Source organism: Passer domesticus, chromosome 16 (assembly GCF_036417665.1).
Source record: "Passer domesticus isolate bPasDom1 chromosome 16, bPasDom1.hap1, whole genome shotgun sequence".
Taxonomy (NCBI): domain Eukaryota; kingdom Metazoa; phylum Chordata; class Aves; order Passeriformes; family Passeridae; genus Passer; species Passer domesticus.
Window position 1 is genome coordinate 7,560,993 of NC_087489.1, and position 121,421 is coordinate 7,682,413.

The 121,421-nt window shown below is 49.6% G+C and overlaps 4 protein-coding genes and 1 long non-coding RNA gene across 8 annotated transcripts; 3 read left to right on the forward strand and 2 right to left on the reverse strand.

The window, feature by feature from the left end:
• The first annotated feature begins 8,449 nt into the window (after positions 1-8,449).
• On the forward strand, positions 8,450-55,690 carry CTNNBL1 (catenin beta like 1). The gene is made up of 16 exons (XM_064391418.1): positions 8,450-8,609; positions 15,918-16,106; positions 18,286-18,392; positions 19,252-19,391; positions 23,011-23,108; positions 25,309-25,402; positions 26,133-26,224; positions 28,814-28,886; positions 29,159-29,217; positions 29,904-30,052; positions 34,597-34,778; positions 42,882-42,979; positions 44,025-44,105; positions 49,598-49,735; positions 50,331-50,403; positions 55,439-55,690. The coding sequence occupies exons 1-16, from the start codon at positions 8,580-8,582 to the stop codon at positions 55,525-55,527; spliced, it is 1,692 nt and encodes a 563-aa protein (XP_064247488.1). The 5' UTR covers positions 8,450-8,579; the 3' UTR covers positions 55,528-55,690.
• On the reverse strand, positions 46,613-49,663 carry LOC135282000 (uncharacterized). 2 transcript variants are annotated; one of them, XR_010348376.1, is made up of 3 exons: positions 49,057-49,600; positions 48,474-48,967; positions 46,613-47,562 (listed from the first exon to the last, which is right to left on the reverse strand). It is a non-coding gene; the product is annotated as an uncharacterized LOC135282000 (long non-coding RNA). The 2 variants fall into 2 exon arrangements; XR_010348375.1 differs by lacking the exon at positions 48,474-48,967 and having other exon boundaries at positions 49,530-49,663.
• An 8,147-nt stretch (positions 55,691-63,837) lies between the features above and the next one.
• VSTM2L (V-set and transmembrane domain containing 2 like) lies at positions 63,838-76,733 on the forward strand. 2 transcript variants are annotated; one of them, XM_064391765.1, is made up of 4 exons: positions 63,838-64,091; positions 71,254-71,426; positions 73,038-73,088; positions 75,508-76,733. In XM_064391765.1, the coding sequence occupies exons 1-4, from the start codon at positions 63,983-63,985 to the stop codon at positions 75,817-75,819; spliced, it is 645 nt and encodes a 214-aa protein (XP_064247835.1). In that variant the 5' UTR covers positions 63,838-63,982; the 3' UTR covers positions 75,820-76,733. The 2 variants fall into 2 exon arrangements, with proteins under 2 accessions (XP_064247835.1, XP_064247836.1); XM_064391766.1 differs by having other exon boundaries at positions 63,840-64,091; positions 71,257-71,426.
• Positions 76,734-78,938: 2,205 nt separating this feature from the next.
• On the reverse strand, positions 78,939-93,631 carry TTI1 (TELO2 interacting protein 1). Its single transcript, XM_064391761.1, has 7 exons — positions 91,148-93,631; positions 90,489-90,686; positions 89,564-89,706; positions 88,617-88,757; positions 87,003-87,207; positions 86,248-86,335; positions 78,939-80,344 (listed from the first exon to the last, which is right to left on the reverse strand). Exons 1-7 carry the CDS (start codon positions 93,594-93,596, stop codon positions 80,110-80,112), a joined length of 3,459 nt encoding a protein of 1,152 aa, XP_064247831.1. The 5' UTR covers positions 93,597-93,631; the 3' UTR covers positions 78,939-80,109.
• A 105-nt stretch (positions 93,632-93,736) lies between these two features.
• Positions 93,737-118,707, forward strand: RPRD1B (regulation of nuclear pre-mRNA domain containing 1B). Of its 2 annotated transcripts, XM_064391764.1 has the most exons (8): positions 93,737-94,047; positions 95,479-95,608; positions 96,655-96,788; positions 102,716-102,828; positions 104,632-104,758; positions 105,825-106,000; positions 114,870-114,925; positions 116,238-118,707. In XM_064391764.1, exons 1-7 carry the CDS (start codon positions 93,897-93,899, stop codon positions 114,900-114,902), a joined length of 864 nt encoding a protein of 287 aa, XP_064247834.1. In that variant the 5' UTR covers positions 93,737-93,896; the 3' UTR covers positions 114,903-114,925; positions 116,238-118,707. The 2 variants fall into 2 exon arrangements, with proteins under 2 accessions (XP_064247834.1, XP_064247833.1); XM_064391763.1 differs by lacking the exon at positions 114,870-114,925 and having other exon boundaries at positions 93,741-94,047.
• Positions 118,708-121,421: the final 2,714 nt, after the last annotated feature.

Genomic DNA, 121,421 nt, shown 5'->3' on the forward strand with positions numbered 1-121,421 from the left:
TCATCCCTGGAAGTGTTCAAGGCCAAGCTGGATATGGGTTGGAGCAGCACGGTCCAGTGGAGTGTCCCTGCCCCGTGCTCTAGGACTGCTTGGCCCCGAGCTGGCACCGTGGCTGCTCTGGGTGCTGGCATGAAAGTTCCTGTATGTGGGAGCCAGGGGGCTGGCACCTCATCCCCAGCACACTGTTCCTAGAGTCTGGAGCAGTGTGTTCCTGGAGCTGGGGGAGCTCAGGGACATCAGGCAGGCCCACAGGTGTCCCCCAGCTCAGGGTGAGGAGGGTGCCCAGCACAGGCAGGGTACTGCCCGCTGCAGCCCCGCTCAGCCCTGCCTTGAGCTGTCCCTCAGTCTGGGGGTTCAACAGCCCTGGCTGCCGGAACACTCGCAGCGACTGCGCTCAATAGCAGCTCTAATAGCCCCTATCCATAATGCAGGGAAGCCCAGACAAGCTGCAAGGGTCTAGGCTGGGCTGGTGCTGGCTGCTCACGGCTCTGTGCCACGCGTGGCACCCGGCTGGTGGCACGGGCACGCGCGGTGCCCGGCTGGCGGGCGGGAAGGCGGCCTCCCAAAATGGGGATTTTATTACAGCCATACATCACGGCGGCGGCCTGATGCGGGCGGACGGCGGTGATTTTTCTTCATGGTTTACAGACAAATGAGGGGAAGGAAAATTGATGTGAACTTTGCTATAGCGAGAGGTCGGGCCCGGGCAGGGAGCTGGTTATGGATGAGGCAGGGACTGCTGGGGCTGCCTGTCCCTGGGGCCCCTGCTCCAGGCTGGATGGATGGGAGCACTGGCAGCAACAGCACTGGGAGCTTTGTGTCCAGCATGGAGACCGTGCTGCTGCTCCGGGGGGTTGGAAGAACAGGGATTCCCATCCCTGTGGAGGGATGCCTGGAGGGATGCTCTGCTGCTCAGGGGAAGCATGTGAGCAGAGTTATTAATTCCAGCATAGTTTGGCCATGCAGTGACAGGTGGGCTGCTGTCACTGGCTGCTGGTAAGACCTTGGCTGCTCTTACCACAATTAAAGTTGCCTCCAAATATCACAGTCCTGCCCAGTGTAAGATAACAGCTAATACCCTCCAACAGAAGTTATCAGCTTCTCCATATGGTCCATAAATATTAATACAATTCTAATTAGTTCCTTTAAATACATTGCCTAAATAAAATGGTTCCAGGACAATAAATCAGGAGCAGGTTGTCCACTCACCCTGCTCATGCCCATTGCACAGGGACTGATAAACCCCATGGTTTATCATTAACCCCTCCCCTTAGATCCTGGGAGAAGAGGGGCCCAGGTGCAGTGTCTGAGCAGGGAACACCCTGTAACCCTCTTCAGCAGTAATTCCTTGATGTATTTCTCCAGGTGCACCTGGTTTGCATTCCCAGTGATTTGCTCAATACCAGGACTGCCTGTGTCTCATCCTGGCAGACAGTGGCTCTGGACTGATGGCTGTATGTTGGTGTGCTCCTCTGGAAGGTCCGTTCCAGCTGCAGCAGTGCCACATGTCCCCTGGCACAAGGCAGTCCCTGACCCGTGATGCAGGAGGGTGCCTGGGGGGCTGCTGCTCTGTGCAGACCCTTGCCTTCACCCCCACATCTGATTATTTCCTCTCCTGGGAGGTGACAGAGGTGACCATCCTGCCCAGAGCTCTCCTGTGAGCTGGAGGAGATGGGATCCCCTCAGAGGTGCTGTGTGTGAGTGTGCACACAGGGTGACATTGCTCACAGGGGTGCAAGGGGCACAGAGTGCTGGCTGGGGCACAGGCATTAGGTCTGAGGGGAGCATGGCATCCGTCCTTCCAGCACTCTGGCTTTGGCAGTAGCGGAAAAGAACAAATACCAAACTCATTTGCTTGAGGAGGAATTAATACGGTGTGAAGCCTGTAGTGGATGATTTAGGAAGTGAATTTAAAATCTCAACACAAATAGATTTTTTTATAAGGTCAGAGGAAAGATTAAATGCTACAGACAAGCACAGCACTTGCCATTTCCAGCATCACTTTCACCATAAATATTTTGGGCTGGCGCTGTCCCTGCGCTGTCCACGTGGGTCTGAGGCTGCTCACCATGGCAGTGCTGGGTGAGCAGGGATGTCCCCAGGGAGGCCAGGATGCCTCACCATCCCCTTCCTTACCAGGTTGCTGCCAGCACATGGAAGCAGCCAGTGATGTTCCATGGTAAGAAGGAGAGGTGGTGTGTGGTGCTGGAGAAACCAGCTGTAACTGCCCCAGCTTGGGCAGGATCTGTTCCCAGACCCCTCCAGTATTCCTGCCAGTGGTGTAGGGGGAAGCCAAACTGTGGTGCTCACCCAGCATGGTGTGTGCCCATTGCCAGTTCCTGGCAACTCTTCCTGGTGCCTGGCAGCAACCAGGATTGATGGCAAGAGATTTGAAAGGCTCCAAATGTGGAGGTTATAGCACTGAGCCACCCCCATCCATCACTGGCCATTCATTACCAAGTAACACCCTGCACGCTGGGCTGATTTCACACCTTATCTGAACCCAGCAGCTGTGCCCTAAATCCTGAGTGCCGAGACTGTCTGGAGGAATTCGGCTGCCTGTGCTTAAAATTAGTGTTAGCATCTATCATTTCCCTACACCAAATGGCTTTTGTGTCGGCACTTGGCAGCGCTCATCTGTCACCAGGGCTCCAGGCTGCCCAGCACCATGCCCTCTCTGTCACTGTCACAGCACCCCTTGTTGGCAAAATGTCACCCAAAGAACAAGTGCAGCAGCTTGGCCTCTCCTGTCAGCTGGCCTGGTTGGCACTGCCAGCAGTGAGGGTGTCCTTTGTCCCCTTGGCATGGCAGGCACCAGCTCTGCTCTCCCTGTCCCTCCAGCCCTGCCACAGCCAGGCATCTGGCATGGGCACAGCCTGACACGTGTCCTCTGGCACTGTGGCTTGCTGCCTCAGATGCCAGCAGAGCCATGTGGCCGGGTGCCTGTGGCTGCAGTGCCCACAGCCATTCCTGGTGAGGTGAGTCGCTCCTGCCAGGCTGGTGCTGCCGGAGCTGTCGGCGTGATGAAAAGCCTCCCGCAGCAATGCAGATAACATACAAGCACAGGTCAGGCGAGGCCCCTGTAGCCCATCCATCAGGCGCAGCAGCTACAGGCGCTCCTGGTGCCACCATCTGATGCACGTTATCCGGCACAAATGTGTTTCTTCCCCCAAGGTTAAACGGATGAGTGAGGTTCAGGCGCTGACAGCTCCGCCTGCCCCGTGCCAGCGATAAACGAGCTGCAAGAACCAGAGGGAAAAAAAAAAGGTTTGTTTTCTGTCAAATGCTCCTTTTGATGGTGCTGGCACAATGATGGTGGCAGTGCTGAGACGAGTGTGAGGATGGGACCTGCTTGTGGTGTGGCTGCAGGGCAGCCAGCAATGGCACCGTCACAGCTGTGTTGGGTGATGGGCAAGAGCAAGGGCTTGGTGAGCTGCTGGAGTACTGAGTGTTGCTGGCAGCAGGAACTCAGTGTGCCCCCAGCGTCCTGTCAGGCCATGCTGGGACTGGCAGGGATTGGATGGGATGGTGGCGAGCCTGATCCTTCCCAGGGTGCCTGCCTGCCCTGGGTGCTGCCCCAGATAGAGTGCCAGGGGGGGATCCCCCACCCTTTGCAGCGTCCCTGCTAGGCTGCTGCTGCCCTGCTCAATGTCACACTCAGAGCCTGTCAACGTGAAAAAAGGTTTGCAGGCGATAAGCGATGGGGCTGCGGCCGCGCCGCGCCGCCCGCGCGTGATTTACTGCGGCGTCGCTAACGGAGCGCAGATTTTTCTTAATCTAAATTGAAAACTACTCAAGTAGAAAAATAATTTCATTGCTTCATCCTGAAGGGGCGGGGGAGAGGGAGGGGAAGAGCTGTGCCAGGGCAGGCAGGGCCACAGCTGCCTGCACCCCCTGCGCCACCATTCCCCACGGCCTTGGGCAGCTCCTGCACTGGGGACATGTGGCAGCTGCTCCAGCTCGGGCAGAAAAACTTGGTTGTGTGGGGAGGGGGCAGCTGCCAGGACTTAACTCTGGGGTGTCAGGGCACACCCAGTCCCCGCTGGGATGCAGCCCCCCAGTGCAGGTTGATGCTGGCACAGGTGGGGATGTGCAGCCTCACAGATAGATTGGTAATTTGGAGCACGAGTGAATTCTGGGAGCATTTGCTGAGCTGGATAATAACGTGCCCAGTGAGCTGCATCCCATGCATGCTGCCAAATTAAAGAAATTTTTTTCTCCTTTAATTTAAAAGTCACCGTTGGGAAATCTCCACTGGCCGCAGCAGTGATTTCCCCTAGGCTGCCTTTCTGGAGAAATCTTTAATTTTGATTGTCACACTTTGTGGAGTTTATCTCAGAAAAGTAGAGCCATAAATAAGGTGCTGCTTCAGCACCCAGGCTCAAACGGTACCAGGACAGTGAGTGGCATTGCCACAGGAGGGGAGCAGGGACTGCCTGACCACAAGCACCCTCTTCCCCTGCACCTTCCTCTTCCCTCCCCCTCCAGCCCCATCTACCCTCAGCGCAGTGCCTGGCTTCTCACAGCCTGATTTCACAGGTCAGCAACCTTTAATTACCCGGGCCTGTCCCCACCCCTCCCACCAAATGAATCGCAGGTTCATGAAAATCTCATTAACCACAATACCACAGCTGGGTTCCCGTGCTGGCACTGGAGCCCTCCGGCTCCTGCCGTGCTGTGGGCTCAGCCCGTGCCGTGCCCTGGCATCCAGCACACCACGGGACCCCAGCACCGAGCACGCAGGGGTCCTGGCCAGGAGCTGTGCCAGGCTCTCAGGGTGGGAAGGTGGCACTGCAGAGGAAGGGCACAGGCTGTGTTTTGCTCTGTGCTTACACCTTCACAGCCCCAGCTCAGCTGGTCACGGTGCTGTGGGGCTGGAATGGGTGTCATGGTCAGACTGGGGAGGTGGAAGCTCCCAGGGCTTCCCCAGCACCTCCAGGGAACAACAGACAGCCGTGATAAGGAGCCTGTCCTCTCCCTCCTGGGGCCTGGGGAGGACATTTCCCAGCAGCTTTTGAGCAATTAAGTAGTGGGAAGGGATTCAGGCAGCTCCCTTCAGCACGGAGCTGGCACAGCAGCGCCGGGTGAGCTCAGGAAAGGTTACACCATTTGCATTTTACCCTTCAGTAATTCCAACACTTACGGGTGCAATTAAGCAGCAGCCTGGTGTTATGAAGCTATCAGGGCGGAGAGACCTGAATCCCAAGGAACTCCGTGTGCGTGCCTGTCCCAGGCTGTCCCATCTGTCTGCGGTGACACTGCCACGGTGCCAGCGGGTCGCAGGGATGGGCTGTGATTCCAGCTGATGCCCATTGTTCCCTTCCCAGCACTCAGGTTCGACACTCTGGGAGGGTGAGCACAGGGAGGGGAGTGAGTGTTGGGATGGTGGAGCAGGTCCAGGCTTGTGCCATACTTGTCATTACAGCAAAGCACCTGATCTGCTGGTGCCCTCCAAAGAACAGCCCCTGGCCTGCTTTGTTTTGTGTGTGACCCCCTGATGGGGCAGGGCTGGATGGACCACGATGTCTGTCCCAGTGCCAGTGGCACATCTCACACATGGAATAGGGTCTCCTCAGTGTTTGGTGGCCCCTACCCCCTGTGGGAGGACAGGGGCTCTGTGGCCATTCTCCTTCCCTGCTTCCGTGGGACAGCAGGCTGGGAGAACTGCTGCCTTTCCCTTTAAGCATCATCCGAGCTTAATTCGATGGTTTTGAGTCCCGGCTCATGATTTCTGCAGCAATTTGGGCTGAGATTTCTCTCTTTCCCTCCATTATCCACTCTGATTAACTCAGCTGGCCCTGTCAGCTCCCATTCCGGCGCGGGAGCCCTGTGAGAGCCTGTTAAAATGCATGAGCCTGTGGCAGCCGCTCCGCTGCCCAGCCAGGCTGAACCGAGGCAGGGGGCTGCAGGCAGCAGGGCCGTGGGGAGCTGGGGGCTGTGGGGGTCCAGGGATGGGGTGCAGGTGCTGTGGGGGTCCCCCTCTGTCAGCATGGGGGTGTCCTGGCCAGAGCTGAGCTGGGGGGACCCTGTGGGGTGCAGGACGCAGTCACCCCCACATGCCAGGCTGAATCTTCCCCTATGCAAAGGCTCGTTTCCCATTCCAGCTCTGACTTGTTCCCTTTTTCTCATTTTAATAAAGACGAAAGCATCCGGAAACGTGGCTGCACCCGCCAAAGAGCGAGATCTGACATAATTAAAAAGTGGCTTCAATCAGGCTGTTTTCCTAATGGTTTGTCATATCAGCCCGCACGGCCCTGCACCCCCTGTGCTCCCAACCCCCTGAGGCATCATTTACATTTCTTAATAACCCCTCATTAATATTCATGACGTGGGGAGGGTAATAACGGCTGAGTGCACACCACTAATTCAATTTCAGCGAGCCTCAGTGTGTTTAGTTAATCACTGGGGGACCTGGGTTACTCAGTACAATTATTTATTCGGAATTAGATCTTGAGGCATCTGGGTTGAAACCTGAACTCGGAATAAAATTAAACCAGGATTCTCCTCCTCTCCTCCTCCTCCCATCCATGGTTCTGAGCATCCCCTGCAGCCCTGCTTTGCTGGGATGAGGATTAGTGTTTCCATGCTGAGACCATTGCAGAGGTTGGGGCTTCTCCTCATCTGCAGCTGCTGCTGGGTCCTGGCTCCTCTGTGCCCATGCAGGGAAAAGTGTCAGGAGAGACCTGGGGACATGGCCAGCCCCGAGGGTGGCACCCCATCCCCTGTGGCAGGTGGGTGCCTGGGAAGAGGAAGCCAGGAGTCCTTGTCCTCCTGACCAAGCCAAGTCCCAGGGTTTGCTCCAGCCTATCCAGAGCCTTCAGCCCCTCACCCAGCTTTGCTGCACATTCCACCCGGGAGAGGCTGCTGCCAGCCCCATGCAGCACCAGGGCAGCTGCTGTCTCCATCCTTCTTTGATTTCCTTGAGAGCTTTTTTAATACTTTGCCTTTGCTCCTGGTTTCGCTTTTTAATTCAGTGTTTTGTCCCTGTGCTCCAACTCACCTTATTGGATAAAAATTCTGTTATTGCATCCTGCCCCGTAGGACTGGATGAGAGTTGGGCTTCCCAGGCAGCAGTGCAGTGCCTCGGTTCCTCACATTCCTGCTTTTGTTTTTTGAGTGTTCCCCCTGGCCTTTCAGTCCTGTCAGGGAGGTGAGTTGAACATTTTCTATCCCTTTCTTTAACAAGAAGCTCGAGGCAAAGGTGCTGGCCTCGCTGTGCTCAGGTTGGGGCTCTTCTTGTCCCTGGTGGTTTTTGCCTTCCCCAGCTCCTCCCGAGCTGTTCACTCAGCGGAATGAGGTGGAGGGGAAGCCTCGGGGCAGGAGCAGCTCAGCATACTCCGTGTGTCTGTGGGTGCTCCGTGTGTCTGTTCTGTGTCTGTGCTACACCTGCCTGTTGTGCTTGTCCCTGCGTGGGGGTCGAGCTTCCCAGGAGCTGAATCCTGCTCCCAGTCTGTGCCAGTGCCCCTCCAGTGCCTGCAAATGTGGAGGTTTCACAGCTGGGGAATTATCTGAACACTCAATACCCCAAAGCCAGACGAGCTAATAATTATCTTCTATTTATCTCATCTTTAACATGCAGATTTGTTGAGTTAATTTTGCCATGACCAATCTCCTATATTTTCTTGAAACAATGGGGGATGTGAGGGACTCCTTCAAAAACATTATATATTTTTTTAATTTTCTGTGATTTCTCAAACCAGCCTCCTGCTGAGATAACTGCGCAATAGCTGTGATCATTATGAAAAATTATTTTAGCTCAAAACTCTTTTTTTTAAAGCATAGTCGAAATAAATTCAGTACGATTTCGGCCGAGTTGACTCTCTCCTAATTATTCTTATTTGTTAAATTGAGAAATGCCTCGGTCTGCCTGGGGTTCTGCATCTTGTGGAATTACAGAGCCGTTTGTCAGCACTCAGCAAGCAGCGGGGCCGTCACGGCGCTGCTGCCGCGCTCGGTGCCCGGTTACTGGCGCGTGTTCAAGGTGACAGCGCTTAATGACGCCGGGAATAAACAGAAATGTGTTGTCAATATCGCTGCCGGCAGCCGCCCGCGTTCCGAGCAGGCAGCGCCCTGGGGAGGTTGTGGACAGAGCGTGTCACGGGAAATGGCCGATGCCCGCCGAGGGGCACCGGCTGAGGGGGCTCTGCCGGGTGCCGCTCCCCCGGGCACAGCGGGGCCGGCACCGCCCGCGGCACCGCTGCGAGGGGCACGGCGGGCTCTCCCGTCTGCGGGCGTGCCTCAGGTCTCGTCCCCTCCCTGCCCTGCACGTATGGCACCGGGGACAGGCGGGATGTCCCCGAGCCGTGAGGGCCGGGGGTGGCCCCGCTCCCGTTCGCGACAGCCCCGCGCAGCTTTGCGGCAGTGTGGCGCCTCGCCTCTCCCTTTCTTGCAGGGCTCCCCTTGCCTCGCTTTACGGCAGCGTGGCCCCTCGCCTCTCCCTTTCCGGCCCGGCCCCCCCGCCTCGCTTTCCGGCAGTGTGGCGCCCCGCCGCCCTGGCCTGCGCTGCCTGCCTTACGGCAGGTGTCGCGCGGCCCCGGTGGTTTGCGACAGGTTCCCGGTGGCGGGGCCCGGTGGGCGCGATGGACGTGGGGGAGCTGCTCAGCTACCAGGTGAGCTCGGGAGCCTGGGCCGTGCTGGCCGTGTCGCGGCCCCCGCGCTCCGGCCCCAGCGCGGAGGTGACCTCGGCCGTGGCAGCGATGCTGCTGCGGCCCCGGTGCGGCCGCGGGCCTGGGGCGGCCGCCGTGCGGGGCCCACCGCCGCGCTCGGTGCGCTCGCTCGGGGTCTGGTTAAAGTGCCGCTGAGTTCTGGGGTCTCTCCCGTTTGTCGGCGCGGCGGTGCCCGGTGGGACCCGGTTACCGGGGCTCCGCGGCTTGGCCGGTGTCGCTCGGGCGGCGGAGGGGCAGAGTGCAGCCCTGCGCTGCGGCGGGGCCTGGGCTCGCTCCGGGGCCGTTCCGGCGTGTGCTTTTCTCCCTGCCTTATGGCAAAACCCATTTAATTTAATTTTTATCAAAATATGTTTTTAGAAGTTTCCTTTATAAAAGTTTTCCTTTGCTCGGAGCGTTCTCTTGCCTTGCCCTGCGGTCGCTGTGTGCAGGTGTCGAGCGTTGATTTATTGTCCCAGGAGCAGAGTTCAGGCGTTCCCCGTGAAACCGGGAATGAGGGCATAAACTGCAGGAACACTTGGAAACCTCGGCTGGGATAATGCCGAGCTTTGCTCCGCTCCTCAGCCCGGCTGCAGCCGTGGCCTTTCCTGGGTGGGGAGAACACCCCGAGGCGTTTTCAGCCTGTCAGTGTGGCCAGCTCTGCTCCGAGCTGCGAGCACAGAGTTCCTGCTGTGCCTCATTCCGTGGGCACACAGGTCAGGGGGGTGTCTTGCTGTTCACTCCATCTTTGTGCCTTGGGAATGTGGTGTTTGGAGATGCTCGGGTAAAAATGGGAAGTTGCTGTTGGGTTTGAAAAGTTTCTCAGCAGTTTTCCCAATGGTATTGAAGTTTCTGGGGCAGTTTGAGAGCTCCACTGGATTATTCCTTGATAATTTCCAGAATGTTTCCCTCTGTGAATTGCTCTGTCTCAAACATCCTTCCACATCCTGCTGCATCCAACAGCACAGCCCTGCTGGTCTCAGATCTATTCCACTTCTGTATTTCTCTGTCTTTTTCAAATGTGATTTCTCAACATCAAATTAGAATTCTCCTTTCTTACATTCCTATGATTCTTTGGCCTTCTCCTCCCCACCTGGGGGTCAGCAATGTCATCCCTTACATGCCTGGGATGCAGGTGAAGGCACAGAGAGGTAAACCTGAATGAACTTTGTCATTTTTTAACCAAGTTCCAGTTTGGGGTTTTGTTGGTTGGTTTTTCTCTTGCCCTCAGAATGTGAACTCCCCAGGATTCCCTCCACTGTGGAGGGAAGTGTCCATGCTCTTTGCTTGGCTCACTTGGATTTTGTGCAGCTTTCCCTTGGATGAGCTCTCAGCACAGTGAGGGGGTGATTGCTTGTGGCAGTGGGGGCTCTGTTCTGTCGAGGTAAAGAAGTGCTGCTTAGCTGCAGGGTATCTACATTTTAATTCCATTTCTTGCTGCTAAAATTGTTCTTAGCTGTGGGGAAAAGCATTTGCCAGCTTTCAACCAACTGCTGAAATAATTCCTGAAGGATTTGTCCTGGCTCTGTGCTCTCCTGGGCTCTCAGCTGCATGCAGGTGGTTCTTGTGGCACTTGCTGAGGTGATGCTTTGGTGAGCATGGGAAGTCAGTGGTGCTGAGTTCAGCCCTCCAGGACTGGGAACAATGTGAGTACAGCTGAAAGAAGTGCAGGAGCAGAAGGCAGGCAAATAGCTCTGGTTCTGAGAAAGAGATTCCCTTCTGTGAGGGCATTTCCTGCTGAGAGGGGGGGAAAAATAGTTGGAAACAGCAGATTTCACTGCCTCCCATCCTGGGGGTCAGGCTCTGCCTGCAGGGAGGGTGGCTTGAAGAAGGTGGCCAGGAGAGGGTGGCTTGGCAGCTCCCCCAGCAGCTCCTGGCCTGCTCCAGCCCTGGCTTTGGGAGCTTCCCTGCTCTGGGCTGGGCTGTGGGCTGGCTCAAGGTCTCCTTGCTTGTCCTCGTTGCAGGGATGGTACCGGCTGTCGGGGAGGTGGTGTGATGCCTCAGCTCTCTGATTTTAATCTCTTGCTGCAAATGAGTTGGTCTTCTCAACCTCCCTCAGCACAACCCAAAATAATTGCTTTCCTCTTCCACTGTTTTGAATTTTCTCCTCTAAATGTGTAATCTGTGCCCTTGCTTCGGCAAGAAGATGTTCTCCCTCAGAGCCAAACTTGGCGTGGAACACTGCAGGCATCGTGCCACCAATTCAGCACCAAGTGTCTGCCAGAACGGGAAAAGAAACCTCTTGCAACAAAAAATACAATTAAACAGCACCTGGCCGTTTATACAAAGCTCAGGAATCCATAAACTTTACGTGTTGCTGCAAAACAGTTGCAGATGGTCTAAAGTGATGATTAAATATTGCTGCTGTTTGCCCAGATCCTCCGTGTTTGGTCTCTGATTACAGAGGGTAATTAAGAGGACAAAGCCAACTCCGGGGCTATTCAGAGTCTTCTTTCAGTTGTCTTGGGAAGGAATAAGGGAGATTATTTGAATTCTCATTAAGGGCAGATTTCATCACTGTGAGTGATCATTGCAGAGCACTGACTGTCAGTAAAATCAAGCAGCAGAAGCAGCAGTAGCTGATGGGGTGAGATCTCCCCGTGGTCTGTCGGGGTTCAGTGCAGCGTGTGCAGGGATGGATTTCTGTGGATCCACGGGGCACATCATCATTTCTGCTGCTGGTACAGATAATTTGCTGTCAATTTGCAATGTAGTGGATGCATCTGATGGTAGGGGCAGCTCAGCTGAGCTGGCTGTTGCCTACTTACAGCATTATTGCCCCAGTAGCTCCTGCTCATCAGTTAAAACAAGGAGCCGACATTGGCTCAGCTGTCTGCCTCATCCCTTGGCTCTGCTCTTGGGAGTGCAGCCCCATGCTGCTAGAACTGGCTTGGTGCTCTCACAGGGTGGCAGATGAATCTCTAGTTTACTTCCCAATGTGTTGTCTTTGACCACCAAACCAGGGGGTGTCAAGAAAGATCCCTGTCCTGTGCCTTCCTGATGTGTTCCTTGGGTGGCTCAGAGCCTCACTGGAGGGCACAGGATTCATTCCCTCTGAAATTAATCATCTGTATCCGTGTGGGTACAGTGTGCACCTGTCATTGCATTTGCCTCAGATTGTGTGATTTTGGAACTCTTGGGTCTCTTGAGATTTCTGATTTTCCTGGGGTACCATTCTTCCAGTTTTTAGCACTCAGATCCTGCACCATTTAGAAGTGCTGTGTGTCATGCCTCAGGAAGAAAAAGCATGGGAAAGTGAGATTGATAGTAGCCTGGTTTATCACAAATGTTGGAAACAAAATTAGGAAGTCATTGAAGATTCCTCTGGAGATCAGGATCCCAAACTGACAGCTGCTGTGCTGCTTTCTGAGTGGCTCTTTGGAGCAGGCTGGGATGTGGGCACAGAAGCTGCATCATTTATGAAGATTTATTTCAGATTTCATTAACAAAAAATTCCTGAGCTTCACAGTAATGAGGTTACTTACAAAACAGATACCTTAGTAATATGAAACTCATGAGTATTTCCTGAGTAATATGAAACTACTGAGACCTCTCTAAACCTTCCTTATGTTTGGCAAAGGCTGAAGCAATCAGGATTCTGAGAAATGTGTGTTCTGATTCTGTGGTGTACTTAACCTTGATATTAATGTGCAATCACTGCTTGGAGGGAGCCCAGGGGCGCTGGCAGATTATTGTGCTTTGATTTAGGACGTTGTTTCCCTGTTCCTCGTGGCACACGTGGCTGATGCTGCTCCTGCTGCCCACACTGAGGTCATGCTTGGCCTTCCCTGGCTGTGCACAGACCAGGATCTGTGTCAGGTGTGTCTGGGGAAAGTCTGTACCCAAAGGCTGGGCCCCAGGGAGTGTCTGCCAGCTAACAGACACAACCAGTACAGGAGGATTACAAGAGAAAGGGAAAGATAATTCTCCCGTTCCCAATTACCAGCTTCTATTTACTTTATCATATTTTATAAACAGTAGCTTTTTTTAAACCCTTTTGTATTCATTGGTTTTTGTGTGGTGCTATCAGTGTTAGATTTAAATGAAAATGCCTGCTGAATAAATTACTGTGAATGCCCTGCATTCATCAGGAACAGAATTAAGCTTAGCTAACATAACAATTGAAAAATGCTTTTCTTGTGCATTTTCTAATGAATTCTAACTTCTTGCCAGATTCACCTTAGCACAACTAAGTAAAAAACCCACATTTTGTTTATCAAATAAATGATTAACTTTCTCTTTTCTACCAGAAAGGCAGAACTTGTGCAGATGTCTGTGAAGCCGTGGGATTGGTTAAATAAATGTGTTTGATCACAATCTGTGTGTTTGCTGAGCGAAATGCACCAGGCTCCGTGCAGCAACCTAGGAGCTTAATTCTTGCTAGTTGGTAAGAGTCCTTTGCAAAACACAAATGCAAACCCAAGATGAAAATCAATGAACAGAAAGTAATGCCTGCCTTAAATCAGTTGTTCATGACTGTGCATCTCTTGTGGAATGAGCAGGACCCAGGTGTTCCACTCAGGCCTTGGTTTCGTGGCTTTAATAAGTGCTGGTTGGGAACAGCAATGTTCTTAGTGAGGTTTTGCATAACATCAATAAGGAGAGGCAAAGCCTTAATGCCTGCTTAATAGCGTTTGCCCAGAATTCAATTACTGCCTATTGCCAGGCTGCTGGCAGCGTTAATGATCGCACGCGGGGCACTTCCATGATTTATCATAATGATTCTGCTCTGCGTTAGAGATGCCTCCCCCAGCAATGCATAAATACAAAAAAGGGTGAAATAATTGAGATGGAAGCAAGGGTGTAAATTCTGATCTTGAGGATTGTGTGCTCAGAGGAAATGGGGATGGTTTCTTGATGGAGTTTTAATTTAGGTGTTGTTCTGGGGTGCAGTCCCTTCCTATGGCACATTATTGGGCATCTGACAGACCCCCAGCTCCCTCAGCCTCTCATTGCACCTCAGGCTTGCCAGAGGCTTTGGTCCTTTTTAATGTTTAGAAATAAGAGTGAGGATTGAGATTCCAATTCCAAATTAGGAACATCCATGGCAAATCCTGTTGAGATTTAGGTGTAAATTTCAGGATTTATGTCACTAATTGCTGTATTTGTGACATTAATCTGTCAAAGATGGTTTGGGATGAGTAGGGTATTACCAAGGAGTGAATGGAAGGACATAGGAAGGGCAGAGCCCCTTGTGACATCAAGGACATTGAGTAAGGAGTATGGATTTACTGAAGTTTTTTTTTGGATGATGTAATTTAGAAGAGCATCTTTTCCTTATGCTTTTTATGGGGTTGCTGGTTGCTCAGGGAGTGTTTGAATTATTAGTTGTTGTCAATGACACATTTGTTTCCAAATGGATCTATGTGAAATTATATTTTAATGTACCTAGAAGATAAGTAATAGGAATCTGCTTAAAAAAAAACAACCCCAATCCACAAAACCCTCCAAGCAAATAAATTTTTCATTTCACAGAATCTCTGGGTATGCTTCCACGTCATGGCTATTGAATTATGAGCTGAGTAACTGCTTTAAAAGTGCATGGAGGCACTTTAGAAGGGTTTTAAGTCAGGAATGTACCATCTGTAATGGAAATGGCAGAGAAGATATAGGGAGAAAGGAGACAGATAACAGAGCTTGAACAGGTTTGCCTGGGAGCGAGCAGATACAGCTCTGATTTGTGCTAATGTGTTGTCTGGGAAACTTGATTCTGCATCTTCCCTAAAGTGGTGACAAGCTGGTAACCCTGAGAACAAGGTGATCCCAGCCAGGCTGCTCTCTGGCCTGCTTCTTAACTATCATTAACTCCTCATGTGCTTTTTGGGGCTGCAGTGGGGGGGCTTTATTTTTTACATCTGAAAGCGGCATTTTCTCCGGAGCAGATGATTTACCAGCTTGCTGTTGGTACTGGGCTGTGCCACTGGTGCAGCACGTGGCAGAGCTGGAACCACAGCTGCATTCCCTTAGGAGCCTGGAAGGTTTATTACCCTCTGCAGCCCAAAAATTCCTAACCTGCCAGGGAGCTGGAAGTTCCCATCTTGATGCTCACACAAGTGCCAGACCTGGCGGGAGAATGACACTGTCACTTATTTCTTCTTCACTTTTCTTTGGATCAAACATGGGAAGGATCTCAGTCTTGCATAAAAGCAGGGCCTGTGTTCATGGAAGCCTGGTGTGACTTTTGCCATTTTAGACAAAGGGTCCCACAGAGCAGAGTAGGGGCTGCCTGCCAGGTGGTGTTTTATAAATTAAGATGAACATGTGTTAGACCTAATGAAGTTAAAAATCACCTACCAGGTGATTTGAGCAGTGATGTAAAGTAAAAGTATTTTTGTTATTATTTTGTTATTCTTGATACATACACTTCTTTTAAATAGTAGATAATTATGGTTTGTTTTGCTGTACTTATAGAGCATAGAGTACTCCTGTTCCAACTTGGTTGTCCTTCAAAAATATGAGAGACCAAATTTAATGTCCTTGTAGCTTTTATGGGGAAAGTTTTTTCTTCTGTTGCAAATGCTTTTATCCCTTTCTGCCTGAATGAAAACATGGGATTAGGATTAATGGACTTCTTGTCCTTGGCAAATTTTATTTTGACAATCAACTAGAAATAGTGGAATAAAATAATAGGTTGTTCCAAGCAAACCATGATGGTTTGGGCACTGTTTAATCCAGTGCCAAGCCCCTGCAGAGCTGCAGCAAGCAGCAGTCCTCCTTGTCTTGCCTACACTGGGTTGGGCTGATTCTGCTTTTGCTTGTCAGCAAACTTCAGACAGAAGGATGAGGGTGAAATGGGAGGCACACAGGAATTCAATGTAATCTTGTATACGTTGTGGGTAAAAAATTATCTTTCCCTGCTGTCTGCTGAGCATATCAGTCTGCTGGCTGTGAAATGTGGGGTTGTCTGAGCTGAGTCAGCAGACTGGGGTTCCTTGATGGGCAGCTGTGCCCCACTGAGCAGGGCTGTTGGGCCACTCCTTGTCTGTGCACTCCTTGTCCTTGCTGTCTATGAAGATATTTTCCCGTGAATTGTGTTCATAGATCAAAGAAGGTAGGATGTTGACACAGCTCTTGGCAGAGGCATTCATCTACTCATGTGATGTTCCACTTCACTAAATTAATTTCCTTTCCAGTTTTCAGAGTTGTTAAGTGTCGTGTAAGCAAATCTTTTAAACTTGTAAGAATTTCCTCAATATGGCTTGTAATATTGGTATTCTGGTTTGCAAGGGTCACTAAGCACTTGTATTCATTCACCTTTTACTTCTCTGACTTCAGCCTAACAGAGGGACAAAAAGACCCCGTGATGAAGAGGAAGAGGAAATCAAAGCACGTCGGAAACAAGCCAGTGCCCGAGAGCATGGTCGTCATAGGGAAGAGGAGTCTGCTGCCCTGGAAGAAACTGATGATGAGAAGAAGAAACTCCTTCAGATAATTGAGAGGGATGGAGAAGAGGAAGATGAGGAAGTAAGTCCTCTGGGAAAGGAGAGGCAGTGGAAATAACCAAACACCAAACCCCTTCTCTGTGATTTCCATTTCTTGCCATGTAGGTGGTGAGGCTTAACGTGATTTTTCTGTGCTCATACAGCTTCAGTTTGTGGGTTTGCTTTCCTGCCCTGTGGGGTGTTCATTCATTCCAAATTCTCAAATATATCAGCTGAAGATACAAAGTGGGGGCAAAAAGGAGAGGGTTTTCAAGTCTAATCTCTGTTTGGTTTGAGAATATCTATATCATCTTCTAAAGTATATTTTTAGGAAACAGTTTCTGTGTTCTAACCAATTTCCTGACTATTGTTCTCATCAGTACCCCCAACTATGCAGCTTCTCCCCCTCTTTGTAGCTGTGCGGCAGCAGCAGCAAATAAACAAACATTCTTCTGTACAAGAAAGGTCTTGGGTCAGAGGAGGGGGGTGGCAGCTGTCAAGGGTAAATGATTTCAAGCCTTGGAGACAGAAATCCAATGCTGCATTGGCCTTTCTGCCAAGGGCCAGGGAAAAGATCACTTTATAAATGTGACACGTGGATTGGTATAAATCTAGAAGATATTTGCTTCCTGCTGCCTGTGTCCTGTTTGATAAAAAAACAAGTGATATTCACCACTGCAGAATCATGTAGCTTTGTAAAATATCATTGTCCTTTGTATACAGCATTGCCAGCATCCGTCTTTAAGAATCTCCCTCTTTTTTTGATGTTGAGCAATTGCCATGACAGTTGTTGCTGATAGCAGAGAAAGATAATGCAGGATTTCTGTAGCATTTCAGCTCCAGGGAGGATGGATCGAGAGAAGAGTCCTCCTGACTGGCTGGAGCCTTGTGGATTCCTGCAGTGTGCCAGTCCCTCATCTTTGTCAAGTGGAATCCTCCCAGCCAGACATTTTAAAGGCTGAAAGTCCAGGCTTTCTTTAGAACTCAAATCTCTTGTTTATTACTTTGGACTGCAGTTAATACAAGTGCCATTAAAATGTGCTTTGTCCCAGTAAATTTGCTGTGAAGAAGCTAATCTGTAGGACACTGCAATACTGAATGCAAATTCAATACAAGATATAAAGCAGATCCTGATGGAGATATCGTAGTGATATGTGTTAGAGGAAGCAAAGAATCAAAGGGAGCAGAAGGAAGCAGTGTCAGCATGTGTGGGTTGAAATCCCACTGCAAGAAGAATGTGCTTTGGGCACTGTGGTATTGATTGGCTGAATGGGGTGGTGACATGAGTGGGATGGCAATGAGACAGGTTGGGCAAAGGAACGGAGGAAATCCAATCGTAACTGAAGGCTGGGGCTGGTGTTGTTATTGTAATGGAGTTTCATGAAGAAGTGGAGGTTTTCTGTCTCATACCATATTGCTGCTGCTTAGAGTCACTGACCAAAGAATGTGCAACACCAGCAACAGCAGCTCTTGATTTAATCCTGAGCAGGGGATGGGCACAAAACTGGGCTAAAGATGGGAGGGTGTCTGGTCTGGTTTTTGTTTGGAGAGCTTCTCTTAAATAGTGGTTGTAACACAGTCAGAGGAGAGGGAAGAGGTTACACAGGGAAATCTATATCATCAACTTTTTAATAAAAGAAGTGCATTAAAATCATAAACTAAGGAAGATGTTGGTAGGTGTCAGGGAGGCAGCCAACATTGCATTGCTGCTGTACAGTAAATATAGAACTCCAGCTGAGAAACACCTTAGGAGCATTTACAAAATAAAGAGAAAATACTAGAGTGGAATATTGATTTATTTTTTTCTTTAGGAAAAGGCTTTAAGATAACAGTGAAAGCTTATCCAAGTGAGGAAAATGCAGAAGAACATAAATTCAGGGCAGTTAAATGTAGACTTACAAAAAGCAATAGCACAAGAAGGGACTTCTGCAGAGAAGCTCTCTGTGGGCACAGGCTGTGAGTGCAGGTTGGCTCTGTGTCAGAAGCAAAAAAACCTCGATATGAGCTGGTGGTGCCAGGTTACAACAGGTGTAAGAGAGCAGCTCAGGGTCTGAGCTGGAGTGAGTAGTGATGGCATCTGAGGTGTTTGGCAGCTCTCTGCAGTGAGATTCCAGAGCTGGCTGGAATTCCCAGGGCCCTGGGCCGGGCTGCACTCCCACCACATTGCTGGTATTTCTCCAGCCATCCAAAGCTCACTTTTCTGCCTTTTCTGATTTGGTCAGGAGGAACCTTTGGATGAAAGTTCAGTGAAGAAGATGATTCTCACCTTTGAGAAGAGATCCTACAAAAACCAGGAGCTGCGGATCAAGTTTCCTGATAATCCAGAGAAGTAAGACTATACTTAACTTTTTTTCCTTTCATTTTAGGTGTAAGCCTAAATCAATTTCTGGAATATAGAGATGCTTTCAGTTACATAAGGCTTATGTAACTGCAGTTATTGCCTTGTAGTTCTTCTAAATATTATTTGAAACTGACTTTGTTAATTAAAAATGGCTTTGTTGAGACTGGTGGGGCCAATATATTGCTGGCAGCACAAAAACCATTATCAGCAATAATGAAAGGTTTCATTCCATCATTTGATGTGAAGGTGTGTGCTTGCATACCAGCCAGAGGTCTGTGTGGGGAGGAAATAATTTCATTTACCCAATGCTGTGGTGAGCAGAACGGCTGGATAGGCTCTGAGAGCCAGATGTGTGTTTGTGTTCTTGAAGCCTCTTCCTCCCTTCAAGGTGTTCTGTTATTCACATTAAAGGGATTTCTTCCTACAGTTTAATATTTTTTTTTGTCCAGTTTGCTGTCCTGTCTCTTACCCAGATTATTTTTATGGACTTCAGACTCATCAACCCACATACTAATATGTGCTAGCTAGGGAAGGTGCAGTGCTCTGCAGAATTTATTTTATAAGCAGGTTTTCTCATGTGTAGCTGCAGCATCTTGATTTTAATTTCTTCTTGAAATTCTAGAACTGATTTACAAAATTGGAACAAATCTGCTTATTTACTCTATGTAAATTATATAGTAGAAATGTTTATGCTGCTGCAGGATTAAACTTCAAGGGGCAGGTGTAGGACAGGGAGGATAGAAATGCTGGTGCCATGTGCACCTGGGGTGACAAGTCCTACGTGCTGTCTCCTGGAAGGTAGTGGTCTCTTCTTGCCTTTTTGTTACTCTTTTTTGTCTTGCCTCAGGTTTATGGAGTCAGAACTGGATTTGAATGACATCATTCAGGAAATGCACGTGATCGCGACGATGCCCGGCCTGTATCACCTGCTGGTGGAGCTGAACGCTGTGCAGTCTCTGCTTGGGCTGCTGGGACATGACAACACAGATATCCTTCAGTTGTTAAAGCAGCTCTCATGGGAGAGGCTTTCCACAGACTTTTCTGTAATCTCTCATATCCTCTTTCCCAGGCTCCTGTAGATGTTTTTCTCCTCTTCCCACCACACTGAATTTATGTGTTGGTTTTTCATTTTTTTTCCCAGTGAAAGCCTTCTTTGTTCAAGTGATATTGATTCTGATTTTTTTTTCAGTGCTGTTATTCTCCTTTCTTGTTTTATGATCCTTTCATCTAGTTTTGAGTGGCAGTGTTAAGAGTGTGAGCAGATGAGCAGCACAGGAGAAGTGAAGGCCAGGACTTAGCAACGATAATCTCAGACTGTGCAAATTTTGGAAGAGCCCCAATGAAAAGGAAACCGTTTTACCCCTTCTTGCTGAGAGCTGAGCTGTCAGGCTGTCAGCTGTTTGTCATGGATTAGCTCACCACATGCTTCACCTTAGTTTGTAAATGTGTCCTCTTCATGTGCCCATGCCTTTGGTGTGCACAGAGCTCGAGGCTGTGGGTGGCCCCTCTTGTTAAGCACATATCCAGAGACAATTCCATTTCCATGCTCAGTGAGGTCCAGTGGCACTGACCCTGATCCATCTGTGCACCTGGCTCTTGTGCCTCTGGAGCTCTGAGAGCATCTGAGGAAGAGCTTCCTATTTATGTAGTGTTGATCAAAAATGATGCCATTTTTTGAGTATCCTGGTGCCTTGATGCTTAGCTGTCAGCTGGGAACTGGCACTACGCCCAGCTCGCCACTGTGCAGTCTGTAAAAGCAGACCTCAGACTGCTTTGCTTGTAAAATACTCTACAGCAGATTGAGCTGAAAAATTGTTACATGACTTGGGAGATTGCATGTGTGTGTCCTGAAAATATCTGTGGGTGGAGGGAGCAGTGAAGCCCTGTGGAAAGGGCACTGCACCTCGGCTTGGGACTCAGGCAGTCCTTTTTCCATTTTTATTGATCCATGGCCTTAGGAAGGTAATTTATTCTTTGCTTCTTTATGTGTAAAGCAGGAGATAACACTTACCAGCTTTCCTGAGGTGTTTTGGAATATACAATGTGAAAAGGCCTGTTAGTGCTGCATGTTGTGGTTTGATGCACAGATCTTGGTTTTCTTTTTTAGCACTTTTCTTTATAGCACCATCTATTGAGAATTCATAATTCATTCTTTCTAAGTGGGTGCAGTGATCAGAAGCTAAAACCAAAACATAAATATTTTATTGCATGCCAGTTTATATTAGCGAGCACTGTGTTTGGGTATTTTGACTTGCATCAGGTAGAACCTTGATGTGATGAATGCTGGTCCCTGCAAAACAGTAAAGCCCACAGCTTCCCTTATCCAAGATCTGCAAGGAAATGGCTTTCAAATAACTGTTAACAATTTATGTTGTACAGGGGGAAGCTCCTCCCATGCAAATCCAATTTCGTGGTTACTGTAGTTTAATTATTTATTTTATACCAGACATCACAGACTTGTTTGTACTATGTGCTTTTATACTGAATTTCTCATTCATGGTGGGGAAAAGGAACTCTGGGAATATTGACTGGGATAGCAGAGCTGTTTTCCAGATAAAGTGCACCAGAGCACAGCTTGCTTTGTCCTGTCTGCCATGGAAAGCTTTGTGCTTGGCTCACTGCTGCTGTCAAAGACTTGTCTGGGTTTCCAGTGTGAACTCTTTTTATTTGGTTTGCAACTTGCCTATCAATGAGTTTGTGGGTAGGAATTGGGCCTGAGAACTGCAATTTTGGGGAAAGTATATTTCTTGTTGTAAAACTGCTGAAGTGTTTTGCGCTCCACTGGAAGCAGAGACTGCTGCTGCTCACATACAGGGCAGAAGCACTGTTAAGATGAAGCATCTAGACATAAAGCTGAATTGGTACAGCTCAGATTTCTAATGACATTTTGTTAAAACAAATGGGAAAATATTTTTTAAAATGAGTTCTTCAAGGAGAGAAAGAAACAAATGGTTATTCAGATGCAATTTAATTGTGGTGTCTTGAGGGACTAATGCAAGGAGACAAAAGCAATGTCCAGGGGGAGCAAATAATCTGCTGAATGATTCATACAGTTTTACACAAAACATGTGAATGAAAGATGATCACCAAGATTTTATTAATGAAAGACATGAAAGCTTCAAGTGAGGCTTTGCTTTACCATCTCCTAAATTTTATAGGATAGCTGATACTCTCACTGCAAGCCCCAACAGAAGCTTCCCAGACAGGAATGCCCTGTGTGATGAACTCTGCTGAATTCTTTGCTGTGCACTCCAAAAGAACTTGGTTCAGTTATCTTTGTAGCACCCAGGAGACAGCAGAAATCTTCAACTGATTCCTCCCTGAGCTTTCTCTCCCATGGGCTGATGAGCCTCCATTACCTCAATTTGTCCTCATCCATCCTGTATTAACCCCCAGACCACCTCAGTGGTCCTCTGCTTTCCCAAGCACAGTATGTCAAGGCCTCTCTTTTATTGGGAGAGCCCACAACTGAACAAAATATTGTACAAGTTGCTCCATGAGGGCCAAGGAGAAGGTAAGAATTCCTTCTGTTGACTTGCTGGTTTTGCTCTTGCTGGTGCAGTGCAGTGTGTGATTAGCCTTTGTCACTGCAGTGGCACTCTGCTGAGGTGACACTTGGCAGAAGTGACATGCTGGTGATTCTCTTGCAGCTTGTCCAGCAGAAGGTCCAGGCTCTCTCTTGCAGAGCTCACCTCTCCAGCCAGCCCCAGCACATGGCTGAACCTCACTAAGAAAAGACAGATGAAAATACTTTTCCTGTTGCTGCTTGTGTGTCTGAGCAAATGCACAAATAGGAGACCTGGGAGCTGCTTTGTCAGCCTGGGCACTTGAGAGAGATCCATCACAGAGTGGTTATTTAGGACATTCAGAAAACCACGTCTCCTGCTCTGCCCTTGGGACGCAGGCGGGATTGATCAGTGTGTCTGAGAGAATAGGGAAGTGGGTCTAATGAGCTGGAATACGTCTTGTCTTACAAGGGAGCTGTGCAGCAGGCAGGGGAGCTGTGTGTTATGCAGCCCAGAGTTAATGAGTGAAAATTGGGCTGGCAGAAGCTCTGCTGTTCCTGCGAGAGCTGCAGTTTGAGGAGTGTGCTGCCCTAATTGGGCTGGGCAGAGGGGGGTGATGCTCCTGCTGCCGGCGGTGCCCTCGTTAGGTGTGTGTGTATCAGGTTAGCAGGGCTATCACTGAGAGCAGAATACCCAAATCACATTATTTTAACTCATTTCGCTTGTGTTCAGTCTTTACAATGCAAGATGGTGCCTCCTTAGACCAACATGTTTGATTTGAAAAAAATAAGTAACTATCAAGAAGAAGCAGTAAAAATGCCTGATACAGTAAAAACAGTATCACATTTGTTTTTATCATTCCTAATTGCTCAGATTTCCTAATTTTAGCACTTCTGGGGAAGGTCTGCTGCAGTAGTCTGTGTGCTCTTGTGGCTGGTATCTATGCCCTGCTGCTGTGATTGTAATGCATTTTATCACCTCACTAGTAATGTATTGCCAGTTGCTTTGGGGTCATGTCATGAACACACTGGCCTAAGAGCCATCTGCTATTGATACTAAATGCATTTGCCTCTCTGTTGGTTGTCCTTAACACCCAGCACATGTTTCCATAGCTGTGGTTGACTTGCTGCAAGAGCTGACTGATATTGATACTCTCCATGAGAGTGAAGAAGGAGCTGAAGTCCTCATAGATGCTCTTGTAAGTAGAAAACCCCAGATTATTTCAGTGCCTCAACATCTGCCTCAGCCCAGCAATGAACACTGACCCATCCTACTGTCTGCAGCTGTGTCTGGGTGTTTTTGCTGCCAGCATTGTGATGGAGATAGCCAGGAGAAGCCTGTTCTGAACCTGAGACCCTGATGGCTGCTTTTGACGAATTGCTAGAGTTTGGGGAGTGGGTGGTTGCACTATTTGCACGTTGTTGCACCACTTCTTTTTTTGTAAGGAACACTCTCATATTGCAAAATTTGTGTGAGCTGGGAGATTTTTGGTGCAGGGAGGGAGAACAAAGTAATAATATTTGTGACTTGGACAGTGTCCCATTGAAAATGGGAGCTTTGTTTGCATTTCCCTTCTCTCCCGTGAAAAAGTGTGACCTGGGATCACTGATGGAGAACTGAAGTTTTTTGCCCAAAGGACAGTGATGCCCTTGTCATCTTACAGTCTCACCTCTTGCACAGGAGACTGGGTGTCTTCACCCAATAATTCTTGTTTCAAGCCCCAAAATCTGGGCTTGAACTGGGGCATCTGTCGGTGACAGTGGGATTTTTTTCTTAACAAGAAGTAAAAACTTGAAATTTTTCATGTAGCAGAACAAATGAACTTTAAGGATAGAGGAGGGTACAGAGGTAAGGATCCCTTTTGGCACAGAGAGTGAACCAACCCAGAAAATTACCTAGATGGGTAGCAGATGCATTGGTTGGTGTTAAGTGTTCCTTGCACAGTTAACTAACTCTCTGAGTGCCTCTTGGCCTCTGTGGGGTTGGATTTCCCCTTTTCCTGCTGTTTGTGCTGGATGCCTCCTGCTCCCCAGCTGTAGAAGGGGAATACAAACCCTCCAGAGAGGTGATGCCCAGCCAAACATGAGTTTTACAGGTCTGTCCTACCGTGGAGCTGGTGAATTGCTGCCTTTGAACATCACTATGGCTGTGTCTGTGTCTGGTTCTGTAACTATTGTGTTGAATTTGGAAGACAGGAAATTACAGTTTTTCTTTTGTTTGCTTTGTTTGGCTGCTCTGTTTTCTCCTACAATCCTTGTCCAGTCACTATGATGTTACCTTCCAGAGGTTAATGACAGTGCCCAGAGCCCAGTTCCTCCAGCTGGCCTCTGGACTGTTGTTAATTACTCTGCCTTGGTGGGGAGATTGCTGGGTGAAGGAAATGGGAGGAAGGAGCTGCTAGAGAAGATGTTTTCTATAAAATATGTGGAGAGGTAGTAAATCAAGTGAAGTTCTTTCTGTTTTCATTGTCACCAGCCCACTGATAATAGCCATGTTTAGAGGTTTCATTGTCCTGCTTGAAAGAAACAGGTCAGGCCTATCTTGGGAGAAATGTTTAGATATCTGCTTTTTAGATTACTTTTTTTTAAAAGAAAGTAGGTAAAAGGTTGTAGGGTATCTGAAGATTGTTACATTGTTTTCTGCAGCAGCCCATATATATGTTTTTTGCACATATTTGCTGTGCTTTATAGGGCCCAAAGCTGGTTAAGAGTGTTTGAATTTGTAATGCTGTTTAACTGTTCCAAGCTCACATCCACAATGGAAGGTTTGCCAGAGTCAAGCTGGGACTCTTTCCAATTCCAGTTTTAAAGGTGTATTTTGGATGTAAGCTCTGTGATTCAGGGACTCCCCCTTGCCTCTCCAGTTTTCCTTAACTCACTGAAATCATCTTGGTGCATTCATCTTGAGAGGATTTAACTGCAGGACTTCAGCTGGTGACAGTTCATCTCTTGGGTTTGGATCTGTGTGTGAGCATTGTTCTGTCAGCTTTTTGTACCTGTTAGGTGGAAGGTCCAGCAGCAATGTAGGCAGGCAGCAGTGACCAGCTGGGAGTGCAGCTGCTCACAGAGCTGACAGTTCTCCCATCCACAGTGGCTTGTGAGCCTCATGCTTCAGAATTCTGAGGGATTATAAATGAATCAGGCTGGTTCAGGAAATAAGACTGTGACAAGGTGCACGTTTTCCTCCTGATGGTTTTCTGTTTAATCTGAAACACAAAAGTTGTTTCATTAATTAGGAAAAGCACAGTGACAGATTTGCATGATGATTCCTTCACTTCCTCTGAGATTTTACAGCAGGGTTGTTTGTGTCTCTGGTCATGTCTGGCAGGGTATTTCCTTCATGTTCTTTTCATTCTTGTTTCTTATCTCTTTATCTTTTCCATGACCCCGGGGATTTAGGTGGAGGGCCAGGTCGTGGCCTTGCTGGTCCAGAATTTAGAGCGCCTGGATGAAAGTGTGAAAGAGGAGGCTGATGGTGTCCACAACACCCTGGGTAAGTGGCTGCTGCCCAGCCCCTTGCTTCTTTCTGTGCTTTGTACCAAGGGGTGTGAATTAGCCCTTCCTTTCCACTCTCTTATTTTTCTCTTGGACTGCCAGCACTGCAGCACAGGATCTGGTGCAGCTTTTATTCAAGCACAGCGTGGAATCACTTGTCCTTGGAGCCAGAGTTTGTCCTTTGTCCCATGGCTGCATCATGAAAGGTGCCTCTTCCCAAACCAGCTGTGTTGGGAGGTGCAGATACATGTATGGGTCACTGCACTGCACCAGAGGCAGTCACAGAACTGTTTGTGTTGGTAAAGCTCTCTAAAATCACCGAGTCCAGCTACTAACCCAGCACTGCCAAGGCCACCACTAAACCCTGTCCCAAAGTGCTACATCTACACAGCTTTTAAAAACCTCCAGGAAAGTGCTCCACTGTCCATGTATTTACTATGAACATATCTGTGAGCTATACTTTGTTTGTGTCTTAACAATATATTTAACTTTCAGGTAGTGAAACATTTGCAATTCATGGAAGGACATAACTGCCCCTCTGCTGCTTGATCTTTGCACAGCACTGAACTATTGCAGGGTGGTGCCAGTGTGGCAATCACACCATCACCCACTCCTTGCAGTCCTTTGGGATAGTAATCTCCCAGGACTGCAAGAATGAGAGAGATGGGAAACAAGAGATTTGTAATTTCTGATGGAGAAAACCATCTTTTTTCTGTGTTTCTTGCCAGGAATCGTGGAGAACATGGCAGAGTTCAGGCCAGAGATGTGCACAGAGGCTGCACAGCAGGGCCTCATGCAGTGGCTGCTCAAGAGGCTGAAGGTGAGCTGGTTTCTCACTTTCCTTCTACAGACCAGTTAGCACAAAAACTAGGTTAAGAAAAGCCAGTTGTGCTTGTGTGTGTTGTAAAAGCCCAGTTAAGGACAAAAACTTATAGATCAGTGTCTATGTCCTCAGCAGTTTTAGTTGAAAGAGACACACTTAGGTTTTGTCTTTATAAATGTCCTTCAGTAGAAATTGTCTCTTTTATCTTTTCATATTATTCATGTGTGTTGAATTTTCATGTGTGGGATCTGTAGGACTATGAAAGCTGACCAGTGAGAGGGGACACCAATATTAACCATTTAATGGTTTTTGCTTCCCACATTTTTAACAATTTTTGAGTTTTAAGTGATGTTTGTGTTTAAATGCTGCTGGGGGTGGCTTTTGCTTTGAACTCAGCTAATTGCCTTTTAAATTAAAATCTGGTTTTCATACGCTGCATCCTTTGACAGCGAGTTGCACACTTTAACTCTGTTTTGTGTAAAAAAATGCCTAAACATTCACTGGAAAAAGCTGTAGAAAAAGAATGGTTAGTTCAGCCATCTCACAGAAATAGTAAAGGAAATATAGCAAAGAAATTCTGGCTGTTCTCTAACCTGTCAGTAAGGCATTAGCACTTCCATGCTTAAATGTCTGCATGATTAGAAAGCCTTTGAATTCCAGAAATTCTCCATCAGCTGTGTAAGTGCAGGTACCCCTCTGTGCACTTCACATCCTTGTTAACAGAAGTAATCTGTAATTTCTCACTACAGGAAGTAACATAATTATGTTCTTTGCTTAAAAAGAAAAAGTGAAGTTAATTTTAGTCTTGGCAGGTATGTACTGCTGCCTGCCTTGGAATTGCTGTGGCAGCTGAAAGACTGAAAAACTTGGAAAAGAAAAATAATCCCAACTAGGAGTCCCCTTCTTGGTGCCACAGAACATGAATGCTCAATGGTATTCCAAGCTTGTGCAGGATGTGTCTGTTGGGTTCTCTGGCTGTGTTAATTGCTGGATTTGGGATGTAGGATCAGGCAGGGCTTTTTCTTGGCTGTACAAGGTTGTGGGGAGCTAATGAACCCCTCTCCAGGTGCTTTGGCTCTTGGCAGTGCTTGGTCTTGAATCTCTCTCCCTGACAGATGTGTTTGGGATTAACCCAGGATCTCAGCAGCTGGGTAGAGCTGCTGTGGAATGTCTGTAGGATAAGTTTTAAGATCAGGGTTCTGTCTGAGCAGTGATGAGGACATCTGGCACACAGCACAGAGCATGACTTTCTGTTTCCTGACAGCATTTCAGGTCTTATAATTGTATTGTGACTGTCAGAACTGCATCAGAAAGCTCAGGTGGAGAGCTCAGAGCTCACTTCTGCAAACACAAGCAGGGTTTGATGATGTGTGCAGTCTTAGGAGATCAGAATGTTGTTTCCCAGGATTTGCAGGGCAGCAGTTGGTCACTCCATGGCAGAAGCTGGCAGGGCTGTACAGCACCAAGCACCTCCCCTCTCCCTCATGGTCTGCCTGGAGGTGTCACCTGGCTGCTGTAAATGCCGTCCTCTGCAGAGTGGTTGAGGATCATTCTGCAGACTGGTTGGGGATCATTTGGAATGAAAAGCTTTGTTTAAAGTCAATACTTGGTGGTGCTTGGGATCTTCCTGCTTTCCATGTTTCCGTGTGTTGTGTGGTGCTTGCACACCATGCTTTGTTCCTTGGCAGAAGGGTGGGATGATTGGCCCAGCAGCCCTGCGTAGGCAGGACTGTCCACTCTGCTGCAGGGAGTTGTGTATTTGGGAAAAAACTGGGTGAAAAATGCTATGTTTTAAGCCTAGGACTTCTGCTTTTTCCCTTCTTGAACAGTAGAGTATAAATAGCTGATAACTGATGATTTTTAAACTTGTTTTATTTTATGAATCTCTCAGTAAAACAGGTTGCATTATTATCTAATTGGTTAATGTTCAGTCTGTTTCTGTAGATGAAACAGCTTTGGCAGCATACAAAAACATTGGATCCAGTTCAGAACCCACTCTAGGGATTTTTTGGGGGGTTCAAATTCAGCATTTTCATTTAATAATGACTTCTTTAGCATAAAGAGGATGGCTGAATATCTGAAATGGAAGTTAGGTGATTGTGCAGGCAAAACCCATCTCATGTACTTTTGACTGTGACACTGATCCTCAGAGGAAACTCTGGCAGTTACTATTTAATGTTACTGTGTGTTGTGAAATTCTGGTTTTGCTGACAGGCACAGACTTCCAGAACAGAGATAAATGCCATGCACCCAGGTAACATCGTGGAAAATATATCACAGGAAAGAGATTCTGTGTGGCAAACAACTGGAGACTGTTCTTAGGGGTTTTGAACCAACTTGGCCAAACCTACTGAAGTAGGACCATGTGAAGAATCACAGTGGACATTCTACATGTGTGCATGAACCCACACACACCTCCCATCACCCCTGAATAAGAATTGTTACTGAGGAAAACTGCAGAATTACTGCAGATGTGTTTTATTTTATGTGCTGCTTGTACATTTGGTGATTTGATTAATGTGTTCTTCAAATCAATGAGATGCTGAGGGCCGTGCCCTGATGGGTCTCTTGTTCCTTCCCCCACAGGCTAAGATGCCTTTTGATGCCAACAAGCTGTACTGCAGTGAGGTGCTGGCGATTCTGCTCCAGAATAATGATGGTGAGCCATGCCTGCAATATCTCTGTCAGTGAGGGCAGAATCCAGGCTTCTCTCAGATCACAGCAGCCCTTTTCTGCCTCCAGCTCTCCTTTGCTGGCTTAACTCTCCCCCATGTGCTCCCTCATCTCCACCCTCTCTTTCTCTGCAGCTTTTGTGCTCTGTCAAGCTGTATTGATTTTGTTTGCTGATGTATCAGTGTTAGATGGCTGTAAAATCTGACAGTTAGCTTCATTTTTCTCTCTCTTTTCCCCCTTCCCCCCACCTCCGTCTAGACAACAGAGAATTGCTTGGGGAGCTGGATGGGATCGATGTGCTGCTTCAGCAGTTATCTGTGAGTAATTCCCACATGCCTTCTCTTCCATCGGGAGACTGCTGGGCTGGGTGGGAGGAGTGCAAAATATCCGGGGTGCTGTCCTAGCACTGCTTCATATTTGGTGAGGCACAGCCCCAAAATACCTTCCATGTGGTGTGTCATCCATGGTCAGTGAGATGAATCTCTTCTGTAAAGATGTTAATGCTGATGTGCATTAACATTAATTTAAAGTTAAATTATTACATTATAATTTCATGGCAAGTTGGAGGTAGGCAGGGTTGGAATTGGTCCATCTTCAGCATGCTCCACTCCAAGCACAGGGCTGCTCATGTTTGAGCTGGCTGAAGGTAGTGTGTTGCTAGCTCACCTATATTTCTTCAGGCAGTGCTGCCTGTAGCACCCTCAGGTATGAATTGTGCAGGAATCTCTGGTAATCAGCTTATCCACATACTTGAGGGTGAATTTGCCCTTCCCCTTGCAGGCCCTGTGTATTATCCTTTAAATTCTGCACCAGGCTGCTGCACATTTGTGGGTGCACAGTCAGGGCAGCAAAGGGCAGCAGCTACAGAGGATGCAGCAGTGACCTCTGTGGTCACTGGCTGAGACCTCTCAGGTGCTGGAGCTTTGGGTGCAAACTCTTCACGTGTGTTTTGCAACAGCACAGCCCAACATTTGGGGGTAATTTTGCTTTCTTTGTCATTCAGGTGTTTAAACGACACAATCCAAATACAGCAGAGGAGCAGGAAATGATGGAGAACCTGTTTGACTCCCTTTGCTCCTGCCTAATGCTCAGCTCCAACCGCGATCGCTTCCTCAAGGGTGAGGGTCTGCAGCTGATGAACCTGATGCTCAGGTACCTCATTAGCCTTGTGGTTTCCTTCCTGCTCTTGATGTGCCAATACATGTTCTAGCTAGATATTTGTCTGTCTTCTCTTTCTTTTTTTTTCCATCAAGTAAGTTGGACTTTCTCAAACATGGAATCTTCACTCTTTGTCTTTAGCTTTATTTCCTAAGAAGTGAGGTTGCCACAGTGGCTGCTGGAAAATGGCAGATCTTTCATCTGGGTATCTGCCACAGAGAATGCTGTAGGTCAGGTAAACCCTCTAAGGATTTAAACGACCTCTATGAGGGCATGAGAGGACCTTTGGATGTATCTAGGGAAAACATTTTTCTTTTTTTTCCCCATTTCAGGCTCACTGTGTTGTGTAGCCTCTGAGCTGCTGAATTTTTGTGGATGCTGATACAAAAATTACTTTTGTGAATGGGGCATAAGTTTGCATTTCTTATGCTCTGCTTTGTCACACCCTGAACCTCTGGGGCCTCTCTGCTCTCTCTCCACTTTCCCTTGCTGGGCTGGCACTGAGTTGTGTCTGCTGGGCTGTCTGGCTCCCCAGAGCTGCGGGAGGGCACAGCGGGCTCTGTCTGGCTGTCCCCAGAGTGCCAGGCTGTGTGCTGGCTGGTTAGCAAACACCAGCCAGGAATGCTGAGCTCCTGCAGCTCAGGGCTGGGGAATGTGTGGCAGCAGGGAACTGAATAAATAACCCAACATGGATTATTCAAATAGGAACACTGGGTTTTCTTGAAGCTAATTAAGGAAAAGCTCCAAAACTAAGAACAGGAGGGAGGCCTCCCTCTGCCTGAAGTCCTAAGCTGCTAAACCAGCCTTGCAGAACTAATTAGTTGGAGTTCTTGTGCCATGTGGGTGGGATTCAGTGTTTGGATTTTTAAGAGCTTTTTACCCATTTTTTGGCTCTACTGTTTACCACTCTGCCCAGGATTCCAGCTGGAAAATTATGATGAGAGGAAAATTTCTCCTTGGCTGCATTTTGCCCCCCATAGTAGTTGCAAAGGGGTTGGGAGGGACAAACTGTTATGAATCTGCCAGCAACAGCTCTGTCTGATAGACAGAATTTCCAAGGCCTCAATCTGTGGATTCTACAGTTTGAGTGGGATTGGTAAAGTGACAGTGGAAAAAAACCAATAATTTACAGAATTTGTTTTAGAAGTTTCTATCGCTATTGTCCACAAGCATGTACTATACTGACAACTGATTATTTTATATTTTTTATAAACTCTTCTAATGTAGTCCTTAGAAGCTCTCACAGGTGCTCAGTTTTTCTTGGACAGAGCAACTTAGGTGACCACAACCTGTTGTTGTAAATAGGGAGTGAATGTGGATAGCTGTGATCTGAAGCTGTACTTCTGCTTGATACCTTCATGATAAACAGCAGAGAGCAGACATGCCTTTCAGTTGTGATTGACCACCTTGCCCACAAACAAGGCAGAGTATTTTTCTCTCCTGTTGGTGTCCTCTGAAGGCCGGGGGCAGAGAATTGTTATTTTTTGGTTTTACTTTGGAGGTGGTTCATCACTGTACCACAGCCTGTGCAGATGGATGAAAGGACAAATAGGCAAAGTTGAAAGTGTATTGACATGATGTGAGATAGATAAGCTGTGTGAGAATGAAGATATCAGGCTTGAATCTCCATTACTGTCGCAGGGAACACAGCATTCTGTGTCTGGTGCTGCCCGATCCATCCAGCCAAGTCGTTCCATTATTGATGGTTGTGCACACACACCTGCAGAGAGCTCAGTGGCTTTCAATGAGCATTTAATGTGCTCATGATATTCCTACAGATAGGCATGAGAACAGGATGGTTTCTGTTGTACTGAGCCTTAAAATGTGTGGGCAACAGCAAAAGGCAATGTTGTATCCTGTGAACTTCTCCTGGTTTAGGGGGGGTCAGTGGTAATGCCTGAAAATGAGCCCAGTGTGGCTGATGTGCCTTATGGCATGTCCATGGCCAGATGGGTCCTGGGCTTGTGCTGTGATCTGGGACTTCAGTTGGCCCTGAAGGAACTGGGGCTTCACCAAGCAGGCACATGGGAGGTGAGCAGAGGGTCTGGGAGAAGAGCAGCTTGAGAGGGATGAAGCTGGTGACAGCAGGAGTGAAGAAGGAAATTTGGAAGAAGAATGAGAGCAGGGCTATATATAGTTATTTAATTTATATCCCTACACCAAGGGAAGCTTGTTTATTTTATGTCACATCTTTATCAAAAACAATATGGTTTATCAAGGTAGCAGCCACCAGCAGAAAGTTTAGAAATGTCCCTTAGAATTAAACTAAATTTTCTTTTTAGTTCAGAAAGTACTTCTTTGTGCTCAGTCCCTCAGACTTGCCATAGTAACCTAACTGCAGTTTAACCAAAAGAGAGGAAAACAGGCTTGTCCTGTCAGCTCTGGTGCTCACTGACAGGCAGTTATTGCTTTGGCTGTGGAGCTCTGTGGGGTTTGAGGAGATGCAGCCGTGCCACTCCCAGGGGATGTGGCAGGGAGATTCTCTCTTGCTCAGGGAAAACGATGTGTGGCTTCCCAGCTATGAACTGAGGAGCATGTCTATGCACTGAGACAAATGCAGCCCAGGGAGCTCATGTGGACCTGCATCACCTGGGCCACAAAATGTTCTGTCCTGCAGCTATGCTGGGACTTTTCTTGACCCTCAATAAAAGCTTTTGTCTCCTGTACAGAAAACAAGATGAAACCAGACAACTCCATATGGCTCCCCAAAGCTTTTCTGTAGCTATTTCAGGGTAGATTTTTTGATGATTATTAAAATATTTTTGTTTTCTTGTCCTGCTGTTCCTAATGACCCCTGGAAACATAAGCTGTCTCTTTACTAAATCTTCTGGTTAATTAAACGGAACCATTTTATGCACACTTTCCCAGGAAATCTAGTGTTCTGCTTTTACTGTTTTTTGTAAAGTTAAAGGCTATGTTCTGCTAATGTGGAAAGTACAAATAATGTCAGAACCCCTTTTTTATTAAATAATAGATGTATCAAAAAAGTTGTCTCAGATGTAAAGGTGTTAAAAGGAGAAAAACAATGGTTAGTGAATAAAGTTGTAATTCCGAGTTTCCATGAACATTGAGGCCCCTCTGCATTTGGTGATTCTCATGTTTGCTTGTCTGTGAATTAGTGTTCAGCTAAAAGTTCCCTCAATGAGCACAGATGAGACTAAGATAAACTGCTTGCCCTCCGGCAGAATAAATATTTCAAATAAAATCAACTCCAGACAGTCCAGGCAAGCAGCTATTGATCTCTAAAAGCCTGAACTTAAACCCAATGAATATTCCAGAGCTCAGCCCTGCACAGCCTTCCTAAATGCTGATCAATATGCAATTACTTCCCCTGAAAACATTTCTGGTGTCATCTGGCCTAAGGAGTACTTTATTTTTAGCTCTCTGCAGTGGGGACGTGGGGGTGCCAGACCTCCCTCCTGCACAGCCCTTGGTTGCTGGGGGCAGCTCAGGGTCCAGCTGCACACGCTGCCCTCCCACCACGGGGGCACAATGCCTGTGGCTGCACTGGGCCAGGCTGGGGTGTTCATTTATAGGGATTTTAGTCTGCCTGTTGTTGGGGGCTCATGAAGTTGGGTCTCTGCAGGGAAGTTGTTTTCCACAGCTCTCTAGAGGCTTTGAGGAGCCCCTGCTGATGGACATGGGGTCCTGGTGGCTCAGTCTGCAGCTGGGCAGGATCAGAGGAGATTGGTGTGTGCTTGGGGTGAAAGGTGGTGAGGCTTGTGACTGTCCTGTCCTGGAGGGAATGTCCTCCTGGGCTGGCCTTTGGGGACACTGGTGGCTTATGTTCTCCAAGCTCATGTTAGATCCTACTGATACTCACTTGGGCTGGGCTGTATTCTGACCAGTTTTTCAGTTCAGTTTCAGTTTTCCATCCTGGATGGATTATAAATTCCTCTGGTTTGGTTTGTGAGGTACAGGGCAGCTGGAGATCATTTTCAGGGCATCCCTCTGTTATTGGTGTGGGTTACCACTATGAACATTCTGAACTGGCATTAAAGCAGAGCAGCCCAGAGTTCTGTCAGCCTCCTTCCATTGTGTGGTTCCTGGTGATGGGGTTTCATTAAAACTGACCCAGCTATGCTCACCCAACTTACTCTTTTATTAAATTAAACTGTGATTAGATTGAAGTCCTGATCTTTTTGGAGATAGTATTTGCCTTTTGTATCCAACCCAGCCTTCCCCTTCTGTTTTGTGCCAGTGTTTGTAAAGGAATGAAAAAAAATATCTTCTTCAGTAGCCAAGAAATAAGAAAATAAAACCATGACAATAAAATACATAAAATGAAATAAAAAACAGAAAATAAAAAGAAATAAAAGACATTAAAAAAGAAATAACCAAGACAATATTCTCAGCCACAGTTTTGAAAAGAGTTACTGTTGATACAATGTTCTGGCTTCTAGAAGAGAAATCTTGCTTAGAGCTTGTGCTCAGACTCTTCATCTTGTCCTTGTCGTGTTCCTTTCCTTGTCTCTTTAAAGTAGGGTGCTCCAAAGCTCCTCATGTCCCTGTACAATTTAATTTGCCTCTTTTCACAGAGAGAAGAAGATTTCCCGCAGCAGTGCCCTGAAGGTGCTGGACCATGCCATGATTGGGCCAGAGGGCACAGACAACTGTCACAAGTTTGTGGACATCCTTGGGCTGAGAACCATCTTCCCTCTCTTCATGAAATCCCCCAAAAAGATAAAGAAAGTTGGAACAACTGAAAAAGAACACGAAGGTAGGTGTGCTTCCAGATCCTTCTTATTGCTGTGGAGAATGGACAGCCAGTGTCTGAAAAGTACCTGCAGGGAGGAGGGGAGGGCACAGCACCCACCTTCACAGCTTTCAGGCCTGGGTGTCCAGCCTGCTGCTCCTGTCACAACTGGCTGTTGAGGGCATGCTTGTCCTGCTTGTTTTGGTATCAGCAGCTCCTGGCAATTCCATTTCATGTGCTGTTAATAAGTTATTTTACTCCTGTAGAGTCTGTTGTTTGAAGCTCTTACTCTGATGCAAAACTCTTTTGAAAAGAGTAATGAGGCAACTACAAATGTCACCTCAAAAGCAGTGTTTTCATGGCTCTGAGCACTGAAGTGTGACTGGATGAACATCAGGCATTGCAGAAATAAACTGCATTGCTTTTGAAGTTGCTTTTTTTTTCCCTTTTTATATTTTTTAACTCTCTGCCCTGGAAAACTGCTTTAACAGTGATCTGCTGTGGAATAAAGCTACTATTACTGTGGGACCTTACACTGAGCTGAGTGGTCAGTCCCTCCTGCTCCTGGTAGCACTGCCTTTCCCATTTTGTTGGGAAATAAAGTAGACTATGGACTGTCTTGGAAGAAACTTTAAATACTGCCAGTGATGCTTAAGGTTTTGTGCCAGTTCATTGCTCGGCTCAGTTCTGCAGAGGGTGAATATTGTCAAAAGCTGAAGAGGTTTGAGAGGCTCTCACATATGCCTAGGATCCATCCTGAGCTCCTGCAGCAAGCCAAGGGAAAGTGGAAGGAAATAGCAAAAACATGGGAGCTTGAAACCCAAATCCCCTGCTTTGGGACTGTCCTGGCAGCTGAGGTGGGACTCAGGTGTTCTCCCAAGGCCAGGAGGGAGATGCTGTCCCTGCAGGGCTCTCTGAGTCCCTGGCTGGGACTGAGCAGCTCCTTCTCTGGCAGAGCTGCTGAGCTGGGACAGCTGCTTGTCCTCCTTCCTGAGGACAAGGAATGGGCAGTGGCATGGGCTGGGCATGTGTGGCAGTGGCTGCTTTCCTGGCACAGGTGGAGAGCAGGGGCTCACCTGTCACCCAACCCCAGAGCAATTCACACACTTGCTGACAGTTCTGGTCACTTTATCTGCCTTGTGTTTCTTGTCTTGGATAGATAATGGTGAGGGGGAAATTGTGGTCTGGGGTTTATTCAGAGATAGGTTTGGTTTCTGTAGGCTATGTAATAAAATTGCAGGTTTATGTAATAAAATACACAGTTATGCTTCGATGGATTTAGGGGAGGTTTAGAAATTTTCATTTGCAGTGTGAAAGTGAGGTTTGTTTAATTCTTCTTACTGAGAGAAAGCTTCAGCTGGAAGGGGAGGTTCTGGGTAGAGTCTGAGTCTGTGGCTCATGCCATTGACTTAATTTTTCAGTTTTGGAAAGTGAGCTAATCTCTGTCTCATCTGCTTCTTCTGGAGACTGCAGTTGATACCTGTGGGCAGTCCTGGCTGCTGTGAGGATTAATCTGGAAAGCCCTGACAGGGTCAGTTCCTGACTATTTCTGTGGTAGCATGAAAAGCCAGTCTGGCCTCAGGAGAATGAAGTGATCCATGCAAACAGGCTTTGTATCACATCTCCGTCTCATTATCATGCTGAAGAAATGGAGAACATTAAGATGAGTCCAGAAATCAGTTCTATTAAAATAAACTCTCCCTAAAAGGCTGTGGTAGTAAGTCCAATTTTCTTTGTTTTGCATCAGTGGGCAGGTGAGTTACTGAATTTCTAACGACAGGAGGTAATAGAGATGTTCAGCAGGGCTCCCTGGGGCCTGTCACGCCGCTGTCCTGACACGGTGTAAGCAGCACAGTGTGTGCTTTTCCTCTGCTGAGTGTTGCCCCAACCATGCAGTACTTGCTCCTGGGGGGAACCTGGCACAGGCTCCTGGGTGCCTCTGGCTTTAAGGAAAGTGGTGCAGGTGTGGCATGATGGAGCTGGTTCCCTCTGTGCTGTTCTGGTCCTAGGAACATGCTGCTTTTTGCTTATCTCTTTGTTTATTGATCAAAAAGAAATCTCATGTTCAGTCTGCATCTTTTATCATAAAAACTTTATCCTGTGTTCAATCCGTTTCAAAAAAGTTAATTAGGACAATCTTGTGTTAGGAGAGCTTTCATGTGTATGCCAAATGGAGGAAGAGATTCCTTTAAAGGATTCTTTGGAATGGCTTTGCAGCAGTGGCATCAGTATTTATTTGAAGCAGCTCTGAGGAGCTGGGCTGTGCTTGCCCTCCTTGCATTGCTGCTGGGATGGTGTTGGGCTGGGCACTCCAGGCTGTGCTGGAAAACACAAAATCCTCAGTGGGCTCTGAAACCTGGGCCCTAATTACAGCTGCCTAAAGGCCAGCCTTGCTGAAATGCTCCAGCACTGGGTGAGGTACCAAACAGCTCTGCTGAAGGGTTTGTCCTGCCTGTCCCTCTGTCTCTTTGTGTGCAGTGGCTGAAGTGCCACCAGCCTGGCACTCACTGTGGCTCCAGGTGCTTCACCTCTCCCAAGACATCCAGTGCTCAATCTCCAGAGCACCAAATCTTCTGTATGCATCTGATGGTTGTAGGGAAATATCCCCTTGTCTTTATTTTATAGCAGTGTTGCTATTTACATAAGAGATAGTCTATAAAACTATGTTTGTTTTATTGTCTCTAAGGCAGTGTTCTGAATGTGACAAAATAATAAATACCCCAGTGAAAAAAAATCTCAATGTGACTTGCTGAGCCTTTATTTATTGCAGAAATTTATAATCCAAATTAAATTTGATAAAAGTAACTTCTCTGTAATGTATTTCTTCCTTTCTAAATGCTAGCATAAAGGTGTCAGTGCTGGTTAGCTACATTTTCAACACTGTCAGTGTTTAAAAATTATTTTACTCTAGGGAGCCTGTGAACAATTTAAATCCAAACTGCACGTATTTATGCTTTATGTACACTATGTAATTAGGAAAAAAGAAAGGGAAAATTTCTTAACCATCTTTATGGATGATCTGAGCCTGAAGATTGGGCCTGTGGTGTCTAACTGAGTGCACATTATCTACACTTGAATTTTGCCTGTGTTTGTACAGATCATTATATTAAGATATTAGATTTGGGAGAAAAAACTCATTGGAAGCAATTTCCCTTTTTCCGAGGCAGTGAAGCAACTCAAACCAGAAATATTTTGCAGCTGAAGACAGAAATGGCTTAGAGTTTTCCTGTGTCTGTGGAGTTGCAATACTCATGTGAGTGCCCAGCTGGGTTGGGCAGCCACAAAGAGAACCAGGCTGGCAGTGTGGTTGTGTATTGTGAGCTGGTTGAACAGCAGTGTCCCTTTAATGTCTGTCATTGCAGGGAGTGCACAGAAATCTGCCTCTGCGTGGTTCTTGGCATAAAAAGAGAGTAAGATTTTAAATAGCACTACTGTGTTGTGACTTTTGAAATGCGGGGATTGCTCTATGAGCGTCTGCATTCCCAAAACCTTCCTGCTGCAGAGCTGAGAGTCGGGGTGTCCCTCTGTCCATGAGGGTGCAGCAGCTCTCAGCACAGTCGAGTCACAGCGTTGGATGCTGGTTTAAAATTCTTGAACAGTCTCAGTGAGCTAAAAATGGAGAAAACACAAATTCCTCCTGAATTAGAGAGTCTGTAGTGAGGCAATCATAGCTGCTCGACAGGCTGTATATCCTCCTGCTCTTTCTCAGGATGGTTATTTGCAGCCGAGTTTTGCTCACTTGGAGAGTGTAATGAACTATAAAAGGATGTTTGTCCAATTCATCTTCATTTAAAAGCCTTCTCTTGTCTTAGATGTCAGTTTTACTTAGGAATGCTTAATTTGATAACCTGAGAATTAGTTCAGCCAGTTTCCAAAGGAGAATTCCTATCGCTGGGGTGTTTTGCTTGTTTGCCCTCTATCAATAACAAAGCCTCTTTTGGAGATCCTCAGCTACACCCTCCTTTTAAAAACAACAACAAAACCCATCTCTTAGTAAATATACTCTTACTCCTTTGTGACAGCACTAAAGGCAGCAGAGCCCTTGGAATGAATGTCTGCTTCAGAGCCAGGTTCCCTGGGCGTGGGGAAGTGAAAAGGCAGCAGCAGAAACATGGCCTGATAAGGAGTTATTGGTATTAACTGAGCACCCTCTGACAGCCAGCAGAAAACGTTTTTCTTTTGGTGGTCTTGAGGAGTGAGCACCCAGGGAAGGCATCAGTCTGTTTAAGCAGAACTTTATTATGCCAATTTGTTATTTCACCATCACCCTCCGACAGGAACCTGTGATTTGAGTGAGCCATGATGCTGAGAACAGAGTTAAATTTATCTCAATTAAAGTGAGCGTGCTCTGTTGCAAGAACATCAGAAAAATAAACTTTCTCAGTCAATAGAAAGAATTTTGTTTTATGTTCAGCTTGATGACTGGATCCAGCTCACCAGGGCTGTTGCATGTGGAGCTTTTCCAACCCTCCCAGGCCCCCCTTCACCCATCCATAAAATTGGTGTTCTTGCTTGTTCTCAGTATTTTAAGATAAGATTTTTTTTGCAAATGCAGTGATATTTGAGTGGGTTAATCTTCTGAAATGTAGATTATTAATGCACGTGGAAACAAGTCAGGTTATCAGATGCTACACCACTGGAATAGCATGTCCCAGTGCCACCTGTAATACTGGGATGGACCAGTGGCTTCATCCAGGTGTCCCAGCAGCCCTGAAGCCACTGAGTTGTGTGCCAAGGAGGGGTAGAAGTATCTCAAAGAGCTGGCTTGCTTTTTTCTAGTATTTTCCTGCTTCTAATTAGGAACTACAATTTATCATAAGTGTTCTTTACAAGGCTGAAGGCTCTTAAATGTGTTCTGCTGAGTTCACCAGCTTGGTTTCCAATGGGCTGCTCTCCCTGGCATCCAGAACTGCCCACTGTCCCCTTCCTGCAGGATGATGCTTGCCTCCTCTTCCTCACTGTTGAGCTTCCTCCCCTGCCAGGCAGATGTCCATTATAATGAGATGTAAAAAGAAGAAGAAAAAAAGCAGGGGGTGGGGATAATAAAGGCAGAGGAGTGTAGTGTTACAGCTTGATTTGACAGGACCTCCTGCTGTTGCAGCTGCCAGTGCCAGCCATGGAATAGATTAATCTGTATTCCAACACGCCGAGCTGAAGTCAAGATCGATCTAATTAGGGTGTTTTAAACACTGCTTGCATGCTGAAGTCTCTGTGCCTGTCTGGAGAGGGAAAGGCTCCCGAGAGCTTGAGGTGATGCTGGGCTAAGCAGGACCCCGGTGCTGCTGCAGGAAGCACATGGAATGTGACCTCCTAGAGCCAGGGATGTGTTTGGGATGGTGCTCTGCAGGATTGGGGTCGTGGGGAGCAGGTGAGCCAGCCATGGGGCAGCAGCAGTGCTATTGACTGGTGAGAGAGAAGCCTCCCATCTTCCCACATCCATTAATTTAGGGGATTTTGGGATGTTTGCTTGAAAAAACATGTTCTTGACGCATAGTACCAGTGCCAGCTGGTACCTGTTATTTCTGTGAAGGCTCCTTTGTGGTGCTTCAGCACAGCTTGGTTTGGTGTTTGCTTCTCAAAGGAATCACATTTAGTCATTCTTTGAAATAGGGCTCTTCTGCAACCTCTGCCTCTGGCCTTGTCCGTGCCCTTCCTGGAAGTGATGCCTTTTGTGCAGGGGATGTGGACTTAGGCTGAGTGTTACATTCCTATGGAGAAGCTCCCAGAATATTCTGTAGCAGGGAGGCTGCCTGTGGCTTCACCCTGGGGCAATGCACAGCTCATGGCCTCTGTCTGCACTGGGATCAAAGCCAGGCAGCTGCAGGTTCTGGGGACTCAAACAGCATCAGCTACTCTCCATTTCCCAAAGGAGATCCAACCCTGAGCAAATATTGTGATTACAGCTTTTAAGATGTTGCACACGTGAGATGGAGATTGGGTCAGTCCATGGTAAAATGGTGGGACCCCATCTGTGGGAGCCTGCACCCCAAGGTTGGTGTTTGTCCCTTCCCATGGCTGTGCAAACTCTTTAATCCACGGAATCATGGACTCAGCCTCTCATTCCATCAAGCTTTGCCCTCATTTTGGCCAGTGTCCTTGCCTGTGGATGTTGGTATTTATTGGGCCAGGACTTGCATTATCAGGCATAACCTTGATTTTTGGGTGCAACATAAAACACACTAGTGTGTTATTTTTCAGGAAGCTGATAAAAAAACAGTTTAGATGGTTCAGAAATACTTCTGTGAAATATTTCTTTGAACATTTTGACCAGGCAATTGAATACTTCCTGGCTTTTTCTGCAGTGATATGTTGAAAGAATAACCTTGTTCTCAAAACCTCTGTGTCAGCTCCTTTAGACTTGTCAGTAGTTTTAAAGATTTTATTGATAAAATGGATAAATATCTGCATACAACCACCAAAGCAAAAATGATGGCTAAAATACATTTCTTAGTAAAGGAATATTGGAAAAAAGCAATGAAGATAGATCATTGGTGAGAATACTGCTACTAAAATGCTGCATCAACACTTCCAAAAAAAGAAGGTTGGGGGGAAAAAATAGTGTGACATACAGAATGCTGACTTCTTCCTAAACCAGCAGAGCATATGTTGGCATATATGGCGAAAAATTTCTTTCTCCTTAAGAAAACGGGATCTTGCAAGAACTTGAAGGTTTTTACAATGCCAGCACTTAAACTGGTGTTGCTTTTTGTGGAGTAACAGTTTGTGTGCAGTGGGAGCGTGCTCTGCCTCCCCCGGAGCCATCGTTCAGCCCCGTTGGGCTGTCGGGATGACGGAGCAGCCACACGGTGCGGCCACCCGATAAACCTGTTATCTGCCTGCTCCTCCTGCCAGCCACGCTCCCAATCTCCTTGGAACATGAAAAATTGACACCACCTCAGGCAGAAATCTGTTTCGAAAAGGAAGCTCCATTTATAAGCGGCTAATGAAATGGGGGGGGGGGGGGGGTGTGAGTGTGCCTGTGCAGCCTCTCCTCGTGCTGCCCTTGTGCAGGATGCGGATAATCCGTGCAGCAGGGAGCACAGCACCCTGGCCAGGCAGCCTGCCTGCCTTCACCTTCCAGGGCCCAGGCAGCTGGGAGCAGGAGCTCCCAGCAAACACGGTGGTGTTGCTCATTCTTTGTGCTGGACTGGTCAGTCAGGGCTGCTCGTGGCTCTGGGCTGGCAGCACTGGGGATCCCTCTCCTCTGCACGCTGTGTTTCCCCCTCTGAAAATATCAAATCTTGAGGCCTCATTGTTCCCTATTACCATGGCTGAGGAACTGTTTATGGCCATTAATTTTCATCAGTCTTAATCAGCAAGATTACAGTGAGGTCGTCTTGGAAAAGGTAGGGTGGCTAAACCAGCAGGTCTGTGTTTAATGCAGTCATGCAGATGGGAAATTGTACTGACTGGTTTGGAAAGGGAAAGAGATTCAATCCCTTCTCCTTTGCTCTGCACTGCTGCGCTCGGGCTTGAGGAGAGTGGCTCAGTCACCTCTCGGAGTGGTGGGACATTGACACAGGTGTCCCCAGTGTGCTTGCAGCCTTGAATTTTACTTGTCTCCTTGGTTTGTGCTGAAAAATATGACCCCCAAGTGCAATTGAGAAGACTGTAAACATGTTTATGTGGTCGTTTCTGGTTTGTTGTGGTCCATTTATATTCATTGATAGGATTTTCTTTAAATGAAACTGGCTGGTTTGAGAATTTTTCCACTAGCTCATACCACTTCAGTCTCTGCAGGAGTGCACTTGTTCCCTTTCTCCAGCTTTCTTGTTTCAGTAGCTGTCCCTGCTTTGGTGACCTGAGGGTCATTTGGGTGCTGGTTTTGGCCAGGGCTCCTTTAGGCACAAAAGAGGAGAAAACCAATTTCACTTGTGCTTTAGGTCCCTGAGGCAGAGGAGACCTCACTGGCTGAGCTGGAATAAAGAGCTGTCTGTGCTCCCTGCAAACATGGCTTGTGGCTCTCACTGCTGCTCTGGCTCCTCTCACCATGATGGGAAGGAACCAGGGTTCTGCTTATCAACAGCTAGGTGCTGGAGTGTTAATAGTGGATTTAATGGCATGTTACAGAGGGAAATGAGCTCCTCTTCCTGATCTCAGCATGCAATTTTCATTTTGTATTTCTAGAACATGTCTGTTCCATCCTGGCTTCCCTTCTGCGAAACCTGAGAGGGCAGCAGAGGACACGGTTACTGAATAAATTCACAGAGAATGACAGTGAGAAGGTGAGTGCTGAGTGTGTCTCAGTCTCTTGGCCTCCAGCTTGGGAGGGTTCTTGCTCAGGGTGCCTGGTGCACTTGCTGAGTTACAAATAGCCATCCTTGTACCTGCCTGCAGAGACTTCTGCTGTCACAGACCTTTGTTCTCTCATTCACATTGTATCTACAAACTGCAAAACTGAATGTTTAGTGCATGGCCTCCACATTCCCTGTGCTCTTGTCTTCTCATGCCCTTGCTGTGGTAGTAGCAATTCTGTCCTGGGTTTTGTCTCTGCTGAAGCCTGGCCCTAGAAGACAATCTGTGGTATTACATTATTCTGGCTCTGAGATCAGGACAGCGTGGAAAGGCACCAGTGTGTCTGGTGAAGCTCTTTTGCAGAGAATTTAGGAGTTGCTATGGTACACGTTTAACATTCTCCACTCTTGTCCTAGAATGTTTCATTTTAGTGGTGTTTGCTCTGGGAAATTCTTCCCAAAATATTTACATGGTGGTGGATAGATCAAAGCTTCACAGAAAAGAAATAGCTTTTGCAAACTGGGGATCCCAAGAGATTTGTAAATTCTGCCACTGGGAAAATACTGGCTCCTTAGTATTCCTCATTAGTGTGTTTTAAAGGTGTTTTTCATAACCTGTTCTACCAATTGTAGATAATTACTAGACAGGATTTCAGCTGCCCTAACACAGTTCAGAGGAGAGTGGGAGAGCTGGAACATCCAGCACAGATAGACAAGTCCACTGGGGAAACCAGGAGCCTGGAGGACCACAGCACAGAGAGTGATCTGGGGACACGTGTCTGTTTGCTGCCGTTTATCTGGCACTGAAGGGACTGTGTTCCCATATAGGATCACATCCAAAAGCCTGCAGCCCCAGTGTGCTCATCCAACCAGCACTTGTACCCCCCTTCTGTAACACGTTCCTTCCTGGGAGGGACAGAGCTGCCTGTTGCTTTGTGAAGGCTGAAGCTGAGAGGAAAACAAAATTGCATGAAGGATAAAAGATGATTACGCTGTTCTTTCTTCTTGCTTATGTCTCTCTCTTCTGCCCTTGCAGGTTGATAGGTTGATGGAACTGTATTTTAAGTACCTGGATGCAATGCAGGCAGCTGATAAGAAGATTGATGGGGAGAAACACGTATGTATTGCTTAAGTTTTGCCAAGTCATGTCTGTAACACCTGTGCACAGCCATGTCATCTGTACAGGACTTCTGGCTCAGCCAGTCACTGTTCTCAGGTGTGCCCTCATACCTCTGCTGTTCCTCTTAATTCCTATTGCCTCACTTTCCAAGTTCTAGGTAACCTTAGATAAAGTGGGCCAAGAATTTCTCTACAAGTGCTTCTGGCTGTCTCTTAGAGTGAATTTTACTAAAGTACCTAAGTCTGTCTGTGTTTCAATTTGCCTTCACTTTCACCTGGCTGCAGTCCTGCTTGGTTTGGCAGATGGAGAGCAGGTGAAATGCAGAGAGACAATTACATGATAATGTGTGAGGCCTCCTACCCTGGTCTGCAGAGTTGTGATCAGCAATGAGAAAGTGTCTGTGTTGATGAGTGGCTGAGGAGCAGCCAAGGGCTGTGTGCTCTCTACACCCCAGCAGTGAACGTTTGAGTGACACCAGCCTTGGTACCGCACAGCACTTTCTTGGAACTGAGGCTGGAACAGACCTTTTGAAAGGGAACGAGCGGCTGGAGTCAGGAAGCAGCTTGCAGAGCTGTTAGTGAGCTTGGCCAGCTTCCCACAAGATTATCTGTATCAGTGCTGGGGAGGGTGTGAGATTGATTAGCACCGACGGAGAGCGATGGCTGCAGCTGCCGTCGCGCACGCCGCGCTCTGTGTGCCACGGGCAGCAGCCCCCCACCAGGCCCCGACAAACAGCTGCCTGCCCGTGCCAAGGCTGCTTCTCTGGGCACTGCCAAACATTCCGAGGGCATCGGAGCACTGCTGCTGCTCAAAGAGGCACGGGAGTGAGTGATGAATGGAGCTGCTTTTGCTGCCAGCACTCAGGCTCCATATGGGCAGCGGCAGCAGCACCGCTGAGCAGTGGCCTGGAGGAAAACAGCATTTACCCTTCCTGCTTTCCTTCTGTGCTCTGTCCTTCCTCCTCAGGACAGGGAAAGAAATTATTCGTTCTTTACGTTTTGGTGTTGGTGTGGGGGTTTTAGAACTCAAAAACCAGATTGGACTTTTTCAGTTGAAGCCTTGTAGTGTGTTGGAGCTGCTTGTACAGAGCCTAAAATACCACATGCAGAGCAAGGGTATGTGCCCTTTATCCAGGAACACCCTGGAGCAGCCTGCAAACGTTTACATCTGTAGCAAACAGCCAGCACAAAGCAGGAGTGGAGGGAATTTGAGTGTGAAGAAGTTTTTGTAGAAGCTTTTCAATTAATAATATTAACCCATTCTTGTCTACTAAGTGCATAAGAGAAGTAAAACTAAGGAATGTCAGATTCTCCTCCTATCCAAAATAAATGGACCTCAATTCTTTACCTTCTATTAGAGCTAATAATAGGATTTGGCAGAAGCATCTCATGGGTGCAACATATTGGCCACAACATGTATAAAATATGATGTTCAAGTTCGTTCCTAGCTTGGAACACTTCTGGAGAATTATAATTTGCTTTATTTTGTAGCATCATCAGATGGTCAGTGGGACATGGTCTCCTGAGATCTGAAGTGGCTCAAGTGTTTACCCCACACAGAAATAGGCAAAAGCCATCATTCTATCTGTCACATCGTGGCACTGTCTGGCTGTGACAGGATTTATGGGACTCTTTAAATGTTTTTTGTTGTGGCACATGAATCACTGAGGTGGATTGTATGAACACTTTAGAAACCGTGCTCTGTCACTGGGGAGCTTTTGACCTTTCCCTTGCAGTAGAGGACATGGTACCCCAAAAATCTGGTATACAGATCCTTCTCTTTCTCCCTGCCCCACAGAAAAATGATACTTGGTGAGATTTTACAGGTTCAGCCTACTCTGAGTCTGATGGACAGAGTATCCTGGTGTAAGTCTTGCATTACAAGGAGTGAAAAGCTGCTTACACAAGGAATGACTGAGTGCTTTATCTTTAGTAGTGCAGCTGGCATAAGAAATTCCTGCTCTTGTAGTTCTCCTCCTTTATATTTCTTTTAGCTTGGCTTATTTTAGTGATTTGGTTTATAGCCCTGCTTTTCAGCCCATGGCAGTGATGGTAGGGGAATAGTTGAGGGTGGAAGGGAGGGGAGGAATTTCTGAAACCAGCTGTTTTGAGGAGGAGCAGTTGTAATAATCTGCACCCTGATCTGGACTGTGAAACAGGATGAGGTCATTGAGCCCCTTCTTACTGTTACCCCCTAGTTTGCTTCAGTGGAATCTGTTCAGAAGGGTTCAGAGGTGATAACTTGGTGATTATCCTAATTGCCATGGGAAACCCAGGAGCAAAGTCCATGAGAGCATTGTCTCCCAACACCTGATGTCTATCTTAGCACTTTTCTCAGAGTTTTTAGTTAATGAAAATATCTTGTTCTCCTCTCAATTTCTTTAATTATTTCTGTAGGAAACGGTGCAACATCCTGTGGCCTTTACCTCTCTCTAAAATGAGGTATAATTATGGGTGGCAGCAATAGCCTTGATGATCTCTAAAGATGGTAGGAAACGACAAGAGGTAGTTTAATATTTTTATAGTTCCACGGAAAATTATGCTCATCAGGTTTATTCAATAAAATATTCTCACCAGACACTTTGTGCTATAATGACTTACAAATTACATGCTAATTGTGGTACAGCTCAGCCACTCTATCCTTGAAAGGAAGAGGTGGAACTGCTAGGATGAGTGTGGTATCCACAGGTGGGGATAACAGGTGGGGATTTGTGTCAGTCCATCCTTTTCAGTTTGGTGTAGAAAGACCAAATTGCTCGGAACTGTGCTGAGGGCAGGACATGATGGCTGTGAGTGTGACATGAGCCTGTGGTCTGAAGGCCCTTCCTGAGCATGTCTTGCATCCCTCAGCTCTCCCCAAAAATACAGACAGAAAGCAGTAAGGGCAGAGACTCCATCCTTAGAGTGAGAGACACGTTGTGGTGGTTGTTGTGGTGCATGGCTATTTGGAATGTGTTCATTTCTGTCCTCCTGGATTGGCCTTGCTGTTCCACATTGTGAGGGTGTAAAACCAGCATCCTGGAGGTGTTCTTTGTTCTTGATCAATATCCTTTTGCTCTGCCCAGCTGTGCAGTGTGTGCTGGAAGGTGAGTGATAGATGAGGAGGGAGGAGGATGCAGAAATCTCCTCCAGTGCCTGTGTGGAGCAATGTGATTTTTGGTACAGCACTGGCACATCCATCGCATCTTTAGGCTTGGAGTCTCTACTTGACACCTCGAGGCCTGTCAGTCCTGCCTCATTAGTGTGAGAGAAGCTCATTTTAGCTTCACAGAAGCCCATCTTATTGCTGTCTTCTCCCATCAGCAAGGGGCATCTCAGTACATATTGCTGGCAGATTAGAAATGGCACCTGAGCGCTCATTTGGAGGTTAGCGACTGACAGCTTTGAAAGAGAGTCCAAGTGGGAGAGGGGCTGCTTGGTACTGTACTGGAGGCAGACTAGCACTGAAAGGGTGCCTGTGGTTTGAAAAGAAAAAAAAAAAGAGGAGTGTGAAAAAGCATCTTAAAACTGTACTTGTGTTCTAATTCATATCTGCTTAATTTACTGGCACAAAATAATCTCCTCTGCTGAGAGGGGCTGTTGGAGCCGGCGCCGCTCTGTAATCAAGACCGCGGCTGCCTGGATCCAGCTCCTGTGCTCGGATCAGAATACAGAGCAGACCTGGCCTTTGTTTCTTGCTCTGGAGATTCAGAGTCCTGGCCTGTGGATGTTTTTCTGCTCAGGAATTTAGCACTGTTGAGCAGAGCAGCCAATGAGCCTGTGTGCAGTGCAGAGTGTGAGCGGTGGTACAGGAGTGAGTGTGTTGTCCTTCTTGAGTGTTTTTTTAGGTAATTCAGTCAGTGTTCAGCTCTCTCACTAGCCAGACTCATCATTGTTCAGCTTTAGAGACCAGATTTGAGCCATTTGGCATGGATTTAGGGTGAGGGAAGTCACTCTCTGCACAAAATTAGATTTTTCTCTTTACTGGCAAGAGCTCACAGGCAAGCTTTGCCCAGTCATGTGCAAGCATGCCCAGCCTGTGCCCATGATTTTGAAAACCTGGAGTAAATGACAGTCATGCATGTGTTGGAGTCTTCAGGATCTGATGCTAAAGCGTCATATCTGAGTGTAGCCAAAACAGTTGATTTCACAACATGATTAAGAAGGCACTGGCTTCTAAACTTGTTCTTTTACTGGCAGACTGGATTTCTAGGGGGAGAGGAGAAGTATTTCACTACCTAAGCTTTCCTCTCTCTTTCAAGAGGAAGTGAGAATCAGCTGTCTAAGTCACTCCATCAGATTTCTGTCTGGGGAATATCCATTGCCCCCTCTGGGGAAAGTTGCACAGGGCTCATTTTCCTTCTTACCCCTAAAACCCTCAACTCACCACTAGATGCGAGGGCTTGGCTTGACAGAACAGCAAAATTTGGCAGCCTCAGTCAGCTTTGGTGCTGGTGACTGCGTGCCTGGAGCACGTGTGCCCGAGGAGGCGCGTCCTGTGGAGCGTTGCGGGCGCGCAGCGCTCGCAGGTGATGGCTCTGATGAGGAAATATTGCTCCACCTGCCAGACGGCTGCAGAATAAATCACAGCGCTGCAGTGAGCTCAAGGGGCTGATGAGCTGCTTCCTTTGTTTAAGAACAAAACCTGAAGACAAACCCCAAAATGCAGGAGGCGACACGTGGCGCAGTTGTTTAGGCCTGTCAGTCCCCATGAGGATGGAGCACAGGCACATCTGGGGCCAGCTCAGAGGAGGCTGCTCTGAGCTCGCTGCCAGGTGGGAATTGGCAGTGTTTTGAAGAAGATGAGCTCTCTGGACATGAATGGAATGGAATGGAATGGAATGGAATGGCCTCTTTTGTTCTCCTTCTGGGCAGGTCTCTCTGGTGAAGAAGAAGGATGGATGGTGGGTCATCATTCCCATGAGAGTCTTTGGCTAAAAAGCCCTGTCCTGGGTCTACCCTGGCAGCACCTCTTAGAAACAGCTGGAAGAGCCTGGCTGGGCACGGAAAAGCTGTCCTTGTGCAGGATTTTCAGATGTGCTTTCTCATGTATCAGTCAATCATGAAGCTAGAAGCCCGATAGCTCTTAGAGTGTGCTGGAGTCATGTTCTGCACTGCTGAACAGCACCCTCAGATGGCCAGTAAAAGAGCAGGTTTTGTTCCATTCTGACAAAGAACTTGTAAACCACGGATACATGCGTTTGTTCCATAGTCACACACTCTCACCCCTCAATGTAGAAATGTGATTTGTATGTTTAAATTAAAATTTTGACTTGCAGATGGACACACTTCATGGCCAGCAAAGGCAAAACTTCTTCAAAACTGAATGAAATGTTTTGTGAATTTAAATGAATTATTAAAAATACTTCTTCGGCAAGAAATATATGGCTGGTAATGTTTGGGGGAACAAAACAATTCTTAAGAAACGACAAATTCCACCAACATTTTGCCACTCCTAATGGGAAGTGCTCTGAGAGAATCCTCACACCTTTCCTTTGTGTGGTTTTACAGGACATGGTGCGCCGAGGAGAGATCATAGACGATGACATGGAAGATGAATTCTATCTCCGTCGTCTGGACGCCGGGCTCTTTGTGCTGCAGCTCATCTGTTACATCATGGCAGAGATCTGTAATGCCAACGTTCCCCAGGTAAAGCTGCCTGCAAGGTTGGCAGATCATCTGTGTTTCCATTCATGGTGCAGACAAGGCTCTAAATCTTTGCAAATGCTGCGTTGAGTAATTGTTTCTCTAATTCCCTTTTGGGGAGGAAACCTGCTGTTTATTGCACTTGTGTCCGTACAGTTCCATCAAGTTGCAGCAGATAGGGCATTAGTGGGGACAGAAGTTGATTGTTGTCACCAAATTCATATAATCTGTGTGAGCAAGGTCAGGGTTTGAAATGGAAAGGCCATGTTGATGCCATTGCTGAGGGAGCAGGGGGAAGGGACCTGCTCTCAGGAGGTCTCACAAAAGCACAGCTACAGCTTTTCTTGATCTGTGCAAAATGCACAGATACATCTCTGCTTCCTCTGAATACATTGGGGTTTGTGAATGCATTCTGTGGCTTCTTGTTTTTGTGCCATGTGCCTTCCTGGGTGTTCCTGAGCAGATGCTGAGGGCTGCCAAGACTGAGTTGGTTTTTGTGGTGCCCTGGTCACTGCTTATCCCTCAAAGTGGGAAAAACTGGGGCTGCGCATGGACTTGTGTTGAAGATCTCTTTCTTCTCTGTCCTACTCCTCATCAGATTCGTCAGAGAGTCCACCAGATCCTGAACATGAGAGGCAGCTCCATTAAAATTGTTCGACACATCCTGAAGGGTGAGTAGAGATATTTTTGTGCAAGTGTCTCATCGCTACCAGGGACAGCTTGGTCATCGCTTTGCAGGATGAGCCTTCACATGTAATTCTCCCTGGCTTCCTGAGCATCTCCAGGCAGCAGCTGAGCAGTGTTCTGAGATCCTGGCAGGGCTGGAATCACCCTGATTAGAGGCGTGCTTTGCTTTGCCTCCGAGTTAGGACACTTGCTGTAGCTGCTGTCAGAGAGCAGCACATCACTGCACGCTTCCATCAGCTCCAGCCTGGCTGGAATTCACTGCTGACATTAACGTGAGAGTAAATATTTAAGGGAATTGTACATGCCTGCTAGAGGGAAGAATAGTGGAGTCTCATCTTTCATTAACATGGCCTTGCACTTTACCATCTGCACCATATTAGTACCCGTGGTGTATTTGTCTTGTTCTTAGTGTCAAATTAATAGGGATTATAGCATTAAAGTATCCTCCATAGCTTTAAAATGTAGCTGTTGTGATTTGCAATCCCAGTTTTAAAGTACTGCTTGTTATTTTTAATGCTCATGGTGAATTAGAGCAATGCCTCTTTGAGCTGTGGCCCTCCTCTGCAGCCTGCTGTCCTTCAGCAGCAGCAGCCAGTGGAACTGGGGAGAGGAGGGCAGGACTCAGCCTCTTCCCATGGCCCCTTGGAGCTGATAGGATTAGTGGGAGCAGCAGGGAACCAGAGCTGCTTGGACAAGATGCTTCCTTATGGAGTGTATCTGCTCCAAAGGGGCTGTGTTGTTTTCAGTGTGAGGAGAGGAGTCTGTTTTTCTTCTGGAGGGAAGGGAAGCTTGGCAGCATTTCTGGGGCAGTGGGCTATGGGATGTGTTCCAGTGTTTCTGCTTCCTTTGGGAGCAACAATGTTCTCCTGGGCTTTTCTTGCCCCCACTTCAACAATGGCAGGTACACACAGCTTATTTCCTGCAAAACCTGTCGGCTTTCTCCTTTCTGATATGCAGGAAAAAAGGAATCAGAAGGCTGGCTGGTATGACAAAATCAAGAGTGATTTTCTGACAGTGTGAAATTACCTGCAGCTATGCAATCTCTTTGGCCCTTGTCTTTAGCAACAAAGTGCAAGCTAATGCCTGCTGGTGAACAGGGGGGTTGCATACAATGTCTTTTCTGATTTTAATTATGATACATGAAAATTCCTGCCTCTAAACTGCCCCTTTCCAATCTGGACTATGGCACATGTCCGTGTTCAGATTCCCACACTTGCCCTGGGCCGTGTGTCCCTGGGGGAGTTGTCTGCACACCTCGCTGGATTTGCACACCTCACAGTCACAGCTCTGGGGTGTTGACTTACATACCAAGCTGAATTGAAGGGCAGCTGCATTAAATTTTCATCTGATTCTTTTTTCCCAGACAGTGACTTGCATTGTGAAACTTTCTCAGTGGTTGTATCGGGTGTTCCAAGCTCAGGGTCGTGCTGGGCTGGGTGCTCTCAGCAGCAGCACATTCCCTGCCTTGAAGGGGCACTTTGACTTGTTAATAATGCAGGGATGGGTTCAGAGTTTGGGCTCTGACTGCAGCTCTCCCAACTCTTATACTTGCCAGTTTTAGAGACTTCTAGAGACAATAATCAAAACCTCAGTGATAAATTTCTTAGTGGGTGCTCGTGAAGTCCCCAGTAGGACCTGGGAGGCTGGAGCAGAACTGGGCTCAGCTGCAGTCTGGGCTTTGAAATTTGAGCATTTCAGTAGCTACACACCTGTGTCCACATGTGCAGTCAGCACAGACTCACCAGCCTGTAACAGCACCAGGTACACACAGCTGCTTCTCTGAGGGAGTCACTGCCCTGGACACAGCTTCCCAGGAACAAGGGGCTGGAACTGGGGTTTGGTGTGGACCCTGCAGTGTGGGGCTTCCAAAACTTCACTGGAGTCAACTGCACAAGACTCTGTTGCAAGTGGCTGAGAGCTCAGGAGCTTGAGCCTTGGCTGGAATGTTTCCAGGCTACTTCCCAACTTGCTCTCAGGACACATGAGGACCGGTTTATTTTTACTTTTCGTTCAGTGTTTTGCTCTTGTTCAGTTTTTATTTTCTATTTTTGCATACTAATTAGGTGCTCAGTTTTTAGTTTGATTTTTATGGCCTACATATTCTCCATGTTTCTCTGGCAACCTGACAGCTGATGGATCCCTTGGGGTGGCTCAGAATTACTTACGATGCAAGCAAGGAAGCGAGACTGTTTTCTTATGGTAGAGCTTTCAAGGGGGAGGAGTGGGCAGGGAATAACGGGAGGCTCATTAATGCATTTCTGCAGGCTGACCAGTCCTCCCACACTTCCTTTTTCTCCAAGATCAAGCATTTCTTGCAACAGGACAGTCAGTTTATGCTTTGGAAGAAAACAACTGAGTGGTGTGTACCTTGGCTAGGGAGATGTTTAGGGGATGGAGGCTGGATTTGAGATGGCAGTGTCAGTATCTTGGGGAGGTGCCTGGTCTGCATCTGTCATTGGGAATGGAGTGAGGCACGGGTTTCTCTGAAGTGATACTTGGCTCTGGAATGGCAAATCTCCCTGTTCCTCACTGATCCAGAGGGACTAGCCATTGATCCTGGCTGCCTCAGGAGCTCTGTCAGAGCTGCTCCTGCTGAGGCCCCCTCTCACAGCTGGTGTCAGGTGAGCAGGCACACTGGGAGCTGGGCATGTGGAATGTCTGCTGCACATTCCAGCCCAAACCTGTTAGCACAGGTAAACACAAAGGAAGGGTCAGTGTGCTCTGAGGATGGAGTTCAGTCTGGCTCATGGTGCCTCCATCTGTGCAGGCTCCACAGCTTCCAATATCCATTACAAGCCTCAGTATTTCCCAATTGATTTTTACTGTTCTGTAACCATTGTATTTTGTCTAATGAAGCAGAAACCAATCTTGGGCCCTTTCCCTTTGTGTAGCTACAGCAGTGTGTAAGCTCTGGTTAACTGTTGGCAGGAGCAGCTTACATGTGATTTTTTTTTAGCAGTCTCAGTGAAGTGGTGGAATTTTAAATAAAAAAGTAAATACATAAAATCTCGGTTGGAGATTTACTTTTTTAAGCCTGGTTCTGGGGGTTTTATCTGGTGTCTTCAAGCTGTTAATGCTTCAAATGAGCATTAGCAGCTGTCATAACCCAGTAAACATTCTGCCTTGGAGTAACAGGGGTTTTAGTCTTACAAAGCCTGGATGTTTAGAAGGAGAAATGCTAAGCTTTTGGACAAGATAAGAAGAATTTGTGTCTTGTTTTTGTTTGGGTGATCTCTCGGTACAAAGGAAGGGCAGTGTCATTAATGGCACTCAGGGGCTCCCTGCTGAGCCCTAGTCCAGGCAGTCTGGCCATCCTTACTGGATGCTGGGGGCAGAGCTGCTGGCTGTGCCAGGCTTGGAGACTATGGCTGTCCCTCACCTGGGCTTGGAGAGGCCACTGCAGGTTGGAAGTTGCCTTGGGCTGCAGTAAACTCCAGCACTCACATCCACTGCCTGTTCCAGAGGCACTTACCCTGATGGAGCATGGAAGGGGCTGCTGGGGACAGAGCTGGCTCCTCCACCAGCCCAGCACTCGGGCTCTGGCACTGCCTGAGGGGAGCCTGAGCTGAATGCCAGCCTTGGCTGGGAAGGGAGCCCCTTCCCTGTGCACTGGGATCATCTTGTGCCTGAGGTTTGGATCCCCAGTGCAGCCCAAAGCACAAACAGGGCCGGGTGCCTCGCAGCAATCACTCCATCCACAGGAGCTACAAGGAGTCCCTCCTTGGAGGAGCTTCCTGCTGCTTTTGAGAGCTGTGGAGAGCAGCTCCTCCACTGAGAGAAGGTGCCCTGGGCTGGTCCCTTTGCTGGGACAGTGGGCAGCTCAGGTTCACCTGCAGCAAACCTCAGCATTACCACCTGCTCATGTTACAGGTACTGGAGCAGTTTATAAATATTAAAAGTATTTTTCCCAGAGGCTTGGTAAAGAACTCTACTGCTTTTACATGGAGAGAGAGAGTGTACACACAGGAGGGAAGACTCCCACATCAGCTAACTTCTGCCTGTCCTCACAGCTTTCAGTGCTCCTGTAACAAAGGCTTTGATGGAGCTCAGAGCGTGTAGCTGTGCTAAATGTATAAATATTAAAGCAAACTTTCTGCAGCAACTTACCATTCAGTGCTGAATACAAGCTGTTCTGTTTGTTTGGAAGAAGGAAAAGAATGCAAGCAGGCGGAGGCAGGGAAGCGCTGTCTTAACCATCAGCCTGCTCCTGATTCCTCAGATTTGTTCAGCTCCTTGCTTCTGCAGCTCAGAACCTGCTTTTCATATCTTCTTTTTAAACCTTCTTTGAAAATGCAGGTTCTGGTTGCAGGAAGGAGGGAGCTGGAAGGGGATGAGAGCTGCCAGCTCCAAATGAATATCAGGAAAGAGAGCTACAGAGGGAATGTTTAGTTCTGTGGTGTTTAGCTGTGTGCATGGATGGGCAAGGCCGTGGTCAGTCTGGTGTCCTCGGCCTGATGACAAGGAGTTTGGTTTGTAGTTAAATCTGAACTGCTGGCTTTTCTTCTGGGTGGTTAAAAACACTGGGTAGATGGAGGAATTGGGGTCTCCTGGGCAAAAATCCTCATTCAGGATGCTTGGACAGCAGGTTAAACCCAGGACTGGGAATGATTAACAGTTGTCACAGACCCCACCTCACCTTCCCTGGTGACACTGAGTTGCCAAAGGGACCTAGGAATCTGGTGATTTGCAGTGATTTATGGTCTGTTTGCATTTCTTGCCATGACTCCCATGCCTGGGAATGGGTGCTCCTGGGTGCTGCTGTCTGCTTGGGCCAGAGCAGGGAGTTCTCTGTGTCTGTCTGCCTCAGCAGCTTTAATGAGTGTCAGCAGGTGTTTGTTATGCAAAGCTTCAACCCTGGGATGGGCAGGAAACCATCAGTGCTCCTTGCATTAATTCCCATTTGGCTGTCTGCAGTCAGTCGTGTGGGTGCAGATTCTGCTGTGGTGTGTGCAGGAGCTGTTGTCCTCTGTTTGTTCCTGTGGCACTCAAAGCCCGTGTCCCTGTGCTCTCTCCCTGCAGAGTACGCGGAGAACATCGGGGACGGGAAGAACCAGGAGTTCCGGGAGAGCGAGCAGAAACGGATCCTGGATCTGCTGGAGAATTTCTGAGGCCCTGGCAGACACCTCTGTGTCTGCCCACAAGGACCTGGCGCCAGTCCTCCCTCCTCCTGCCCCTCCTCCAGCCTCTGTTGCACGATCAAAGTGATGTTTCTATGAAACTGCTTCTAAATGGGATTTGGGAGATATTAAAGATAGTTTGCTTTTTTTTTTAGTTGCTGGTTTGTTATTTGAGCAGTGTTCTATGAGTGGGGCTGCGGCTGCATACCCAGCACAAAGCCAGCATGAGGTTCTCATCTTTTTTATCTTTTTCCCCCTAAATCAAGCTGCCAAGGATCAGTGTGAAACAATACAAATGTATGTGTGGCAGGGAGGGCAGAGAGGAAGCCTGCATGGCTCAAGAGACTGTTGGCAGGTTATTCCAGCCTGATGCATTAATGAAAATGTACAACCCTTGCTCTGATGGGAACCAGGGAGGCTGAGGCAGTGGTGTGTGTCCAGTTCATCCCTTCTTCAGTGGCAGACGAGATCCAGGAATTGACCACATCAGCCATTCCTGTTATATCTTCCCAAAGGTGAGTGGGAATTGAAAGTAGGTTCCTGGCACAGGAAGAGGGAAAAGAGGAAAAGAGTCCATTGGGGTTTTACCCAGAACTAAGAGTGAGGGGAGGTAAGAAGTGACATGCCCAAATTCCATTGCCTTTCTTTCACAGTCAGCTTGGGGTCCTGGCTGTGCTTCAGTAGAAAACCAGTGTGGTTTCTGGACAGGGAGGTTGGCTCTTGGAGCAGCAGCAAGTCCCTGAGAGCAGAGGGATGGCCTGCCTGCCCCAGGAGAAAGGGCCACAGCTCATTCTCATCAACCACAGTGTGGTTTTGGGTGTCACTGTGCCAGACTCCAGTGCTTCCCTGTGCTGGGACACCCAGCTGGGATGGGAAGTGGCAGAGGATATTTTCCTGCATCCTCTTTTCTGCTGCTGAAGTTAATGACTGTCATCACAAGCCATCGTGGCTCCCGCAAGCTGGGCCGTGCCTAATTTAGAGAGATTTGCATGCTGGCAGCATTCATTTTTTATCTCCAAGAAAAATGCATTGTCAGGCAAGCTTAAAGGCTTCCTTCAATCCTGACTGCACAGGCACTGCTGGCCTGGTGCTATTGAGCGCTGGTGTTCAGGGCATCAGCATGGAAGTCGTGGCTTCAGCAGCCACAAAAAGCTGCAAAAATACATTTTTTTCTGTAGAACTTGTCAAATTCCTCATTTCTTTCTTCTGTTTTCAATCAGCTTCCTTAGAGGTGTTTTTCCTTTAGCTTTCAGGTGTGTTGAGGTTTTTACTTGATTCTGGGATTTATTCCCTTTCCACACCAGTGGAGCTGTGGTCAGAGCTGGTCTCTGGTTTCCCCTGGAAGATAACTGGCTGTCCCCTCACACTGTGCCTGTGTTGGTGGAGCTGAGGTGAAAGGGAGGGATCTCAGAGAGTTTGAGGCAGGGCAGAAAGGGCACTTAGTGAATGTGGAACAGCTTCAGGTGAGAAGTGGGGCCATGAATTTTGGGGAAGAAAAGGGCAGGGAAGGTCTTGAGAAAACTTCAGTAAACTGCCTAAGGGCAAGGTAAGCTTATAAATCTGAGTGTCCGTTTTAAACTTGACTTTGCTGTTTGCTGCACATGTATGTATAGATGTGATCATTTCCATGCACAGCTGGTGAGCTGCTGTGGGTGTGCAGTGCATGATCCCTGCATGGGGAAAACCTCCTGCAGCATCTGCTGGGAGTGAAATATCAGTCGCTGCCACAGTGGGTTGTGCCAGTGAACTCACATTGGAAGCTCTCACAGCAAAGGATAGGGGCTGGAGGAACCAAAAGTGTGGTGTGTGGGTTCCCTGGGCTCCCTGGGGAGCAGGAAAGGGTCCTGGCACTGCTCCAGCTGCCAGCAGTCAGAGCTGTCCTGGGTCAGGAGAAGGAGCAGGCACAGCCTGTGATGGGGCCTCAGCAGCACCCTGTGAGGTGAGGGGTGTTCCCTCTGCAGGGCTGGGATGTGGTGCCACCCCTGCACTGTCCCTCACAGTTCTCAGGGCCATGGTGCTGCTTCTGCTGCTCCTGGGGAGCAGGAGTGCCTTGCTGTGAGTATTGTGTTCCCCAGCTGAAAGAAGAATTTGTGGCATTAGGGAATGGCAGTGTGCTCATCCCACCCAGCCCAGCCGCTGTTCCTGTGATGGATGAGGGTGCTCCAGATGTTGCTGAGGCATTTGCACAGAGATGGTTCCTGCAAAGCAGGCTTCTACAAGGTGGATGACGAATTATTCTTTTCTAATTTCCAAGCTCTTTCAGAGGGAGGAACCCCACTCCTCCAAAGGAGCCCAGTCAGATTTGATCCTGGTAATCACAGCTGGCCCTGCCATGCACCCACACTGGCCCCACACCCCACTGCTGAGAAACACTGGATCCTCTGCCTTGGTCCTTGGGATAGGCTGGAGGCCCACCTGGGCACACTCTTATTAATTAAGGTAATTATTCAGCTTAATGTGCTGCTCCTAGCCAGCTCATTTGTGCTGTCATATTGAGCAGCACAGAAAAGCCTTGGAGGTGTGAGGATGGGCACCCCGAGTCTTGGCAGTTGTGGAGAATGACGTTATTGTAATTGAGGGAGGATTAAAAGGTGGAGCTAATAACAGATTTCCTTGAGGAAGCATCCATAGGCTGCAGACAGGGGGATTTGTGCCCTGCTTTAACCCTGCTGGTTCTGTGGTCCTGGAACAGCAGCATCACTGTTGGCTTTTGAGCTAAATGTGGATTTTGGGAGAGGATGTAGGATTGGCACAACACACAGGCAGCACCCGTGGGACTCTGGGCTGCTGGGAGTGATGGCAGGGACTGGTGACAGCAGCCTGGTGGCCTTGGCTCCTCTGAGAGCCCTCATTGTGTTGAGCCACACTCCTCTGGCCACTCTGCTCTCAGAGTACCAGGCCAGCTTCAGCACAGGGCAGGAAGACATGCAGGGACAGAGACCCCTCTCCACTGTACCCCTCCCTGGGCTGTGCTTTCTCATCTCTGATTGTAAACAGATTTGACTAAAGAGGTAAATGAGAAGGTAATTAGAGGGAACATGATGGATGGGGCACTCTGGTGATGGGAAGCAGGAATCTTGCCCTCCAGGAGAAACGAGCTGGGAGGATGTTCTCCAGCAGAGCACCCGTAATACCTCATGCTTCCCTCTGCAGCAGGATCCTGGGATGCAGTGGTGGGAGCTCTGGCCCCTGGGCATGCCCAAGGCTGCCCCAGGCTGAGACCAGCTGTGGGCAGTGGCTGCTGCAGGCAGGGGTGAGCCTGTCACCCGGACATCTGGACATTGATGCCCTTTTGCCAGGGCACTGATCAGGGCTCAGCAGCCTTCGGTACCAGGTGCACCAGGCTGCTGAGCACCAGTGCAGGATTTAAAAGCAGGAAAGCAGCGAAGGATGAGGGAGATGCTGTCCTCAGCCTGTGGGGTCATCGGATTCCTCTGCCCCTGGTGGGGTTTGGTTGGGCTGTGGCCAGGCTGGACTTGGCTGGGGCTGGGAAGATCCTGGGACAAGTCCTGGGGAAGCAGGAGCAGGGAGGGAAAGGGATGGTGACACCATCCATGCCATGGGTGGCAGGGTGGGATCCCCAGTGCTGGCAGCATCAGGGAGGGTCAGAGCACTGTTTTCCTCCTGCTGGGAGTGGCAGGAGCTGATGGCATTTCCCCCTGGCCACGGGAGACAGGCACCGACCGTCCTCAGTGTGTGTCCAAATCCATCTTCAGCTGCGCTCCTGGCTGAGCCTCCCTAAACGGGGAGAAATGAGTGTAAATCATGGCTGAGGAACATCTCCTGATGTCCCAGTGGAGGGACTGAGGCTGTGCTAAATACAGCGAGAGGCTGTCAGCACTGGGAACAAACCGTCAGCTGCGAAATAAGTCACTTACACTATTGATTTTTTAAAATATTTTTTTTTCTTTTAAGGCCTTGCTCTCAGGGAAAGCTTTTCTCTTGGGGCAGGAAATTATTTGGAGGGTGAAGGGCTGGTTCAGTTTGTGGTATTTTTTGTTTGGTTTTTTTTTACATTTAATTTTTTTTGTGCTTAATTGTTTGGAAAGAGGGAACTGTTCCAGAATGACGGACACCTGTGATATTGCTCCTCTCCATCAGGAACCTGGCGGTGGGTTCTGCAGAGGAAGGAGTTAATGGCCTGGAAACAGCCTTGAGTTCTCTGAAGAAATAATTCTTTTCAAGTCATTTTCTTCTGAATTTTATGCTTTGGAGACTTCCCTGTGCAGGGGCTGCTCTGGGCAGAGGCCTTTGAGCCCCAAAGCCCCCATGTGCTTGGGGGGCCTATTCCTGCTGTCTTTCTTTGTGCTGGGACTCCCAGGGCTCCCCAGGGTGGGGGGCCAGGGACACAGGACTGTGACCGTCCCAAAACAGGCAGGGGGACAAAACCACCACGTGTCCCTGCCCATAAACGCTCCCACTGCTCTCCCAGCCAGGTCGTGCCCTGGGAAGGGCTGTGCTGGCAGTGACACAGGGAGCCCGTGGTGGTGCTGATCTTGAGCAGGGTTCCCTCTCCCCAAAACCCCCCTCCTGCTCGGTCTGTTTTTGATGCTGTTGTGGCTGTCGTGGTGTGGGTGGGTGGGCTGTGTTTGCTCAGCTCCCCCTCTCTGCCTCCCTGGCTGCTCCCTCCCTGCACTGGGGATCCCGACAGGCGCTGCCGCCGTGGCTGGCTGTGCCCGGGATGATTTGTGCAGGAGCAGGCTCTAATGTTGCCTGGCGGGAGCATTGTTTTCCTGCAGCGCACGCAGACCTTTGCAAATAATCTAATAATGCAGGAATGTCAAACTTCAGCTGTGGAAGGAAATCCTTTTATACAGGAATTGTCAAGTCTCTAAACAAGTATCAGAAATGAGCTCAGTATCAATGTGGAGGGTGTTTATTCTGCCCGTCAGAGAGATGAACAACCCAATTCACTCTCCCAGGCAGACGCAAATTCGAGCGTTGGCTGCTGGACCTCAGGAGAGCTCAGTGCTGAGCCTTGGGGTGCCCCTGCATGAGCCCCTAAAGAGGTGCATTTCAAAATAATGCATGAAGCAGACCCCAGTGCTTCAGCAGCTTTGGGGTTTGGGGTTTGAGGGTTTTTTTCTTCCATTTGCTGGGCAGCTTTTGTCAAAAGGGAACGTGAGGTGTTGGCATTGGAATGAGCACGAGCAGCACTCGGGAGCCAGCAGGAAGGACCAATGCTCTTGCTTTCATTCTGGGTGTCCTTGGGCAACTCCAGGTTAGAGGTATGTCCCTGGGGATGTTCTTTGTGCCCCTCAGGGTCTGGGTGTCCCCCTGAGGCTGATGCCCCATGAGGTGCTGCTGATCTGGCTGACCCCCATCCCCTTCCAACCCCACTCAGCTCTTCTGAGCTCCACTGCACCCTCCAGCTTTGCCTTTTCCTGATGGACAGGTGTCCCAGGGAATTCACATGCAGACCTCAGGGACCGTGGTGGATGTGGTGCCTCTGGGATCTCTGTGGTTCCACTGCATGGAAGTGCCTGCTGCTTTCCTCCATCTGGCGAGTGCCCCCCCGAGCAGAACGGAGCAGTGGGCAGGAACCTGGCACTGGCAGAGATAAGGAGTGTTTCATCCTCGAGAGCGAGTCCCTGTGAAAGAGAAGCCCTGTGAGGGAGGCGGTCAGAGCAGTAACGAGCGAGCAGATAAGGGACCGGCTCTGCCGCTGGCTCCGCTCCCGCGGGCTCTGCTCCCGCCTCTGTGAGCGAGCGACCTCCCCGCTATCCCTGTCAGACAGCAGGGGGTTCACGGCTGCACCCGCAGCAGCACCTGCCCGAGGCCTCGTCACCGGTGGAATGAAATTGAGGAGGAGAACCAAACCTTCCCAGCGTGCTTAAGATGCGGGCGCTGGCACTTCCCTGCCCGCTGGGTCCTGCAGAGCCCCAGTGCCCGTTTTTCATCTGCTCTGATGGCAGAAAATCTGCTGGAAATGGGACTTAATTCAGGCTCTGCCTCTGGAGGTGTTCCTGGCTCCAGGAGGAATTTATGCTCTTTGCTTCCTCCCGGCATGATTTAAGTATCTCGGTGCACAGGCAGGTTTCAGCCCTTGAGGTGCGGCTGCATGGCCTCGGCCTCCAGTGGGGGATGTGCTGCCCTCGTGTTGGGTGCAGGAGCTGGGAATCCCTGCCTGGAATGTGCAGTCACCACTGGGTGACATCTCCTGCTCCTGCTCTGGCTACACCTGTAGCACAAAGCAGGGTGCCAAGTCTGGGGGAGCATGGTTTGTAGCTGCCACCTCAGTGTGGGCTTGGTTTTATTCCTTTGCTGGCCAGTGGCAGAGGATGGACCCTGGGCCAATCACCCAAAATGTGGAGCACACGAGTGCTTGGCCTTTGCTGCTTCTCCTGTTGCACTTGACCCTGTGCATGAACTCCATCTTTCAGTACATGAGCTCTCTCTTTCAGTGCAAGAACCCCCTATTTCAGGGCTTCACAAACCCATCCTTTGATCCACGAATCCCCCTGTTTCAGTGCGTGGGTTTTGCCTCCACACGTGCCTCTGGGAGGTCTGAGGCTTTTGCTTTGTCAGGATCCAGCCCAGAGCTGCTCCCTGACCCAGCTGTGTTTGCTCAGCAGCTCCAGGCAGCTTCACCTCAGGACACCTGAAGTCCTTAGCCACGGGTGCTGCCATCCCAGAGCGAGACCCTCTGATCCCAACCAGCCCTGGGAATGTCTAAATGCAGCTGGGCATGGCTGTGATGCCCATTTTTCTGTCACTGCTGCTCCCTCCTTCCCCCAGCTTTTAACTCCAGAGGGAGTAATGAACTCGGGCAGAGATCAATGCTCTGCTCTGAGCCTGGCTTTATTCTGACATGCAGCAAATGCTGCAGCAGGTACAACTTTTTTTTTTTTTAATTATTGATTAGTAAGGCAGGTACAAGGCAGCACAGCTCCTGGCCAGGGACCTGCCTTGCTGGAGGGGAATGGGAAGAATACCCCCACTCTTTCTGGAGCTCTGCCAAGGGAAGGCTGAGGAAATACAGTCAGTATTTTCAAATCCAATTTAAAGAATCTCTTTGCAGCCAACATCTGTCATCTCATGGCAGAAAACACCTGAAATAATCTGATTTTTTTCTGTTTATCTAGAGAGCGAATAATATCCTCCTGATTGCTCTGTTGCATGCAGATACTCCTGTGTGAGTGACGCCTGCTCTGTGCCTGCCCTGGTGCTGAGCCCAGTGTTCAGGACAGTGACACGGCACCACTGGGCCCCTTGGTGAATTTTAGGCTTTCCAGAAGAGGTGCAGGAATTGCACAGGTGCTGTTGTGACCTGCTGTGAGGAGCAGCTCTGGAAGTGTTGGTGCCGTCGTGGGTTTGGCCTCGGGGTTTATGCACCCAAAGGGACAGCGGGATTCCAGCGGTTCCATGAAATCCTGCTGGTGCCAGGAGCAGGGTGGCTGTTCCAGCTCCCTCTGGTGCCACCAGCCACGCTCCAGCTGGGCTCTGAGGGTGCAGGTGAGCTTGCAACCCACCCCAGCTGCAGGTTTTTCCTTTTGAGATAAATCTCGCACAGTCTGGGACAGCGGTCAGGATACACGTGGGGACGCGTGTCCTCGTTCTTCCTGTAAGGTTCCAACACCCCTGGAAGTGTCCCCAGCTGGGCCCGGGTGAAGCCGGAGCAGCGGGCACCGCACCCGCCGGGCACTGCCCTGCATCACAGACAAGGGGGCCGTGCTGAGATGAACTGGGTCCCACTGGGCTGGGTGGTACTGGGCCCTACCAGACCGAGCCGTGCCGTGCCGTACCGGGCCGGTCGGGCGGAGCCGCGCTCCGCTCCGGGCGCTGTCCCAGGTGCTGAAGCCTCCCCCGCCGACACCGGCGGTGCCGGGGTCTCGCCCCGCGGGGACCGGGGGCCGGGGATGCCAGGGAGAAACCTTTCCCTGTGCGGGGCTCTGGCCGCGCGGTGGTCCCGGCAGTGCGGTGCGGAGGGTCCCAGCGAGGCACGGGAGTCCTGGCGGGACGGGGGGGGCCGAGGGGTCCGGGTGGGCTCGGAGGGGGGCGGGTGGGGCAGTGCGAGGAATCCCGGCGGTGCCGGGGGTTCCCGGCGGTGCGGGGCAGCACCGGGGTGTCCCGGTGGGTCGGTATCGGGGTGTCCCAGTGGGGCGGTATCGGGGGGGTCCCGGCGGTGCGGGGCAGCACCGGGGGTTCCCGGCGGGTCGGTATCGGGTGGTCCCGGGGGTCGCGGTGGGAGAGGCGGGTCCGGCCCCGCCCCGCACAGTTTGGGAATGAACCGTGGGAAAAAAACTTGGGGGGTGCGCGCGGGCCGGGATCCCTCCGCCGGGCGGGGGAGGCTCCGGGCGAGCCGCGGCACCGCCTCGGCGCGCGGCGCCCTCCGCGCGAGGGAAGAGCTCCGCAGCGCGGCGGCGCCGGGACCGCGGCGCAGCCCCGGGGACAGGGCTCGGCCCGGCGGCGCCGCCGCCCCCGGGACGGACGCGCCCGCGGCAAGATGGGCGCCCTGGCCCTGGCCCTGGGGATTTTCCACTACCTGGGGCTCTACCTGCAGCTCGGCGCCGCCTCCCGGCACCCCCCGTGGGACGCCCCGGCGGCGGGCAGCGGTGAGGCGGCGGCCGGGGCTCGGGAAGGGGGCGGCGGAGCGGCGGGAGCTCCCGGGGCTCGGTGCCCCGCGGGGCTGGCGGCGGGTCGGGGCGGCTCCTGCCCGGGCAGCGGGACGGGTGCGGGGATCGGGGATCCCGGGCGGGCTCCGCCGCCGAGGGCAGCTCCGTGTCGCGGTCCGTCGCGCCGGCGGCTCGAGGAGCGGGGGGCAGCCGGGGCCAGCTGGGGTTGGGCTTCGCCGCTCCCGTCTCCGGAGCCCGGGAGCGGCCTCTGCCTTTGCCGCTGGGCTGCCGAATCGGGGGCTCTGCACGGTGCGTCCCGGTGCCTGCAGCCACCCGCACCCCGTGCCCGTGAACCTCCCGGTGCGCCTCCCGGTGCCCGCCGCCGTCCGCACCCCGTCTCCGTGTGTCTCACGGTGCCGCCGCCGCCTCCCGCACCCCGTGCCCGTGAACCTCCCGGTGCCGCCGCCCGCCCCGCCGTGCGGTGCCCCACGCCCCGGCAGCGGGGCTCCGCCGCCTCCCGCTCCTCCGCTGCCTCCGGTGCGCGGTGGTTCGGCGGGTCCGCGCTGCCGAGCCCGCCGGCATCCACCGGGGCTGGGGAGGGGAACCTCTCCCTGCACCCTGCACCCTCCGGTGAGGAGCCTGGCGCAGGGGCAGCTCCCCCGTGGGTTCCGACAAGGTGACAGGGGACCGAGCCCGCTCGGAGGAGACTGCTGAGACCCTTCTGGCTCTCTGGGGTGACACGGGCACGTTCAGCCTGAGCCCGAGCAGTGGCCACGGGGACATGCTGGGTGCCCGGGTCCCAGCTCTTCCCCCGCCCGGCTCCGGGGCCTCCTGTGTGCGGAGGGAGCCACTCTCTGCCCCGAGGAGCCTCCAGGCACACGGCGCCTCGGGCCGTGGCGGGGTGGCAGGGGTGAGGTGTCCCGCAGTTTGTGGTGTCCCGCAGCAGTGCCTGGGCTGGCCGGCACCTGCCTGCCCGGGGAAGGGATGATCAGCCTCTGCACTGGGGGTTCAAGGCAGGAGAGTTTCCAGAGCTGCCAGGCTGGCGTGCCAGATGGAAAGGTGGGTGAAGAGCCTCCATTAGCTACCGCTGCTCCCCACAAAAAATCAGCAATAGGCAAATAAATAGTGAAATGGTCGCTGCGAGGGAACAGGGAGCCAAGGAGATGAAATATTCTGGGAGGGCGAGTGCACTTTGGAGCCACATTACAGCTTGCTACTCGAGCAGTTCTGCAGCAACTCACTTAATCACAACAGAAACCTTTATTAACGATACTGAAAAGCAGTGAATAAGTGGGTCATGTATAATAAGCCATTTGTGTTCAGTAGGTGAATACCAATTTGATAAAAGCTGTGTGTGCTGAAAACCTGTATAAATCGCTGTTTAGCAGATCGGAGACTGATCATTTCATTACTGGCTGGTGCAGCTTTCCCTCCACACCAGGAGAGTCCAGCAGGTTGGAGATGTGCGGCGGGAGCGGGGCCGTGGCCGGCGGGATGGGCTCGGCCGTGGCCGGCGGGCACGGGCAGGTCCTGCCGGGCTCTGCCCGCGGCAGGCAGCGCCCGCAGCTCGCCGCCATCTCCATCCCTGCCCGGTGCTGGAGGCCTGGAGGAGCCTCCACGGCATCGCGAGGCTCTGCCAAGCCCCGGGGTGCGTTCACTCTTCCTTTTAACTTGTCCACGCCGGATGCAGCGGGGGAGTTGACCGGGAGCAGCGTGTGCTCTGGTGAGAGGCCGTGAGCATCCCCGGAGCGCGGGCGGCTCCCCCGTCCTGCCACCCCACCGCGGGCAGCCACGGCTGTGGGGAGGGAAAAGTCACAGCCAAAGAAAGTCCTTTACCTGCCGCACATCAGGATGGAGCCAGGATGGGCTCCAACTGCCCCGTGAGAGCATCTGAGCCGCAGGATTCTTCCCACCATCCCTTCCTTACCCACAGTGCTGCCTCTCCCCCTTCTCTCCTCTCCTCAGGCTGGCGCCTTCAATTATTCATGCCCCCCATTGCAGCCTGTGCACGCTGGGTTGCTGCCATCGGCTTTCTCCTGCTCTGGCTGGGAAGCTCCAGCCGCTTTCCCAGCCTGCTGGCTCCGGAGCGGGGCAGGGGAGCGGTGCCGTGGGCAGGAGCAGCCCGGCTTCTTCCCGGCATCGGGTACGGGCGATCCCGCCTCGCCTCAGCGGAGCCGCGGCTGGAGGCTGGAGGGAGCGGTGCCCCGGCTCCCCAGGGCGCTGCCCTGCTCCGCTCCCGCACACCCCAGTGATTATTCTATCAATTACTTTCATAAACACTTTGCATTCTGCCGGATTTTTGCACACTTCCTGGTGGGAATTCTCCACGCGATGTGTTTTTCCTGCTGCTGTTCGTGCAGTCATTCAACGCAATTACATCTGACACCTCTCCTCATCAAACGTCTGGGCTTTCTCTTCCCTTGAAGCGGCTGACAGACGACGGGCCAGACACTGGGAATTATTACGTTAGGACAGTGACAGCTAATTTTAATCATAACGTTCCCTGTGAGCGAGGCAGGAATCAACCCGGAGCCGGCACGGCTGCACGCGGTCTGGGAGCTGTGGGCAGCACGGCAGGGCTGGAGTGAGGACCTGGAGTGGGCCAGGGAGCTGGAGGCTCTGCTCTGCTGCCTCCTTCATCAGGGGCTGCTCCGGGGGCCGGATGGGTGCCCAGGTGGGCACCTGCTGGGCCCTCTCCCCTCCACGGCTCCGCTGGGATTTTGGTTCATGGTGTGAGTGGGACTTGTGCAGCTCGGGACAGACAGCCCTTCCTGGCCTTGTCCTCTACAGCTCTCTCTGAGCTCCCCTGTTCTGTAGCTGTTTCCCCTTTCCTGCCTGGCTGCCCCCTCCCTGTGGCTCCATCTGTGCTGGGTGCCCGACTGAGCTCCGGCGATGTCGGCTGGGCTCGGCTCTGCCGGTGCGTTCATTGTGTCGTGTGCTCCGTGTGAAGCTGGATTGGGATGAGCCCAGCAGTGATGGGGTGGGCAGAGCTGGGCAGGAGGGTGCTGTGCCCATGAGCACCAGGCACTGCCAGCTCTGGGGATGGTACCAGCCCCTGTGTGAGGTGTGGGCAGCTCTTGGCAGCAGCTGCCTGTGCTGGTGGCTCATGTTTGGGGTGCTGGGTGTGAGGCCAGGGGGCTGATCCTGTCTGCCCCATCCCATTCCTTCTGACTGATTCCAGGTGAGAATCCTCCCTTGGCTGCTGGGAACCATCCCTTGGCAGAGAGCAGCACCAGGGTGAGGAGTGGCTGCAGGCTGGCTGCACGCACTGCTGGAGCCCCACGGGGAGCTGTCAAAAAAAGGCCATTTTTGGGCTTTGCTACTTACACTATCAAATAGCAGCTCTTCCCTGAGGCCCTTGGGAGGGAATTTTCTGAGAAGTGTGAGTCCCCAGGAACCAGATGGGAGCAGCAAGTCCCCTTGCATGGGCAAAGCTCTGTGTAGCCGGGGCCACGCTGGAGACACTCACCACTGACCTCGCTCTTGCTGAGGGGGTTAAACATTAGGGGAGTGGGGGTAGGAGCTGGGGCAGCCCAGCACGAAGGGGCACTGTTGGAAATATCCGCAGTTTTCAAGGTTCATTCCAGCTCTCCGGTGAGGTGAGCACTGGCCTGATCACACTCACCGAGTTAGGTGTTTTTTTTTGTTGTTGTTTTTAATTCACATGCTGCAAATTTGAGCTCCTTCTGCTGCTCATATGACAGTAAAGAGGGGCAGAGCAATGGCGCTGCCATCCCCAGCGTGTGGTGGGAGCCTCCCGGCCCCAGCCACGGCCCGACGCGTGCCGTGGCAAGGGCGATGTCCGGATGTTTGGATGGCTGGAGGAGAGCAGCGCTCACCGCCACAGCGCTCTGCCCGCTCGGCTGCCGGGGCCGGAGCCGCCTGGCCTCTCGCAGCGGTGACGCGGCCGTCACGCCGCGTTTGTGCAGCGCTTTGCACCGCGATGTGTTCGCAGCGCCCCGGGGTCAGCATCCCTGCTCGCGGGCTCGGCAGGAGGAGAAGCATCCCCGGCAGTTCCCGGCGCTGGGAAGGGGAGGGGAGCGGGGCTGCAGCCCGACCCGTGCAGCAGCCTCGGCACAGCCGGTGTCCCCGCGGTGGGGACAGTGAGGTCACGCAGGCACTGGGGCAGTGCCCAGCTCTACTCTGGGTGCCTCCCGATCCCCCGGGATGGCTCTTTCCCAGGCAGGCTGTGCCAGGGGCTGGGGGTCCTGTGGCAGCAGGAGGGTCGGTCTGTGTCTGGTCCGTGTGCCGGGATGTGTCTCGGGTGCCCCTGAACCGGGGCTGTCATTGTCCACCAGCCACAGGAGCCGCGGGTTCCTGGGAAGGGGAGCTGCTGGGGAGGTCACGGGTGTCTGGGGAGGGGACGGTGCCCGAGGGGCTGTGGGTGCCTGGGGAGTGCCCGTGGTGGTGGATTCTGTTTGGACTCATTTGCTTTTCCTGCGGCGGTGCAGCACAGACCCAGCGGGTCAGAGCCGGCCCCACACCGGGGCGCAGGGCAGGCTCTGGATGGACACTCCAGCGGGCAGGAGCAGGAGCACAGGGCGGTTTCAGCTCCCCCAGCCCCTGTCCCTGCCCAGCGTGGGACGGAGCCAGCCCCAGCCCCGCCGCCTGCTTGGCTCTTTTCACCCCTCCAGCCCGGCTGCAGCTCCAGTGAGGGGCTCCAGCCCTGCAGGGCACAGAAAGAGGCTTCTGACTCCTGGTTTAGGGAAAAAATCCCTCTGGGAACCCGCGCCGACTGGGTGATTAACAGGAGTTTGCAAGTGTCCAGTGCGTATTTCATCATCTTCCAGTACATCTTTACACAATTGCCCTGGTTTGGTGCCCGTGGTGACACTGCTCTGGTGTGGTCCTTGGTGCCTTGTGGGGGCTGCGGTGGAAGCTGGCACAGCTGAGGAATGGCAGGCAGCAGGCAGAGCCCTGCAGGGGCTTTCTGTGCTGCGTGGGGCCTGTGGAAGAGGCAGGGGGATGGAGCAGGGGCCTGAGGGCATTTCCAGGTGCTCGGGGCAGTGCACAACCTCCTGTTGCCCCATCCCCACTGCTGGAGCCCCCTCCCTGTGCAGAGCCTGGCCAAGGTGAGGGATGGTGCCCACAAAGGTCTGTCTGTGGTTTATGAGAGCACCAAGCTGTCCCAGCAGGCATTTTCAATTCTGTTTATCTGTGTTTCCCCATTGAGTTCATTTTATTTCCCCTGATTTTTATTTCCTGGAAGATTTATTGATCCTGGCGTTCTCAGTTTATGACAGGTAGCAGGCCATAAAGCACACGGAGCAGCAGCCCCTGACCGGCCCCTCCATCCCTCCTGCCGTGAGGATGTGGCTCCAGTGCCAGTGGGGGGAGAGGGACGGGGCTGGGGTGGGCAGGGACCGGGACACCGGGGGACAGGGCAGTGGGCAGAGTTGGTGACTGGTCCAGTGTTCACAGGAGCAGTGTCCAGGCAGCCTGGCCAACCCAGTGCAGGGTCCATGGCCAGCCTGGGGGCTGTCTGGGGGGACCCTGATCCCCCCTGGTGTCCCTGTGAGGGGCAGGGCTGGGGGGCACTGAGTCACCCCTGTCCAGGCGGGGCCGGTGTCCACGGCATCCATCAGGGAGGGCACACGGTGCTGCTGGAGGACATGCCTGAAAGATGTGTCCCCAGCAAAGGTGATGACCCTGGCTATCCATCTGCAGGATCGATGCTCCTCTGGATGTGCTTGGAGGTGGCTGAGCTCTGGGGTTAATTAGTACATACGCTTCCCAATTAAAATCGGAAAGAAAGAAGGCGCTTGATTCAATCCAGCCTTTTCTCGGCTTATCTGCCAAATTCTCGTCTGTGGGAGCAGATTTTAATTGTGTTCACAGCAATTTGGACCTGGCTGGAGCCCTCAGGGCATCACCCCACCCCTGCACTGCTGGAGCTGTGGTGGCTGGGGCTGGTGCAGGCCCTGCTGGGATTGCCTTTGGCATTGCTGCTGCCTGCAGGAATTCTGTGGGACAAGAGCCCGATCCTGCCTGCAGCCAGGGAATGGTGGGAGAGTGCTGGTTAATGATGGACACCACTGTGGCTTGGAGCACAGAGGAACCCTTTGTCCTGTGCCAAGAAGACCCCCCTGCTCCTCCCCCAGCCCTCGGTCACCAGAGCTGTTCCCTTGGGGCTCCCTCCATGCCCAGCACAGAATCCACGTTCTGTGGTGCCGGGTTCTGGGTGAACGGGATGTGGGAACAGCATTGGGAACCCCACCAGGACACCCTGCCTTGGTAAACCCGGAGTTGGGTATTTGCCTCTGCTCCCTGCTGAGATGGATTAAAGGAAAGCGATAAGTGGATGGGATTTCCATGCGTCCAGAGGGACAGGGAGATATCAGAGGTATTAACTTTTTGTCTGGGCTGGTAATAATTGGTTTTCCGAGGGATGAGGGCTGGAGAGAGTGCTGCTCCCGACAGGCTGCGTGTCCCAGCGGGCGCCGGTGGCTCCCATGGGAGCTGCCCTGCGGCTGTGAGCCGGCAGCGGGAGGGGCTGAGCGGAGACAGGGGGCACAGGGCAGTGCCCGGGGTGTGCAGGGGGCTGGCAGCCCTGTCCCCGTGCCGTGCCACCGAGAAGCCGCTGCGCCGGTGGTGGCAGCAGCGTTTGCCGGTGCCCTGCGCGCTGGGGCGTCTGCACGGAGGAACAACAGTCTCTCCAGAGGAGATGAAAAGAATTCTAATTACATCTCTGAACAATATTTGTTTTGAGCGAGGAAAGCAAACCATATGGCGTGTGGGAGCCTGTTTGGGGCCGCACTAAGTGAGGATTTGTTTTTCAGTTATGTCCTGATCTGAGTGAGATGCCATCATGCTCTGTTTATTTCCTTCACCTCAGAGGTGTGGTGCTCGTCCTGGGGCAGGGGTCTGGGGGATGCTGTGGGAGCAGGGGGGCACTGCTCCCTCCCTTTCCCCTTTTGGTCTTTGCAAAGTGCCTGGGGTGGGGGCCAGGCACCTCTGCTGGGGTGGGGAGGGGACACTGGGGTGGGAAAGGAGAAGCTGGGGACGACAGGGACCTGCCTGCTCTGCTGTGAGGGCTGGGTCTGCTCGGCCAGGGCAGGATCCGGGCACTCCTGGTGACTCAGCCCGTGTGGCCGGGGCATTGTCCTTCACCGGGACAGCGCCCTGTCCCCGCAGGCCCCCGCAGCCCTCGCTCTGTCCCCAGCAGCTCTCTTCACCGAGACGCCCCACGACATGACGGCGCAGGCGGGTGAGGATGTGGAGATGGCGTGCTCCTTCCGCGGCAGCGGCTCCCCCTCCTACTCCCTGGAGATCCAGTGGTGGTACGTCCGCAACCACAAGGACTGGACGGACAAACAGACGTGGGCTTCCAGTCAGGTAATGCCCCTCATCCTCCTCCTCCACGGAGCAGGAAAGGCAGAGCCCCTCACACAGAACCCCTCAGGCAGAGCCCCCCAGGCAGAGCCCCTCACACAGAACCCCTCACACAGAGCCCCTCACACAGAGCCCCTCACACAGAGCCCCCCAGGCAGAGCCCCTCACACAGAACCCCTCACACAGAGCCCCCCAGACAGAGCCCCTCACACAGAGCCCCTCAGGCAGAGCCCCCCAGACAGAGCCCCTCACACAGAGCCCCTCACACAGAGCCCCTCAGGCAGAGACCCTCACACAGAGCCCCTCACACAGAACCCCCCAGGGAGAGCCCCCCAGGCAGAGCCCCTCACACAGAGCCCCTCACACAGAGCCCCTCACACACAGCCCCTCACACACAGCCCCCCAGGCAGAGCCCCTCACACAGAACCCCTCACACAGAGCCCCCCAGGCAGAGCCCCTCACACAGAACCCCTCACACAGAGCCCCTCAGGCAGAGCCCCCCAGGCAGAGCCCCTCACACAGAGCCCCTCACACACAGCCCCTCACACAGAGCCCCTCAGACAGAGCCCCCCAGGCAGAGCCCTTGCCCGCACTTGCCGTGGGGAAGGGCTTTGTTTGCAGCCACCGTTGGGTTTTGGTGGGACCCCGGCCCGCAGCAGCTGGTGCTGACCAGTTCAGCAGGGCAGGGTTTCACCTCTGCTCTGACAGAGAGCAGCCGGGGCTCCTGTGGTGCTTTGCTGGGCTGCTCAGGGTCCAGCTGCACTGAGGGTGCCCCGGGTCATGGGGCTGGGCTGTCCTGGCCGCCCTCCCCAGCCAAGGGGCTGCCTGGCCCATTGCCAGGACCCGTCCCAGGCTGAGGCTTTGTTTTTGTCCTTGTGCCTTCTCCTGTCTCATCACCAGCTCATCCCTCCTGGCCCCGCACCCTCCATCCCTCCCTTGTCCCCTGTTTCTCTGTGTACTGGTCCAGCAAACAGCCTCTCTTTATTTCTCTCTCTGTTCACACAGAGATAAGGGCCAAAGAATGGGAAACAGCTTTGGGGATTTTAATGAGCCTTTATTGTAGTGTCTTTGGCAGGGCTGCTGCTGGTGTTGCCATAAATTGAGAAGCCTCGGGGCAGTGCTGCCAGGCTGGGGGGAGCACTGCCAAGGGTGCAGGGTGGGCAGGGTCAAGGGTGTTGGGGGCACTGGGAATGCACAGCCAGTGGCTGCAGGAGGGGTGGTGGCAGTGGGGCAGGTGCTGGCAGCGATGGGGACAGAGTTCCAGGGACAGGGGTCACTGCTGCAGCAGTGGTGCCACAGTGATCAGGGCTCCATCCCCACTCCTGGATCGTGGGGAGCACCTGGAGCTGAGCTGCAGTGGGACCTGTGGCTGAGCACCCCGTGCTCCCTGGCTGTTGTGCTGCTGCTGGTGCCTCCCACCCCGGGTACCCAGAGTGGCTTCACCCGCCCTGGGTGCCTGGCTCTGCTGGGGCTGGGCAGTCCCTTCTCTCTTCCCCCTTCTCCCTCTCCCTTCCTCCTTGGGGCAACCATCCTGGGGGTGGGAAGGGGTCTGGTGGGCTGAGCTGACCATTTCTCTTCCCTCTCTGGTCTCCCCCTACCCTGCTTTTTCCACAGCTGAAATCATCACCACCAGAGGAGCCCGGGAAAGAGGCGACAAAAATCAGCGTGAGTTTGGGTGATGGTTCTTGCTGGGGGCTCAGCAGGATATTCTGGGAACCCCAGGGTGGGAGACCTGGGTCTGCCTTGGCCCAGCCCTGGGGGTGACGGGGTGAGGGGGGCTGCCCTGCTCTCCCTGGCACCGAGAGGCACAGCCTGGACCCTCAGTCCAGCATCTGAGCGACACATTAATGCCAGGGATAAAATAATCCAATTGACTCAGAGGATTAGCATCCCAAAGCCATTTAGGCTCATGTGAGCAGAATGAGGAGCCACTAATCAGTTAAATAAAACACTCTTGGCCTTCTGCTGCCAGGTGTGTGCCCCCCTGGCTCTCCCTGCCTTGGGGAGCTCTGCGTTTGGGGGTGCCACGGACACAGAGCAGTGCTGGAAAGCTGCCCACTGTCACCTGGCAGCTCTCCTGGCACTTCCATTTTCCTTCACTGACTGAGCAAGGCACCCGTGGCTTCTCAGATGGGTGTTCCCCACACCCAGGATCAGCCTCTCATCCCTGGGAAACCCTTCCCAAGGGAGAGCAACACCTTTCAGCACCCACCTGCAGGATCAGTTTCTCTTGATGGTAACGAATTCCCCTCCAGGGGTCATGTCCCCTTTGATGAACTGACACCCACAATCCATATCCAAACCTAAGCAGGTTCCTCCAGGGTCTGTTCCTCCCCAGGGTGCTGTGGCTCCCTGCCCCACAAGCAGCAAAGTTCCAGGTCTGCTGCTGGAGCAGCCAAAGCTCTGCCAGGCCCTGTCTGCTGAGCCTGGGGTGCTGCTGCTCCCTGCAGCCCACCCAGGCCCTGCTCCAGGGCCAGGAGGGGCCACAGAGGGTGCATGGAGCCATCCTGGGGCCAGCACTCCCTCTCAGCTCAGCCAGTGCATGTTTCAGCATAATTAGGCAGTTAATTACACGCTGGGATGGAATTGATGGGTGTGTAAGTGTAACCAGGATTTATTTTGAATCATTCGAGGTCTCTGCTGCCTCCTCCAGATCCAGCCAGCAGGGAGAGGCTGGAGCTTCAAACCTCTTTTGTTTGTTGTTATTTCAAATGTCCTTGATCATTAAGTGTTTATGGAGTGCAGGAGGTAAATGAGCATGGGTGATCTGATGGAATGTGAGGAACAGCCACAGCAGCAGGTGACTGGGAACAAACAGCAGTGTCAAACAGTGACAGGGAGGGAAATCCCAAGGAGGAGCCACCGTGCCAGGCACCCCTTGGCTGTGTGTTATCCACCAAACACACCTGGTGCTGGAGATGCTTTGCAGGGATGAAGAGCAGTGAAACATGATGGGTTTGGGTTTATTTTTATTGAATCCAATGGCACAGCACAGGGCTGAGCTGGGCACAGCAAATCTGCCCATCCTGGCTGTGCCAGGGGCTCTGCCCCATTCCCATGGGCAGTGAGGGCCATCCCTGCCCTGCCTGTGCTGGCAGAGCCACAGGAGTTATGGACCATCATAAAATCTTCCCTCCTGAGGCTCAGTGACCTGCTGGGTAGCGGTTCCATGGCCACTGGTGGCACCAGCAAATTGGGGTTTTATTTTATTAGTTCTAAATTTCCCAGCCATTAATTTCAGTGACTTCTGGCTCTCTTGACTAAGAGGGTTTTTTTTTAAGCTCCTTTCCCATGACAGTCTCAGCATCTGGGCACACTGGCACCAGGACCTGGCACCTCCTGCCCCTGCCATGTTCCCCCAGACCCCCACTTCCAGCAATGCAGGATTGGGGCTCAGGTGGCCACCGAGCAGCCCTGAGATGCTCTTTGGGTGGCCCTGGCTGTGACTTGTGGCACCAGCTCACTCTCAGCAGCCCATGGTGTGCAGGGCAGCTGATGCAGCAGCCTGTGTGTGCTCGTGTGTGTTTGTATGTGCACGTGTGGGCACATACATGTTCCAGCACTGGATGCCCCCACAGGGAGGGGCTGAGGGTCCCCACACTGCCCTCCTGAGCTGTTTGGGGTGGGTTTTGCCCCTCTCCAGCCCCGTTTCCAAACACCATAAAATCCTCAGCTAACAAATGCAGCGGCGAGTAGAAAAACGGCCTTTGCCATCCAGTGTGATTATAGGGAACAGAGCCAGGGGCCTCGGGGTGGGTTATAAATCTGATTTATTGACCCAGCCCAGAGCAGCCGCGGCTCTGGCTAGTGAGTAAGTCTTAAATTTCATTGGGTGATAAATACTGAGAGCGAATCAATTTGGTAGAAAAGCTAATTAGCCAGCGTGGTTCCGCATCGATCTCCGAGCCCTGCGTGGCCGGTGCGAGCCAGGGCTTCCATCATCCCCGGCTGGGGCTGGGTCCCCCCGCACCAGCCCTTACCGTGTCCTCGCCGTGGTGGCACCCGGCCGGGGGTGGCACTGCCCCGGTGTCTGGGGGGCAGTGGCAGTCCTGGGGACCCCTGACCGCCCGTCTGCCCCACGCAGGTGGTGAAGGTGGTCGGCAGCAACATCTCCCACAAGCTGCGGCTGTCGCGGGTGAAGCTGGAGGACGAGGGGACCTACGAGTGCCGGGTGATCGACTCCAGCGACGGCAAGGCGCGGCACCACAAGGTGAAGGCGTACCTGCGGGTGGAGGCAGCGGGGGGCCCGGGGCACCCCCAGGACACCGAGCTGCGGGAGACCCCGCTGGCAGAGCTCGCCTCGCCGGGCTCAGCGCACGCACACCACCACCACCACCACCACAAAGCCGGGAGGGAGCTGAAGAAGCGCTCGGCAGACACCTCCTGCGTGCTGTAGGTGGGCGGTGTGGGGGGCCGCCGGAGCCCCCCTCCGCCCCGGACTCAGCGGAGCCATCAAGGGTCCCGCAGCCCCTGCCGGAGACTGGCCCCACCGCCCCGTCCTGTCCAGCACCCCTCGCCACCTCCCTGTCCCGCAGGTTTCTGCCCTTCACGGGGCCCGGCGGTGCCAGGCTGGGGTGGGCGCCGGGCCCGTCGGTGCCACGGCTGCATCGCTGGGGCTGTGCCCGGGGCGTGTGCCCGCGCCTGGTGGTCCCCATCCCTTGTGCGGGCTGTGCTGTGCCCCAGCTCTCTGCCCACGGGACCCTCCTGCCCTCCCCGTGCTTCGCAGACCCTGTAGGTTCCTGTAGGTTGTCCCGTTTAGTTGCTCGGTTCCAGCCCCGCAGTGCGTGTCTAAGTTCCAGCCTCCATCCTAGAGCCCGTGTGTATCCCCCCGCCCCGCCCTGCCCTGCCCTGCCTGCCCCGCAGCCCCCAGCACGTCACGGCCCGAGCTCAGCAGAGGAAGGACGGCACGGCACATTCCTGGCATCCTCCCGGCACGCTGCGGCACGGCTCAGCCAGTGCCCGTGCCCCGTGTAGCCGGGAAGGTGTGCCACGGCGCTGGCCCCGTGCACCCATCACTCCTCCTGCCCTGCGCTCACCCGCCAGCCCCGTCCCGCTGCCCGCGGCTCTCGGCCCCGTCTCGGCCCAGCATCCCTCCCCACCAGGCCACAGCACCGCGCTGCCCGGGCAGGGTCCGGCCCGCGGGCTCCGGTGTCGCAGTGCAAACAGCAGAGGGTGACCACGGCCACTGGGGACGGAGCTGCGGGGAGGGACAGGGGGGTCCCGAGCCCCCCCGCCCGGGCGCTGCTCCCCTGCTGCCCCCCAGCCTGCCACCATCAGACCTGCTGCAGCTAATAAAGCTCTTTAAACGAAGCCTCTGCGGGTCTGTGCTCTGTCTGTGGCACGGCAAGGGGACAGGGCTTTGGCACTGCCTCGGGTAAAAACGGGCAGAGCTGGGGCTGCTGGGCTGGGGCCGCTGGGGGTGGGGATGAGGGAGGGCATCAACATCATCCCCTGCAGCCGAGAGCTCAGAGCTGTAAAAAGCCACAGCTGGGGAGCTCCTGCCCAGCCTGGGAGCTGCTGTGCTGCCCTGAGGGGTGCAGGGCACAGCGAGGTCCCAGGCGAGCTGGGGATGCTCCGTGCTGTGGCCACGGAGTGCTGGGTCAGCTGCCAGGTGAAATCCTGACACCAATCCGGGCACCCAGACCAGATTTCCAGCCTGGTGGAAGGTGGGGTCCCCAAAGCAGGGTGCTGGCTGCCCCTGGGGCCTGGCTCTGCCTCTCCAGTGGGAGAGCAACTCTGAGCACTGGCAATGCCCAGCCTAGCCCAGATGAGTCCTGCAGCTCCTTTGAAGCTGGTTAATTCCTGGACCTCCATCATGCTCACCCCTCGCTGTGCTGATGAGGAGGAGGAAGAGCTGGTGGCTCTTTCTGCCACCAGAAGTGTCAGCCTGTGCTGGGGAGCAGGAACAGGCAGAGGTGGCTGGTGTCTCTGGAGCCATGGTCACCTCTGCCACCTGGAGAACTGTGGGCTTGGGGAGCAAAGGGCACGGGAGAAAAACATTCAGGAGCTGCAGGGCAGCAGCTGTAAATCATTGCAGCCAGTTTTTCCCAATAGTTGTGGCTGTGCTGTAGCAATCCCTGGCAGAGCTGTGGGGCTGGGGCTATGCTCAAATTCTCTTTGTCAGGGAGTGGGATTGCTGAGGGAAGAAGAGAGATTGGGATGCATTGGTCACCAGTGCAGCAAAACACAGGACACAGCAGAGGAAAAGCCAGACCCAGAGACACGCTAGGAAGGGCAGGAGGCTGCAAATCACCTCCAACAGGGAATAAACAAATTGCTGTGCAGCTCAGTGATTTGTAAAACCTGGAGGTGAGCTTTAACAATAACAGGTTTTATTAGAAGAGATTAATTTTGCTGAGTTTAGAGCAAAAACTGGGAGCAGGAGTCGAGGAGTGGACCCTGCTGGATCTGTGTGCATGGCTCAGCAGTGCCTGCTGCCAGGGACTGTGTGTGGGACTGTGCCCCCAGCAGGGTGGCAGTCCCCCAGGGTCCTGGCTGGGTTTGTGCATGGAGGAGGCAGCTGGACACAGCTTTCTTTGCTCTCTGATCCCAGAGAGGGTGGCTGGAGTGGGGGGAGCTGGGGGTCCCCACCCCAGAGTGTTGGGGGCTGCTTGGTGGAGGAGAGTTCTGGTGGGGACAGCCTGGGGCTTGTGAAGGGGCTGAGCTTAATATGCAAGTCACTGCTGGGGAGGAACCAGCCTCATGAAAATGCCATTTCCACGCAGTCCCTCTCCCAGCCATTACCCTGCCTCAGACAAAAGCAATTTACTCAGCTTCCAATAAAGCAAGGGCAATAATGAAGCTGAGAGGAGCTGACTGACAGGCAGGACAGCCTCTCCTGCCACCAGCACCCACCTGCTGGCTGGGGCTGTGGGGAAAATCTCTGCACAGCACTGTGAACCACAGGCTCTGGGTGGGGGTGTCTCAGTGCAGCCAGCTGTGCCACAGCCCTCTGGGTGATGGGGTTGGTTCCTGGGCACTGGGCAGTGATGGGACAATGCTGCCCTTGAATCCCACACCCGTCCTGCAGGATGGCAAGCCTTGGCACAGGCAGGATGTGTCCTTGGAATCCCCACCACAGCACAGCTGAGCAGAGCCAGACTGGATGCAGCATCTGCACCTAATGGATGAGTTTTGTCAAGTGCTACAACAACCCAGGAAACTGCACCAGCCCCAAGGGCGCTTGGAAAGCAAAGACAGTATTTCACCTCCCTGCCTGCCCTGTCAGAGCAGCTCTGAAGGCTCCTTTGTATGGAACCCAACCAGCGTTAAGCACTGAACAGATATTAAAAAAGAGTAAAGCTGACCTGCAGCCCTGTCCTACTGGATAAAAAGCCACTGACTTGTGTTTTCCTGGAGAAGCAAACAGAAGGAAAGCCTGAATAAAACCAGGGACACAAGGGGAGGTAACTTCAGCTGAGGGATGTGGCAGCACAGGCAGTGCCCTTGGGCCAACCAACAGAGACTTGTTTTGGATGTTCACCCAGGATCCCAACAGTGATGCACAAAGCCTGCTCCATGTAACAATCTATTTATTGCTTTGGTTTTTGTATTTCTGAGCTTGCTTCCAAATTTAGTCAAGATCTGCCCTTTTGCTTCACTTGCATAGATGTTCCCCCATTGTCAGGAGGCACCTGCTGCCAGGAGCTGCTGGGGGGAAGCTGAGGGATCTGGGCAAAGCAGTGCCCATGGACAATCTCTGCAGCAAGAGCCTGGGGATGTGGGAGCTGGAGATCAGGGGAGAGTTCAATCAGCAGGGGGAGTGAGCTGACCCCAAAAACAAGCCATCCTCTGCTCACTGTACCACGCTGACCCTACTGTGACAAACCATGGCACTGTGCCATGGTGCTCACTGGCACTGCCTGACCATGGACAGGCACAGAGGCAAGGCAGGTGCTTCATCCAATTCTCCTTGGGGTAGGGGCTAGAAATGGCCTGAATACCATGATCTGGGCATGGGAGAAGCTGTAAATCCCTCCCAGGTGTAAATCAGGGCTGGCTGGTTCTCTACAGAACCTCACAGAGAGTGAGAAGGAGAACAGAGCACGTTTGGCTGCCTCCATCTGGTCTCAGCCAACTGCAGCTGTGAGGAGCAGCCCTGATGCCTCTGAGAGGACACGTTGTTCTTGATAGCAACACAGGTGAGGAATTTATTGGAAATGCACTTTAACTTCTGAGATTAACTGCTTTTAAAGAGAACAGGTTTATAGTGCACCCCAAACAAGATTCTCTTCCTGGGAAGGGTAAAGGCCAGAAAAAGCTTTTGCTTTGAGTTGTCAGTCACTGTCCAGCTGAGAATGGGAGGCATCATCACAGCTGTGAAGAGATCAGAGAGGTGTGGGGGGTGCTAAAGTGCTAAACCTCCCCAAGGATCAAGGGCTAGGAAGTAATTTCTGGAAGATAAATCACTCTCCATACTGAAGAATTTGGAATAGATGTGTCATTTTCTCTGCATATGGTGCTGGCCAGGCACAAGTCAGGAGTTAGGGTCATGTACCCACCTCATCCTCAAACACTGCTTCAAAAAATAAACCCTCTGCCACAGGGATGGTGTCTCAGCCAGTGCCCCAGACTGGGCAGCCCTTCCTCTGCCCCTGAACCATTTGGGTTCTCACTGATGGTGTTTTCCCAGGTGAGCTCTGTCCTGGTGGTTCCTCTTTCCCATCCCAGCTGCCTTGTAGGTCTGTCAGGAAGGAGATGCCTCCTGTGTGCTGGTGCTGGGAGCTGTGCCCTCCTGCTGCTGCAGCCTCTGGAGCAGGAGCAGCACGTTGTCAGTGAGCTCGTTCCGTGGCTGCCCCATCCCACTGAGCCTCACTGGCTGCAGGCTGCCGTGGGGGGGCTCAAAGCCCTCGGGGCAGCACACCTCACTCAGGAGCAGCCAGGTGCTGTCAGGGTCCACGTGCATCAGGTGCAGGAAAACACTGTGGAAAACAACAGGGAGAGAGGAAAGAAGAGTAAGGACAAAGCCTTGTGGTTGGCACCCAATGGGGTTATTAAGAGTTAAGGAAAGCTTTGATGCTGGTGGCAACCTCTGGCAGCTGCACAAATTTGGCTCTTTACAGAGGGCAATGCCCCTGTGCCCAAGAAAGCAGCTCTGTGTCTCACAGCTACTGGCATGTGGGAGAAAAATATTTATGATACCACACAGTCACTTATGGATATCAAACAAGCAGCTGGTGCAGGACTGACCCAGGCTTGGGGCTGGCACTGTGTGAGCTGTTGCTGGCACAAGCACAAACCTGCCTGTCCCACTGCTGGGGAGGTGACTGTGGTGACTGCATGTGCTGTGCATATCTGGGATCTTTTGGACAACAGCTCCTGCAGAGATCTTGGGAGAAGCTGTGTGAGTTGTTCACCACCCTCTCTGGTTTTTGGAGAATAAGGGAGTTAACCCACCTGGGCTTCTCTGCCTTTCCAGAGGTGGCAAACCCAGGAGTATTTGGGAACAGCTGCCCAGGCTGAGCCCCAAGGGAAGCTCAATGCTGTATTTGAGGGCTTTTTGCTCAAGTAAGATCTCCCACCATCCCAAGTCCTGCCTCCAAATTTTTGTCATTCTGCACAGCACCTTTCACAGAGCAGGATTTTAAACCAAAACCAAACACAATCTTCACTAACAACAGAATGAAGGAAAAGAGGAATCACAACTTCCTCTGCAGATTTACTGCTGTGTTGATGGTTTTCACTTTGCATTTCCACACCTCAGTAAGATGGGATTTGCCTTTCCAGCATGCCCTTCACACAGGGCTCCAGCTGTGAGCTGCTGGGACACAGCTGCTGCTGAAGAGCAGGAAGCTCAAGGAGTGAAAGAGCAAATGCTGATTTGTGTGACCTACACTTACCCACCCCCTCCTGCCAGTTGTCCCTGCAGCAACCTTTGGGCTTAGCTAGGTCTGTGTCAGGGTTTAATGCACAGAAGGTGTACTAGGCTTAACTGGTATTAAACTCTCTGGTTGTGCCATGAACAAAATTAGACTGGAATTTGCAAGGCCTCTTCCTGAATGGTGCTGAGTGTTCTGTAAACACCAAAGGCACTCAGCACTCACCACACCTATGGTACAGTTTCCCAAGATCCCAGTAAAGCCCAGCCACGAGTCTTCAGGTCTCTAGTTTTCAGTGAAATCATGGAGCTGTGAGGAGAACAGCTCCTAGGTCAGGTAATGGGAAGAGAAATCAAGTAGGTCTGTCTCTGCTCTCCCAAGAAGAACAGAACTGAACTCTCTCTAAAAGCAAAGATCACTTGCTACAAAAGCCACACAAAATCCACATCTGATTGCTGTCCAAATTTCTCCTGGAAGAGCTTTCATCCCTAAAGTGAGGTTGCTTCCAATGTAAAGCAGGGAGAAATCCCTTTGAGAAGCTCTTCTCTGAAAAGGGAGTGCAGTGCCATGGGTAAAGTGAAAGAGCACAGAAATGAGATGAAGGTAGGAGAGAGCTCCCTTTCCTCTTCACAATAACCCTGTGGATGTGACTCGTTACTCATGCAAAGCTGTTGCCTTTGCCTCTCTGCCATTAACACCTCACCTGGCCCTCAGTGCAGGTCTCTGAACAGCAAGAGGGGAGATGTCACCACTGAAGCTGCTGGCAGTGTCCCCTCCCAAGGTGCTGGCAGTGCCTATCTGCCTGCTCCAGAGGAACCAGTGGGAATGTGCTCCACAGTGATAGCTGGGCTTGGCAGCTGCCTCAGCAACACGACCTTTTTCTGTGGATTGGCCAGCTGCAGGTGAGCTCACAGGACTCCTCACTCCCCTGGCTTTGTTCCTGCAGCTCTGCTGACTGCAAGGGGAGGACTGGCCCACTGGGTGCCAGCCCGAGTGAGGGGCAGGGTATGGAGCTCTGGCTGCTGCCATCCTGGCTCCAGCTCTGCAGCCACTGCCCTGCCCGTGCCCCCAGCCTGGCTGTGACAGCAGGAGCACACAGCTCTGTGTGCCAGCAAACACCAGCTCCCAGTGCTCCCACCCAGTTTTCAATGGGCAGCTGCAGAGATAATCCCTGCTCCTCACGGCTGGGCTGGGAGCAGGCAAGGACAAGGAATTGCTGTGAAGTGAACACGGGAAGAGGGAATATTGTGCAGCAGGCTGCTGATCCCCAGCACACACACAGCAGTAGCTCTTCCACTCACAGCACAGACACTCTGCTCTCCAACCTCTTCCCAATCAGCTGCTCCAGGGAGAGCGACCCTCAGAGGTTATCCAGACCCTGGAGAACTCACTGCCTCTGGTGCCCATCATGGTTCGAGGCTGTGATTATCCCTGATAGCCTGGAGTGCTCTGCAGCTTAAAGAACAACTTGACTTTTACATTTTCAAACTAACTCTGGGGTAGTTTCCAAGCAACCTGTTTCCATAGCAAAGAATCCTGGGGTTAATCCAAGTTTGTTTTATGTTGTTGCCTTTTTCTTTTTTCTTTTTTTCTTAAATATCACTTTATTGAATTTTGCCTTGAGCAGGTGGCTGTTCTGGCATGCTTCAATCCAGCCTGGGAGTGACAGCTGACAATGAATACCCAACAAACCACACAAGCAAACCAGAAGAGGTAAGCTGTATAATCAACCCTGGTATGAAATAAAGCTCCCCAAATAGCTCATATTTGTCCCAAGTGTGCTAAAGTTATTCTACTAGCACAGAGCAATTTGGGTATCTGTTGCCTTGTCTTCTCCCAGCCTCCAAGCAAAGCCATGGCACAGTGAACAGACTGGCAGAAGGACAAGGCTTCCTGGCTTTCCATCCCTGCTGAATGTTTAACTGGATACAGCCCACCATAGGCTTGGGTAAGAACTGAGGAAATTATTTCAGCATCTTAGGGGGGGAAAAAAACCATCATTCCTATCCAGAATGCTGACTGAAAGGCTGCAAACATTTAGTAGGAATTAAGTGTAAATTTCAAAACAGTCACTTGAAACTGAAAAAATGGAAACTACTTGTCAGTTTTGACAGGGGCTAGTGACAATTTCCTAATCTCTTTTCCTTCAAGGTTTTATTCCCTGAAGTGAAAAGATTGTCAGGGATGATGCAACTTCATAGACTGACGAGAAGCTCAGATTTACAAATTGTGACTTTCAGTTCCCACCATCTCCCAGCCTTGTTCCCAGAAGTGGGGCCCCAGATGCCCCCTTGCTCAAGTCTCTCTGGGCACTTCCCCACCCTTGCATAGGCTCATCTTCTTCAATGATGGCAAAGACTTTTCTAGTGCTCCTTGGCATTCCCAAACTCTTCTTCAGTGAGTTTGGTCTCTTTGGTGATTTTGTGTTTGGTTTTTTAAAAAGCTTTGGATAATATTCTCCTGGAATACTCCCAGCAGTCATCTTCTAGTAAAACCTATTGTTATTGTCCCATTTTCTCTTCCTCAGATGTGCTGGAGTTCTTTTTTCCCCCAGCATCTATTTTTGCCTGTTGAGTATTGCATGAAGCTGCAGTTACAAAAATCACTTACTCCCACTGCTTCATCTAATAAAGCTACAGGGTCCCATAAATGGGATTAAGCAGACTCCTTGGGGCATGATAACATCCCTGGATGATAGCCAAACTCCCTTTTTCCTTTTTCTTTTTGTGGCTCAGGCATCTTGGCCAAAACTTCCTGCTCAGCCCTTGCATGCCTACAGAATCCTCACGTAGTCAGTGTATGATTTTTGGAGCTACAGCTGACTTTGTGAGTCCTGACCTTGCTCTTGACAGGTCACAACCCATCAGCTGAATAAGAACCCTAAGAGCTGAGCAAAGGCCAGTTAGTATAAATCACCATGGCAAGCTGATTCCAAACATCCTTTTACCTCCTATGATTTCTGCAGTGATAAAGCTGAGTTATGTGACGTACGCTGGCGCTCAGGCTGGGGCTAAGATTAGTTCTGGTCTATCTGTTTTTAGAAGCATTTAAAATGCAGAATTTCTCATGTATCAGGCTGATAACACTGCCCTTGCTTAGATGGAAAGGCCCTTATGTGTGACAGCCTGTGTCAGTTTGCAGGATTACTTTCAGGCACATGGAGAGCAAGAAGAGGCAGAACTTAGAGGAATGTGGTGGTTCAGCAGCTGGAGAACAGAAGTGGAAGGATGGCTGAGAAGTGATTCTTATCCTGATACAGGAGCTGATTGTTATGGTCCAAACTAATTTTGGCTTTTCCAGGCTGAAACCTCGTATCAGGGAAATACAGTTAAAAGTGAGTGTGATACAATGAACTCTAATCCACCCAGGCTCCAAGATCAGAGATCACACAGGGCTGAACTGAAAAAATTAAACCCAAAAGAAACCTCCAAATGCTGCCATGTCAGTACTGTCAGGCCAGGCATGATGCATGCCCCAGTGCATACATGTGTCTGGTCAATGGAGTTAAACAGGAGACAGCAAGGACTTCTATGAGCAGCTTGGTTCACACATGTGATGTATGGTGCATCAAAAGCATGGGGGGAGGAGCAAAATATATGGCATATTCCCCTTAAAATATAATAAAAGTAACACACAGGAGAAAAATGTTACTTGCCCTGAACTTTGCTGCCCTTTTGCTCTAACAAGTGAGCTCACTTCAGCATACAGCTTCCAACAGGGCTCATTTCATATTCCCCCTACCCCTGCTGCTGGGGGGAAATTGCACAGCTTCTCAAGCTGCTTGGTTAATGATTTAAAAGCTTCAGATTCCAAATATCTAGATAAATCCTGGTGTTCTGCTTTTCATCCAGCATCGCTTGCACAGACTGAGGCATTATTGCATTAAGGGGATGCACTCCCACAGCACAGAGCCCCTCTGCAGAACAAATGCTGCTGGAGCCTGCTGTGCTGCTGTGAAAGCCTCCAAGGTAAAAATAAACCCGCTCCCATCCGTGCAGAGACACAAACAAAGGAATGCTCCAGCTCGGGAGAGCGCTGCCTCTGAACTGCTGCCCAGCCACACAAAGCCCTTCACACCCTGCACCCCCGGGAGCCTGTGCTTTGTGAAAGGGAACGGATGGGCTGCACTTCCCTTTGCTTCCCTTCCAGCAGCCTGCCCTGGAAATCCGAAACCGCAGAGCCTGCGGAACCCGCTGGCTTCCCCTCCCCTCCCCTCGGGGCAGGGCAGGGCTGGCCGCACAGGAAGGGGGAGCTGCCTGGTTTTCACCCCATCCTTCGGCAGAGGGGCTTCCTGATCTATGTCCCGTGTTCTGTGCCTGGACTCGCTTTGTCTCCTGAAATCTCCAGCCTTGGTTCCAGGTGACAACACATGACAACAGTGATTTCTTATCCTGACAGCAGAACACACTGAGCAGGATTTTGTACACCAAGCAGCAAAGTACGTCTGTCAACACTTCCCAGAGCTGGAGTGTGTTCACCTAAACTGTCTTTGCTCTTTTAGACTCCCCCAGCCTTCTCAGAGCAACACTGGTGCCAAGACTGACAGCTTCCCAAACAAACTCTGGTCCACCTGGCTGGAGCCCAGGGAAAATGGAAGGAAAACAGAAGTAGATCCCCCAGCCTGCAGAAGGTATCAAGTGATAAAATACAAGGGAATGCCTGGCACATCCTCTTCCACAGTCATCTCCCCTCTGCAGTTTGATGCCACCAGTGGGCCAAAGGCCTCAAGTATTTGGTTAGGAAAAAGCAAGTAGCACATCTTCCCCTCTATTCCCAAATGTACAGCAAGGTCACCTGTAATGTCTGTCCAAGCTGACAACTGACCTCTCTCACTCATTTTGGGGAGTGATACTTCACCCCAGAAATCTCCATGAGAGGCCCTGTTGTACAGGACTTGAACGTGGTGGGAGGTGAAACAGGAAAGGTGCAAAAGGAATGGGATCACCATGCTCCCTCTGTCCCCCACTATTTGTACACCCAACACACCTGCATTTAAGAGACATTACCTCTGGGCAGCTTCTTGCAGTTTCACAGGTTGCTTGGCACTGAGGTAAATCAGGCAGGCATCTGCCACTTTATTCAGGTCACTCTCGCCTGCAGAAATGGAACAGGAAAGAAGGGTAGGAGGTGACCTCCTCAGCAGCTGCTGCCTAATGGAATCAGCTCCAAATTGGCAGCAGAGGCTTCAGAGCCTTTGAGCTGTCTGACCCGGAGCTCTTCTGACCTTGCCTTTTAAGCATCTTGCTGCAAAGCCAGGAAAGCAATCAAGGGCACTGAGAGGAAAAGAGCAACTAGCCAGCAAACCTTCTCCCTCATCAAAGCCAGTTCCAGAAATTTCACTTGGGGAGAATTTCAGAGTTTCATTCAATAGAAGAGTGTGATGTGCTGGATTTAAAGGGTCCCCCAGAGACAAGCCCACAACGGAACCAGTCGAGCTAGCCAGAAGTCTTATCTGGGCTCCAGTTTGTCCAGTAAGAACAAAGTGTGGCCCAACAGCAATGCAGGGACTCTGTTCTGTGCCCTCTTCTCATCCACAAGTGGGACGAGCAGTCACATTTTGCATGTGGTGGAAACCTTCTCTCCCATTTGTCTCCTGGGGAGAAAAGAGTTCACAGCACCTTTTTACAGAGCTCCCAAAGAGATCAGACCCAGGCTAGAGAAGATCAGGAAATCAGTTTGTGGGCAGCAGGAGGAGAAGCAGCAAGAGAGGAGACAAAGTCTGGCAGAGACCCACACAGCCTGTGCTTCCTCTGGTACTCACCCATGTCCAGCTTCTCACAGAGAGAGCCCAGGCCCTGCAGCACAGCCAGCTGCAGCTTGAAGGCCAGTGTGTGGCTGTACACAGGCCCAGCTCTGGCACTCACTGGGGCCTGGCTCAGGAGGGAACTGGTCAGCTTGGGCAGGACATCTTTGGAGAACCTCTGCCTCAGGAAGTCCCCACATGTTTGACCCAGGGTACACAGCACCTAAGAGAGACATCAGGTACAGGGGAGAGTGCTCACACTGGCTGGGAGCAGCTCAGTGATGCACACCAGCCTGGGGGATTCAGACATTCACTCTCCTGGAGAATTGTTTTTGCAGATGAGAGCATTGTGACCACACCTGCCCCAGCTTCCCCATAATGAGCAGAAGGTGAATGTTTGAGAGGCTGAGTGAGCTCTGCAGTGTCACCTGGCTGACCTCCTGGGCTGCCCTTCCCTCATTAGCACAGTAAAGGTAAGAGCAGCTCTGCATTCTTGCTCAGAATTAGTGGAGAAGTCTCTGATGGAAAATGCCATTAAATATGATTATATCCTTAAATCTCTTTTGTGGTGCAGACAACCCATCCTTCCAAGCACGTCAGCAAGCAGAAAGGCCAAGTGGCCACAGAAAAAGGGCACCCAGCACTACTGGTGTCTGTCCAGGATCAAACTCAAACTGGGTAGAGAATTGCCCTAAATGCATGTAAAAACAAAGGGGGATCCATGTGGCCAGGACACTGATCTCTCTTCTGAAACTTCACTGAGTCATGGTCTCAGTGTGCAGGACTGAGATGCTGGTTATGTTGTGTTTGCTTTACACTGATATGACACTTCTGGTCCTAGAATTTAGGCAGGAAGACATTTTGAGGGGAATTCATACAGCAAAACCCAAGCTGGGTGCAAATTGTAATGATGACTTGAACTTTTCCAGAGTTAATTAGTTTTTGTACAGCAATCTCTACCTCCTTTTAGGGCAGGCACATGATAGGTATGGCTATTCAGAGACTGGAGTGCGTGGCTTCTGGAATTTCAGGAATCAAAACTCTCTTTATTCACACTGAAGGACTCCAAAATGAATCTCACTCTGCCCAGCAGACGAATTCATCTGCAGTGCTGGGGCTGGCAACCTCTGGAAACATGCTTTACTGGCCAGCCTGTGAGTCAGGAGGAGAAAGGAGCCAGCTGACAAGGTCAGGAGCCCTTTAATAATGTCATTATAGGGCCAAGTCTTTGTTCAACCTCTCCCTTCCCTTGCCAATGCCTCAATCATGAAATGTTCCCCTATTTTCAATCTGAGACTTCCAAAGAGGATGCTGGGACTGTGCCTCCAGCAAGACCAAGATGCACTGTGTGGTGCCCCTAACATCTGCTGAGGCTGTAGAGCTGTTTTTCTCATCTCTGCAGTAACCACCAACATTGCTGCTTCCCCCAGGAACAGCATCAAGGCTTTACTGTGGCCAAGCTGCAGTGAGAGTGGTACAAACACCCACAGCAGAGCATGGTGACTCCAATGCTCCAAACCACACTGAAACATTGCTGCAGGAGCTTGGTGCTCTCTCCTGAGCTGCAGCACTGCCTGAGCCACTTCCTGCCCAAGCCCCAGCTGGAAATGCTGCTGGCAGGCACTGCCATACCTTGAAGGCTCTGAGCACTGCCAGAGGGTCGTCGCTAATCAGCCGGGTGACGAGAGCTGGCCAGACACGGTGAGCCATGGGAAGCAGATGGTTTCCATGAGGATGCAGCATGGTTACACAGAGCTCCAGCACGTCCAGGGCCTGGGCACGAGGGGAGGGAACAGACTCAGAGTGCTGCAGTGCCAGGCATTCAGGTGGATCCCAGCGGCACGGCAGCAAGCTGGGAGGAGGGGTTGGACAGCAAAGGGTGCGGTTTTACCGCAGCAGGAACAGTGAACAGTGCTAGAAACCAGGCCTGCTTGCAAAGGGACAAGCAGTGACACAACCTGTGCTGGGCTGGGAGCAGGGCAGGATTCCTGCCCTAATCCCACAGGCTGAGCTGCACACTTGGACCCCACTGCGGCAGTGGCAGCAGGACCACCTGACAGAGCTGGGGCTGCTGGGATGAGAATCTGGGTTATGCCTCATTTTTCTGTCTCACTTTGCACTTTAAAAGGAGGCCACCTTCAAAGGGTTTTCATAATTAGAAAAAAAAGCCAGGCTTTTAGCCCTGCTTATCATCACCCCAGCTACTTCAAAAACATTCATCAGCCTGTGCACTGCAGCCTGAGGAAGGGGGATGGGAGGCACAGATGGGAGAAAGATGCTTCTGTTTCCTCCACCAAAGCACAAAGCACAAGACTTAACTGTCATGAGCATCAAGGGAAAGTGTCCAATACAAAGCCACCCTTAAGATTCTGTTCCGCCTGGCTGCCATTCCTAATCCAGTGCCCTCCCGAAAAACTACCTCCCTTTCTCTTGCCAGGTTTGGAGGATCTGTCCTGCTGGAGCATATGGCAGCACAAACCTGGGATGGCAGGGAGCCCAACGTGCATGGCACACACGCTGATGAGCTACCAGCCCCTTCATGGGCACCATCTGTCCCCTCAGAGCTGGCCATTACCGACCTTCAGCCGCACTCGGAGGCTCCCGTCAGACAGCAAGTGGATGCACCTCTCCATCACATCCCTGGCCAGCTGAGCATGGCTTGGCATTGGAGCCTCTCCTTCTGTGTCAGAGCTGGGCTCTGGCTTAGCAAGGGGAACCTCACCTGGAAGACAAAACCATTACTGAAGCCGTGAAAATTACTTGGGAGCTCTGGGAGATCACAGTCACAGATCACCCACCCACGACGACTCTGCAAATTCCTGAGTAAGGCCTTTGGCATTTTTTGATGTGCTTAGATATAGTTAAGCCTATGAGTTCTGTGAGTTAGTGTCAGGTTCAGTTGAGAGTGTGGGGCTAGGGAATGTTCGCTTTCTTTACGGGACAATGCAGCTGGTCTGACATTTGCAGTCTCTTCTCACCATGGACTTATTTCCCATTGATTTTTATTAAAAATGAAAAGCCTGGGTATTTAAAGATGAGGTATTTAAAGGTCAGGATTGCAGCACAGCCCAGTGAAGACTAAAAAGTTCCCTATATGAATGTCTGCAGTGCCTGCCACGGCCAAGTGAGAAGGGAGCAGCAGCATCATTAGCCAGGAGAAAACAGTTCGGAGATTCCCAAGGGAACACGAGGAAACCACAAAGGATCCTGGAAAGATGAAACTTCAGGTCCTGAACCCAAATGAAGTGTTATGAGGTAAGAAAAAACACAGTGAGCTTGTGTCTCAGAGCTAGAGAAGCCTTGATCTGCAAACATTTGGCTTCCCCACTCAAAGAGAACAAAGTGAGAACACCCAACAGCACTTTACATGAAGCAAGGTCAGCCCAAAGAAGACCTGAGACTGTCAACCTGGTCCCAAGGTCCCATGTGATAAAAGGACACCTCAGAGGTCACAGTTTCACTGCAAACTCACCATGCTCCCCTCCAGCCACACACAGCACTGACCTGCCTCCTCCTCCTCCTCCAGGTCAGGAAGATCACCCTCTGCGATCTGCTTCTGGCTGATGTAGTCAAGGAAGAATTGTTCCACTTCTTGACTTGTCATTGTCACCTTCTGCTGTCCCTGGGACAGAGCCCTGCTCTGGCCCCTGTCAGTCTGCCTTGGCTGGTGCTCCTCAGCGCTGGGCATTCCAAACCACTGCACTGCAAAAAAGGAACTGACATGTCACTGGGCAACCACCATCCCCTCCTGCAAGTCAGCAGGTGCCGTGGGTTCCACGAGAGATGAGATGGCTCTCACACCCCGTGGGACTGCACCTGACTCAGGCACCTGCTGTCACACCCCAGTCTCCTTGATAGTATGAGAAAGTTAAAAAGGAATACATGCCACGTGCTCCTATAGAATGTTCATGGGAGCAGTGAACCCATCCTTCCTCAGCCACTAAAGGCCGTGTTCCTGTGAAAGGCTGCAGGCCAGAAAAACTGGAGAGGGAAAGCTACTGGTGATCTGTGCTTGAGTACTGCCCCAGCAGGCAAAGCACAGTGGCCATCACACTGCAACACCTGAGCTACCTGGAACCTCCCATGGCAAGTGGAAAGGTCCAAGACAAGTACCCTTAGTGACAGCAAGGCTGAATCACACAAAGCAAACATGGTTTTGGTACCTAGAGCAGTCATGAGTGAGTGGAGGACCCTGAGGAAGGTGGGAGCCTGGCTATTGTAAGACTGATCTAGTGCAGACAGGACATCTTGGATTACATCTTCCACCAGTGGCAGCAAGCTGGCATCTGAATGCCTCAGCATGGTGTCCAGGACCTGGGACGCTCGTGGCTGGCAGGCCAGCTGGCGCAGATTCAGGGAAATCCCGTTCACCAGATAGTCAGAGTTCTCATTAATCAAACACGGCACCGAGTCGTAACCACAGGCCTCACAAATGTCTGCCAGTGTCCCCAGTGCTGTCTCACTGATGAGCAGAGTCCTGTCCCCAGCCTTCTCCAGCACAGGGTAGAGAGCTGACAGCAGCAGCAGCCGGAACTCCCTCCCCAGGACAGCGGCAAAGCAGCCAACGCCCTCCAGCTGGATGCAGATCTGCCAGATGTTGCTGTTCATGGTGTGGGCAGTGACTGGGGGCTCTGGGGACAGGGGGAGGACGCTGCTGGGTGCCCCTCCTGCACGGACAGCGAGTCCCAGGTGCTGCGCTGACTGCCCGGGGCTGCTGTCCTCCGTGTCAATGCTAGTGACCAAGTACCAGTTGGCCTGGTCCATGTACTCATCCAGAATGGACGTTATGGACCCTTTGAGATCATCCACGCTCAGTGGAACTTCCCTCTCCTGCAGGAAATCCACTCCCACCCCGGCAGCCCCCGTGACCAGCTCGTTGAGGATCATGGCTGCCTGCTTTCGGTACAGGCCAGACTCGTGGTACAGCCCCATGAAGTGATCCACAAGCAAGTAGAGGTTCCCGTAGTAGCCCAGAACACGGCACACTTGCTGAAGGAGCTGGAAAACCTTCTCCTCCGTGAAGAAGCGGAAATATTTCTTCTGGCACCTGCCCTTGTGCACACCCTGCTGCAGGGGGCCGGGTGGCCCGGAGCGCCGGGCCTCCACAATCCTCACATCTGTCACATCCAGCTCCAGAACCTGCACCAGCGCCTTGGACACGCGCTGCAGGTGGGACACGGAGTGGAGGACAATGTTAACCTTGGGCCCCAGCAGCTTCAGGTAGCCAAGCAATAAGCTCAGCGTGGAAACCTTGCCCACGTCATCCTGAGAGTTCATCAGGCGGGGAAGAGCTGTGGCGAGGGAATGGAGGTTCTCAGAGAGGACATCAGCAAGAGCCCTGTTCTGGGCCACGATCCTCTGCTCTGCGATCCCTTGCAGAACTTTGTTACACCTGCTCTGGACTTGGCTGTTTTCATCATTAACCAGCCCAACCAAGGCCTTTAAGAGGTGGCTGAACGAGCCCACCAGTGACTGACTGCAGCTCCTCAGTAAGTGGTGCACCAGCTCCACCAGCTCCAGTCTCACCTTCCAGTGGGGGTGAACTGAAGAGGACTCAACCACTTTATGCAACAGAAGAGAGAGTTTTTCAGCAGTACTTTTAGTCCAGTCAGGTCCTCTGTGGATCATTAGCTCTGATATCCTGCTGTGTTCCACCAGCAGCTTTTCCTTACTCTTTGGGATTCTGGCTAGCTGTTCATCAGCCATGACCAAGCCAACAATCAGATAAAAGAGTCTGATGGCAGAAACGGTGGTTTTGTGACCTTGTTTGATGTCTCCAGCAATAACTCGAGACAGGGTAATAGAGATCCCGGGCAGAAAAGAAGCAAACAAATCCCCACATTGCTGCGCCTCGTCTTCATCCAGGTGTCGGTGCTCCTGGCAGTCACACTGCAGAACCAGGACCTGCAAGCACTCCAAAGCAGAGATCTTGATTTGCTTTGCTTTCTCTTGCTCTGCAAGCGTCAGAAGCAAAGACACAGCAAATCCTAAGAGCGGAAGGGTGGAAGGTTGGTACAGAGACAGGATAACATCCCCATAAGCCGAGTGCATCAGGGTGTGGAGTGCCTGGATCACAGCCAGCTTCAGCTCCTCGGACAGCGGGGCGGCTTTGCCCGAGCTGGGAGGGGGAGCGAGGCAGGTACAGAGCTCCGAGAAGAGCTCCTGCAGCAGCTCCTGCTTCTTCACGCACGTCGCCGCAAGCACGGAGGCGATGCACTGCACCAGGCTCTGCAGCAGCCGCTCCTGCTTGGGCCCCGGCAGGCGCAGGGCGAAGCGCAGCGGGAACAGCACGTACTCCTGCAGCTCCTGCAGGGCCGCGCCGCTCACCGCGCCCAGCTGCGCCTGCAGCAGCCGCACGTTCTCCACCGTCTGCGCCCGTGTCAGCTGCACGCAGACGGGGCGCAGCGCCCCGAACGCCGCCTGCGGGGTGTCGAACACGGCCATGCCGGGGGAACGGGGCCGCGGGCCCGGCCCGGTACCGGGGATCCCACACGGGGCCAGGCCGGGCAGCCCTGAGGGTGCCGGAAGTGACGCCGCGGTACCAGCACCACAAAGCTCCCGAGAGGTGAGGCGGGCACTGTGAGAAAAGTCTCGGGTGTCCGCAACGCGCATGTGCCAGCGGCGTGACCCTAAAGTAACAGGGCTGCGAGCGCCACAAAGCTCCCGCGGGCCTGGGCGGGCGCTGTGAGAAAAATCGCGAGTGCGCGCAGTGCGCAGGCGCCGAGGATGGTTGCGCATGCGCCGAGCCCGCTCGCCGCGCGGCCCGGCTCCCTCCGGCGCTCCGTACGATGCCGCCCCTCGCCCCGCGGCGGGGTCAGGGCGCGGGCGGCCATCTTGTGGCGGCGGCCCCGGCGGGTTGTTGTCGGTGAGGCCGCGCCGCGCCCCCCCCGCGGGCGGAGCAGCCCCGGCCCCATGTCCTCCTTCTCGGAGTCGGCGCTGGAGAAGAAGCTGTCGGAGCTGAGCAACTCCCAGCAGAGCGTGCAGACGCTCTCGCTGTGGCTCATCCACCACCGCAAGCACGCGGGGCCCATCGTCGCCGTGTGGCACCGGGAGCTCCGCAAAGGTGCGCGGGGGTTGGTGCGGCGGGGCCGCGCTGGCAGCCCCGGCCCCGAGCTGGCGGGGCGCCCGCGGAGCTGCCGGTGAGCGCGGCCGGTTCCTGGCGGAGCTCCGCGGGCCCGGCTGTCGGTGTCCCGGGGCTTGGCGGGAGCCCGGGCGCTGCTCGGCTGCCGTGGTGTTGTTTACCGAGCTTGGGGGAGCACCACGTGTGAGGGGAGTACTGCGGTGGTACCGGCGGCGCTTTTGGGACGGCAGAGGACGGAGGCGCAGCCGAGCGTGGGTGGGGAGGGAGGGGATGCTGAGCTCTGGGCGGGTGTAAAACAAGAGATGTACGAATTACATTCCCCTGACTGTGCTCAGGCAAAGTGGGAAGTCTTTAAAGTTTGGATTTGTATTCATACACCTCACCCGTTACAGAATAAGTTAGAGGAGATAAGCGAAGCAAAAGGAGTTGTAGAAGTTTGTAAAACTCTTTGGTGCTACCAGCCCGAAACATTTTGTGCGTGTTCTCCTTGCAGATTAACAAAAGGTAATTTCCCAGGTGGCTTCATCCTGAAGTCAAGGGAGTGCCAGTGCCTGGTGGAAGGTTCCTGCTGGCGGCAGGGGGTAGGAACGAGGTGATCTTTGAGGTCCCTGCCAGCCCACACCAGTCTGGGATTCCGTGCTGATGCCCTGTCCCCAGGTGCAGCCGGTGTCCCCCTTCCCCTGCGGGCACAGGCACTCTGAGCCCCTTGGAGCAGCCGGGCTACCTTCTATGTCATTGCTGGGTTTTGCCATTTGTAGTTTATTAATGAGTTTTGGAAGATCTGCCTTTGCCGTGTTGTGGAAATGAGCACCTGTGTTTTCTGCCTTCTGTGTGTTCGTGGTTGTTTTGCTTGGGGGAGCAAAATTTCCCCAGTTCTGGTATATTGATAGAAACTGGTGGTGTCAAAATAGGAAAATTTAAGGTATATGGAAGGAATTTGATGGTAGGAGCATTCTTTGGAAAATTTTTGAGTCTCCACAACAGCTTTCTCCTACAGTTTCACTCATTCTGAGTTACACTGTTTCATTTGAGTATTTTTCCTGAAGTTAATTAATAAAAAATAAACTCATTGGCTTATTAATTTGCTGATGGGTTAGAACAGCTTTTTAAAATAGTGTTTAAAATTTTATTGGTTTTTCAGACTTGAAGTGTCACTGCACAAAAACCATCAGACTCATGTTTGTTTTATGAGTTAATTAGAAAAGAGCAGAAGTGAGGATATTGAGAACGACTTGACTTGCAAGCCCTTGATTTCCATTGGTAACATGGAAATATTTTGGACTTTGGTTTGAGACTGCAAAGCTATAAACAACTTTGAAAGCTCTATTAATGATTCCAGGTGAAAGAAACGAGAAATAAATACAAACTTTCCTTTTGTTTTTTCCTTTTTTATTTCCTTTTTCTCTTTCTCAGCAAAGTCAAGTAGGAAACTTACTTTCCTATATTTAGCAAACGATGTCATCCAGAACAGTAAGAGGAAAGGCCCTGAATTTACCAGGGAGTTTGAATCTGTTCTCGTGGATGCATTTTCTCATGTTGCCAGGTATGTTGCTGTATTTCTTCAGCTTTCTTCTCTAGGGATTTGCATCTTGTTATTCAAAGCTTAATTCAGTTGGGTTTTGTTGTTTTTTTAGGTCTAGGGGGTGCTTGTACCTTCTCTGTACTAGAGATTGGATCCTGACTGCTTTGTGGTCGGGGTCTGTTTAGTGTAAATGGGTAACTCTGTGTGTGAACCAGTCCTTCACAGCTTCACGTGTTTGTGAAGCTCCTGTGGACTTTATTTCAATTGTTACCTAAAGATCTGGCAGATCTGCTTATGGGAAGTGGAATTGAGCAGTTGGGTGTGTTTATTAAAGCCACATCATGAATGGCTCTGCCCCATTGTCAAAAGACTTTGAAAGAGCTGATGTTTTGGGTCACTGGGTGCTCACCAGCCTCCTGGTCTGAGCAGTTGCTTTGTGTGTTTTCTGATCAGTAATATCCTCACTGGAGGAAGGGAGAATTTCTTAGTTAAAAGGGAAGAAGTGATGCAGGCACCACCTTACCAACAATGCACTGTTGTTTAGTTAAGATTGTGTCTAAATGGTGTAATGAGTCCTGTTACCTCAGCTGAACAACATTAATGCTCTGGGTATTTGTCTGTTCTGGAGGGCTGTCTGACTGTCAGAACCCTCTCCGAGTGCATTTAAGTGCCTAATGATCCAATCAACCTGCTTTTAATTGGGATGTTATTGGCTGAAACAGCTGTTTAAAGTTAATACTCAGAGTTGTAAACTTGTTAGCTTTGGGGGGTTTTTTATAAACTCTTATTGCAAATTTTGAATGATAGCAAGTTTCTTCTTTCACAACTTTTCTGCCCTTCCTTTGAGGTGGAAATGGTGGGAGACTTCCAGGCAATCTTTAGGTCCAATAAAGGGGAAAATTGGCCACAAGTGTGTTTTGCTCAGTTTGTCTCAGACAACATGAGCAAGATTCTCTCCAAATGTTCACATATTGCAATGGGTGCAGCTGCCAGTTTGGAAGATGCTGTCTGAAAACATAAGGAGTGTTGATCAGCTGAAGTGTAATGATTTCCCAATCTTTGAACAGAGAAGCAGACGAGGGCTGCAAGAAGCCCTTGGAACGATTGCTGAACATCTGGCAGGAGAGGAGTGTGTATGGCAGCGAGTTCATCCAGCAGCTCAAACTGTCTATGGAAGACTCCAACAGCCCCCAGACAAAAGGTAAATGCATGTTGCTTGTCAGGTGTGTTTTGTTTTTAAATTGGTGCATGTTTCACTGGAATTGCTGTGAGGAGTTGAGCTCGGAGTTGAGTTGTTGCCAGAGCTGGTTGTGGAGATTCTTTAGGACTGTGTTGAGAAGTCTGGTTTTCATTGAACCCTCAGTTCTGGCTTGCAGGTGTGCTGTGTTGGGTGAGCTTAACTGGGCATGATGTCTGGTGCTGCTTGTGCAGATACTCCAGGGCTGCCTTTTGGGGTGAAAGCAAGTCAGTCATGCAGGGAACTGTTGTGTCCACCTCAAGTCAAGTGTTCCACTCTGCATCCTGAGGCTGCTCAGCTGGGTTATTAGAGTGTCTTGTTCAATACTCTTGGTGCTTTCATTCTCATATTAATTGTTTTGTTTTCCATAGTTACTGTATTTTATTATGATGACTTGAATAATTGAAGTCTGGAATATATGCCCCAGAAGCTTGTCTGGTCTCTTTTTTTTCTTTCACCAGCTGATGTCATTTGGAGAAAACTCTAACTTTGCATAATTTAATATCATTAGAACATCACAGGTATAACCTTATTACTGCATGAGGCCTGTGAGAAAATGAACATAAGCTTGTGTTTACTGTGCTTTGATGTACTGCTTGGGCAGATCTTGCCTCTTGTCTAGCACTTGGAGGTGTTTCACTGGTAGTGCTCCAGTGGAAAGAGGGGAGCAGTGGGATGCCTCAACTATGGAAGGTGAGGGTCATTAAAAATCAAGAGTGTTCTGGTTAAAGGAACATTTTTCCACCTTACAGCTGAAGGAATTGAATACTCTGTTCCTGAAAGTGTTCAAGTCCAGGTTGGATGGGGCCCTGAGCTAGCTGGTCTTGTGCAGGGGTTCCTGCCCATGGCAGGGGAGTTGGAATGAGGTTGCCTTTAAGGTCCCTTCTGTTAAGCCATCCTATGATTCTGTGAAGTGTCAATGTCTTCAAATGAGCTGGAATGACATTGCTGCTCTGGTCATATTATTTTCCATTGCCCACAGAGTTCTGATGATGTGAGAGAGTTGGCTTGGTCGTTAGTAAAAGCTCTTATGCTATTCTTAGGTGGTGAAAACAAGGCCTGATTGAGTTGGTATTTTATGTAGAATTAATATGAAGATATGAGCATAAATGAGATCTGTAATTGAAGACATCTCTGGCTGTAACTTTGTGCTTCTTCACACACTGCTTTGGGCAGGACTGCTGGATGGATACTCACACCAGTGCCCTTCCATCTGCCTCTGATTGAGGTATACCTTTTGGCAGATGATTTTTGCAGTTTTTTCCCCAAATGCTGTAAGCCAGCTGCCCTGACCAAAGGGGTTATCCCATCTGTAAAGGGACAGGAGTCTGTGCTCTGGGGGTGAAGGGGAACAGTCTCTGCATGAACTGGCTCATGTTGGGGTTCCTCTTGTCTGGGTGCAGTGAATGAGGCACCTGTGTGTTATCAAAGGCCAGAATTTACACTCCTGATAACCCTGACCTGATTAACTGAGGATTTGATACTTTAATTTAGTGTACCTGGGTAGTTGTTTCACAAGTGTTTAACTTTGAATCTAAAGGCATTGATAATTGATACCATGTGTTATTTCCTGATCATTTGGCAACCAGCTGTCCCTTAGTGTCCTTTCCCTTTGGCTGATGGTATCAACCACTTCTGCTACTGTTGTCTTCTCAGTTTAAAAACATTTGTACAAAATTAAACTTCCTAAGAGTAACAGACCTTTGTCTGTGGGAAGCAGAGTGGTGGAATACAAACCTTTGAAGAACTGCTGTGTGCACAGCTTCACTTGGCAAGAAACTTAGTTTTTGCCTGGGTAATTAGAGCTATTAATGTGGTATCTTTTATTTGAAGGAAGGTTCAGGCCTTTGCATGAGTGTGAATGTTACTGCCTTGTCAATTCATTGTCAGAAAGAAATTTGAAAGATTCAGCAGAGTTATCCTGTGGGTTTTTTCCTTGCTTTGACTGGTGTGTGTGCAAATTAGCTTCTGGATGGTAAGAGCTAGTTTCACCTGGGGGCTTTATGGATTTCTGACACAAATTGATGTTTGAGTTTCTGGTGAGTTGCAGAAGGCTTTTTTTGTGGTTACTGTATTCCATTTTCAAACAGGTGAACATAAACAAGATGGAGATTAAGGTGTCCTGGTTTGCAGATAGAACAATTGTTGTAAATGTGGAAAAACATAGTCCAGTGCTCCTCCAAAGCCATTCTGGCTTGCTGGGTTTTTGGACTCCCAGGGTAGACACAGCTGAGAAATAGGCAATGTTAGTGTCTGTAGATTGGTGCAAGCTGTGCTGTTAAAATGTTGGAGCTCCTTAAGGGCATCTGGTGCTGTTGATAACACCTGGTGCTGAGATAACAACTGTGGTTTTCTTCAGGCCGAGGTATGGCAACAGGTCAGTGCAGGTAGTTCTCTTATTTTTCATACTGCAGTGTCTTAAATTCCTGGGCTGGTGGGTGCTTCTCTCTGAGAAGGATGACTCTGCTTGTCTTGAGAGCATCACTTAGAATTGTGTGACTTGCCAAAATGCCATGGAGTCCTGTATCAGTGAGGAAATACATCTTTAATGCTCATCAGTCAGTGTTTCAGTGGTACACTTTGTTTCTTGTTTTGTGAGTAGCAAGGCCTTGGGTAATGCACAGCAATTCACTTGTCTGCACACGCTGAGTTCCTGCTGTGGAGCAGAGCTGATTTCCCTTCAGAGAGACAGAGGGGTGAGACAACCAGCCCTTTCTAAGCATTGTATTCCCTGGTTTGGCTGCTCAGTGGTGCAGCTGACTACCAGATTTTAGTCTTTCGGGTTCCTTAAGGAGATATGCATGTGCATAGAAATGAGCTTTTGAATATTGATACATTGTTTTATCTCTAAATGTATTCATTAAGCTTGCATTTGCTTTCTCATTAATCTCATTTTTATTAGGATGTTTCTTTTCACAAGCAATCAGGAAGAGAAAAATCACCTGTTTCTCTCAAAGACTAGAAAAAGTAGGTCTTAAAGGTTTGATGTGAAAGCCTTCAGGCAGTACAACCAATATAGCTGATGTGTTTTCTTTTTGTTGTCTTTGTAACAAGCAGTTGAAGAAGGTCCTTGAATGTGCTGTGATGTAGGAGTGTGTCACTCTTAACACAGAACTGAGATGCTCCCCAACTGCTTTCATTGTGTTTATGTTGCAAATTCTGGCACAGAAAGTCAGACTTTTATTAAAATATGGAGAAGAACAGAGAGGAGAGCAGGCAGGAGGCTTCTGAGGGTAGCTGAAATGGAAGCACCTGGACACAGGCCTAGGTATGGTTTTGGAGCAACTCAGCTCCAGTTTGGCTTACCCATGAGAGGCTGCCAACAATTATATATTGTAATGAGAGCTTCAGCAGCCACAAGTCATGCACCCCCAAAGAGAGAAGGGTTTGGAATGGTTGGAGGGGGTGCTGGCTCATCAGAAGCCTGTTTACCTCTGAACAGGCATCAAGAACTGAGAACAAAAAAGTGAGCCCTGAGCTGGGAGATCCCTCAGGTGTCCAGCTGACAGGAAAGCTCATAGTTGTCACAAGGCCTTGGACACTGTGACCTTCCTCAGGCCAGCTGAGATGGTTTGTAGCATAGAAGTTGGTGCAGAAATGCTTTTGCAGGTGTCTGTGGACTCTGCAACAGCCTGGAGTGTCACTGTACAGCTGTTAGGAGGGCAGTTGTCTGTTGTTTTGGAGAAATGCAGAGTACTTTGCCCTTTGGGACCTTTTTGGGAGTGGTTTAATTTCTGTGAAGAGCACAGCAAAGCAGGAGAGCTGACTTCACTGGGGTTTCTCTGGCTTCTTTATGTCGATGTCAAGGTGGGCTCTTGACTTTCATGGAAGAAGCTGTCTGTATTCTACAAGGATATCTTGATTGTTTTGGATATGTGTTACACTCTGATCAGTTCTGGATGTTCTCAGTGCTTGTCTTCCCCTTCTCTGCCTGGATTTGACACGCTTTTCTGCTAGTGTAGTCTGTGATGGTTAAATTACTCCTGGCTGGCAGATTTTGTAGGTTACCAAGGCAGGGTGTATGTGCTTCTGTTCTCTTTCAGGAATCCTTTTGCTCCATATGCTCTTGGGTTTGCAAATAAGCAAAGGGTTTTTTCTATTTTGATGAAATTGAGATAGAGTTTCTAGAATTCTCTGGTGACTTTTGCTTAGGTTTGCAGGTGCTCAGCATCACTGATTTCAGAGTGGTTCCAGTCAGACTCCTGTGGCCTTGTTCAGATGGAATATTCAATGAATTCTGAATCCTCTGTGTCAGAGTGGTGAGCAAGTGTAATGCTGTGTTTTGTGGTAGACCAGTTGGCAACACAGCAGGAATAACTCTTCAGCAATTTGAATCCCAGCTCTCAATTTAATTTCACTTGTGTGATTGCTATGGTTATGCATTCTTCTGTTGCTGGCTCACATTTATCCTCTGTTGGTTAATTATTTTATGATAAGTACATACAAGTGATAAATAATGATGACCTCTTGTGTTGGGCTGGGTAATTTTAAATGCTCTCTTTGCCCACTTTCTCATCTGCTCATCTCCTGTAAAACCCAACTCGTGTTTCTCACAGACCTCAGTGGGCTGCAGCTGTTTTCCTTGTTGATCTGGTGCATCACTGCCTTGTCAGTCAGATTGTCAAGCACTCACACATCAGCTGGATACATGCAGTAGTTGGCTGACCTTTTTCTAGCCTAGGTAGCTTTGTTCCATAAACATTAACAATTCCTTTGGTTTAGGGTAACTTTTGAGTGCTGCTTTGCCTTCCATTGAGTGAGTCTTTCCTCTGACAGATGTGTTTGTGTCTGCCTTGGGAAGGTTGTTCAGCTCTTTCCCCAGTGAGCAGGATGTAACAGCTCCTCTGTTTTCTCTCCATTAGAATGAAGGTTTTTCATATGTCCCACCTGACAAGGCAGGCAAAACTCTGCATTTAAGGACAGACCTTTCTGTTTGGTTCCCCATTAGAATGGGACAATCTGGTTTTGTTTTAAATTGAGTGATCTTGATTTTTCCTGTGAATCAAAGTACATACAGATTATCTTGGCAAGTCTTGATTCCATTGAATAGATGTTCTTAAGACTGTCCAAAGATTTCTTACAAATCACCCCATATCTTATTATCTTTGGTGGCAAGCCTGAAAGATGATCTATCTTCTTTTGACAGTTCTGTGGCTGGATCAAAGGCTTCATTAAGACTTCTGACTCATTTAAATAAACTGTCTCTTCCCTTTCAAGCTGATGTTTGCCATGCTGAGGTTCATTTAACCAATGCTGTCTTGCTCTATGACATCCCTGTTTCTGAAGTGTTGCAGGTTACCTGCTTGGAGATCTGTTCATGCTTTGCCCATTGGTCTTGCTGCTGTCACATTTTGGAGTTGCAGTTTCACAGAACTGTCCTGAAGCCCTTATTTTGCTGGAAGAGTGGAAGGGTGAATAACTGTGTTGATTGTGGGACCATAGGGAGCATATAAAAATGCAGAAAGATAACTTGAAATTCTTCTATCACTGCGTACCTTCACATCAGTGCTTCATTTCTACTGGTAGAAATCCTCACCTGTACACTCAGTGTTAGCCAGAGCATCTGAGGGTTGAAGTCTGTAATTTATTGACAAATAGCACATTTATTTGTCTTTCCTGCTTTCATTGTGAGAGGCACAAACACATATGAAGTGCACACTGCTCGTTTATCCTCGGGCTGGCACGTACAGAGATACAGAGGGAAAAAAATCAATCTTTTATTACTGTTTTGCATTTGAGTGTTTGGAATATGATGCCAACATTAAAGTCCAGCTGTGGTCATCCCCTAGAGGGATTAATCATCAGAGCATCCATCTGGCGTAATTCTTTGAAGTAGAGATAGTTAAGGTGGGCAGATCTGGCATCCAAATGAGTTGTTTCTATGTCTTCAGTTGCAGAGGAGAAGAAATCTTTAAAGCGAACTTTCCAGCAAATACAAGAGGAGGAAGATGATGATTACCCTGGGAGCTACTCACCCCAAGACCCCAGTGCTGGGCCACTGCTGGTATGTGGAATGGGTTGAGCCTGGGAGGAGCTCTGGAAGCCATAGGGCCACCTCCCCAGTGTCACGGCCACCTCCCCAGTGTCACAGCCACAAGGTGGAGCTGACAACAAGTGAAATGGGTTTAGTGGCGAGATGCAGTTTGGGGTTGGGAAGTCCATGAGAAATGCAACAGATTCCTTTTCCCACTGCAATAGTGTGTTACTTCTGAGCAATTCCAGGTAGTCTAACCCAAGGTCTGAATAGTGCTGCCAGGAAAGAATCTCAAAGGACTGCTAGAAGAACAGACCATATTTAAATTCTTCTTAAAATCAATGTGTAGCCTCTAAAACCTAAAGCTGAAAACAGTTAATACACATTTTTCTTTTATAGGCCATATCTTTCTGAAAGTTATTTAAAAGCATAACATTTGTTATATTTGTATGGAGCTTGTAGGAAAACCAGCACTGAAGACTTTAGAGGCTCTGTGTTACTGGTGTGAAAATATTTGGAATGAAATAGAAAATCATTGCGGCCATTTGAGGCTACAGAATGAACATATGTTAACCCAGAGCCTATTTGAAGGGGATAAAAAATTACACCATCCATCTGGTAAACTGTAAACATTGAAAAATAAAAATAAATAACAGTTGTCAAGGAAATAAGTGAAAATTTTGTTGTTGTTTTTACCTCCAGATGCCTTGCAACTTATGGTTTCTCTTGATTATAAACATTGTCACTGTTGGAAATCATTTGCAGTTTGCAAGGAAGTAGTAAATATTAGGTAATGGACCTCTTTGTTTTTCAGATTAAGAAAATATTTATTTAAAATTTGTTAGTGTTTTCATTAGCTTTCATTCTATTGAACATAGTTTAAAAATCAGTGCTTGTGTTTATAGTCCTAGTGTTCTGTTTCAAAAACCTCCCCTGCAGAATTTTTAAAACAGCAACACTTTGTTCTTCCTGTTCAGGGAGTTTCTCTGTTTAACTTTTTTTGAGCATGGAGGAAATACAACGTGTCAGGGATGGTCCTCCTAGAGCTCTCCTCATCCATGTCCTTTTAAAGTTGGGATGCATTTTGAGTGAATGAATTCAAACTGACACATCTTTCCTCAGTGCACTAAAGCCAGCTGAGAGATGAGCTGAGGACACACCGAGGAGCCCAGCTGAGTTGCAGAAAGCTGTGTGCTTGCAGGGAGCTGGGTGAGAACAGCCATGGCTTTGCAAAACCAGGAGATTACAAAGTTTCATTTATAGGAGGAGCTTTTGTCATCACTGGAGTTTATAGCTGCAGAATTCTAAACCTTGTCATGATGGAAATTTAGTTTTGATGGAATAGTTTTGTTTGGGCTGATGGAAATTTGGTGTTGGGTGTTTTTGCTCTGTCAGAATGCAGCTTTAGAACAGAACAAAAAGGTGCCTGTACACTCCAGGGAGGCAGAGAGACTGTCAGGGATGCTTGGGTGGATAATTCAGCCCCAGCTTGAGGCAGCACACGGGGCTGGTGGTTCTCCCAGACTGGTGTGGTCATGTCCTTCTTAGCTATGTCTTAAATGATCACTTTTCTTAATTGAACTGAGAAGTTTCCCACTGTGGAGCTTTGAAAAGGATGACCCTGCTGTAATTATGCAGGAGGAGCTACACACTGGGATAGTGTAAACTCAGTGAATGCTCCTTGTGTTAGGTTTAAAAATTACTTCAAGAACATATTCCCCTTTCACCCTAAATGGTGCCTTTCAGAGGTGGGTGAGCTCCTCTGCAGTGACCACATCCCTGGGAAGTGGATGTGGTTAAGGTTACCTGCTTTTACTCTTGGCTCACTTGTAGACCGAGGATTTGATCAAAGCCCTACAAGACCTGGAAAATGCAGCATCAGGAGATGCAACAGTGCGGCAAAAAATTGCTTCCCTGCCTCAGGAAGTTCAAGATGTTTCATTACTGGAGAAAATTACAGGTATGAGACTGGAAGATAAATGAACATGGGTCCAAAGAATAACTTAGAAATCAAAGTGTGGGTTTTTTTTTTTTGTAATAATCACAATGTATGGTGGAGTCAATTCCTGCTTTTGTGTCCTTGCTTTGTAGTTCTGGGGTAATTAACAGATAGCAATCCTGTGAAGTAACACTTAAGATTAAACTTACATAGCTGCTTCCTTTTTTTGGCTTGGGGTGAGGCTTTTGTACTTTGAGAGCATCATCAGCATTTTGCAAGAATATAAGGGAAATTGGGCCAGATTTCTCATGTGGATGTGTTTGCTCTTAAACACCTTAGCTGTTAAGATATCTTCAAGTTTTATCAGAGTGTGCTGAGTACACACATAGTCCTTGATTGATATATTTTCTGGTTCTACCAGGCTGCTGAGTACACACATATTCCTTGATTGCTCTGGAAAAGGCAAATTGCTACCCCTGTTAATCTGTCAGTCTTTGTTTAAATTAACTTCTGCAATTGCATTTGAAAAGTAATTTTAATAGAAGCATTTAGAGGTTGAACTGATTTGACTCTTGTTCCTGGAGGTAGTTTTAATTTAGAACTCATTATGAATTATCACTTATTTGGCCATTCATAATATATTCTTACAGTGTCCAACTGGACTGTGTGCAATTCTTAGATTTGTGTCAATACATTTGAAATTACTCATATATAAGAGGAATTAACAAGTGCACACTGTATTTAAATGTAGAAACCAGCTGATTTGTTTACCTGAAGGTACTTCTAACATTTTAATTAACCTGTTCATAGAGGCTTAGTATTCATAGATTTCTCTCCCTGCTTTCATGGCATCTCTTCAAGGATTAAATGCAGTCAGTTACGTCAGTGTCTAAAATACAGCCCACAAAGGGTGCATGCCCTGTTTCCTGTGTATCCCGTGATAACAGCCCTTATTTCCCTGTCAAGCCAGAAGTATATTTACGAACACGATGTTATTGTGCCCGCGGCTCATGAATCGCAGCACTTCTGTCAACAACTGGGAGTTTTAAACTTTGTCCTCTCAATCACCCAACGCTTTTGCACGCAGACAAAGAGGCTGCGGAGCGGCTGTCGAAGACGGTGGACGAGGCGTGTCTGCTGCTGGCCGAGTACAACGGGCGGCTGGCGGCCGAGCTGGAGGACCGGCGCCAGCTGGCACGGATGCTCATCGAGTACACCCAGAACCAGAAGGATGTGCTCACGGAGAAGGAGAAGAAGCTGGAGGTGAGTGCCTGTTACTGGGGCTGGCAGGACAGTTGGCTCACCAAACACTCACCCTGAACTCCTAATCTATGGGTTTCTGCTGAGGGACACAATTCCCGCTGTGGCCTTTACACAATTTCAGATCTTAGCTTCACACAATTCCTGGTGTTGTCTTTACACAATTCCAGATCTTAGCTTCACACAATTCCCGGTGTTGTCTTTACACAATTCCAGGTCTTAGCTTCACACGATTCCCAGTGTTACCTTTACACAATTCCAGGTCTTAGCTTCACACGATTCCTGGTGTTGTCTTTACACAATTCCCGGTGTGGCTTTTACACGATTCCAGGTCTTAGCTTTACATGATTCCAGGTCTTGCCTTTACTTTTGGCTCTAGGTTATCTAGGTTCTAGTTGTCTTTATACTTGGAGTAAAACGGGTAAGAAGGTAGTGTCATATCTGCAGAGTGCAAATCTGTTCTGATGTTCAGTCTGCATGTTTCAATGCACCTGGAGAGCCCAGTGCTCTATATTTCTTAAAGAAAAATAGACTTGCCTAACACATACCTTATTTTGTTATGACAAAATTTCCAAAAATTAACCTTTCTTTGCCATAATTATCTGAGTATTTTATACTGCTGGGGTTTTTTGTTGTTTTCCTGGTGATTAGGTGTCCTTCATCTGCTTCCCGAGCCCCTGCTTGTTTAGAGGAGGCAGTTTAAGCCAGATCTTCTCTGCATCCTTTAATAGCCACTTACCCACAGCTTCTGTGGTGCAGCATAAATGGGGCTGGTAGTGAAAGACAACGACTCGTGTTTCCTGTACAGCTCCTTTGAACAGGGAGGGCAGGACCCTAAAACAGCCTGGGGCTGAGCTGAGCCCCCTGCTCAGGCTGTGCAGCCAGCTGTTTACAACTGTTTATCCGAAATGTGCCTTCTCCATGGAAGTTCTTTCTGCAGCACGTAGTGGGACTAGCGAGGAGTTTAATTAATGGCTGTGGTTGTATGTCACTGTGCCATCTGCTAAACTGCCCCTTGGCGGCACATTAAGGGCTGCTCTGCACCGAGGGCTGGGGATGAGCAGCTGCTGCAGGGTGGGATGGGAGGGGATGTGGAGGACAAAATCTCCTGGAAGGAGACTGAGCTGCAGCAATTGCAGTCTCTGTTTACTCTCATGGCAAACGTCCTCTTCTGACAGCTCGGCAACATTGTTCCCAGATAAAATTCATTTTGAGTGTTTTCTTTGCCTGTGTTTATATTGGAGTTTCTCAATGCCTTGTGACTGAATTTCTTCAAGCATAGCATCAGTCTTATGACTGAGTCAGAAAAAACACTTTGAGACACAGATACAGATGATGCCATGAAACCAAATGTTGTTTGGCAACTGATTTATTTTCTGTGGAAGTCTTAGGTCAGGTTTTGAGGTTTTTTCTTGCTTAAAGAAGGACATCTATGTATGTAAAAAAAACCCATAAATGATAGACATACTGCTGTTTGCAGTTAAATAGGTAGCAAATGCTGCACAATAATATTTTAAAGGCCCAGAACAATTCATACTTTTGCATTAGTTTGTGACTCTGAAACTGAGAAATCCATAATGACAACATGAAATTAAAATTTCTAATGCATTAGCTGAAATGTTGTGACAATCGTGGAGGTTTTTTGTTTGGAAAATATCCTTTTGGTAAAGAATGTTACTTGAAAATTGTAATTCTGGCAGAGGCGAAATGTAACCCTGAAAATTAAGTGTTTTGCTGGTTGAGTTGCTTTGTTAATGATAGTAATCCTGCTGATGGCAATGAGACAGGCTGCTTGCACACTATTAGGTGTAAACGCAATTCTTCACTACATTAGCAAATAAAGAATGATCCTATTTAAATATTAGGATCTTATTAAGTATCTGTTTAGGTTGGCATCTTTGTCATTCTGCCAGACAAGGGGGCCTCAGTGCTGTAGCAGTCTAAACAGAGTTGCAGGAAATGCCACTCCAGCTCTGAACATGAGGCACGATTGATATTCATGTCAGCTCTCAAACCTCAGTGAGGGATGTTGCCTGATTACAGCATTCCATTGTTCTGCCCTTGTAGAGGGTTAATAAACAGTGGAAGATGCTGGTTACAGATAAGGCAGGCCAGATCTGCTTATCAGTTTTATTTGAGTCTTTGATGTTCTCACAGTATTGATAAGCCTGCATTTTTCTTTGTAGTGCTAATAAGCATTTTACTAGAAGGATCTGAAACTTGTAACAATTAAAAATGTATTAAAAACCAAAACATTTACTCAGACAGGGTCTGAAATGAGAAAATACTTAAAACAATCTAATTTTACATATCTACTCATTGTAGGCTTTGCTCTCTTGAAGTATCTTTTCCAGAATCTTTGTCACTTTGAGTTTTTCCTCTTGTGCTGAGGAAGTTTCCTCTAAGTCTGCTGACTTAGATGAGAGGGTGTGTTTGGGTGGAAGATGGATTGTTGACTTCACCATCCTCATCCAGCCAAGGCTGTTGGTTGGGGAGAGGGGCTTCTGACAGAAGTAAAAGTCAGAGCTATATTTTAAGAGATGAAAATACCTAATTTGGAAATTACTTTGGAAGGTTTTTTGTGTTTTATTTACTCGCAAAGTCTTTCACTGTGATAGCAATGAAAGTAGCTAATCTGTGTCTTTTTGAAAAGCAGCTTTTGTGGTCTAAAGAGCTGCAATTGTTTACTAATCCTGTTAATGCTGTCCCTCATGAAACAGCAAATTGTCAAAACATACATTAACTCAGTGTGTTTGTGTCTGGTGGGCTAATATTTAGAATACTCTGCATGTCAAACCCCTGTGACACAGCTCCTGTCCTCAGCTGCAGTAAGGCTGTTAAACTGAGGGACACTGCTGAGGAACATGCTGAGGCTTTGGAAAGGAATCACACATCAGCATGGACACAGCTGGCACGAGTACGGATTGAAACAGCAAGGGGCAAAGAAGCACTGGTGAATTGAAGGGAGAAAGCTGCAACAAACAGAGCCTGAAGATCATAACATATGGACAAACTGGTTTTAGGGTAGCAGTGGAAAACATCAAAGTGTAATAATTAGGGTTCCTTTATCCTGGGAGTTATATTGTGGTATTTTGACTGTAGTCTAAGAGCACTTAAGAAGGTAGATTTTCTTTAATTCTATCAGTCACTAAAATCAGCTGGCCCCAAACTGATACTAAAGAGCCTATAGTGAGGCATATATTTTCAAAGGTAAGTATTCCTTGTGTTAACTTCCTGAAAGGTGTGGGGGATACTGTCATTCAACAGCTGAACACTGAATTTCTCTTAAAATGGTGCTTCATCTTGCTCAGCAATTGTGGGCTTGATACTGTAGCTGCTGTTTGATCTTCAGTGCCAGGATAGATCAGAGGTGGCCTGGTCATTCACAATAGCAGATAACAGGAAATAAAATCTACTTTCAGACAGGTGTAGAAGCAGGAGCTGTTGTTTCTATAAGAATGAGATGTGTCCTTGTATCTCACAGTAGTATTGAACTTCCAATGGAAATTTCCTGATTTGTGTTATTTTTGGCTATTGCTGCACCATTACAATTACTGAGCACAATCAGCTGGGGAGGTTTTTTGTCCTCGAGCACCTGAGCCTGCAGAACTTCAAGGAGAATTGTCTTTTGAAGTCAGAGTGCTCTTCTGGAATGCAGGCAGGCAAGGAGAAAAAATTCAGGGAAATGTGTAAAATGAAAATGTACTGGGGAGAACATCCCATGTGGGTGTACCAGGCAGCTGTAAAATGAAGTCAGATAAACAGATGAGACTGGAAGAACCAAGGAAATGGCAAATTGTGTAGAAGCTTCGTGGGTACCTGAAATAACTACTGACAGTAGGAAATCTTGAGTGAGTGGTGGGAGGGTTTTTTTGATCTGATGGGGAGAAAAGGCAAAAAAAATAGAAGATTGTGCATTCAGAATTTTTGGTTTGATGTGCAGTCAGTGAGGGCAGTTCTTCCACATACCTTCTGTGTCTGTGTTGGGGAAGGTGACATGAGGAGCAGTGTGTGTACCCAAATAAGTGTGTGCTTACATGTCTGCAGCTATAAATCTAAAGAACATACTGTATTTAAGATCCAGTTATGGGGAAATATTCTGACTCTTGGCTGCAGCTGAAAAATCGTCACTTAGAGTCCTGCTGAGAGCTCTGGGGGTTTTTAGATGTTTGTGAGTTTTAATATTCATGGCTTCAAGGCACCTTTAATAAGGTGTTAATGCCGTGCCCACACAAATTTGCAAACCCTCTTTGATAATGCATCTCTGAGGGATGGAGTGCATTCTCACTTGAGGTTTTCTGGACTGCCCAGCACTATACATTTCCTTGAAATACAATTTAGTTCAGTGGGTTAATAGGCAATTTATTGCTGTGCTGCTTCCACTGCCTGGGTCTCTGTAGTGTGTCACCGTTGGCACGGCTTTGTGGCTGCTGCTTCCCTCAGACAGGAATTGTTGGGTTCTGTGGTGTATTCATTTCAGTGGTTTAGACAGCGAAATAGGAGATTAAATTTTAGGGCTCCTGCCAGGAGACAAAATTGTCAGTATTTGACATGTGTGAAGTAGCAGGAGCAGCTGTGGGAATCAGCAGCAGAGTGGGGTCGGCTCTGCCACCCTGGCAGGGAGATCCTGAGCTTGGAGAACCCAGACAGTGTCAGACCTGGGTCTGTAGGACCAAACTGGTGACTGATGGGGCAAGAAATGCTGGGCTGTGCACCAGTCCTGTCAGCTGTGAGCCACTGGTGCCTCTGGGTGTGGGGCAAGAGCAGAAGCTGCTCTGTAGGGATGTGAGCTGACAGCTGCAGGGAATGTGGGTTTGTTGGGCCATGTATGGCTCGAGGCAACAGCTGTGTTTCCTTGCACAATGGAAAGATACAGTTCCTTCATTTTGTAGATGCTTGTAGATATTTATAATTATAGTAGTGCTACAAATAGAATAATACTAAAAAATAAAAGCAAATAAAAGGAATACAATATTAACATACAGTGTTTTTATGCATTTTACTGAAGTGAACGAGTGTTGACCACTCTCTTGCTTAGCTGCAAAGGCATTAAGATGCGTGGAGAGGTGAATGTAGCTGTTGGCTTGTGTCCTGGATGTTGATTTTTATGGTGAACATCAAATACACCCCCCTCAATGTTTATTTCTGGAAGGGTATTTGGCAGATGAAATGATGATTTGTGGCCATCATACAGTGGCAGCAGCCTGGGCTTTTTCTGAGAGCTTTTGAATGTTGCAGAGGTTGAGGCATTCCCAGCAGCTGGAGAAATGCTCTGTGGAGGCCTCTGCTGCTGCCTCTTCTGGTGTCCTAAACAAAGAGGAGAGCAAGGAACCGAGTCACGGTTTGAGAGCACGTAATTCTGCCACGAGCAGGAACACCATCTCTGCTGAAGTGTGATGAATGATGCTGCAGAAGAAAGAAGCCTTGTCACATTTAAAAGAGCAAGACTGAACAAATTTAAGGTTGAAAATGAACTGAAGACTCTGTAAGGAAATACATCATTCAAGCTCTGATTCCTGGACTGCATCTTTCAGATAAAACCTCAGATTTACTGGTTTAGTGCTGCTGCAGAATGAGGAAACCTGGTTTCACCCTGGCATTTGGTTTCACTTTGGTTTTGAGGATGATTCTGATGCAATGAGCTTGTGGAATGGCAGAAGTTTTCCTTTCTCTTCTTTTTCTAGTGGCTGTGTTTTAAAAGTACTTTGCATAGGTGAAGTGGCAAGGAGCAGAAGCTAAGGAACACTAATCAGCTTGCTGCAGTAGTGGTATATTTAATGTTTTTAAAGAGAGGTTTTACTTGAACATATAATCACATGGCTGTCAGACCTCTCACTTCACTACGTACTCTCCAAATTCCTGCTGAGCCTCTGATGTATTTTTCCCCTGGCTTGTGTCTTCTGCTTTCCTACAGCTGGCTCAAGCTGCATCATATCAAAATTGCGCCTGACCGGCTGCTCTTGCTATTCACTCTCCAAATTCTCATTAATGCTTAGCTAGATGTTTTTTCAGCAGATGCAATTGCTGTGATGACTTACAGCATGTTCCTGCTCGACCCTGCGCAGGAGAGGATGTGTCCAGTGCACACTCTGAGCCAAAATAAGCTGAAATCTCTGCTGTGGAACGTGACAAGGTGAACCAGGCCACGTAGCAGTGCTCAGGATGAATTTCCTGTCATGTTGATTACAGTCAGTTCTATAATGTTCAAGCACGGCTGCTTCGGAATGAAACACTCTGTCAACTTCATTCAGCAGTGGTTAATTCTGATTTTGCATTTGTTTCAAGGACTGAGTATCTAATTCTCTTGGCCACTGAGGATGTAGAACGCCACGCACTGAAAGGAAACGTTGATTAGCAAAAGCATCCGTGTGGCATAGTGCCAGTTTTTTCCTCTATCATCCTGAAGCTCCTGCTTACAGCAGAGGTCTCATTATTTTGTCCAAAAAAAGCAAATAGCATCCAAATACTATTAATCTTAATATAAGCCTACTGAGCAGTGAGACAATTAGCTCAGCACAGAGTACAAACAAAGGCCTCGGAAAGCAGCAGCTTTTTAACTGGACTTCGTGTTGTTCAGCTTCATGGAATGGAAGGACCTTGTGGAAAAATATGCAAGTTGCAGTTTCCAGGCATGTCATGGGCTACATGAAAAACATGGTTTCCCATAAAACCTGCTTCCAGAGTTGCAGAATATGGCCAGAACTTGTGGAAAAAGCAAAGCCTTCAAGCTGGAAGGGGGTTCCGTGTCTCGGCTGCTGTGTATTCTTGAGAGGAGCAGCCAGCATTCCCTGTCCCAGCTCTGGCTCGTGGTCCCTCCACTCCTTGACAGCTCTGCCAGGAATCAGCACAGCATCTCAGGCCCAGAGGGATGGAGAGGGTAAAGCATGGAGCAGACAGTTTTCTGCCATGCTCTGTGATGTGTATCCAATCTGTCCAGTAAGTATTCATCTATTCTAGGAAATCTTGATTTCTGGATTACTCCCTTAGTTTTCATTCCTGAATTTAGTGATGTTTTTCTGAGCCGGTTTTGGTTTGGGGGCTAGTTCTGCCTCTTCCTTGTGAGAATTCTTTCTGTCTTATTTTTTCAATTTGGTTTTTAGCAGGTAGGATTTAGGCCTTTGGTGTTGACTAGATAATCTTGCATTTACTTATTAGTAAGGTGGAATTGCTTAGAATTGAAAGGAATATGGTTCTCAAGGTGACTTGATGTTTATTTTTTGTCATCATGCAAAAGTCTCTCTTCAAATTGGGAAGATGTTTCTGATAACTCAGTGTTCCATGTAGCCCTCAATGTAGAGTATCCCTGAAAATAAGCTCATGCTAAGAGCCATGTTTTCCTAAACACTTGAAGTTGTTAACTGTGAATCTGGAAGCAGGTTGGTGCTGTTAATACGCAGAAGAATTGCTCCTAAGTCTGTGTGTTTGCCAGCAGCAGTGTGGTTTGGACACATCTTGGTGGTTCTTAATTTGTCAGTGTGTTTTATGAGAACTGGGCTGTCAGGCAAGGCATTGGCAAGATTCTCCCTCCCCTAAGTAGCTCCATTGGGAAAGGAATGTTATTTGCATCTAATGTAACTCTAATGGTCACGCAAATCATCTTCAGCTCAAAAGCCATCACATTCCAGTCCTGACTGTCCATGAGAGGTGATGGATCCTGGTCAGCCTGTCAGTTTTGCCCTGAAAATGGCAGGTCATTAGTCTTTCTGTGGAGGTTGTACCTGGTTTTGCGTAATTTTTTTGTGGATCTATAATTGGATCCATAAATCCATAATTGTTTTGTGTGGATCTTGGCTATTCAAGCCATATTTGAGGTATTTTCTTGGCTTGTGCTCGGAATTTGCAACTTCTTTTCATCGTCACTGCCAATTTATCAGACTTGGAAGACTTGCCCTTGTTTTTTTTGTTCCTATCTTTAATGGGAATTACTACAGAAGAAACACACACCTGCTGATACTCGCTCTTGACAGTTTGGCATTCTTGAGGAGGAAGTGCTGCTCATTCTTTCCTGGCTTGATATCCATCACTCTGACAATGGCGTGAATTATGGATTTTAAAATATTTTTAAGATGGTCTTCTGTGGATCTCCAAGTCCAGCCTCTTCCCCCTTCTCCCTGCCAGCATTTGGAGCTCAGTGGCTGTTCCTGCAGTCTGTGCTGTGTGTGCAGGAGCTGGTGTGCTGCTGTCCCCATCTCCACGCTGGGGGTGTGCCAGCCCTGAGCTGAGCACTCTGGGCACTCTCCCTCTCCCCAGGGTTGGCTCCCACATTCTTTTGGAGAAGAATCCCAAGTGTTGGGATGCTGTGCCTCCATGGCATCCCTCTTTATCTGCTGCTCTCTGTTAATGCCAAAGAATCTGGGGGGTTTGTTTTTGTTCTCTGTCTTCATCTCGTGAGTTTCTTGACTTGATTCTCTCTTTAAGAATTCCCGAAAGAGTGTGATTAGAGATGTGGGTACATTCTTTTTTCCTGATTCTCTGTCTTTCATTAAAACAAGACAAATCCTCACAAAATTAATGTGTGCACCTTGAAGTGTGTTTTTTTTTTTTTGTTACTGTTCTCTAGGCATGAGAACAACACCCCACAGTTCATGGAGCTGGGAGGGCTTTGTTTGGACTTGATTATTTCACTGCATATCCTGTGTATGTTAACAGAAGTGGTTGGTTATATTAACTCACTGAGCCTCATAAAGGATTTAATTTTGAAATAGGCTGTTAAAAGACATTCCTGCTTGGTGCTGGCAGGAAATTTATGGGATACAGTTACACAACCATTGCAGGGGTATCGGGAGTTGTTGCGATTGACGGCTGCTCTCACTGTTCTAATTCAAAATAATGAAACACAGAGAGTGTAAACTCCTTGCTTGTAACCCCACAGGAACTGCTGTGCTTTGATGTTTGGAGAAGGTGAAGAGAATTTCCATCACTGAGAAGGTTAGAAAGTCTGGATTAAAGTTGTAAACTCTTCAGAAAGATGTTTTGATTAAACATGTGCCTAGTTTCATTTGATCTTCAGAGATATAAACTTCTGTTCTCTTTGCCAAGTAATTAAGAAATGAAAAGTAAATTGATATTCTAGCTGGCTGTGTGGCAGTCTGTTCTATTTTTTTTTCTTAAGCTCATTGTTTCCTGTATTCTGGAGGTGCCACGAAAAGTAGGGCACATGTAGTTGAGTAAAGACTGGCACATTAAAAAAAAAATTGTGCTACTGGAGTTTTATTCCTTCAGTTGCTGTCTTCTTTGACTGTTATGTGAATGTATAGAATCACAAAACTTTGAAAATTGCATAAACACTCTTTTAATTCAAATCTTCTGTATTGGATAATTTGAATGCGTGCTGGCTGCTCATAAGTGGCCTCTCACCAGAACTGACCAAGGTAGAGTTCTTTCTTTCTTCCATTTTCAGGGTCCAAACTCCTCTCTCTCATTATGAACACAAGTCACTGGTGTCTCTGAGACCTGGGGGAATTTCTGCACATGGATAGGGATTCCTTGCTGCACTTTTACTACTCAATCCAGACCTCATTTGTGGAAAAACACTTGCAAGTTTCCTCTTTGGAGAGTTTTAGCTTGCTCTTTTTTCCCCTCTGTAATAAAACCCTGAAGATGTTAATGTCTGCATCTGGTGTGGGTGTGCCTTTCCCTGGTTTACATTCTGTGGTCCTACATGTGTTTCCATGGTGTCCCTGCCATGCCAGGGTTGTAATCTGAGCTCATAGAGGCCCTGTTTGACAACCAGAACTTGGGTTTGGTTTAATGGCTTGAAAGGGGGAAATTGGATTAATTAAGTGTTCAGAATTGATCAGGTTCAAAAGCAATGAGCATTTTGGCAGCTTAGTAATACTTGTGGTGTGCCTCAGCCTGTGGCTTCTGGCAGTGGGGGGGTGTCAGGAAAGTTCTGGCAGCAGCTGGGAGTCAGTATTTGGGGAAGAACACAAGCATAAAGCAACTCTGCACTGACACTTCTCTCAAATGCTTTATCAGGCCCCAGTGTGCTGGTTTGGGGACATTTTACATGTAAAATTAGTAAGGCAGGGCAGGGTTTTTAGTTTAGGGATGCCAGAGCCTGTGGGCAGGCTGTGGAGTTGGGGCAGATGGCAGGGTCTGCAGTCATGCCAGCAGTTGCTCAGAGCACCAGGCCTGGCCACCTTCTGTGAGTCCTCACCTGGAAGAGACTCCTGGCTTAACTAACAGCACTGTTAATTAACCTGTGCTTAATCTTTGTTCTCCTGTCTCTTTCCCTCAGGAATATAAACAGAAGCTTGCTCGGGTAACCCAAGTGCGCAAGGAGCTGAAATCTCACATCCAGAGCCTTCCAGACCTGTCACTGCTGCCCAATGTCACAGGGGGTCTGGCACCTCTGCCATCTGCTGGGGACCTGTTTTCAACAGACTAGAACAAACCATGTGCCCCAGTTTTCATTATTACCAGCAGAAGAAAGAAGACTGGTGTTGGCTGGAAGTCCAGTCTTCCAAGATCTGCAGTAGGAAGGAACTTGCAGACCCTGCTTTGAACCTCTTGGCTGCTTGTACTCACCCTCTCTGTGTGCCCTGGCTCACGAGAGGGGAGGAAGAGGAGTGAGTTTTGTGAGCTCTAAAGGGAGTGGGGGTGGTCTGTTTAGGCAAACTTCTCTCGTCTTTTCCTGTACTCTTTAGTTGCTGTTTGCCCTTAGCACTTGTTACCCCCACAAAGATCACGAATCATGTACACACATACCTGGGAAGCTTCCAGAGGAAGGGTGACTATGCAGCATCTTCCCTCTGTACAAATATTGTATTATTTCTGAATAAGTCTCATCTGTTTTAGTTGGGTTTCTGAGCCCCATCTCTGGGAGCAGTGGAATGGCTCGTGGGCCCCGTAGGGATGTGTGTGCATGCGAGTCCTGTGCCACGTCAGGGGAAGCATCTGCTCAGCAATGGTACAGGGAAGGATTTGTTCCTAAACCTGCAGTTCCTCATTATGCTGTGGCCTGATGTGAAGGTAGTTCCCGTTTGGCATGGGTGTAAATTGAAGTCACAGGCAATAAAAATAAGCAGCTTTTCTTTGTGAATTAGAGGTAGACTGATAAGTTACACTGTGCTGAGCAAAGCAGAACTGGATGTTACCTAAGTGGGAGTGGAAGTAAATTTTGTTCTAGCTACCTTAGATTTATACCACATTTTTCCTCTTCATTATATGAAATCAGATGGTAATGGAAGCTTTGATTTAATGACCTGAGAGGCTGGAATGGTGTGTGGCAGCTGCTGGTGTCCCTGTGACAGGCACTGTTAGGTCTGCTCTCAGGATGGTTACATTGAAAATCCAATGATATAAACTCTCTGTAGCTTTAGTGAAGTTGTCTGATGCACAGAAGTTAAATGTGGTATAAATATTTATTTATATAGAAAATAGACCCATATATATGCATATATCCTGTATGCACATGTACCCTGTCCATGCATGTAGATATTAGAAGGATGTACTTAATTTTGTGTCACAGATTGTGAATTGATTTTTATAATCAGGAAAAGTGTAAAAAACAAAAAAGGTAAATTTAAAAAGCTCTTAATTCCATTATGTTGCTGGCTAGTATTTTAGCTGCCAGGGGTGTAGTTACATTTCAGTTTGTGTGCTAGGTGTGACAAGCTGGACTCTGATCACTGAACCATTCCAATCTGGATACAATTCTGTTTAAATTTAGCACCTCTCACTCTAAAACAGGTTCTGTTTCTGGAGACACTTGATCTGGTAACACAGGTTTTGTAAGACAGAGGATGAAGTGAGCTGAGATGTTCTCTCTGTGCCTCCCTGTGCTCTTGAGCTGGTGTCAAAGCCAGGAGAAGAAAATGCAGAAATGCAAAGCTCGTTCTGCTCCGCATTAATTTATTTTCCAGGCTGTTCCGTAGCCTGGTCAGCAGTCACTTACAGCCAACACCACCATGGCATCTTTTGATCATTCAGTTGTTCAGAAGCTCACGTCCTTTTCCTACTGACACTTCCTTTTGTCCTTTTTTAACGCTCCTTGCACCCTCACTGCCCAGCCTACAGATGTTTTTTTCTCTTTAGTTTACAGGAATTTTTCCGGTGGCAGAACTGTGTGTTCCCTGAGTCGCTTTGACTGTGCAGCCTTTTATGGTCTATACTTTAGATTAAGCACTGTACATTCTCTCTGCTTTTGCCAAAAAATGAAAAACAAACACAAAAACCCAACACCAAACTTCAAGAACCCAAACCAAAAGACTTTTCCATTGTGATTCAGCTCACAGAGTTACCCCGAGGCTGTTAAACCAAGTTGTTTTGAGCATTGATTGAATGTGTATCCATTATAGGACAAACTGTCAAAAACTGATGTAGACAAATGTGTTGGCATCTCACGTTTGTGTTTTGGGCAGATCTGTGAGAGAGTTGTCTGTCTGGTTTTTTTTATTTTTTAATTGAAATGTTTTGATTATTTTTCTGAATATATGCGTGTGTTTTATTTTGCTTAATTTAAATGAAGTCTTGTAGTTTTTAATTTTATTTGTTTTACTTTTTGGGCAAAGGGCATCTGGTGAACTGGGTGACATTTTCTGAAGGTTAAACAGATTTACCCACAGTGTGTCTTTTTTAACAAAAGCTTAAATCTGTATATTAATTGACTTAGGAATTAATTTAGACATATAGGCTGCCATTTGACAGCAGTATATTCTGAAATGTCTCATAGATATCTATTTTTGAATAAAGAGGGTGTCATTGAACAGTAGTGTCCTTACTTCTTTCCTCAATGCTCTGGCACCCTGTGGGTTTTGTTTGGGTTTTTAACCTTTCTGAAGCCCGGGCAGTGACTTGGGGATTCCATGCAGAGTGGAAATGGGGGGTTTCTGTAGGACATGTCAGTTGTTACTCTGGGAAAAATACAAAAAGGCAAACCTGGAATGGGAGGAAGGTGCCTCCCTGCATGAGCAGCAGGAGCTGCTCTCCCAGAGGGTCAGTGTGATCGAAGCCTCTCAGCTTTGGGGGTCTTCACGTTGCCCTGGGAATTAATTCTGGAGGTTTTGGGGAGGCTTAGGCGTTCTTCAATTAACCAGTCTGCAACAGCCTCTGTGGGCAAGCAGTGATTGTTTCACGTGCCCTGGAGAGGATCTGCAAGGCGGATTATGTTTTATTCTGATTCACAAATCTCCCCTTGAAGGGCCTATATTTAGCACTGCTCTCACACAGCCTTGCAGAGGCTGGGCAGTGTTGTGGGAGCAGGAGGGAGCTGCTGTGGGTCCTCCTGGTGAAAACCACCTTTGTGTGGTGTTGCATGAACTAAGGTGGGGTTTTCAAAGACAGAAATGTGACAAGGTACTGGCTGTCCTTCCCTGCCTTTGCATATCAGGTTTTTGTTGTTTTTTTTAAGCACTGGAACAAAGGCCTCCAAAAATACTTGACTGTGAGGCAGCTGCCTTTACAGTTCAGTACCTCAGTGCACTGCTGTGCATTCCCTGTGTGTAACCAAGAATGGGGGCTTATGCACCTGTACAAGGTGAGGAACTGACTCCTGACTAACAAACAGGTTAACTGGGAGATCCCAGGTTGTGATGGTGATGAGGAAGGGCTGGCAGAGCCTTGGAGTGGTGGGGACATCCACCCTTGTGGGGAGAGGGTGGGTATTTGTGCTGCCAGAGTTTTGACCCAGGGCAGGCTGCTGTGGGCTTTGGTTTTTTGGACCAAGTTCTGATACATTCCCTGGTCAGTTCCAAACTTTATGTATGTTTATCTCTAGGATTAGTTAGAAAAAGTATAAGCTGTCCCTAATGTTCTGAAAAAAAAATGACCTGGTAAAACACTTGGATGAAATTTCACAGCAGGCTTGGCGCCAGTCTGTTGGAGTGAGGCCGGGACACACATTTGCCAGTGATGTCACTGGCTTTAGGAATGTGCCACGGGCATCTTTTACCTCTTATCTGCTGGAAGGCAGCAGTAGGTAGAAAATGTGTTCTTTATTTTTATTTTCAGTAATGGATTCATGTAATGACATTTAGGAAGAGGTTTAATAAAGGCCAAGGGCCTCACAGGGGTTCCTGTGTGCTGGAGCAGGTGGAATTGTGGTCATGCTGGTCATGTACAGGTTTTGAGGCAAAACCCAGGAAGCACCAGGACCACCAGGGTTGGAGCGGGATGTTTAAGGAAAACAAACACTTTGGGTACAGAAATGTCCCCTGGGTGCAGAGCAGCCTGAGGGATGGGTGTTCTACAGCCCAGCAAGGTTGGATGCTGGACAGGGGTTGCAAATCCATGTCGCAGTGTTTTCCCTTGGCACAAGGATGTGATGGGTTGCAGCTTGGCTGGGGCACGGTGGCCAAGCATTGCACTGCTGCTGACTGAGCAAATCTGTGTGACAACTAATAGCAGTAAATCATTCACGTATTTAGGGTCTTGTCACCTCTTTCTGGGAAGACACAAATCTTGTTTCGTCTTTCTGGGAAAAGACAAGTCTTGTTTTTTCTTTCTGGGAAAAGACAAGGCTTGGCTTGTTCTGGGAAGGGACGAGGAGCTGACAGTCAGCACATCCCTCTGCTGTCAATGCCCAGCTGACCAGTCCTTTCTGGTTTGTGTGCCAGCACAGCCCACCATGGGCAGGACAGGGACCTCACAGGCCATGGACAGGGGTGCTCCCTTTAAGCTGTGTCAGGGATCAGGCAGGCACAGAGGCTGTTGGAGTTGTCCATGGGATGGCCATGCTGCAAGAGGCATCTCTCCATGGTGTCTCCTGCACCTTCCATGGCTGTGGAAGAGGGGATGGTTTCCCATAAGGGTGCAGTGGGACCTCCTGCATTGTGGGTTTTTGGCTCTTTTGCTGTTTGATGGTGCCTCAGTTGTCTCGTTGCACCAAGCAGAGTAAAAATGTGTCCCATGTTTGTGGAGGAGGAGGGAGACCTTTGGAGAGGCAGTACCCTTTGGAAATCCCACAGATTTGTTCTTGTGAAAGCTCTGATTTATGGGAGTTTGTTCTAGTTTCGATCCATCAATGAAGGTAAGTTAAAGGTCATCAAGTCTAAAATGAGTTTACAATCAATTCTTGGCAAGTCAGCATCTCCAGCGAACCGTGATACATCCAGAACCTCTCCTCCCCAGGAATGCTCCCGCCTGGCTTTGGCACTTGGGCTAGCACTGAATTACAAACCCTCCCACACAATGGATACTGGAAATACTTGATTTAGAATTTATTGCTCGCACGGTCAGAGTGCCAAAGAGTCTGATGGATGCAGCCCAGAACTGTGCTGGTGATCCAGGATGGGCACAGGGAGATGGATGCAGTGTGGAGCCATGTCAGTGATCTGGGATGGGCACAGGGAGATGGATGCAGTGTGGAGCCATGTCAGTGATCCAGGATGGGCACAGGGAGATGGATGCAGTGTGGAACCACATCAGTGATCTGGATTGGGTGCAGGGAAGTTGACCTTGGCTCTTTGGATAATGGAGGAAA

Bases quoted from the DNA above. Each gene is read 5' to 3' on its own strand.
- CTNNBL1 (XM_064391418.1), top strand. From the start codon at position 8,580: ATGGACGTGGGGGAGCTGCTCAGCTACCAG. The intron at 28,887-29,158 runs GTGAGCCATGCC...ACCTCCGTCTAG, and splicing joins TCTGCTCCAGAATAATGATG to ACAACAGAGAATTGCTTGGG. The intron at 44,106-49,597 runs GTATGTATTGCT...GTGGTTTTACAG, and splicing joins AGATTGATGGGGAGAAACAC to GACATGGTGCGCCGAGGAGA.
- VSTM2L (XM_064391765.1), top strand. From the start codon at position 63,983: ATGGGCGCCCTGGCCCTGGCCCTGGGGATTTTCCACTACCTGGGGCTC. The intron at 64,092-71,253 runs GTGAGGCGGCGG...CTCTGTCCCCAG, and splicing joins CGCCCCGGCGGCGGGCAGCG to CAGCTCTCTTCACCGAGACG. The intron at 73,089-75,507 runs GTGAGTTTGGGT...TGCCCCACGCAG, and splicing joins AAGAGGCGACAAAAATCAGC to GTGGTGAAGGTGGTCGGCAG.
- TTI1 (XM_064391761.1), bottom strand. From the start codon at position 93,596: ATGCGCGTTGCGGACACCCGAGACTTTTCTCACAGTGCCCGCCTCACC. The intron at 87,208-88,616 runs GTATGGCAGTGC...TGTCTCTCTTAG, and splicing joins CAGTGCTCAGAGCCTTCAAG to GTGCTGTGTACCCTGGGTCA. The intron at 86,336-87,002 runs GTGAGTACCAGA...CCATTTCTGCAG, and splicing joins CTGTGAGAAGCTGGACATGG to GCGAGAGTGACCTGAATAAA.
- RPRD1B (XM_064391763.1), top strand. From the start codon at position 93,897: ATGTCCTCCTTCTCGGAGTCGGCGCTGGAGAAGAAGCTGTCGGAGCTG. The intron at 102,829-104,631 runs GTATGTGGAATG...GCTCACTTGTAG, and splicing joins CCAGTGCTGGGCCACTGCTG to ACCGAGGATTTGATCAAAGC. The intron at 106,001-116,237 runs GTGAGTGCCTGT...TCTTTCCCTCAG, and splicing joins AGAAGGAGAAGAAGCTGGAG to GAATATAAACAGAAGCTTGC.